This window comes from Drosophila takahashii, chromosome 2L, assembly GCF_030179915.1.
Source record: "Drosophila takahashii strain IR98-3 E-12201 chromosome 2L, DtakHiC1v2, whole genome shotgun sequence".
Classification (NCBI taxonomy): Eukaryota; Metazoa; Arthropoda; class Insecta; order Diptera; family Drosophilidae; genus Drosophila; species Drosophila takahashii.
Window position 1 is genome coordinate 5,739,489 of NC_091678.1, and position 111,705 is coordinate 5,851,193.

Sequence of the window (111,705 nt, forward strand, 5' to 3'; positions counted from 1 at the left end):
AGTTTTTCTAGATTCTTTTTAGCCATTTTGTGATTTTTAGCTGCACCTTCTTTGAAGGGTATAATAGGATAGATTGGTCAATTAAAATTTTTTTAAATTTATTGTACACAAGGATTATCATATCATAAAATATATTAAGTATAAAAATCATAATTTTACTAGTGAAATATTTTAAAAGTGAAGGCATTTATTTGTCATAGTCTAAAACAGATCCTTTTTTAACTCACGATTTAATAATTTAGTTTTCAAATAAATTAAATATGTATATCAAAGGGTAACAAACTAAGCATACACTTTTTTATCAAGGAAAGTGTATTTATCCATCTCCTTGCGAAAACTTCAAAGCTTTTTCCCCGCAATACAAAACATTTTCATTTTGTAGCCAAAGCGAATGAATCAAATCAAGCACATAATGGGGGTAAAAAGTCGGGTAAAAAAGGGAAAAATTAGAGAAATAAAAGCTGCAACCGACCGGTGGCGAACAATTGAAAATGTAGCCATTGAAGCTGCATTTTGGCGGTGCGAAAGGAAGAAGGGAAAAGCAGGATCATGACACGTGTGAAGGTAACGAAGAACCCGCGACCGCAGCCCAGTTTTTGGGCCCTAATCAACATCAATTGCCGTTTTGGCCTCGTCTGCGGCTGCTCCATGATATTTTGTAATTAGAGAAAAAACATTTTTCGAATTTGCAGCGCTGAAATTTGCAAGGCAATGAGGTAGTTGGCCCGGTCCGCAAAGCAAACAAAACGCGGATATGGTAAAACTCATTAGTGCCAGCGGCAGCTGCAATTCGAAAGAGACAGGCATTGTGTGGGTGTTCGATTAAAATTCACAAATTTCAGGATGCATCCATGCTACCAGTGTTACACAGGTACCATGCTAAAAACCAAACATATTATTGTTAATTAGTACCAGGGGATTAAAGTTTTGTGTCGATTGTTTTGGGCCAGTGCATAAAATTTGATCCGTCATGGCTAAAACGTACATAGTTTGTCTGTTGCGAATTTATTCCTAATTTACATGCAACATTGCGCTGAATGGAAAATGTGCAAATTTATCGATGGCATAAGTCATCATGGGGCCGAAATCCTGGCAACCAGCAAAGGAAAATCAGACAAAGAATTCAATTGAAATTGTGTCACTTCGATTTAGTGCACTAGAATGCACTAACTTATTGGGGATTTGGAGAGATGGTGAATGGAAATGTAGGATAAGCACTATAAATATTACAAACTGAAACGGAAATCATGGAAAATGTTTCCTATGAAGTGGAAATCTCCATTGAATATTTATTAGACCGAAAATCTAAGGTAGACTAAATTTCCTAAAATATATTTGCGTTTCTACCGTTTCATCTAATTACGAAAATAAAGACATTGCTAATTTGGGGTTCCATTTAAAGTTTTCAGCTTAAGTTTACCTTTCTTCACCTCCTGCAAATGGAAGACGATCCGTGACGAAAGAAAAACAAAAGCCGAGAAAGGGATACCGAATCTCATTTGCCCGCATCTGGCGAGCATTTGGCAAATAATGCCGTGAGTTTCACACATTTAATTAGTTTAATTAGTCGCCAGCACACACACACTGGCCACGCCCATCGAGCCGCCCTTAGCTCGCTTAATCATTAATCAGCCTTCATTTTCTTTGACTGCTACAAACATTCTTTTCGCCATCCCAAAAACGCCCCTCGAACGTCTTGCGTTGCTCGCTTAATTTTTAACTTTTAACACAGATGCCAGCTTGAATGGCACTTTGCCACGCCTTCGCCCTTTGGGAGCACCGCCCCTTTTTGGCTAATTTGCTTTGAGAGCAAAGTTGGAGGAAAACAGGCCACTGACGTCATTACCATCACGAGAGGGGCTAAATATAGAAGATGAAAACTGAAGGGAGGGAAAAACTTTTCCAAACTGTGTTGTGTGGCATTTTGTCACATCCAGACATAGAAAATTCGGATAATTGAATATTTTCCAGGGCGTCGGCAACAAAAACGATTTCGAAATTGGGTTAATTCTTAAATTTACCAGCGAGGAGAGGGGGCAGCAAATCCAATCCAATCCCGGCCACTTGGCCTCGCGGAAAAGCGGATGGAAGGCGAAATCATTAAAATTAGATTACAGAATCCTTCTCACATTTCCGCCGGAAATTGCACTTTGCGTGCGGCAAGGAGCAAGGAGCAAACAGAAAAAAAATAAGCGGAGCATCTAAAGCGGGAGTGCAAACCTGGTGACGTCAATCGCAATGGGAATGGAAGTGGAAATGTAAATGTAAATGGCAAGGCGAATCGTCCCTAGCAAATGACAGATTAGTTAATAAAATCTTTTTTCCGCCCGCAAATGACTTAGACAGGAAGTGGAAAGACGACGCTGGCGAATGCAAATGCAAATGCCAGCAAGAAGCCAAAGCCCGTCCAAATTTGTCATCCGTCATGCTAATAAAATATGCAAATTTCCTCTGACACTCCGGCAAGTGTTAGAGCAGCTTTTCTCGCTCCCCTGCTCGCTGCTTTGTTATTGTTTTGCTTTATGTTTTTATGCTGCATTTTTACTTCGGCTCAGTGACTTTTTCAACCTTTTCCGACATTTGCGGTTTCCTTCGCTGTATTTTATTGGTGACTATGTGGTTAGGGCTATAAATGTTAAGTATGAAAGCAAAATAAATTTAGAAAAAAAAAATTAATTTTTTTTTTGGTAATCAAGCTCCTAAATTGATGTGTTAGAAAATGGGAAAAACTTTCCATAATCCGTATAAATAAAATAATATATAAGTGTCTATAAGAATGTTAAAAAAATATGCGCCTAAAATGATTAAAGCCCATAATTTCCATTAATTATTAAATTCCAAAATTGATGTATTAGAAAATGGGAAAAACTTTACATTTATTCTTTTTTTTGTGAATAAACGAATAAACTATAAATAAAGGTTAATAACAAATTTGTTTCGAAAAAAAAATACAAAAAATATGTCTTCTAAGTTAAAAACTAATAATTACATTTAAAATGCAATTAAATTTGTTAATATATATTAAATTTGGTAATTGACTTAAGGCTAGCTAACCCCTTCATCGCATTTAAACTTTTAGTGCAAACCGAAATAACATTCACGACCTGACTTGTTGCATGCTTTTTGTGCAGTTTTCGTTGCTTCACACTTTTTCGTTTCTGTTGTTCTTGTTTGTGTGTTTTGGGGAAATACATAAACATGCTATAAAATATGCACATTATAAAATGCGAGTTGAGCTAGACAAAAGCCGAAAGGAATTTGCACACTCATGGCCATCGAAAAAAAAAGTAGGAAAAACGAAACGGAGACGATGAAAGGAAGGCAGTAGAGCTCACATTTTATAAAAGTTTTTGCTGCTGTCTGTGGGTTTTCTGTTTTTGTTGGTGTTTCGACTGGGTTTCATAATTTCCTTCCTGCTTAGGTTTTCTGCTGACAACTTGCTGCAAAATATATTTTGGCATTTATTTATTTGTGTCTTGCATTCTGACAGTTTTCTTTCTTGTACTTGCACATCTTCTCTCTTTCTTTCCTGTGCACTCGAATCGCATAAATATTCCAGAGCACGAAAAGCTAAGAAGTTTTCAAGTGCAGTCAACGCTGCGTATGCGTAATAAAAGCCAATTTCGTGGCACAAGAGAATAAGTTTCGGATGTGGGGTAAATGGAAAAAAACTATAGAAACGTGTTGACTTGCACACAGTATATTTATTGTATTGTACATTTTTATTGTATTGCTCAAATGCAATTTCAATGAAATCAAATTCGATGTGGAGCATCTTAATAATTTTATTGATATTTCTCTTCCCAATTTGTTGAAGATTTTCAACAAAATTAAAGCCAATTAAAAATCCCTTTCAAGAAAGGAGATGAGTAATCAGAAAATTAAATAACATTAAAGTAATACACTTTTAAATATTCTTCCTTTTTTGTGTTTGGATAAAAGAGGGAGGAAATCATTGACATCGTTAGATTACTGAAGCAGTTATGATTGAAATAAAACTATAAGAGAGGAAAGAAGGACAAAAGATTGCCCTCTTATTTGAAAAATATAAGAAAAATATTTCTCAAGTTAATTCGTTATTTATAGATAAGGTTTCTTTAAAAGTGTACGCCTTTTCCGTTATGTTTTGAAATGGAAGATCAGTGCATACACTGAATAAACTACTCCAAGCTGAACATTTAAATTCAAGTGGGTGAAATTGGTAACTTAGTGAAAATATGCCTTATCCACTTCCAATATGGACTCAGTTCAGCACTCATATAGGGTATTAATACAGCTGAACACAGCTGAAACACGAAGCCCGCGGCAATATGAAGTGCAGTGAACTGTGCACTCAACTTCCCTGACTCTCCCTCTATATCTATACCCCCTTCCTTCCCCTTTTCACCGTCTTAACCATACAGCCAAATGCAGTTGAAGGCATTGGCTGCTGATGAGATGAGCGCGAACTGCCAGCGATGCCAGCTGCGTACCACACGGCGTATGTGTAATGCCTCCTTCTGGATGCTCGCGTTTCAGTATGTGTATGTGTTGCACACAAAATGCATCCGGGTATCCGGAACTTGCACTGCTGCTTCCGAAACATTTAGCTCGGGCTGAAACTGAAGTCACAGCTGAAAATCACTGCAACTCACAACATTCGAGCACTGAATTCTACGACATTTTCATTCCCCCAGGGGATTTGCTTAGCTTTTTATTTTTCGTGTATTTGTGCCATTTTTATTGTTATTGTTAAAAGAGTCTGAAATTTGTCAGTTGCTTATATTTGTAGAGAAAATAGAAAAACGAGGGTGAGGAAATCGAATAGTCTTTAAGTTCAGAGAACAATAGCTCTTGGTTATTTTCTGGATTCCTTCGTTGATAATATAAAGTTAGGCGATGTGTTTGTAATATTTTCAATTTTATTTACATTTTAAACTGCATTTAGTTAGTATCAACAAAGCATTGCATCGATAAAAATAAATGTTTTACTATCTTTGCAGAATAATCTTTCAAACTCTTAGTTTCCATATTTATTTTTATTATCATGTTTCTGTTTTGTTGTGGCAAATCTAGGCAAAAACTTGTTTGACCATCATCTGACCAACATAACACATAACCATAGGCATATGCAAATAACAAGTTTTGCATCTGCCGCCAGTTTTCGAGTGGGTCAGCAATTTGACACATTGACTTTTAACATAGTTTTCACTTGTACAGTGTCAGGCATTTGGGTAAAAATTTACGGGAAAAATTTAAATATATAAAATTTAAGATTTTAAATTTATTTAATGGAATTATCCTTTTTATAACTCTGTTAAAAGTTGTACTATACTTTTTTCATGATTTTTGAAAGTAGTAAAATCACTGTGCCATCTTGATGTTGCCTAAGAAGTGGTTAGATAAAAAAAATAATGCGCCTGCAGATGCCGCCAAATTCCGCTAATCTACCTCAGCGGAAAAACAACTCGCAAGCATTACCATCACCATTATCATCAAGCCTCGGCAAATGTGAATATTCGGGTTGACTCTTCCGCTGATTGATTATTTATGGCCGCTTTGTTTTCTGTGTGTGGAAATGCGGAATCGGAATGCCTTAACCCATGTTCGCAACGGGCTTACAGAATCGAACAGGGTTTTTTGTCTGCCGCCATTCACGTAGCCACATAAAAAGGCAATTTCGTTGTGTTTTCCGACTGGGATCTCTGACAAATCGTGCCCCAATGCCCGGTGTCGTGATAAACGTCAGTCACTGTCTCTTGATGGTTTTTGCCCCTGATTTTTTTTCGGGACAACATTTATTTCAAATCAAAGCAATCACAGTGAAAAAATTTAATGGCCAACAAATCTGGGTATGCGATCTTTTTGTTTTTTGTGCTGATAGTTCTCTGCCTCAAATAATCTTTTTTTGTTTTACTACCATAGGCTTTTACCATGACCTTCCATTAACGCACTTGCAATTAACCTGGCTCCAGTTGGCTAATGACATTTTAAGCATTATAAATAAAATTTAATAAAAGTCAACTTTTGACTCGGCGTAATTATAATTTACTGCAATGGCACGCGCTGACTCCTGGCCCTCATTTCCTCCTCCGCCTCGAAAACTCTCCACTCCAGCCTCATCTTTTACGCCCTCTGTGGTGCAGGTGTAATTGTAATTACTCCACGCACCAACCGTCCAACCATCCGACCAACAACCAACAACCTACAAACAACAACCAACAGGCAGCGGCAAAGTGACTCGGACCTCGCTTTTCATTGCGAGAAATGTCCATTTAAATAGCTTGATTTATGCCAGCGTCGAGCTGCAAAACGGTAAAGCAACCACAGTATAGTGGATGAAATTGCGAAACTAGTGCATAAAATCTCAGGTGGGCTGCGATTTAAATTAAATAATACTTGGTTTGATCCTGTAAATATTTATAGCAGTTAAGGAAACTGTATTTGTCAAAGGCTTATATTGCTATACATATTTAAAATTAAATTAAAAGTATTTTTTCAACCTCCCTATTTTAAAATTGTTCAATATTTTTTCAAACTTTGTTTTGTAAGTGGATTCATATCGAATATTTTAAAAGTTAATTACAACTTTTATAATTATTTACACCTGCTTATAATACAAATTACTTAATATCTTTTATTAAATCGATAATTATTTTATTATTTAAATAAAACATAATAACATTTTTTAATTAATAGATTATAATTTTTCGAATCAGATCTGTAGCTATGACCCCATTCGTATCCCAGTTTTTACCACTGTTCTTTGTGTGCGTCCTGACCTAGTAGCAGTCCCTCATTTTCGGCTTTTGCCACCGAACTTTGTCCATTCCGTGGGCCGAAAAGGGGGCGTGGCGGATCGGGTCGGGTTGAGGCTTTCCTCTTGCTTTAAGTGTATTTATTTGCGCTTTATTTTTATGACTGGGCCCCGTGTAATTGGCGCTGTGAGCTCTCGCTCGCTCCGTGGCGCATTTTGATGGCCGTATACCCGTATACAAGTTGGGAGGACTGAGGACCAAGCACAGAGGACGAGGTCCTAGGGGGAGTCATAAAGTGCACGCTTCTTGTGTTTTATACGCTTTATTTAAATTCTCCAGTCGCTTTGGACCCACATCCACTACTTCGTTTCTGCCAGTTTGTTTGCCCCTACCACGCCCCCTTAACATTTATGCCAATGTTTGCCGGGCCATGTGTATGTTGTTTGGAGTCAGTTGAGAGTTTACTCAGTTTTGCACATTTAAATTTTTAATTAAATTTAAAAAGTCCAGTGTGTGCGGGGTAATTTGTTAAATATTTATGATTATTTGCCTAGCACTCTGAATGGCCACCGAATGGCATAACTCAAAGTGGTCGGCAACTAAATGCCATTCTTAATTACAAAAGCATTTAAATTGCATTTGCAAAAAGCCAAACTATATGCCACATAAAAGTTATTCGATTATGGCTGGAATGGCAAATGGATTGGGAAAATAAGAGAATGATTTGTAGGAGATAAGCTCAATTAACCTGGAATAAGATGATACTTTTTCGGAAAAAATTAAATATATTTTTTGACATCTTAACTAATATTATGTTTTTTACGGGAATTTTTTTCAATATTTTCGACTAATTGTAGGCATTATTCTGTGGGTTTATCTATTGTTGATATATTATAGCTATTAGTGAAACCCATAAATTCCTCACTTCCTAATTAGATTCTTACACTAATAATATCGACCATACTTGCTTTATTGTAATTTATGGATTCAGCATAAATATATTTTGAAAAAATGTCTTTTTTTTGTTGTTTTTAAATACATAAATGTCAAATTGTTGATACAATTTATTATATTTTTTGTTGCTATTAAATCAAGGAAATAAACTATTTAACTTGTGTAAACAGCAGTGACTTCCGATTGGGTTCCCTTGTGTTTGTTTACCATTAATATTTTATTTCATTAAAGCCCCTTTATGCAATTATTTTTTTACCCTTGCCGGAGTTTAATTGGTGCGTTGTTTACCAACATATTTCGGGTAAACAACATTTCAATCTCTGCCCGGAACGGGGTTCGATGCATAAAATTCGCTGAAATCATGCGTAACCAGAAGGCGGCGACAATCGCAACCGTCTGGCCACATAAATCACGGCCAAAAGCACTGAAAGAGACGGCAGCAGACAACAATGACAACCGCGGCCGAAGAAATTCATTTGCATTCAACACGTTGCCGTGTGTGCAAACAAGAGTGGATTGTGGATTGTGGGCGGTGGCAGTTTGGTATTTGGCGATGGGGGCGTATGAGCGACGTGTGTGCAACGCGGCGTATGTGTAACGCTGGCACAAGCGACAGATGCCCGGCAGATGCAGTTCTCCAAATGCGACAGTTGCCAGTCGGACTGGTCTAGAGCAAAAACAAAAACAAAAACAATACAACACCGTTGCAGTTAACTAAACAAGACCCGGTCAGCGGGCAAATGGTATTTGTGTGTTGGCCAAATTGGACAGGGCTGCAAAAGAAGCTACTGAAGTACGGATTTGCCCAAAAGTCATTAAATTAAAAAATCTAATATTTTTATTTTAGCTGTTAAAAAAAAGACTTCTTAAATAAAACTTGCATTCACAGGAAACAAAATTGCCTAGATATTTTTTAAGTAGGTAATAAAATAGAATAATAAATATGAAAAATTATGAAAATGCATGTTATATTTATAGAAAAATTTTTAAAACCTAAGATATGATCCTTTAACAGAACATGCAAAAATATTAAATAAACTGTATTTACATTTTTAAAAGATCGCATTCGATTTTACCAAGAAAAAAAATTAAAATATCTGAATTTAGTTATAATTGCTCTTAGTTTAAAATACAGAATTTACTGCAACTTCTTGCACTCCTAACCCACATTCCCTTGGCCAACCCTGGTCCTCACAAATCACGCACAATCGCACACCAGCACGCCCAGACAGTCGCAAACACACACGGTGTAATCTAATTGCTGACATGGCCAGACGACGACAGTGAATGGGCCAGACCAGAACAGAAGAGAACTGAACAGAAACCAGACCAGAATCGAGATGCCAGTACCCAGTTCGAAACGAAACGAAGCATCATCATTGCATTAAGAGCCGAGAATCGAGAATAGGAATCGAGGAACGAACGGGACCCAAAGCGATCAGAACCGGATGCTGGGTAGCTGGAATTATTGTCACCCGACCACATTGCAATCTATATGGAACGTGTTTCGAGCTGAGAGAGTTTGCTTTCGTCGCTCGAAAATGGGAACAACTTAATCCAAACAAGAACTGTGTCAATTCTCGTTGAAAAATAATTAAGTAGAATTTGATTTTAGCTGCAATTTTAATTTTAATGCGTGCAGAGGATGGAGAGTGAGTGCAGGGCAAAGTTGCTGAGAGGTTTTAGGAGGAGGAGGAGTACTTACCACTTGGCATTTACCACTTGGTAATTGCGAGTGGGTTGCGCTTTTACTGTATGTGGGCTGCAATTCATGAGCAGAATTTATTAGAACCTCTCGTTCTATTTGTGCAAGGCCCCCATAACCCCTACACCGCTTTGCTCTTCACCACTTTTAGTTAGTTAGTTAGTTAGCTACCGCAAACACACACACACACGCACTCAAAACGCTTAAATGCACTGCGACCTTGTTGACCTTGCCTCGTATGAGGTTGTATATATGCAGGTATACATAGTGGCCGGGTTAGCATCATCCGACCAACTCGATTCCATTTGCCATCGCCATCATCGCCTGGTTGAGAGGAGGGCAAAGTTAGTTACACTAACAGGTAATCATGTCACCACCCGAGGTGAGCTGCAAATGCCAAAAGGGAATTCAATAGCAAAGCCATTCCAGATCGCGCTATAATATGATAACTGAAAGCCAATTTCAGCTAAACATTCGACAAATTTATTTACAAACTAATCAACTTTATCGTTGGCAAAATAAAAGAGATAACGTGTATCGTTTAAACTAGATTTTATTACATGCTCCGGGGACCAACAATATCAAATTGATTGCGTTCTCAATTGAATTATTTAATAACGCTATACGATGACAAAATGTATTCAATAACGGATTTAGCAGGGCAAATAAAGGCTCATTGTGGAGATAAATAATGGGTTTCAACTATGAACCAAAAAATAAATAAAAGATTAATCGAGCTTTAAATTTTTTTAAATCATTTTAAATAACTGATATAATTCATTTATTTATTTCATAATCATTACCAAAGGAAATTGCTACATTAAATTTAATTTTCCAGGTGAAATCAATTTTATTCTCTTAAATTTCTCATTTTGCCACAAATGCTAAATGTTTCAGAAAGTTCCATAGATATTTGCTGCTGTGGAAAATTTACGCTTGGATTTTGACAGCAAATGAGAAAACTGAAAACACATATGAATCACACAGGTTATCTTACAGTGGTAAAAGCCAAGCAGAATTCCCTAAAAACTTTTTAGTCTGATTTCGAATTTTCATTTAAAATCTTCCCTTAGAATGACTAATTATTATGTTTTTTGTTGGACCATTGATTAGAGTACTGAATAGCCCTATCGTTATTTATTTTAAATCTTATCCTATTATTTTAATATATTTTCTTTAACGATTTAAAAAACAAAAATAAATATTTTAATATTGCAGAAAAGATTTAAATTTTTTAACTCTGTTAATAATTTTTTTTCCAGTTATATCCCACCTTTGCTCCTGCTTCACTGATCTGACAATCCACACACTTGTGTCTCCAGCTCTGCAGAATGTTTCTCCCACACTTGTTTTAATGGCAAATGGTTATTGCATTTATGCTTTACTTTTGCTTTCTCACTGAGGTAAGAGCAGGAGATACAGATACTAACTATACTTATATCCACGAAGCGAAAGAGCCAAGGCCCCGAGCTCATTACGGCAATGACAAATCAGTTTTCTTGTCAAACGCAACTATGATGTCAAGTGTGTCTGTGGGTTTTCCACTCTCTCTGTTTGTTTGTTTGTGTGTGGCTGGCGTTTTCCAATTTTCCGGGCAAAGTCGCTGGCCAGGAACTGAGGGCGGATTAGGATCGGGCTTAAGCCAGGGATGGGGATTCCAGGGATGAGGACGTGCCCCAGTTCATTTCGTTTGTCTGCCGACATTTATGACACGCTGCCGGCTGCAACTGAAGTTGCCAACAAATGCAATTTAAATTGAGGCATTACTCTGGTCAACACAATCATCTATCTGTGGGGGTTGAAAGGGCTTTCAGGATGCAGTCGAGAAAATGCCAAGACAATAACAGTTTTCAATGAAAATGTAGCTTGCTCTTTAATTTTAGCTATGAGATTCGCGTCTAGAATTTATTATTAATTTTTTGAGTACAAGGAACCAAATCAGCTAACCATAAATAAAATTAAAAACCAGAGGAAACAGAACAGGAACTTAACATAAAATATGTTCTTCAAGTGCCTAATGTAAATTTCACTTTCATGAGATATTTATGAACTGCTCATTATAATTATTAAATTCACTTGGCTCTGAAGCACAAGTCTAATTGCATGGCATGACTTTCCTCTGCTTTCCATTTCATTACAATTTCAATTTACTGGACAAAAGTCTCGGGCCCCCACTCCCTTTTAATTTTATTTCTCTGTGGTCGGGCCCAGAAATTTCCATTTGATTTTCCTTCTTATTTAGTTGGTTCCTCTTAGCGTCTGCTTCTCTTTTTTTTGCACAACTTTTATTCGCATTGAAATGATTTTAATGACAGCAATTTGTGTTTCGAAATCGCGCAACATTAGCTTTGGAACCCAGAAATATATGTATGTATAGCCCGAAGGGGGGGATGAACTCGGGGACTAGCGTTAAATGAACGTGTTTATAACGCTTAACTTTCAAATTAGGGACAGGCCGACATGAGGCGGAAGTTTCGATTTGTTGTCTGCGGCTAGCCGGAGGCCTCGGGAAATTGCGCGACGTCTTCGTCTTCGTCTGACAGAAGGATAAAGACCCCAAAAAGCCCCTCAACCGGGTCATTACGTCAGCAAAGACTTCCCCCACAACATCGTCAACGGAATCCCCATCTTCATCGTCATTATCCTCAACTGAATTGTGGGTTAGTGGAGCTCTGAGCTCTCTAGTTGAAAGAAATGCTTTGTGATTTCTCCCGCTCGTTATTATCGCACTAAGATTTTGATTGATGAGATTTCGCAAAACGCCTGTCAGCCGAAGCACGTGACCTGCCCCCAAAAAAAATTTTATGTGGGCCCTGATTTTGGCCAACTTAATGGGGGAGTTGCGGCCCAAAGCCGCGGGGCTTGATTAGTTTTTTCCTCGCTTCTCGGGCTAAGTTTTGTCTGACGGCATTTGGTGGCGTTTAAATGCTGAAAATGACGCAAACTTATGAGCAGGTCTTCTATTTTCCCCACTTTGTCTTATAAATTGTTTTTGGGTTTTTCACAAACATTTTCTCCGGATTTTGGTGGAATTACAAAGTGGTAAACATTTTATTTCTAAAAAATTCTAAGGGCAATTGTATAATAAACTGTAAATTATATTCATGATAATAACCAGCTAATTTTAAGTTAGTTATTCTATTTTTCGGCACCCAAAAACAGTTTTTACCTAGCCACTCCAAAAGTTTCCTGTTTTTGCCGGCCATCAGTAATGCTGTCTATTATGTCTGTTGGCCAACAAAAATAAAAACAATAAACAAATTGCTACAAAAGCAACACTTGTTGCCCCATCACCGATGGCACACACAAAACGAGAAAACAAAAAAAATACGAGGCTCGGGACACAGGTAAGTGGCAAAGTCAACACCGAAAAAAGAGAGGTGAAAAAACAATTTTGCGATTATATTGTTCACGTGTTGCCAAATGCCCCCTCTGCCGCCACCACAAAAATCCGCCCCCCATTTTGTGACTCTGCATCTGTTTTCATTTTGCCCACCTGCTTCGTTTTTTTTTGGTCATTTTACAAGCATTTTTCCCATATTAAATCATAAAAGTATAAAGGTGAGATGTACGAGCGGCGCGCGAGTGCTTGTAATTTATTTGTATGCCTTTTTTATTTACTTTTTACCTCTATTATTATTATTATTTGTGTGACTCGTGTCTGCAGAGTGCTGAAAATGGGAACGAATGTTTTAGTACCCTGTATAATTTTTTTGGAATTTTTTATTTGGATATTTGTAAATCTATATAAATAGTTATATAATAGTTAAAGATATAAAATAGTTAAATTTGTATTATTTTTTACTTTTAAAAATATATATTGTTGCCCAATTCCATTATTATATTTAATATATTTTATTTCTATTATTACCATGTCCATATCAAAAGTAATCTTGGCTAAAATTACTAAGCCTTTTGCGGTGTCCAATCTTCAGTTTATAGAGCCAAGTGTTTCTGCTGTTGCAAATTGCGACTTGTGTTGCAAGAAGCTGCGGCAAGCTGTGTGATAAGTTGTTATACCACCGGCAATAACAATCACACTAACATCTCTTTTACCCAGTTTTTACCTTTCGAGGGTGGTGTCTGCCAAAAAAATGAAGACAAACGAAAATATTACCATTTTTCATTGGTTTATGTTGCAATTTTCTGTTGAATGGCTGATTTTGCAATCAAGATGCGTGTGAGATAAATTATGCAGATGGAAACGGGAAAGAATCACCAGTATGATTAAAATATAATTGTTGTATGAATTTCTGATGATGGTTTATCTTTCAAAAAATTACAAAGGGATATATATTTCGTGAAGGAGTTGAAGAGCCATCTAAAATTGTAAAGAAAACAGATCATTTCTTAAAATGTAATCGAAATTAATTTGTGAAATTCCTGCTCCCCCGAGTTGACATATTATCCAGTGCGAGCTTAGCATTTCAAATAGATATCACTGAGGAAATATTTATTTATTTATTTATGTGCCGTCTTCTTAAAGTAGATGTCGACTTGAGGCAGCTGCCCAACCCATCGAAAGATTTATGCGGAGGAAAACAAAGAGTACCGAAAAAGGGAATTCAAGTGCCCACCCAGAGCAAACTCATCAATGAAATAATTCAGTGGGCTCTTCGTGGGAAGGGGAGGGGCGGGGGTTTGGTCAGCCACGCCCCTTTTGCCATGGCACACTTAAATTTATTGAGGCTGTGCGTGGAAAATATATATTGTGCTTTTGACGGTTTCTTTGCATTCATTTGTGTAATTGAACACCTTCGCGAACGGAGGAGTGTCCATGAAAGTGTGGGTTCCCGAGCGAGAAATAGATATATCCTATAGCCGGAGATGGCCAAACACTAATTATACAATTGCCACGCAGAAACGACGGCTGCTCCTCTTTTGGCGTGCGAATTAATTAAAGCTCCGACCTTGGAGAATTTTGCATACTAAAGAGCCTCGGCTCTCCTCTGGTTCAAGGTGTGTTCACCCATTGCCTTTGATACGATGAGTCTTACTAAGAAATTCATCCCGAGTTCTTTGGTAGGCCTGCTCTGCGATTTGTCAAAACTGAAGTCACCCCAGAGACCATTTCGAGTTTAATGACTTTGACAGCTAATAGCTCGCACTAATTGCTCTGATCTCTGGCACGAAATAAACTTTCAGTCGGGTTTTAGCTTTTGGCAATCCGGCCAAAAATTAAGTAATTTAAATTAAAACGCCTTTTTTCAGACTAAAAGTGAAAACATAAATGCACATAAAAAGTGTGTGCAATACTTAGTTAATTGCTAGTATTATATTGTGTTAAATATTTGTACAGATGTTTTTGGATAAAATGGTAAAAAAAAAAAGTTCAATGATATGTAATATTTAAAATAAAAATTTTTTTGATATTTTATCATACTATTGTCAATCAAGTTATGGAACTTAACAATTTAAGAATAATTTCTTATAACTCTTCTTCTATCAAATTTCCTTAAAATACCATGCATCATTTTATCCAGAAAACTCTCGCCCACTGTGCTGCAAAAAAAGAAAACCAGGCAACTTTTATTTTTGGTTCGTTTTTCCTCTTGTGGGCGACATTCCTTCTCTGGCTTAAACTGCCAGTTGTCAGTTGGCAGTTAGCAGGCAAATTGCGGTCTGGGCCAAGACGTTTGCTGGCTGACTCTTGACGGTAATGATGACGCCCGACTAAGAAAACAAAGAGCCAGACAAAGTAGTCGATGGTGATGTAGATCTACAGAGAGAAAAAATAACCTACGGGCTTTATTAAATTACTTTACTTAATTTACTAATATTAATATTTTAATTAATATTAATTAGGTTAATTATTAAATTCAATGAAAAAAGATAATTTTATAGCGCATTTTGATGACGATAAAAACCAATTTACATTTTAGATATTTTTTTTAAAACACTTAAATTCGAAAGTTCTTTATAATCTGTAAGTTAACATGAAATTATTACTTATAAACTTACAGAAACTTTTTTAATTTTTTACAGTGTAGTAGTTATGGTGCACACACCCGAAAATGGGCCCAAAAACGGCTGCTGCTGCTGCCCCCGAAAAGCGTCTTTGTTGACCTCTTTGAGGGGCGGGAGGAGCTCAGGGTGTGGCAATCGTGTACAGCGCGTGCTTAAGTAATGAGGGCCAAAAAAAGGGGAGAAGACCCCACCAAGAAAATGAAGAAGTCAGCGGCAATTAGAAGAGGAGGAAAACGAAACTGGCAACGAAAACGAAAACGATGACGAGGGCGACAGAAGACAGCAGAATGAAGACTGAAGACTGAAGATGACGGTGACGAAGTCTGAATGACTCGAATCATTTGCCGGTGGGCGTGGCGCTGATTGCGCTGACATGGGTATTACAAGGGGGCGTGGCATCCTGCCCTTTTTAACAGCAGTGTAAGTGCATGTAAAGGTTAAGCTTTCAATTAACTCGAGTGCAACTGGAGAAAAACGAAGGAAGCAGAAGAAGTCAGAAGATGCAGGCGATTCGAACTAAAAACTAACAAGAATAAAAATAAGGGGAAGATCCAAAACAAATAGAAGCAGAAGCGGGGGAAAAATCATCAAACTGACCAAAGTAATAAAACGAAATGAAATGAAACGGAAATGAAACTTAACGGCTTCCAAGTAAATACACAAACAACGGCCAAAGGAGAAACTTTTCACATACCGTTGCCATGCACCCGTTTCTCACTACCAATTTATAGAGCTGCCAAAGAATCGGAGGTCCTGCGAGTTCAAGCCTTTAAGAACTTAAAGTAGAGGAATAAAGTACAGGAAAAAGTATATTTCTTGAAAGGAATATGTATCTACATTTGAAAATATTTAAGAATAGAAAATAATAAAGTATTTTAAGTTCATGCTTGCCATTATCCATATTCCACTAATTTTAAAAAGTTGTTTAAATCTTAGATAAAAAATTCGTTTAAATTTTTAGAATCGATTCCTTTGTCCAGTTATAATCTGGATTGGTTAAGGGAGATGTTAGAGGAAGACAATGATTGACTTATTTTCCTACAGTGAGAAAAACGACCAAGCAAGAATTGATAATATATCCACTTTGTTCTGTCGAATTTCCAGAAATATATGGGATCATATATTTTATTTTTATTTTTATTGATCATATTTATATGAAATATCCACCCCTGGTTAAATTATATGCAAATCAATCTCGAAATTCAAAAAAGTATACCATTTTTGTATAAATATTACTTGGCCAGAAAGCCTCCAAATTGGCATCTCTGCTCTCGTGGCTTATTGCATTCCATCAGCTTCTTACCACTTTATGCGTGAGTGTGTATTGTATTTGTGTTTGGCGCTAGTTAAACTTTATCAAGGCGAAAGGAAAGGTGGTGGGGGGAAATTGGGGCAGCACAAGAAGATACAGCGCCAAAGTTTGCGCTCAAAACAAGCAAGGATTCCTCCTGCATTTCGCAGGACCTCTCTCCTCGCACTGCCTTCTCCATTTCGTATAAGTCCTCTTCGGGAGTTTTCGACTTCTCAAGTTCAGACTACTTTGCCCGTCTCGCTTGCGTTTAATGCCAAGTTTTATATTAGTAAGAAAAACAGAAGCATACATTGACTCGCTTTTTACTTTCAACTCCATTTTGCCATGTGTCCCCATTCCTCCCTTTCCCCCATCTCTCTCTAAAAGTCAAGTTAACTTTAGTTTATTTTATTCGATGCAACACATATTTTGCTTCCTTGTTTCCCTGTTTTTCTTGTCTCTAGTTTGGCAAGAGTGCGTAAATTTTGTTGGCCAGTCCAAGTTCTGCCATATAAAGTTGCTAATGAATTGAAAGGTGCCACAAACTCGGCTAGTACAACATATAGTAATCCTGGCACTGAGCATACATATTTTTCCCCTTCAGCCCGAGGATAAAACGGAACTGGTATTAAAAGTTCATAAACCAGTCAGCTCTCGGATGGGCTCACAAAGAACTTAATCGAATAACTCTGAACGCTTTTACAAAATATTTTAATATTAGAAATGGCAAATCTTGATAATTAAATAAAAATACGATTTAACTCTGCTAAATCCCTTAAATGATTTTAACCAGTTTTTGACGCCCAATCAAATAAATGCCCACTTATAGTCAACATTTCAATTTATTTTATTTTATTATCTCTCGCTACTAAAAATGGGTTTTATCAATTACAAAAAATTGGCTTGTGTGCGATATACAAAACCGACAAATAATTGCTTAATATGTGCTTCACACAACTAAAAATCAAATTAAATACATTATTAAATTCATTATTCAGTTTACCGAACAATGACAATGTCATTTATTATGCAAATCGAATTTGTTGTAGATTGTTAGACAATGAAACTTCAAAGTCAACAAACTGACAAATGAAATTGGCTTTTAGCTCGGTGCTTCCGGTTTTCCAATAAAAAGAAAAATACTGTGGAGAGGAAATGGATATCAGCTAAATTTGCATGTAAATATTGCAGGACTTTAAATTGTAATAACATTATTACATTTTATGGTTTTATGTAGCTCTGGCATTTTTAAACCAGCTTGTAATGCCAGCGGTTTCTTGAAAAATTGTGCTTATATTTTAGCATTAAGTGCCATGTGTGTCTGGCTAAAAATAAACTGGGACCAAGAGTCAGTTTATGGGGCTAAATCCACTTCACAATGCAACCCCAAAGTACTGGCCATTACTCCAGGACGAGAGGAGTGGGGATTTGGTCGGCTGCCTTGGTGGCCAAGATTATAGCACACTTTAAAGGGCCCGCAAGCTTATATTGCACTTAATAGCACATAAAACTAGAACGTGATAATGCAACGCACCATCCAAAAGTGGCCATAACGTGGACGAGACGAAAGCAAAAGCCGCACCAAAACCAAAACAAACACAAAATAGGTAAGCCAAGGAAGCTGGAGATAAAAATTCATGAGTTTCAGGAAGGAGGGAACTAAAATTGTATATTCCTGCGCATAATTGGGGTTATTAACATACAAGTTATGGCCTCCACCGCCAGCTGTTTAAAATAGATAAAAGGGAGCAAACACTGTTAGACAGGTTTTGTAAACAGGGACTTATTGAAAATATCAGAAGTGAGAATGATGGTAAATTAAAGGAAAAAAAAAAATACTTAAATCAATTTAAAGAAAAATTGAAAAAGTATTGAGTTTTTACTCAAAATTCATGAATGTATAATTTATTTGTAATTTAAAAAACTCTACAGTGTGTTTATAATTTTCTGGTAATTACACGAGTAGTAAAATACTTCTATTCTTTTTGCAGTGTTTAAATTAATTAAATATAAATATGTTGCAAATTGTTTTGCCACCTTTAAGTTCGCCAAATTCTCTCACTTGTGCAACTCGTCATTGCCACTCAATCTGTTAGCTTAAGAAAGTTACAGTTTGTAAGCTATCAATTATACCGTTTTCAAAATCTTTTAATTTACCCAAGTCAAATTGAAAAATCCAAATGTAATCCTAATCCTTAGCCAAGCTCCAGTTTGAAGCATCCACTCACTCTGATTAGTTTGCTCACAGTCCTTCGACGGTCGTCGGCCACAAACAACATTTCCGAGTCCTTCGGGGCAGGGGCAGCCATCCCGTGCTCCATCCTCAAATAAATATATGTATATCTCCCATCTATCATCGGTTGTAAGCCCTGAACTTTGGCCACAGCAACCACATCATTCATTATTCGGGCTGGCGATTTCGAGAGTGTCCTCTTTTTGCTTAATTGACAACTATTTCGTTTTTTGTGCTGCGCTGGTGCTTAAAACTTCCACTGTCGTGTCAAATGTCAAAGTGTCCTGCAAGGGGGATGTACGCAGCAACAAAAGCAAGAACAAGAGCTAGCAAAACAAATTGTCAGCCAAGAACAACCGCAAAGAGATCGATGTAAACAAAAGGACGGAAATCCAAGACGCATTGCACACATCAGCAGTTCAAACAGAGCTCAATTGAGCGTAAATTATCGGCTGAAATGGGCCCCTCCGGCCACGCCCCCCATCAATCACGCCCACACTTTGAGGGAGGAGAAGTAAGAGACTGGTAAATACACATACAAATTGGTCGTTTCGATTGAAATTTTTGCCACTTGCCGAAAGCAAAAGTTTTGCAAACAAACAAGTGTGCAGAAATGACCAAAATCAAATCAATTTACGACTTGAAATCTGGTAAACATTTCACTCCGACACAATAGCCTTGCACCTTCTCGTCCCCAAAAAATTTAAAGAGGTCTGATTGTCAGTTAGTCAGTCCAGTGCAGTCAGTCCTTCATTCACTCAGTCAGCCATTCAGTCACTTTCGTACGTTTTCTCTCCGAACCGCAGACACAAAAAATATTTTACTACCCATGTGAGCACTAGTGGCCATCCTGCATTTCCTTTTGTGAATGGATACTTCTTCATTTGTCTGCCTTAAATTTTCTAGTTTTGTTGTCCTTTTCGAGAGTCCATTGTGGAAGGGCTATATCTATTCTATATGGAGCTAAATTATAGAGATTTCGGTTTGAAGCAATCGAAGTTGCCACAGAAATCACTACGGTTTTAAAATCACTGCATAATTTTGTGATTTAAAAAAACCTTTTGATTTTCTTAAAGAAGAAATTATTAATTAAAAGTGATAATATCATTATGGATTTTTAAGCTTATAACCCATTTTCAGATTAACATTTTCATCATCAGATATTCTTTCTCAACTATCTTTTAATCTCCACCCAAAATCGAAATCGGATTTCAGAGACCCTCACAAAATTCATGGAATATAAAATGCCAACTTCTCGCAAAGTTCCTCTGGCACTTCCCCATCCCCATGAGGATTTTAATTTTTCAGGTTACAATACAGTTTTGTGGTCTAGCCCCTCCATTGTTTCACCCAATTGCTTTTGGGTGCTTTGGCGCAGACCCAATCGCTTCAGAGATATTTTCCAATGTGTGACAAAATAAAGTTTAGTGGAGTGAGGATTGGGGGATTGGCCGGGGAAGTGTGTTCGAAATCCTTTAATTGACTTTGGGGTTTTGTCCCCAGCATTTTGGAGAGGGAAGATGAGTGGCAACTCGATTTCTTTACCGAGTATCCATCGATGAGTCTCCATATTTTGCTGTTCAAACTTTGCCTTGATTTTTATTCTGTACTCATGCTTTCTGCCTTGGCAAGCATTTTATTCTATTCCATTTTATTTTTGCATAATCGATTAGCTGAGCGAAAAGCGGGACTAAGCCGAAGCTGTCAGCTTGCCATGACACATGGAAATCATCATCAGCGGAGCTCTGGCTCAGCATACACAGCAGCCATTCCACAATAATCATCATTCTGCTTCATACCATAATGACTGGTCTAAAAATCTATGCAAATTCCGGAATTGGGTAACATTCGTTGACAATTATAGATACTCACAGTGATGGGCTGCATTTCGGGGGCTATAAAGATAGAACGGAATGGAATCCAGCATGAATATGCCGAATTTTTATTGCAGGGGCGTCGGGTCGTAGAACAATGGCAGCCACAAAATGTTTTGAAAATCCTGTGTCTCATTGTTTACTGTGATGCCAAAGTGTTGGAAAATACAGCTCACATCAGTAGAATATATACTTTTCTAATTGAGAATTTAAAAAAAATAACAAATAATTAAAAAAGAGCAAAGAACCAGTTTTAAAGATTTATTTAAAAAACATTAAAATTTATATATTTATATTTTTACAATTCAAATGTTAGAATAACTTAGTTAAAGCGTATTATTTTCTTCTTGGATTAAATATACAATAAAAAATCCTCCCGTCAATACCAGCTATAGATTTATGATCTGCGCTGTTTCCAGGTTCACCCACATATGGCTACATTGATAAGGTTTTCCTTTTCATGCCTCTTGTTTGGGGCTCTCCTAACTTCGTTCAGGCTAGCTGCTATTTCTAGTTCAACCTTTTGTTGAAAAGATTTGCTAAAGGATTCGTAGCACTTGGCCCCTTAATTTATGGGGAACATCCTACACTTTTCATGACCCCAAAATTGAGAGCGTTTTTTGTTTGCCAAATGGAGTGCTCGTCATTAGCCAGTTTGAGTTATTGTGAGGTCGAAAGTCGGGTTTTCAGGTAGTTCATTTTTGTGTTGGAGCTAAAGAGTGAACTAAACCCTCAAATAAATTAGATTTAACTTAGAGGTCAGACTCTGTTTATTTCAATATTTACTTAGGCAAGTGTCTGCGTCAGTTATTTTTGCAATGGCTTAACTCAATTTACAGCTCTCTCCACTTTTCATTAATTGCAAAATATTACTTAATTAAATTACAATTTAGTTTGAAATTCAAATTGATTAGCACTCCACTTTGCTGGACAGTTGCTTTGCATAATTCATTTACATTGCATTGCAATTGCTCAATTATGTATACGCCATGTTGGTCTACAGATTATTCATAATTTCGCATTAAATGTGACGAGGAAAAACGCAAAACCAAAAGAAACGGAGCAATAATTTATGAACAAATAAAATACATTACCTGTGACAGGCATTTCACTTTCGTTTCAATTGACATCAGGCAAAACAAAGTCACTTAAATCGTGGGCCCAACATTTAAATCAATTATATTTTACATGAGGATTACAGTGCAAGTCGGAGCAGTAAGGCAGTCATTAAATAAGATTTAATAATTATTAAAAAGGTAATAATTAATAATTAAAGAATACTTAAAATTCAAGGACATTATATCTATACCAATTAATGATTTATGTAAGAACTTTAATATGAAACGCACTGTTTCGTGCAGATGACAGCCAGCAAATTGAAATCAAACACAAACATTCGTCCTGATTCGCTTGGAAAAATTAATAAATAAGTCACTTCAATTGGCCAAATAATTGATATATACACGCACACAAATATAAACACAAACGGGCACGTGTGCTCATACATTAAATAAATATACATTTAAATAAATAATTGGACAGGATTTGTTTTCATTTTTTTAAGCCATTTACCATCCGCTTTCTAAATATAATTGGCAAAATGTGTAATTTTAATGGCGCTACTGCTGTGTGAATATTTCTGCGGTTTGTTTAATTATATTTGCATTTCAGCGCGAAATTTCCGCGAATGTCAAACTGTTTTTTGTTTGGGCGTGGAAATTGCCGAACACAAAGTAAAACTGAATTGCTGCGGAAATAGTGCTAAAAAGTTCTCTGTTCAAATACTGTTTATGGGCTAACAAGTTTAATTTAACATTTTTGTGAATTCTTCTGTGGCAATGAAAACGCAAGGCGGAAGTTCATTTAATTAAGGCGATGAAATCAATTAGATTTAATTTTAAAAAGTGCAGTAATACTTTTTTAGATCTCCAACGAATTTCAAAGTTTCAGAAGTAATGTCAGAATCATCATGGCTCCCTTTTTTGGCCAAGTCACTTAATCGTTAGAATTCGGATGCGCTGGATCCTATTGACCAGCTTTTGACGGACTCCTGCTGCTTCCAACTGGCCTTCCTTTGAGTCCGTTGACAAATGATGCCTGTTAATGGAAGGGAGCTGCAACCCGGCAGCAGGATATTGATGCATGCCACTCAGCTCGTTGGTGGGGCGAGTGACATTGATATGCCTAATGAAGTGATGCATGCACGTCCTTACACGGCCATATAGGATTCTGCTGTTCTCGGTAATAATGCAGCAAGAGAGTCGCTAGAGCAGAACTCCAGCTAAGGCCGCGCGGATATTTGTCTGCGCTGCTTTGAAGCCCCGCAAAATCCTTGCGTAATTCCAATAATGCCAAAGCTCATCGAACAAACGTTACACTGGTCGAAAAACATTTGCATATAATTATGATAATTAGGCAGGTTTCAAATTCAATAATAACCTCTTTGGCTTGTCAAGGATCCTTTTGTAAAATGATATAATTAACTATTCAAGTCTAATCCAAGTAATACAAAATTAAATAAAATATTTGTAGTCTATATTTAGGAAAAAAATATTTATATTTTATTAAATTTTAGCTTTAATCGATTTACCAATATTTTTTTAAACTTATTTAAAGTCTATTAAATGAATATAACTTTTCAATTTAATCATTCATCCATTCTAATGGTAAGTATTATTTATCCATAATTGAATTGCAGTTAGCAGTTTTTCTTCTTGTTAGTAATATACTTAAGATGCATTTTTTTTTCCGGTGTGCCGTTGGACATGGGCAACGATAATGAAATTGACCACAACATTATTCGGCCGAGTGTGGCATGTGGCAGGGTTTGAAATCGTATGGGGGACTTCAGCAGGTGTAAGTGTAAGCTTATTGCGGGTTTGGCCCCGGTGAGAGTGTGTGGGAAGGGGGTGGTCGGGTGGAAATTCCAGTCATGTAATGCAGAATGGTTTTGGGTTTGGGTTTGGGACCTGTGCGTGCCGCTTGACAGAGTTAACATTTTAATTGTCATGAAATATTCAGTTTGCGGGAGTTGCGGCCGGTCTCCTAACATGGAAATAGTTTTTGCGAGATATGTCAACCTTTTCGAAAAAATAGGGTTGATTTCTTAGTATTTCTAAGTCCAAGATAATATTATATAAAGTTTTTACTTTGATTTTTTCTAGCAAAGCCTGTCTTGTAAATCTCCTTTAATATTTTATATTTTTTGTTCTGTGAATCCATTTAAAAATTCTTAAAGAAAATTCTATTAAATAAAAAGAAAACATGTTAACATGTGAACATTTAAGCTTAATATTAATGAACAAGCCAAAAGTGCTTGTAAAACAAAACTCGAAAAGGAAAGAATCCCAGAAACTTTTAAACCTCCCCTCTGGCTGCCATTACTCCCTATTAACTATTTAAGGCGTGACAATAAAGGGGAGTCGGCATGTCCAAAGCCGAATAGCCGAGGAGTCTTTAAAGTGACTTTGGGTCGCCATTTAAAACTTAGGACAGGCATTATCTTCCCCTCCCCCGACTTTCGTCCATTGTTGTTATTGCTGTTTATGTGGGGGCGTGGCGTCTGCTTTGTTTGTCAAGCGATTAAGTTGTAATTATGCGATGCTACGTGTCCAAAGGACTTGGAATGAGTTTTTGGTCTTTTGATTTTCTTTGCTCGGTCTTTTATTTGTTTTTCTGGGTTGTCCTTTCAGAAATGGCAGGATGGGATTACGGTTAGCGGTGCCTAATGACTAGACATTAATAGGTGCCGCATTCGAATTTATACCAGATGAGCAGGAAAATGTCAATTGCTATGGGTGAGAAGAATTTAAAGTTCCTAAAGAGCGGAAAAGTGTTGAAAGAGTTTACAGACAAAGGAAGGCTTGTTAAATGCCAATTAGAACTGATGAATGAAAGAGGGAAAAAAAGAAAATGCCACTGACATCAATAAGTCAAAAATGAAGAGAAGACCAAAAAACCAGAGAGCATAAAAACATGAAACTGAGCTAAAGTAGACAATGGAAAAATCTTGTAACAAAGAAGCGGAATAGAAAAAATACATGAAAACTTAGAAAAGAAGACGATGCTAAAGGGTTCTAAAGGAAGAACAAGGTGGTTAACTTAAAAAACGAAGAACTGCAATACGCAAATTTCTTATAAAACATTTCCCTAAAAACTGTAAAAGAAATAATAATAAAAATTTAAGAGAATTTACGATAGAACCACATATATTATCCTTGAATTTAAATCCCCAATTAAAAGTAAGAATCAGAAAAAACAGATGAGAAATCATTGAACCAAAGAGAAAATCTGAAACCAAAGTGTAAAGAGGGAGTAAAGAAAATTGTGAAAAAATCCATCATTAATTACAGCCAGTGAAAAAAAATTATAGCATACCTAATCGGTGTTTTGCACATTTGCAGGAAAATTTAGAAAAATATTGCACGAAAATAATAAAAACCACAACCTTGCAAACCTCTATTAGTCTGTAAATATTTAAAGCTAGAACCAACACGAAAATCCGATTATCAAATATACAAATTATTCACATTAAAACCGACAAAATGCCGACTAAATAAATACGAGTATTTGCGCTTAAATCAAATCAACCTGTCCCTTGTGTTTTAGATTAGATGGTAAATAAATAATCCACTGGCTAATTAACATATGGAAAATGTCCCTGATAATAGCAAGGTTGATGATTTTAATGCCGGAAAGGGAGCTTCATACCTGGCATTAAATTTTGAGTAAACAATTTGCGCAATTAAATATGAAATGAAAATATGAAATCAGCTTAATGTCGCCAGATTAGGGCAAATTATTTACATTTTTCAGGAGGCGCTTTGGAGGAGGGGGCGTGTCTGCGTCACGTTTGCCATATTAAGATATCGCCCCAGTCGCATACATATTTAATGCGCTAATTTTTCAGCCATAATTTCCCGCGTGCCGAAAGAGAGGGGGAGACTAGGAGGTAGTGGGATGGCAACACACGTGCTGCTGCTGCTGGCATTTTCCTGCTGGCGCTGCTCCTTCAGCCGGATATCCTTTTGTTGTCGAGCGTCTTCGACTTTTATCGCTGCTAATAGGCCACGTCACCTGCGAGCAAGCGGAAAGCAAAGATGAGGCCAAAAGCAAGAAAGGCCAAAGAGAAAAGACAATAAAAAACCAGGTGCAGCCTTGAGGCCTCAACTCAACAGCAGCCACAACTCACTCAGCCCAAAAGGAGATAACCGAACCAAAAAAGCAGACAAAAAATTCAGCAGACGAAAATAGGAACAGTAATTGCTTTAAGTAAGGTTTAGGTTTCATTTTAAAAATTAAATTTAACAAGTTTATAAATATTTTAAATAAAAATTGTAATACTTATTAGTCATTAAGTTAGTTAAAACTATATTTGATACCTACAACTATCAGCCAAATAAATAAGAAATATTTTAAAAAATGTATGAATCTAAACCAACATTTGTAAAGAAATATTATATTAAATCATATTAAAATAAAAAATTTATTTTTCAAATGTTAAAAATATAAAAAATACTCATTAAAAATTGTATTAAATAGATTATCATATATTTCAATAATCCCTGCAGCAAATTCCATGCATGCCAACTGCGAGTTATGATTGGCATATTTAAAAAGTTTTCAAGTATGAAAGTGTAAAAGGGGAAGTAAGGTGGTGGGTTCAAGTTTATGGAAAAACGCATTCGCATAACTTGTAAATTCTCCTGTAACTTGCTGAATCTTTGTAGCCCAACCCGAACGCAACTGGGAATGGGAAGTCGGGAGTATTTCAGGTATTTCAGGGACTTGTCTTAACACTCAACTATTTAAAGCTGCAAAAATGCCCGTATATTGCCCCCACATAATTAGTTGCGCTTAAAGTTTTGTGCGTCGCTCCTTGTTGTTTGTTGCGTTTTTAGTGGGTGCTCATTCCTCGAGAGGATGTTTGCCATGTAGGATGTAGGTCAGGGGGTAAGTTACGCTTGGGTTTTGTGTTTTCCTTTTTTTTGTACTTTGTTTCTGCGGTGCGTGGTCTCTGTTAGGTTTGGAGTTTGCCAGCTCTGTAAATGCATGCCGGTTATTTCAGGTGGCTGTTACTCTTACGATATTCGTTTGATGGTAGCTTCAAGAAGGTGGTTTCTGTTAGTCAACAGTTTGATGTTGTGGGGTATTCAGATTACTGTCTTACGATATTAGGAAGTCTACATTGCTTTGGCTAACATTATTGTTAGTGAAACATTGTACTTAAATTTTATCAAAGAGAAGAAGGGAATGCTACAGAGATATAATTTGTTTCCTATTAATTTTCATTAAATTTTCCGATGTTCCTCTGGCAGTTATATGATAAACTGGTCCGTTTTTTAAAAATTTCATTCAAAATTCAGAAATATTTAAAAAATAATATTCAGACGGATGGACGGACGTGCAGACGGATATGGCTAGATCGACTCGTCTAGTAATGCTGATCAAAAATGTATATATTTTATGGGGCGGTAAAGTCTCCTTCACTGCGTTGCAAACTTCTGACTGTTTGTATTTTTATGATTTATTAAAAAGTAGTAGTTTTTTGTCGTCGGTATTAATATTTAAATAAATAAATAATAATTTATGTATAATATTAATATTACTTACTTGGTTGTCTGCACATACATATATATTTTCCTTTTTTTAATTTTTCTATTTTGCAGCTTAAACGATTATTTTTCATTAGCTGCTTCCGAAACTATACAGCTGCTTTATTAACATACCATTTAATTGCAGATAACCATTTTTATATTAATTTTGCATAATTTCCAAATGACTAGCTTCCTCCAACCGAAATTATTACCAGCACTTGGCTAATTTTGTTAGCTAATTGAAAGCCAATAAATTGGCCTGCATGTCTGGCCACTGAAGCAAGACTTTTAGCGAGGGTTTAATGCACCCCCGAAAAAGCCGAAAAATATCGTATTAACTTGGCATGCAAGCAATGCCTGTTGGCCAACTTAGCAGAGGGTTAAAAGCCGGCTAACATGGCCAGAAACCCGAAGTTCCTCTGCTGCGTCGCTGCTCTCGCTTCGGGAAACGTCGCTGTTAAAAAATAACAGTGGTCAGAGCTCGATTTCAGAGCCACGATTCTCGGCTTTCAGTCACCTGTTAAGGCCCAAGCGCTACGAACGTCGACGGAGTTTTTCCGGAAAAACGCAAGAGGGAAAAATCACGAGAGTGCGTACGGTTGTGTGTGTGTGCATTCGTTTGTTTGTGTTAATTTCTGCATGCTTTTCCGCTTATCATTTGCACTTGCGAATATGCATTCTATGCTAACTACAAAAAAGAAAGAAAAAACCAATCCTGTTTGAAAACCTGTTTTGTATTATTTTGGCTTTGATTTGGCGGCGACGGCGGACAACGGTTTCCAGCTGGTCTGGTCCAGAATTCTTGAACGCGCGCCGTGACGTCGCCGAGTTGTATGGCGTGGATTTGGCCAAGAAGAGACTCTGGCCAAGAGGAGACTCTATCAATAGAAGCATTTCATTTGGTTTACCGTTAGGCGGCGGGTCTAGTTTGTTGTTGCTGCTCTCGAGTGGGCAGCGCCAGCAGAGCGTGCATCATCTGGGTTTAGAAAGCCAGAGAACCCATCGCATAGTACAAATACACGGCTAGTCTCTCCATCTTTGGCTCTTAAATAAATCAAGAAAAATCGGAGGGAGAGAAAAAAAAGAAACACTTAGAAACAAAAACCAGTAACTGCCGAAGAAGGCTTAATTAAATTTAAAGCACACACTTATGGCCAGACTTTACTGATTGACCGACTTCTTCTCGCAGCGAAACCCACTGAAATGTATCAAAACCGTTAATTGATTTGTTTATTTGTTGTTTAAATTGTTGCGGAAAATTGGATAAATACGTCAGTCGGAAATGTAAATAAAACGAAATAACTTTGGCGCTTGTTTGCATATAATTATGTGGCACAAAAGAATTGTATTTCTTCGCAATTTAATATCTATAAATTAAAATAATAATTTAAAATTCGAAAAATTAAAATCTTTGCTACTGATAATTGAAACTCATTTATTCTCTAAATTCCACAAAGTGGAGGCTTTTTTTTTTGGAAATATGATATCAATTAACGCTTCGTTTTCTCTTAATCCTTTATTTAAATTCAAGGAATAACAACCACTATCAGAGTTTTATTTTAATTTTGACATATAACTATAAAACATTAATTAAACATCAATATATAAATTAAATTCTTTCGCTAAACCCACTTTGCATTGATTTATTTAACTTTGAATAATTTTAAATTTGTATAGTATAAGTTTTCCCAGTTGCATTCATATTTCCCCAACATAATCACATTAAAAACAAAATCTGAAAGCCAGCTAAAAAAATTCCATTTGATAAATGCGCACCAAAAAACATTTGTTCATAAATGAAAGACCAAAAAACGTGAGCGGAAATTACTAAGATTTTCGAATGCAATCATAATTATTGCTCGTGGCATTCCAGCCGAGTTTTCATTCTTTGGGAAAACCACATGAAAACATTCCGGTGGCAAACAGGTTGCCATAAACCCGAGAGCAGCAGCAACGCCAAAAGGGAAAATCAAACACGTGCACAGAACGGAAAAGGTTAACAACACAACAAAAATAAAAACAGCAAACAGCAGCGGTAACAGCATTAAGTTTTTCCTTTTTTTTTCCATTTTGATCAAACACAGAGAAATAAACCAAATTTTAAAACCGCGCGCTAACTGAAAAAAAAACAAAATTCGAATATAAAACGGGGGAAAATAAAAAACGGATATAAAGGAATTTCAAGCGTTTGGCATTTTGTCAACCAGTAAAGGGCCAAGTGACGAACAAAAAAAACGAGGAAAAAACAGGGAGAGGCGCACAAGTGGCTGCAACAAAGGGGCTTCCGAACCACCGAACCCGCGACCTCTGACACCCCCCAAAAAAATAAAAGAAAATCTACCTTTTGGCCGGAAAACGCTTGTTTCAGCACGCGAACGAAAGAGACGGGACGACTGCGTGGGAGGGAGACAGGGACAAGAAACAGCAGCAACAGCAACAACAAAACAAACAGGTGAGAAGGAGACTTGCATGAATGAATGAATGAATGTTGGGGTGAGGGACTGAAGCATTGAGGGACGGCGAGTGTGTCGAAGTGAATGAATGGAAGCCGCAACTGAGAATCGAGGCCCGGTACAGTGATTCCTCGGAAATTTTTGTTCTAAAGAAATATGTGGCAAAAAACTTTAAATTTATAATATTCGTAGTGTGATATTTATAATATAGTTTTTTATTTTTTAAAAATAATTTATTTAAGTTGATAAAAACCTTTTAGTTTAATTTTACTCACATAAAAATAAATTTTTTGTCTTTAAATCGTTACAATTGATTACTTTAAATTGTATAATAGCGTAGTTATATTACTATATTAAATAGTTATTCATGATTATTTTGTGATTATTTCAAAACATGTCGAGAGTTCACCCACCATAAAAAACCAAAACAAAAGTGAGTTGACGAGGCCCTACTGTTCTTTTTTAGTGCAGGGTGCGATGGAGTGATTGAAACTGATAAAGAATAATAAAAAAAGGCTTTCCTCTTGCCCGAGGATTTTCCCAAACAATTCTTTCGCGCCGCGGTGGTTTTTTGTTCCATTTGACTTCCCCCTCGAAAGCAGGGAAGCCTGCTCAATAAGCAATTAATATGCACAAGTGTCTGCCCGACGAGCTACTGCCGAAATCTCCGAGTGGAAATGGGCGCGAGTTTCGTCTGTGTGAAAAATGGGAAAAGAAAGAAAAACAGAGCCCAGCGTGGCACATTGTTTCGGTTTTCCACGCTGTGTTAAGAGCTTAATTTAATTCCAAAAAGGCTTTTTCCACTTGATGAAAATTGAGTTTGGTATTGTCAAAAAGAAACAACTGAGCAAAAAACTCACTTCTGTTTTATGATTTAATAATAAAATACATTTATAAAATTGGTTATTAATTCGAAATTAAAGGTCCTTTTTCCACCAATTAAACGGAGAATGGTTTCCACGAATTGAAATAATCCATGTGCTGCATGGCCATTAATTTCAACTCAAATCAGGTTCTATTATCTCAATTGAAATTTTCCTTTGAGTAATTTGAGACCAAATTTGATTCTCTTCTCGCCGGTGACTTCCATTTTCCGCTGCTATTTCTCCATTTCTTAAGCTTCACCCCAGTCACGATTGCAACTTTAATCTGTGGCAATTTATATTTGCTTTTGTTGGTACTAAGCAAATTCACCCTGAAACACACACAAAACTACTATGGCCAGCAGGAGCGTAGAAGAAGGGTTTTCAAGGGGGATTGGAAAGTCATAAAAAACTATAAAAAAAAATCTGAGTATGCAGAGCAATATGTTATCATTCTTTAGTTGCTAAAAATAAAATATAACCCTTTCGATATCCCCCTTTTCCCCACGCCCCTTCCCTCGGCGGAAACTCTTCCTGAAGTAGCAAGTAAAGTTAACCAGGAAAAGTTGCAAAAAGCGTCAGAAGGAATGCTAAAAATACGCATGGCAAAAGAAAAACGAATTTCGAAAAAGAAAAACAATGGTAGAACCAAAATAATGCGCAACGTATTGTTGTAGCCAACTCGATTCCGGCGAGACTCTTGTGAAATATCGCACTTTGCTTATAGAAATGGTTATCTATGCTGCAAATAGAAATTCGGGAAAAGTCCGAATGAACAAAAACAAAAACACAAACAGTAACAAAACGTATGGCAAACAGAACGAGGAAAACCAACTCGCACAGACAAAAGTAATGTGAAACACAATAAAAGTGTCTAACTGTGTGAAGAAATGAAAGTCAAAATGCGTGTGTGTTTGTGAGTTGGTTTTCAGGGAAGGGGGGTTTAAATATATATATAAAAGAGGGTCCCGGGCCCCCCATTTCCGCCTTACTTCTCACAGCATCTTCGCCGGCTTCATTAGCGGCAATAGAGTTTGTATTCTCTTTCGTTGATCTTGATCGTGAACTCGAAAATATTTAGAAAATGTGTTAAAGCCGTGGCCAAGAATTCGAGAGAGACGAGTAAAAAGAGTGGGGGGTTTTTGGAGACTCGTGTCTGGGTTTTGAGAAGAAAGCGTGCAAATTATGGTTTCTAGGAAACTGGGTGCCTGACTGATGAAGACGGCCTACCATTCCACCACCTGTTCATCATCCATCGTTTTCCGCAGGTACAGTGGTTGATATAGCAATTAATGGTTGAATTAAATTTTGATTGCTAGGCAATTATTATATTTCTTCCCAAAGTCTACGCTTTAGATTACTTCTTTCTCTTTGGGTAGCAATTGAAGGGGAAAACCATTTATTTGCACACACTTAATTCTTCAACATGTATCTTAAACAGTTTTTTATGATATTATGCTGGTTTATGTTTTTAATAAAGCTAGGAGAATGGGATGTGAAAGGTATCCAAATTTTTTCCAGGGATAAAAAATTATTTCAAGATTCTAAAATTTTTATTTAATAAAATACATTTCATTAATTGCTTGAAAAGTTTTTCAAAACATTATTTAAACATGATTCCCTTTTACTTCAACATTAGTAATATTTTCCTAGACCCCACATCAGTTCCCAACAATCCATCATTTTGTTCAGCAGCATTCTGAGAATTTAACAACCAAGCTGTTTCCTCCAAAAGTCATAAACCATTTCCTTTGGCCAACTTAGTGATTTGGCCACCAAAGCCGCAACCACTTCCTCGGATTGTTCCCACTGTCGGAGGGGTTCCCTCGCAGATAATTGAATTATGATCGGGGAGTGTGTCAAGTGGGGAGAAGCGGGTCTTACGGAGCTAATGAACACAGACTGAAGGGTAGTCGAGTGAGCCAAGAAGACGGGGCCAACACCGAGGTGATAATGATTTCGTTGTTCATTATGATAATAATGATTATGCTGCCACTCAGAAGCGAATGGAAAATGTTTGAGAGAAAGAGGAGAAAAAACAGAGAAAAAGAATAAGTCGCGGCAATGAACTCGAAAGAAGAAATGCAGACAAACAAACAAAAAGAAGTGGTAGAAGAGGCCCGCATAACTAAGTAACTGCCACAAACAGTGGAAGAAAGAGATGGCGACAGGGAGGGCGAAAGAGACGGCAGGACACGCAGCATGCAGTTGCAGTTGTCAGTGCATCATTATACAGCTCAGATTTTTGTTGGCCTATTAGAAGGATGGCCAGTTGCAAAAAGTTTTCATCTCGGCAGCTGCAAAATAATCTGGAGTACACTAGGAAAAAGAAAGCTCTAAAATATTATTTATTAGCTTATAATAATTAGAAAGTTTGTAATAAAATGCCTAAGAAACTTCTTCAAAAAAAAGTTACTACCTATCAAAAGTTAATATTATTTAATCTCTAATCAAAGGTTAGAACTATACCTATTTTTATTTTTTCTCAAGTGCACCTTTAAGATCCATCTGCGTCATCTGTTTTTGACTAAAATGTAGTTGGTAGAAGAAAAAGAGAAGAGTAAAATATAAAAAGAGAGGTCATTCATCCAGCGTTTACCACGTTATGCTATGCCTAACCCCCACCCCCTCGACTTTATTAACATATTTTTCTTTCCCTTTCTAACTACCTTCTTTTTTTTTGTTACCAAGTGTGGCGGAGCTGTTGTTGATCTTTGTTTTTATTATCTTTATGCTGTCTAGAGACTTTGTTTTTTAGATTTTAGGCAATTATTTAAAGTACTTAGCTTAGTTAGGATAACAGAGATTTTAATGTTTACCTTAAGTGTCTTATAAAAACCATTAGCTTTATAATAACTACCTGGAATGTTACCTCTTGCTAACTTTTCCAACTATTTTTAGTTTCTTGGCCACTTTTGTAATGAGACTAAAGTTCTTGAGGGGTATTCCCTGGGCGATTCCCTTTGACTGCTCCTGTATTTTGCCCCCGCTATTTTGCGGTTTTTTCCTGTCCTCATTTCCTGAGCTGCGCCCACCATTCACAGTGGTTTTGGAAAATGGGAAAAGCGGCAGGAGCGGGGGAGGCTGTCGGGAAAAGAGCCCAACTTGGGTCCAGAATATCCCCTGACCAAACTTCTCACTGTCGTTCCACGCTTCTTTTACTGCTGCCGGTGACGCTTGCTTTTATGCATGCCTGTTTTTCCTGCCTTTTCTTTTCGTTTTTGCTCGTTTCGCTTTTTTTGGCCTACGGTTTTTGGCCAACAGGAAATAGCCGACATTAGACTGGGCTGGCACGTGTTTATGTTGCCTTGCTGTTATTTTATGCTCCACGCTGGGGCAGGAAATGCGACAGAAAAATGCATTTTCAGTTGCCATGGAATTTCCATCCTTTTATTCAGGAAAAACCGTTGGCAGTTTCGCATCTGCTTCCATTTCTCATTCTCTGGTTATTTTTTTATTTTATCCTCGGCACCCAGTGCCTTTTATTTAAGCGATCTATGTTTTGCTTGCTTTAGATTTTATTTTCATTTCGGCTTAATCCAGTGGAGAAATACATCTTTTATATGTGAACAGAGAACGAGAAAATTTCGTTTTTATGCTTCACCTATAAAGCCGAAATAAACGGACGATTTAACTTAATTTTTCTATTTTTCGAGCGAAATTGAAACTTTTATGGCAACTATAAGGCTAAACTAAACGCTATTTTCTCGTTCAATTTTTAATGCATGTGAATAGTCAACTTAAAATCGTTTAACTCGAATTAACAATGCATTTTTATAGGAACTTTAACAATATCATCCGCAATACTTGACGTTGCGTCGTCAGGAATCCATTTATAGCAGCTAAGAAAATTTAAATACTACGAATACATTAGATTCCTGAATTTACTACTTACACTCAAAATAAATTTAACCCTAAATTTTAGAAAATCGCCATTAAAATTTCTTTTTTCTAAATACAAGAAAGTTATTTCTAAATCTAAGGAAATTTTTCTTAAGTCAAGAAAGTTTTCCTTAAATCCAGGAAGTTTTTCTTAAATGTAGAAAATGGTTACCATGAACTAAAATCACCCTAAAATCTAGAAAAAATGCCCTTAAAATTAGAAATTATTTTCTGAAAAATAGAAAGGCAAACGAAAATAATAAAATATATTGGCAACACCTTTTCTAAAAATGAGTGTCCTAACCCTAAAATTAAGCTAACCCTAAATAATAGAAACATTTCCTAAAAAGTAGAAAGTTTTTTTAAAAAATAGAAATAGTTGTTTTCACATGCTCTGGCACACCAAAATGTTCAATGCCAGAACTTGTCAGCTGCCGGCCAGCTGTACTCGTGGCGCAGACCGTTAAAGCACTTGGTTAGCAATCGAATCGACGCGGGTTCGAGTCCCAGAGCAAAATTTTTTAACTTTTTTTTTTAATGTTATTTTATTTTTTTTAATTTATTTTATTTTATTTTTATTTATTTTTTTACTTTTTTTTATTCCTTTTTTTATTGATGGCAAGCAGTAAACTAAAAATAATTAGGTTTATATTCAGTTATTTACTATATACTACACATAATATAAATTGCGTTAGCATAAATATATACATATGTATATACGTATGTAAATAAGTAAAACGCGAATGGTCAAAATTATGCAATTAGTATTCAAATGTGTTGTCCGCTTCACCCTTTACATACATTGCTCGGTTTGCCACAGGAAGTTTAAGTGCTACAATGGCCCAGTATGTAGGCCATTCGCTCCTCGCGCGGGAGACCCGGGTTCGATTCTCACGACGGACAAGTAAAAAATTGTAAGTTTTTTTCATGAACATAAAATATTAACTAATCATAATTTCTACATTCCCAATCTTCCGCAGTCCCGTAGTCCACATTTACAACCACATTTGGCTTTGGTTAGATAAGAAATCCAAGCGCCGCAAATACATAATAATAAATACATAACCTTTAACATTCACAATATACAAGACACACAACGCCTGCATATGTATATAGGGAGGAGTACATAATATAAACGTATATACAAAAAAAAATCATGATTGAACATGTTTTTTTGTTTTGTTTTTAATTTCTATTTTTTAGGAAAATTTCCTACTTTTTAGAAATTTTTGCCCTTAAATTTAGTAAAATTACCCTAAAATTTAGAAATATGACGTCAAAAAAAATCAAAAATATAGAAAAATTTGACCCTAAAATTTAGGGCGAGCTTGTCTTGAAGACAAAAGTAGGGCGATTTCCTTGACTTTAGGGTTAATTTTATTTTGAGTGTATAAAATCTTTTGGAACTAAATCAACAATAATATTAATTACACATAAAACGCTAAACCGTTCAGAGAACGAATATAATTATTTTAGATATTTATTGCTGCCTACAATACAATGAGTTTTTGTTTCTCACCATTTCCCAATTTATTCCCAGCCCTCTGAACATATTTAAACCACTCCCCCCTCTCATTAAAAGAAAAGTCTATGGCCAGGGGCTATTTCAAAAGTCACTCTTGCCGAAAGAAGTGCAGCTGCATCATCCATTTATCCAACTATCCATCTAGAGTGTGCTGCAGGGCATTTCCCTTCATCGAGGTGAAGAAAACGAAAAATGGAAACAAGAAAAGCCAAATGAAAAACTTTGTTGCTTTGTTATCTGCTATCTCCCTTCTGGTTCTCTGCCACACAGTTTATATTGTGGCTCATTTGCATTCTTTTAATTCATTTCATTTCGGATAATCCCCAAAAGAAAACGGAGAAAATGTATAGGAGAACTTAAAATTGATGTTCTGTATCGATAAATCAGAATGAAAATGAAAACGCTGAAGTGAAAATGGTTACGGTTCTCGAGAAGCAACCGTTATGCTGACTGCATACACTTAATTAATTTCCAAATAAAATGGAAAAGAAAAAACCCACAAAATTGTAGTGGGCCCAGACTGCAATCCATATGGCAAAACTTCCCAACTTACAATTCAATTTATTTTTCAGCAGAAAAACGTGAAAAAAGACTGAAAGCAGAACAAGAAATAAAGAAAAGCAACAAAGGCGGCGATAGAGCAAAGGTAAAAAGACAAATTGCAACTTTTTGAGGCACAAAAATCACAGTTAGCAGATAGTTTTGCCCCCATGCTTACCCCCACCCACTTCCTCCAAGGACACGAAAGCATAGGAAGAAACTTTGTCCTGCCGCCAGGACACTTGAAACAAATTGCAATTTGTGCCTTTCCCTACGAGGCGGGGGTTAAATGGTTTCCCCTTTGGTTTTTCCGGGACGATGTTCCTTGGGCTCTCCAGCGTTGCCTATAAATTAAGTGCAGCAATTAATAATTAAAAAAGCGTGTTAATTAGAGAGTCACACACAGAGCCAAATACAAAAAAAGGATGCAGCTCAAAATGTTTCGGCTAATTGCGATTTCAATTAGCCGAATTACGAAAATCCCTTTAGTAAATTCTACACAATCTCAAACGAATTTTAATAGCATTTTAAATTTTGGAAATCAAGGTTCTTTAGTTTAAATAAAGTAGTACTTACTAAGTACCACTTAGTAAAATTATTTAAAAACCAGTAAAGTAAAGTTTTTATACCCTTGCAGAGGGTATTATGATTTCAGTCAGAAGTTTGCAACGCAGTGAAGGAGACGTTTCCGACCCCATAAAGTATATATATTCTTGATCAGCATCACAAGACGAGTCGATCTAGCCATGTCCGTCTGTCCGTCCGTCTGTCCGTCTGTCCGTCTGTCTGTTTCTACGCAAACTAGTCTCTCAGTTTTTGAGCTATCGGGACAAAACTTTCGCAAAAGTCTTCTTTCTATTGCAGGTAGTATATATGTCGGAGCCGACCGGATCGGACAACTATATCTTATAGCTCCCATAGGAACAATCGGAAAAAAAAACTTTAAAAAATTCTAGTGTCGGTGTTTTTTGAAATATTACCTTCTACTTTTGGGGATGTTATTTTTTAAATATTTCTGAATTTCGAATTAATTATTTAAAAAATCGGACTACTATATCATATAGCTGCCATAGGAACGATCGGAAAATTAATGGAAAAGTAATAGGAAATAAATTCTAGCTTCTTTGGTTTTTATTGTATTATCTTCTACTCTAGGATATGACTCTTTTTAAATATTTCCGAATTTCAATTTTAATTTAATCAAAATCGGACGACTATATCATATAGCTGCCATAGGAACGATCGGAAAATTAATGGAAAAGTAATAGGAAATAAATTCTAGCTTCTTTGGTTTTTATTGTATTATCTTCTACTCTAGGATATGACTCTTTTTAAATATTTCCGAATTTCAATTTTAATTTTATCAAAATCGGACGACTATATCATATAGCTACCATAGGAACGATCGGAAAATTAATGAGAAATATTAGAAAATTGAACATTTATGCGATTTGTTAATTAATAGGAATGATCTGCAAGGGTATATAAGCTTCGGCTGGCCGAAGCTAGCTTCCTTTCTTGTTTTTTTTTAAATAGTATCCTAATGTTATTTGTGAATAACTAAACTATTTTACAATAAAAAACTTAGTAGTTAGATTAAAGATAGTAATAAACAATATTAAATCCCTGTGAATGACAAGTCAACAGTCTTGGCATTAAATTCGTGCGAATAAATTGAGCTTGTCACATCAGCAAAACTAACTGCCTTTGTTATGCTCACTTATCCATGTTCATCGCTTTGTCCGCCCGCATACAGTCAGTCGATTAAGTTTATCTCCACTTGCACTGCTTTCCAGCATTTTGTTTCAAGGTGGCTGGTGGAACTTTTGGCCAACACTGTGCCCGGGTGTTTTATCATTAAGGTGGCCATTTCGGCTTCCTTCCGCCTTATTTCCCCCCCTTTGCGCGCCATTTCATCGCCAAAAACATTTTTCGCTGACAATTCGCTTGGCCAAGTTAACAGGGGGAATCCCCTTGCTCATATTTCATTTCATTGTGCCACATTTCTCCACCGCTGGATGGATGAAATGGATGCACCCAGACAGAAATGGCCGGCGACTGCTGACTGCTTAATATTTCACCAGACTTTGCCGGTTCTTTTATTACATAACTCGGATTAGATTTGGTTTGGTCAGACAAAGACGAAGAGGAAAAAGCTTTCCACCATATGTACATTAGGGTGGACTTATTTTGTATGAAATTTCTAAGGCCATGCTCTCACCCCTTCATATATAGCATTTTTGTATCCTTAATCCATTAAAGAAAGAAAAAGTAAAAAATAATTAGTTTTAGGCGGTGCGCAACGGCTTTAAAGTTTATTACGCATATTTCAGATTCATCTAGATGCCGTAGACTTAATTTTATACTTTGACAGTATTTTAAAAAGTATCTTAATCACTTTCCCGAGCTTTTTAACAAGGGATGAAGTCGTTGATAAAATTCGAGTCCCTGGGAGACAATTGCAACTTAAAAATAACAATAATAACGAATAATCAAGGACTTTTAGAGTAAAACTTATAAATATTACGGTCTCTGAAAAATAAGAGTCAATATCGTTGTATCCTAAATGCTGGCTTTTTTCTTTGACGAAAATTTTTATTGGCGAACGCAAAAGTGATAGTTAATCTTCAAAATTGTAAAATAGAATCTCTATTTTATTGTGAGTCGCAAAAAAAAAATGATGAGTCGGGGATCGAACTCGGTTTTTTTTGTTCGGAGACAGAAGCTCTACTGGCTAGGCTACGTCCAACTGTTAATATTCATGAAATAAATTTCTACTTGACTCTTTTATTCGAGCGAAACCAAAAAGTTGACATGTTAAAATCTAACAAGAAATGGAATGGTGTAAATTCCTAGTTTTACGCTTAATTTTCAGCGAAACTTTAGGGCCATTGCGCACCGCCTAAACGATGAAATAAAATTTTTCTGTTTTCGCATAAATTTATTGGACACAGAAACCTACCATTTAAGATGCTGAGCTCAGTTGACCTTAAAGAAGTCCACCCTAATGTACATACTCCCTGAAATCTGAAATCGGAAATCTGAAATCTGGAATGCCCCTCACGTCCGTGGGCTTTGCCTAATTTAGTTATGCATCCCGGCACTATTTGCCATATCGTCCCCCGATTCATAACCACCGACCCATTGATTATTCACAATCAATCAGCGTATTGAGTCGGTCCCATTCCCGTTACTATCCCATTTCCCGTTACGCCTCCGATTCCATTGCCATAACCATATATCAATCTAGCTATCCACTTGGAGGCCCCAATTAGCCGGCCACGATATTCTGTTCTTCGACTCGCCGAATTGCAATTGGATTTGACTGTGCCAATTAGTTAATTAACAGATAAGTGAAATAGGAGAGCCGAATGATGAGAATTGCCAAATAAATAGGGGATGTGGTCAATGGCTATGCTAATAAAAAACTAACCGAAAATAATATTCAATCTAGACATTGGAATTCGAGACATCTTTTTGGAAAGTATAGGAAAAAATAAAAAACAACCAACCAAAAAGAAATAACCAATAAGGATAATTTTGTAGGTAAATCAGGTTACAAATCAAAGAAATTCTTTATTGTATGGAAAATATAATATTACAAATGGTATATAAAATGTTAAAAAATTATAATAGTATTCTTAAATATACAATTTAATTAATAAAAAAATCGACTCAATCTCCTTAAAAAAGCTTGAAAGAAAACTAGTACGATTTTTTTGAAGTTTCCGAAAAATAAACGACAACGCGTGCTTTAACCACCCATCAAGTAGCGAACTAATCAGCTAAAACAAATAATTACTCGCAATTATTATGTGCAAATTGGCCAATGGCAATTTGCAGACTTGTTCGACAAGCATTTAATACCCAAAGACCAAAACACCGGCCCCTAACTGCATGCAGTATTCATAAATTGAACCGACGACATTTAATCGAAGTCCAGAACAAAGCGCAACAATGGCCAACGCAAATCGAACCAATCCAATACCAATACCAAATACCAACCAAATCGGCTAAAAGCGATTCCAATTCGCAGACCAACAAACAAAATATAACAAAGGCTAAGCGGCTTTGGCTGCTGAACCCCAACCTGAAGTGCATTGTGCAACGCTGCGTATGCGCAACAATTAAGTCAGCAATTCTCTGCGGCTTTTTCGTATTTAATTTATTTCCTGGCTCACCTTGCCACATACTAGAGTCGAGCAAAAAAAAAACAGACCCATTTTAATGAAGTACAAATACCAAAAAGTTAGCAAATAAAACAAACTGCCTGCCAAAGTCTTAGATTTAAACCAATTTAAATGAGTTGAGTTGGGTTAAAAAAACAAACTACCAGGAAAAATTATGCGAGTCCAAACTGACCCAAATGGAAATGAAAATCGCTGAAAACAGCAGCGGCGAAAAAACCACAAAACATAGTTTCTAATGAGGCAAATTAAGCAAACGTCAAACAATTAAAGCGAAGCCCACAAATGAGCGTGTAATTATTTTATAATTAAATTCCATTTAGCCAAGACTCAGGTCTGCGAGACCGCGACAGTTGGCCTAAGCTGGCCTGAAAATCTGTTTAAACTTTTGTGTGCATTTAGTGTTTGCAGCGCAGGTGCAACCGGTGTAAATTACGACAGCGGCAAAAAACAACTAACAAAAAAGGGTGACAGCCAGTAATCGCTGCAATCAACTCGAAAAACAACAGCGAAAACAAAAGCAACTCAAAATCCGTTTCCGCCACTGAAAATTAGTGAATTTTGTCAGTGGCAGTGGGTCAACAAATAGCCTTTTGCCAAACTCGTCAGACGAGGCTCAATACTCGGGAAAAAATAGCAATGGGTTAAAAAACAGAGACAGCTGAAAAGCAAAGTTATGAAATGCAATTAGTGAAAGGACAAAGGGGGAAAATCTTATAATAAGTTTAAATAATATGGAGCACCTTTATGCTCTTTCAAAGATTTTAGAGAAATATATAAATATATTTACAGATTAATTTAGGGTATAAACCCTATCAAGTCTGAAAATATTACCAATTTTCTAAATTTAAATTTAATAATAATCCGGTTTATCTTTTTTTTTAAATCTTTATGTTAAATGTCGTCACAGTTTACACTATTGATTTCTTCGTAAATTCAATCGTGCGAATACTTTTTCACGATACTTTCTTATAACAGAAAAAGTAAAGCAGAGATGACCGGACCACGTTTATAAGTCAGGGATCAAAGACGATCGTGATCACAAAAGCTGCCACGAGTCGATTGTGAGCTGAAAAGTAGAAAATGCGAAACACAGAAGAATCCCAACATTTACCTTTACTCTCACTCTTTTTCTATGGCAGACTTTTTATACCATAGTTTTTCTGAAAAATCAAACTACTCTCTCCAAATAGAGTAGCGCAATTAGGCAGCCCGCTGCACTTGTTATTTTTCCCTCTGTTTATTCTGAGTTTGCAAGACAAAGTTATAATTTGTAGTATTGTTATTTGCAGACTGGTTGGTAGTCTGTTTTTTTGCAATCGAAGCTTGCTAAAAATTGGTGAAAGTCAGTCGAGAGTAATTTAGTCTCTTCGCAGTCGTCGCTCGTATGCGTGCAGCGATTTTAGTTTTATTTTATTTCAGATATTTGCCGCTTGTTTTATTTCGCTTTAGTTTTTTCCCCATTTGGCTTGTGCCTTGTGGGAGGTGCTGGCACTCGATTGAGCCTTCTAGTGTGGAGTGAACTAGTTTCCATTTAATAGTTATAGCCCAAGAGGCACTGGCAAAGAGAGCATGAAATGTGCAACGAATTGTGGCAGCCGCACAAAAAGATTTATTGAAGCCGTTGCTGCTGGTGCAGCTATTAACAAAATTACTTAACAAGCGGCCAAAAAAAATGTGGAGAAAAAATACTACGTCCAGCAGCAGCAGCAGGAACTCCCTGAGTTATTGCCAGTCGGCTGAGTTTCGGTTTTGGCCTGGCTAAAATGCTGAAAGGCTAAAAGGGTGGGGATGCGGCAACCACAGGAACTGGGCGACAGGGAGCAGGCGACCTTGTGAGGCGGCGATATATTCTATTTAATTGCATTCGCGGTTCAGACCAAAGAAGACCAAAACCAGAGACTCTAAGCCGTTGTCAGTACTTTTGGGGCTGGAAACTCGGATTCACATTCGCATTCGGGTTCCGCCTTCACATGTGCAAAAGCAAAACTCTGAGAGAATGTTAAGCCCCGGATTACAACGGACATCAAAAGTGGGCGGCAACTGGGCGCTTTGATTTATGATTGCACAATAGGAAGATAGAGGAGCGTACTCCCATATACGAGTGCCCAAACCAAAGTGTGTTTAAGCTCTTTTTGTGGAGTGCAGGCCGGAGAGTTTCAAGTGAGGGGCTTACTGGAAGAGGCCCTAAAAGGTCCGATGAATTTAGATTACATCTTTGAAGGACTACATGAAAAATCACACTATTTTTAGTGCTAAGAAAAAAATAGAAGGCATAACAAAATTAATTAGATACCAAACTATACAAAATATTATTTTTTCAGAATATTTCAAAAATACTAGAAATATTTGTAACAATTTAAATTCAATTTTCCAAAAATTTAACTATTATTTGAATGCATATAAACCACTTTACATACATAAATAGCTCAAAAATACCTATTGGTAAAATATGGAAAAAATCTTTAATTAAATTTCGGTTACTTCTTCAGCCCAATTGCATGCCCTTACAAATCTGTAAGCCTAATCGAATCCCCGGCAGATGATCGGGCAAAGAACCCATTTCCTGCACCTCTCATTCGCCATTGATTGGACTTTCGCCGCCCATCGAAACCCTTTGCAGTCAGCCGCAGAAATGTTATCGCTGGCTTGCCTTTTCTATGTTATAAATTTTCGCTAACGACGCCCCTGGCACCAAGAGGAGTTGCTTTGTTTCGCTGGCTATTTTCTATTTGATTCCCACCCCCCTTCTTTTTGTATTTTTTGGGGGCAGAGCTACTATCGTCCAGTCACAGCTTTGGACAGCAGCAATGGCACGGCAGCAACATCGCAGCGACAGCAGCAATATCGCCGCTGCAGCAGCAACATTCAGCGGCAGCAGCAGCAGAACCAATTGCGGTTGCCGCCTGCCAATCGGCAAAAGTTGACGACCGCAGCGCAGCTATTGAAAGGCAATAAAAACAACAAAATCAAGTCGGAAATAAAGGAGAGGGGTTGTCGGTATTGAAGGACACTGGCAGGCGATGCAATTTGTTATTTTGAATTTTGCAATTTTCGACTCGGAACTATTTTTGTGCAGCAAAAGCAAAAGCAATCGGAAACACAGAGCACAAAGCGATGAATGCGCGCATCCAGATTTTTGTTCCTCTTCTCTGTCAGTTATTTAATTAAATGTTTCGCGAATTTTTGAGAACAGGAGAGTTGGCAACTCGTGATACCTCAAATTGAGGAATGGGCGTGGCCCAGCGGCTTTGGCAGCTCTATTATTAGCCACAGTCATCACGAGAATTGTTAATGATTATTGGTTCCATGGAATTGCAGAAATCATGCATTTTCTTCAGCTATTTTTAGTGACCATCTTCATATTTCCTCTGCTTCACCGCCCCATTGCCACTCACCTTTTTGAGTCTCTATTTTTTAGCTGGTAGTCCTTCTAGGACGAAAAAGCAGGAAAAAATTCGAAAAATTCCCAAGTCAAGGGCTAAATAAACTTTGTCGCCTGGGCAAAAGAGCAAAAGTGTTTGACAATCGGACACTCGAAGAAAAATAGAAAAAATAGAAAATAGAAAAATAGAAAAATAGTTGACCAAAAAAATATAGTTCACAGTGCGAACATTTTTTTGTTCAGTCAAACAGTATAATTTTATTTAATTTAAACAATATCATTTACCTGAAATATTTATAAAATTAATTAGCTAAAAATTATATTTTATTGAATAATTTAAAGCTGTCAGACATTATTATATATTTTTAGAACTATGTAAACAATACATTTATATTTTTATAACTTTATCTCGGAGTCGTAACTCACAATAGTTTTTCTTCAAACTTAAAGCGGACTGAAATTGGAATATTTCAATTTTTATAACCCAATCATCCTGACAATCAACTTCCGAAATGGATATTTTAAGTACCCAATTCCTGATTTTTATTCCCTGTGCAGAGCAGCTCAGCAAGTCGCTTTCCACTCGAAGCATCTATCGCCTTTCCTCGGTCGCTACATATAGATGTCTATCAGTTTGAGCTGCTATCCTTGTGCATATCCTTTAGCCATAGCTCACTGTCGGCAGCTTGTCTGCCTCCTTCAACGCCCCCTTCTGCTTTTTCCCTGGCTGCTCTCTCTGTGTAGGAAATTTATTGAATTTAATATGCATATTGCACGAAAAATTTATGCATTTTTTGTTTTTGTTTTTTTTTGCCATATGCCGGTAGCTTTCTTCTGACGGAGCAAACTCTTACCCTTTTGTCATTAAGTGTTATGCAACGTCAAATTGTTTTTTATTGTTGTTGTCATTTTCGAGCCCGAGATGGAAATTTCAATTTGGATTTTTGATGGAAGAAGAATTTTCAAGTGAAAAACGCTTGAAAGGCCGAAGCAATTTTTATGTAAATTTCGGGGCTATTTGAAAATGTATAGAACAATTGAAAATTTTCGTTGGCCTTGCTATTTGTTTACTTTTTTAGATTAAAGAAAAAGCTTATAAAATAACAATATTCAATATCCATAATAAAGATTTAGAAGATTTAATATTTACTATTTTAACTAAATTTGTTTTTCTTTTTCTCTTTTCAGGTAAATTTCTTTAACAAGCTAAAATACAAAACATAACAGGTAAACCCTCTAAATCCATTAAATTTGAACCAAAATTTAGACACAATCTCCACACTGACCCAAACTTTGACCCACTGCGATCCCAAAGAGATTTCAACTAATTACGAGTGTGTGTCACTTTTACGAACTTCTCTCGAATGACCCATTAAGCTGGGCCATTAATTTTTAGCCCAATGACCCCGCTAAGATGGCGAAAAAAACCAAGAGAGACCAGAGAGGGAAACCGAATTAAAATTAGAATCATTTGAGCCACACACAAGTGAAACACTAAAATGGGGCATAAAACAAAATAAATAACCAATTAAGGCGGCGACAATGATCGGGGTGTGGGGACAAGAGTCCTCCGGAAAATCCAGTGCGAAAATTCATTAATTAGCCATAATGGCTGGCGCCCAGCCGCAGGGGGTGTGGCCTTTCACAGGGGAAGGGGGGAATGAGGGGCCGGAAATGTCCATTGGCTATTGGCATATCAGAAACACATGTCGCTTGTCATGTGCGCCAAATGTGGCATGCAACATTTAACTGCAGAACAACAACAGAAGCTGCGTCAACGAGAACTGGCAAACTGGCAACAAAACAGAGCCATAAACGCGGCTAATTGCCAGAGGAATGCCGCCAGAAGGTCAGGTCATGTCACTGCGGAATGGCACTTGGGGGACTACGATACGAATACGGGCAGCTACATTACACTCGAAAAAGAGTCTGTTACATAATAAAATAAAATACCTATATATTTTTTTAACTATCCCTAAAAAGTGTGATTTTACAGAATACTATTAAATAGAACACTACAAATTGTCTAAGCAAATCGAGTTAACAGTTATTTTCGAAAAAAAACATTTCTTAAATCTTTATTTTATTTATTCAAACAAATGTTATATTTTGAAAACACAATAGAACAATTGTTTAAATTAATGTAGTATTTATTTTCCTGTAGTTCGTAGTTTACAGAATTTAAAAAAATAGTAGTTAGTTAAATATTTTGATTCTACAATTCACAATTCTACGATTCACTACAAATTATATTTTATTTTCTTAAGAAAATGTGTTCTATTATCGCTTACATTTTGATCAATCTTTATGGAACTGTACCATCTAGCCATTTTGGCACATTATCGTTTTTCCTTATAACCTGTATCGAAATTGCCACAAATATGATCGAACTCAACTAGCACAAATTGCTCTAAAAAATCCATTCGAAATGCTTTCGATTTTCCCCCAATTTTCGCCTCTTTCCTTTCCATTATTTTCCTTTTGTCGAGTGTAAAGAGGCACGCACATAAGTAATATAGTTTGGTATGTGACACGGATTGGCAGCTTCGACCGGCGTACGGCGTATGGCCCGTAAATTGGTGAAGAGCCCAGATTAACCGTTAATGGCCACGAGTGTTGGATGCCACCGATGTTTTTCTGCTGTTGCTGCCTGAAATTGCCACGCTTTTTGATTTTCGGTATTTTCGGGCATTTAGTTACGCTTCCCAGTAACGTTTTCAACTTGTTTGTTGGTCAGTTGCTCGAAGCCATAAAGAGCTATCCAAAGCCCCAACTCGATTGACTCGTTTTTTTTTTTCGTTTTTCGTTTTGGGTTTCGGGTTTTCTTCTCTTTGACTCGGCCAAGACATAATAATGATGTTTGATGATGCGGTAACTGAGATGAGGAGGATTCCGTGCCGCCGTTTACTCCATTGGCAATTTGCCGATGTTTATATGCCTATTTGAGACCGTTTTTCAACTTGGCTTCATTCTCCGATTCCAATTTCAATTGACTTGTACAGTTTGTACAGTCATTGGAAATGCAAGCCGAATATATAAACATAGTTGTCCGTTTGTTCGTCAGTCCGGGGAAGTTGGGGCATTGGGAACCTGCACTGCCAGCCGACTGCACTCATTTCTGTGTATTTGGGCCAACGGGGACCCCAGAGGCCAACATACTAAATTCCGGAACGAAATGAGATGGGGGAATGCAATTTATATGGCACTCATTAAGGAGCAATTGAAATGGACAGCAATGAAGAAATAAACAATGTTAGGAATTAGAGAAACGTGAGCTACATACAATTGTTTCAAGGCTTTGTTAATAAATAAAAGGAATTCAAACAAAGTTTGAGGATTAATATTATGAAGCATTTTATAATTAATAAATATTTCCATAAAAATTATCTTTTGGTTTAACATTATTTTATTAAATATTGTTTGAATCAGAATATGAATGACCTAGTAAAAATATCGATACTGCATTTTTTGTAAAATGTGTACCTTATAAAAAAACTCCATAACAGAGTTAAAAAAGAATTTAAATAAGCCATTTGTAAGCAAATGGATTTATATGAAATTTAAAAAAATTAATTTAATTATTTCTGATTTAAATATAACACTTGACCATCCAACCTCTTTTACATCATCCAAACAGCAAAGTTAAAAAAAGGGCTTTGAACACTTAATACAAACGCGACAGGAGTTACAACATACTCGTAAATAAATAACAAAGCCAAAGAAACGAAAATCCGAGCTGAAGTCATGCGTATTAAATACCGGGGAAAACGAAAAAAATAAACCAAAATCAAATGCAGGGGGAGCCAAAAAAAAACTAAAGACCGAAATCGACGAGCACGAACTAAATTGCAGGCAATCATTTGGAAATACAAAAGCAAGGCACTAAAAAATAGCGAAAAAAAGTAAAAATTCCCAAAACAAACCAGAGTGTGTGCAGTCACGATTAAAAGTTTATGTGTATGCACGGGGTATAACTAAGCGTAAACGGCTGCAGTTAGTGATTCATGTTACTAAATACAGCTATATTAGAGCCGACACATTTATCGCCATCGATATCTTTCACTCGCGAAATGGGGGAAAAAATTGTGCCACTTGTGTAATTATTCCATTTGACATGAGCCATTCGGACGGGGGACACTCTTTGATTTACGGCGATCGGCCAGCAAACGAAATCAGTGCAACTAACAGTGCAACCTGTTTGAGTCCGAGCCACGGAAAACGAGTCCCCAACTGCAGCAGCAGCCTGAAAATTGGCCTGCAAATAGCCACAGAATTCCCGCCACCCCGTTTCGTCCACTTCTCAAAATCTTTTTATTTCTTATGCAGATACACAGAGAAAAATAAAATTTACATTATAAATTTTTCAAGCTATAAAACATTGATAATTCGTTCAAGAATCAAAAAATCTAAACTTTTTGTTCAGTAAAGATTTTCAAAATTTCAAAATTCTTATTTTATGCGAATTCATTTCATAATTTTATAGTAATAATTATTTTGGAAGGAATAGTTTAATATGAACCCTAATCAAATTTTAGTAATAAAAGCCAAAGAAACTCAGTATTAGATTTTGTTTTAGCTTAATTTATTTACATTTTGTAATTGTATTTGCCTGCTTTATTTTAATAGCAGATAGAGTTTCTTCCTGTTTTCTCCATGTGTTTTCTTCCTGAACTTCCACAGCAGCCGACAGCGAACGGGACACTCAACGTTTTGGCCATTGACAACGATTAAAAACAAGTTTACCCCAACGGCCACGCCCTCCTGCGCCCGCCGCCGCCCCCTTTTCGGGACCATGGGCACTGGCACTTGTCCACCCGAGTTCCACTCACTTGTTTGCTTAACCGTTCTCGGCCACATTCGCTGCCTCAGCCTCCGTCGACGTCGACTGCATTGCTGACCCACATACAAAAGACATTCAATCGAACTGTTTTCTTTTTCTCCCCCTCTCTTTCTGGCACAGCCTCTCCCTTTCCCACTGCCACTCGGCCGTCTCTTTCGTTTGATGGCCTTGAGTGGCCGGAGTATTATGATTTTGATGGAGAGCCGGGCTCAAGTGGGTCCAAAGGAGCACTTTCGAGGGGCAGCTAAGGCACTAAAATGATAACTTTATCTGCTGGGAATTTTAAGTTTCTCGGCAAAATATGAGCATTTAACGGTATTTGTGTACTTAATTTTATGGCATTTTGTGAAATTTGAAAATGAAGAGGTAGAGGCTAGATGCCCATAAAATCCTTCTGATCACAAAACTCAACGTTTAAGAAAACTCTAATACAACTTTGGTCACACCAAATTGTTATAAAATGTAAAATCGCACCTAATTTGTAAACTTAAAGATTGTTTTCGAGACAACCTATGAACTTTTCAGATAAATATGGTTAAATGTATACAAATTATTTTATTAAATTTATCAGAATCATTTTATTAAAAATTCTGTAAAAATTACTAAAAGAGTATTCCTAATTCGTATGTCCCTATCTCAATCCTTTTCAATTTTCTTTTTATAAATAAACATTGAACTGTGCCGAAGAGCATGTAAAGGTGATGGGGATAGTCGTCGGTGGCGGCTGGCGAGTTTTGTCGTCATCAAACCGCGAGGTTTGCGTGTGTTTGTCAGTTGAGTGTGTATCTGTGTGTGTGTGTGTTTGAGAGTGTCTGCGATGATTTACCGTTGTGGCCTCCTCTATGCACATACCCATGGCCATTCTGCCGCTGAAATAGAGCCAAACTGCGAGGGGGTTTTGGCCAAAAGTGGGAGTCTGGTCTGACTATCCTCCTCATCCTCATCCTGATTCCGATTCTGCTGACATTGCTGTAGCTGCTGCCGTTGTTTTTGTTATTCTTGTTGTCTGTGTGTGCCCATTTGAACGTTAGCTACACATAGTTGGCTTGTTAGCCAGTTGCAGAGTGTACGGTACTCTGCTCTCGCTCAGGTGCAGAAAATAAGATTTCTGGCAAAAACAAAAAAAAAATTGTAGTTGCGAGAAAAACCCAACTCTCTGTAAAAACAAGTGGAGAAATGTTTCAATTTACAACCAGAATAAAGAGTTCATGGCGTAATGGCTTAACTAAGGGGAAGTGTTAACACGAATTTAAAATTTATTCATGAATGTTAGTTTCTAACGTTACTTAATAAAACATTACCCTTTGGTCACACTGCATATTTGAAGTTCTAGATTTTGGTCACACTCTTTTCATAATGTTATTTTAAAAACTTTTGTATACCTTCCCACTTAATTACTTCAGATTAATCAAGGGGTATCCTAGCTCCTTTCCAATTTCACACCCTGCTTCCATCTAGCCGCTGGTCACTCTAACTACTCCTTAATCTCACCTGAGACCCGCCTTTGGCCATTAACTCATGTAGAACATTTTCGTTGGCTCCCTCAAAATGACGGCGTTGGACCATTTGGAGGCTTCAAACGACCGCAAGGGGAGAAGGAGCATCCTCATCTCTCACAAAAGAGCAAGTTAGCGAAATGAATAAAATGGGAACACGCACAAACAAAACACACACACTTTAGCTGGGCCGTTGAATTCTCATGTGTTTGCCACGCCCACACAATACACCGGGGGGCGTAAACAATAGGTAACAGCCAAATGAAAAAAGTATGATGTGGATGAAGATGATGATGATGTGAAGCCCGCAAGTCATTGCAGGTGAGGGATTCATATATATATGTGTATGTTTGAAAAGGGGTCGTTGGAGGGGTCGGAGTAGCCCTAGTTGCAACATAAGTATTAGCTTCATTTTTGCAGCATTTAACTTGGCCCCACCGCCCCGCTCCCCCACTCGCTACCCTTTTGCCTTTGTAACTTTGTTTGCTGTTTTTTTCTTCTACTGCTGCTACTGCAATTTTTTTTTTGTGTGTGCAGCGCCTAGCCTCAAATGAATTGAATGTGAAAAATTTAAATGCAAACAGCCGCAGTCGACGCAGCAAAAAGAAGAAGCAGCCGAAACACTGCGAAAAATGGAGTCAATTAGTGAGTATGCAACAGGGATTTAAGAAAAATTTAAGCTGAATCAAATAAGTATGCTAACTGAATTAAACAGTTTTAGCTATACTCAAATGTGATTCTGGTCACACTTGCTATCCAAACCCTATTCTTAGCTTTTACCTCTGGTCACTCTAAATACTTAAAATAGATTTTTTAAATGGATATTAATCGTTATTAAAAATGATTAATTGCACAGATAATTTTTTTTTTGCAACAAATTAATTTTTTTCAGTGCAGCCTTGCCTCTACTCGCGCTTTTCGCCCCTTTATCCCCTTTTTGCCTCTGTGATGTTTCTGCTTGCCTTGCATTACACAAGTCGACAAGCCTTACCGCTCCTCCAACCAAAAAACCCCCACCAAATCTCCCACTCAGCTCAGTCTAGCAAAGTTCATTGTACCATCTCGCTTAGTTGAAGAGTCTATGAGTCCAAAACAAACGATGCTTTTGATTGCCAACGAGAGGGTGGACTCAAAAGGGGGCGGAGTTGTTTGTTAACGCCGCCAGAGATCGGGTCAAAGACTCGACTTTAGGCCTAAGCTGGGCCCTTTGGTTGGAGGGCCAACGCATTGCTCTGAATTTCATGTTCCCATATTTGTTATGACTTTTTTATCTACGAATTGTTCAGGTGGGAGAAAAGTTGGTGGAGATAAAAAGGTGTTATTTATTTTATACATATTCACGAGGCAGATAAAATGATAAAAAGAGTTTAACTCGTAGAATATTCAATGAAAATATTACTTCTTTCTCTTCATTTGCCACTCCCAACCTTTCCTAAACACTTTCCTTTAGCCAAGCCTTCATTTGCCAATCAAATTAGTGAAATCACTTTGAAGAAATGCTGTCTACCAGTTGACAACACAAGATCTTTTCAAAGATCTTTTACTGCGATGCTCATTAAGAAGACATTTTAGCACTGAATAGATTTCATTTCGTTTCACCTCGCCAATCTGCTGAGCAAACATTTCAAGGCGAAGCTTTAGCACCTTCACAACGGTTTGCTTTTGAGAGATTTTTGTGAAACTTTCTCAAAGAATTGTGAATGGCCACGGGAAATTAGCACTTGAAGATGTCGACAAAGTACAAAGAAGGTCTGCAAATTAAAAAGTCGCATTCCACCTACTCAGCGGCACAGTGCGTATCATAATTATACGTTTTATAAACCGCAAATGGGATTTTCCAAGGTTAAATGTTGGTGCGAGAATTACAGGGATTTTATTTTGCATTTAAGTTACCTTTGCACGAGAGTGCTCTCCTCTTCAGACTGACAACTGTTGGCAAATAATTTCCCTCTCCAGTTAACCCCTGACTTCCCCCTTAACCCACTTACCATATCCTCGAAACTCTATTCATTATTCTGAGCACGCATTCGCCATGAGTTTTGTGGCTGGGTTATCTGGGCGCCCGTGCTCTAGTCCTAGATAAGGACCCTCTCGCAGCCCCGTCCCTTTTGGCATATTTACTTTATTACAATGTGTGACCCCAGTGAGAACGCGACAGGATTCCTTTATGGGTCGCCAGTAGGCTATTCATAACTATTAAGGCAAGTGTTGGCCTCTAAAACTAAAAGATTTAGACAAATGCCCGAAACGTTGGCTAAACTTTGTGTTGAATGGACTTTTAATGAGGCAAAAACTAAAGATAAGTGATAATTATAGTTTTATTTAGAAAATATTGTATAAATTTACCCATTTTAAAAACAACCAAAATTTAAAAATCAACTAGAAACATTTAATTGTATTCAGATTTTTCCCATTTTTACTGCGTCACTACGCAATGTACTTGTTAGCTTGTGAAAGCCCTTGCATAACGCAATTTCCCTCTGCAGTTTTTCGTCCAGGACATAAATAACGTATACGCCGCATTGGACGGTAACCTCATCTTTCCCTCTCCTCTCTATTTTTTTACCCAGCACTATATCTATCTGCACCCTCGATGCCACCATTTCCCAGCATATTCCTTTGGTCATTTATCATTTTCCATGGCGTTGACACTTTCACTTGTTTCACACAATAAACTGAAACCACAACAAGAAAAACGAAACAGGGAAAATAAAAAACCAAAATGAACCATTGACAAGTCAATTTCTGTATGGGTCTCTCCGCCCAACTTGAAGCTCGTTATGGCCTGTCAAATTTATTAGTTTCAATATAATTTGACAACAAGAAAATGGTGCACATTTACCTATAGTTCGGGCCCCAAAGGCCTGGACATTTATCAACGTTTTTGACCTCTTCTTGACTCGCTTTTGTTTTCTGCTCTCTACTGTACTTTTTTCCATGTTTTTTAAATGTTGGCTCTTAGCAGAAATTTATGTTTATTACACGATGGCCTTGGCCAGAAATTATCATAAATTGCACTGTCATTACAGCAGCAGCAGAAAAAACGAAAAAAAAAGGTACCATAAATAAGAAAATACTGTTATTCAGCGTAATTGCGGCTTACTTTGGTTCATTCTCGGTTCACGGCAGTTCATCGCCGGATCGCCGCAGTTCATTTTCAGTTCACTCTAGTTCATTTCACTGACATCCAGTGAAATTTTGCTTTCATCTTCGAGCCGCGACGGTAAAAACAAAAGTAAAGCAAGTGAAAAACAAGAGCAAAAGTGAAGTGAAGTGCGAGTCTGTCTGTCCATCTGCTCCGCTTTGTATTTCTGCTATTTTCACTGCCTTCGCATCTTCTTTTTATTTCGCTGTTACATTTTTGTCATGCTTTTTGATGTCTTCATTGTGCGAGCTCACTCGCTTTTTTTATTGGGTTATTATTTTTACGTTGTTGATGAACTTAATTAACATTTGGCACGACTTTCAATGTCAATGGCAATGCCGCACAAAATGCCAGCAAATTAGTTAATTTCTTTGATCGCTAGATAAAAGAAATACTTTGCACTAATGATCCGACATAAGTGCGGCAAATGATGGGAGAGATTGCAGGTGAAGAAAGTGATTTGGGACATGCAGATACAAATGGCAGCAGTTTTTTATATAAATCTAAAGATTAGAGTTTTTAAATCAGTAAAACTTAGGTTAATATTAGAGATATTTCTTATAATACTCACCAATCCAATCATTAATTCAATTTCCTTGTCTTTACATTCGCTCAATTTGTTCCCTTGCTCACTTCGCTCAATTTGTGTGTCATCAATGACACTTACATCGATATACACTCTTACGCACTTCAGAAGCAATTTGGAAACTGCTAGACAGACCGAAACACAACGGCTCCCCCAACAAATGAACCCGAACGCATTCCCAACTCTAAAATTTCTACGTACATATATACTTTACATTTAACAAGCACTCAAGTCGAGCTGTAGCTTACGAGCCAATGCACTTAAGTTTATTTGCTTGGGGACAGGACGCTGCCCAAGAAGGAATGAAAAAAAAGAGTTGAGAGGATGGAAGTCTAGAACCCGATGGGGAACCCGAAAATAAACGGGTACTGGAACATAACCCATTGGGCAACATCAATCCAAGAATGCTACTTATCATAAGCGGCAAGGTATGCACATTTGTTTACAACTCACTTGGCTGGTCACACTTGACCCAGCATCCCATCTTTTTATCCAACCCCAAAAGCCCATTCCCATCCATATCTTCATCGTCTTGACATCGAGAGTCGCTTGAGTTTCTCTCTCAAGAGATTCCACTCCACAGGCAGCATAATTTATTTGCCGTTTTCGTTGATGCCTCTACAGTCTTATATTGATTAGTTGTCATTGATGCTTCATGCCTGACAAACTGACCTTGGCTTCGTCTGCTGAGCCAATCGATAAAAAATTTTAAAACTCACGTTTCCAAGCACTTCCTCGAACTATTTTCGGGTACAGTGAGTGCCATAAGTTTAGGAATAATATAAATAGTTATCACTATCATTGTATTTTAGCAGTAACGCTAAAACCAATATTTATCGATAAACCTGTACAAAAGGATCAATTTTTTCGATAACAGCAAAATTTTAACATATATTTATTTTAAACTTACCATTTGTTTAACCTTTGGAAAACTTTCAGATTTTTATTCCGTTTCGATTAATTTACATGTTAATATTTCTAACTATCTAATGAAATCTTTAAACCTATTCTGAATTTATTGTTATTTTTATATTTCGCCTTAAAAATCTGAAACTCACTGTACTTACCTATTTCCTAAGATCTACCCACATCATTTCGGTTCGTCATCGAAACTGACCAGCATCATAGCCATCCAAAGCCCCATCTTGTTTATAAGCATTAACATCACATACCGGAATGCTTGTCATATTTTAGCTGATGACCGTTTTTTTGGCTTTGGCATTTGGTCAACTTTTTAATCGGTTTTTGCGGCTTAATTAATGTTGTTTTTTTTCTCTCAATTTGGGATACAATTTACGCTTCATTGTAGATGTTTTTCCATTAGCATATTTTTTGTTTGTTTGCGACTTGCTCAACTCTTCGACATTAAAAGTTTCTGCGATTGCTTGGCAAGTTTTTCGCTCACTTTTATTTTATTAGAACTCTATGAGTTGCGATTGGGGAAAAAACTTTGTCGGTTGTGTTGCATAAACAGGAAATCGAATGCCGAAATGTCGATTCGATTGCTATTGCTGGTAAACATAACCGTCTGCTATGATTATTTATCATTGCCTGATTTGTTGGGCCAACATTTGTATTGTATTGTAATATTCTGCTGCGGGTTTTGGGGTCTGGCTGGTTAGATGTGCCCTGTTTATTTATAGACATATGATTATGATTGTATTATTATGCATAATTTGGCATGAAACTGGTTAACTGGCGGAAATCGGACATCAAACAGTGATTGGGCCTCGATGTCTAAGGCCATCAAAGTGTTTAAGATCGAATGGCAGGGGTCGAGATATGAAATTTGAACTTTACTTTCGGAGAACGTTAGTTCTTTATGGTTACTGCTGGTTGTTTTCTTTACTGTTATTTATTACAGGGGAAATTTCATCGTAACATTTTATTTGCATAAACTTTTACTTTTTCATGGACTAGATAAATTGGGTCAGCTTTTAATCGGTTCAAATCGTTTCAAACTTGTTCTGAATGGCAAAGTTTTTGGGGAGATTGGTTTCTTTGGCTGTTGTTGTTGTCAGAATTACTAAGACATCTGTTATTTTCTGTGATAATACTGTAAATGCGGACTTTACATGGTAATTCTCAGTAGAAAATTTACGCCACAATTTAATTTATCAGTGAATCTAATTTTGATTGTTTTAAATTGGTTTTTTGTATTTTCCGGAAGATGTGCACTTAGTTTCCATCGACTGGCTTTACATTCTCGCAACTCATGCATTTCAAATATTGTAAAATTTACAGATTTCCCACTCGTGATTCCCCAAGGGACCTAATTAGACCAGCACCCAACTGCAGCATTCGTATATTATTCATTTATTCTGTTTTGCACAAATAATACATCTTCTGTCACATGCTCTCTCTACATAAATATAAATCATCTTTGGCTGTCCATCGGCTGACAACAAATCTCTTAATGTATACAAATCATATTTTCCAATTCTAGCGCTTGTAACCTTCGACTCCAACCGAAACTAACCCATTTTCCCCAGATCCCAACGGCATCGCCCAATTCACGTAGCAAATCACTTTACAACTGTCAGACAAACAATGCCAAAAACTGATGGCCAAGAGAGGATTGAGCAGAAAGTGTGGCCAAAAAGGGGAGAGGGCGTGGCAGTTGAAAGATATCCTTCACCGGATCCTGTTCAGGCATTTGACTTTATCACGCAAATTGATTGCTTTGACCCGAAACGATTGACGAAAATTTGATTGATAACTTATTAAGTTGCCCCATTGTTTCTTCGTGTGTGTGCGTCTGTGTGAGATGTGGGCGTGGCCCGCCCCTATCTAATTTTTGCATGCTGGCAAAAGTTTTGTGGGTTTGTTCGTTCGTTGCTCGTTTTTTGAGTCACGCATGAGTGAATGGCTAATAAAGATAAATATACAAGATGCCAGCTGGAAGACTTCCCCCAATTTTGCCTCCCGTTTTATCTGCACTCGCCCAGCAGCAGGTTTTTGGCCTGAAAAGAAAACAAAATTTAAATCCACGAATATATCACTTTTGTGGTGGTATAGAAATATGACAAAAAAAAAGTTAGCTCGTTGAAATATTTTTTTAAAAAACCGCCCAAAGGCCAGACAAAACACCAGAGATGAGTAGCCCCAAGCGAAAGAAATTATTGGCCGGACCTGAACACCCCGACAAAAAAAATGGAAAAATAAACATCAGCATCAACAACAAAAATGCTAATTCAAAACAAGCAGATTTTGCGGTTTATGCAAATGGCTCTCAGACCAGAAAAACACCCAAACAAGTCATAACAGCCAGAGCAACAGCCACAAAGATGCCACTCGTTTGTATATCTTTGTGTTAAAAATATAGAAATAAATAAAGATTTAATGCTCCTTTCGAGTAGAAGTTACAAAGTTATAAAAAAATTTAAATTCTGGTTGCTCTCTAAAATTAAACCAATAAAATTTGTGAATGAAAAACAATCGTTTTTGGTTTACGCATTTAATTAAAGATTCTATCCACAAGCCAGTCATAAATCATATAACAATCGATTGTTTAGCTAAGAGTAGGTATAAAATAAAATATATTGGCAGGAAAACAAAACAAATTTTTGTAGAAAATACATGGAAACCTCAAGTAAAATATTACTCAGCTGCGTCAAACTGTGCAGTTCAAGGCTATTTCGTCTTTAGCCCCAAGTCATTTTACTTTGGGCCTGCAAAGGAAAAAGTTGAAAATAGCAGGCCAAGATAATGTTGAAAATGCCTTTCTTTTCAACTATACGACTTCTACGTCTGCTTTTTTGGTCCTCTTATGTTTATTTAACACACATACGCACGCACATAAAAGCCAAAATGAGTTTGGCCCAAGAGCAATAATTCATTTTGACTTCCATTCTCGGCTGACTCTGATGGAAAACCTTTCTCCTCGTTCTATTGCCTTCAAATTGAATTCCAACTTAAACATCATTTGGCTATTTTGAAATGGAAACGATTTCGCATATGGGAGAGTGTTTGTGTTTGCTTATGTAAGCTGCTGCCCCACTGAGCTGCGATATTGATTACATTTTTTACCAGCTTTGAATTTCTGTTCATTAGATTGGTTTGATTTATCTGTAGGTTTTTTCTATTTTTTCAATTTATTTATATTTATTGTTTTTCAACACATGATGTGTGAAATAATCTGAGATATAAGACTAACATTGAGCTGAAAATGTTTTTATTTCGTATTATTTATTTTTAGTTCATCTGTTTTTGCTGCCGACATTCAATGTTATATCAAAGAAATGCCTTAAATAGGTATTTTATTTACAGTTCTGTGACCGATTTATTGCAAACTTCTCCATTACAAATATTTGACATTTTTTCTTTGGCTAACCACAAACATTTTGCACAAATTATTTGTCTTTTATTTTTTTATTTGCTTATCACCATTTAGTTACAAAAGAACTTTTCTATCAAGCTTTTTGTACAAATGCCGGAATTTTGTCGCAAAACTTTTCCTGTTGCCGGCTTTTTTATTTGGTTTGCGGGGAGGGGGGGAAAACCGCAGAATGGAAATGCGGGCCAAATGTATCCCACTCTTCTGAGAGTTTTCCTACAGCTTTTCCCCACATGCAATAAATAATTTTCAAACGCTTTTTTGCCTCTTTGGCGAAGGCAAATCAAAAAGTTACCATTACCCACTGTTAATATTAATCACTAAAAATCACTTCTTTTCTCTTTTTAGGTAAGTCTGCAAAGTTTTAAGGCGGCAAGTTATTGGGTCTCCGGAAATCTCACAGAGATAACACAGAATGCCGCAATCGAAGTTGGTTATGGGGTAAGTGAGACGTGGAAATTGGCTCAACAATTTGGCTCAAGCTCAACACTTTCCTCGACCCGCGCGTCCCGATTTTCCGCCCACTCCAAAGGTGACCTTCAAAGAGCGACAACAATGGCGCATCTTCTGCTCTTCCCATGGTATTTTTTTTTCACCGGCGCAGTGTCTGGCTTTTTTTGGGTCATTTCCGTGATTCGGTTTTTGGCTTTTGCTTTCCACGATGTCGAGATCGAGAGACTTCCGTCTTAGCCTTGCACTCAGACCCCAATCTGAAGTGTTTACTGTTTACACTCATTTTCGTTTAAATTTGCATTTTAATTTATTTGTCCGATGTCTTTGTTTTCCTCTCTCTCTGTTTGCTTATTTTCCCTTTCTCGCCATCTGCGGTGTCCATTGCAAAATTCATGGAGTTGCAGTTGACGTTATTGCCGTTTTTTTTCTGAGTCGCCTGTCATCGGTGCACTCAAAATAAAATTAACCCTAAAGTCAAGGAAATCGCCCTACTTTTGTCTTCAAGACAAGCTAGCCCTAAATTTTAGGGTCACATTTTTCTATATTTTTGATTTTTTTTGACGTCATATTTCTAAATTTTAGGGTAATTTTACTAAATTTAAGGGCAAAAATTTCTAAAAAGTAGGAAATTTTCCTAAAAAATAGAAATTAAAAACAAAACAAAAAAACATGTTCAATCATGATTTTTTTTTGTATATACGTTTATATTATGTACTCCTCCCTATGTACATATGCAGGCGTTGTGTGTCTTGTATATTGTGAATGTTAAAGGTTATGTATTTATTATTATGTATTTGCACTTGGATTTCTTATGTAACCAAAGCCAAATGTGGTTGTAAATGTGGACTACGGGACTGCGGGGGAATGGGGGAATGTATAAATTATGGTTAGTTAATATTTTATCTTCATGAAAAAAACTTACAATTTTTACTTGTCCGTCGTGAGAATCGAACCCGGGTCTCCCGCGCGAGGAGCGAACGGCCTACATACTGGGCCATTGTAGCACATAAATTTGTTGTGGCAAACCGAGCATTGTATGTAAAGGGTGAAGCGGACAACACATTTGAATACTAATTGCATAATTTTGACCATTCGCGTTTTACTTATTTACATACGTATATACATATGTATATATTTATGCTAACGCAATTTATATTATGTGTAGTATATAGTAAATAGCTGAATATAAACCTAATTATTTTCAGTTTACCGCTTGCCATCAATAAAAAAAGGAATAAAAAAAAGTAAAAAAATAAATAAAAAGAAAAATAAAATAACATTAAAAAAAAAAATTAAAAAAAAAGGTAAAAAAAAATTGCTCTGGGACTCGAACCCGCGTCGATTCGATTGCTAACCAAGTGCTTTAACCGTCTGCGCCACGGGTACAGCCGGCCGACAGTTGACAAGTTCTGGCATTAAACATTTTGGTGTGCCAGAGCATGTGAAAACAAATATTTCTATTTTTTAGAAAAAATTTCTACTTTTTAGAAAATGTTTCTATTATTTAGGGTTGGTTTCATTTTAGGGTTAGGGCACTAATTTTTAGAAAAGGTGTTGCCAAAATATTTTATTATTTTCGTTTGCCTTTCTATTTTTCAGAAAATAATTTCTAAAGTTTAGGACATTTTTTCTAGATTTTAGGGTGATTTTAGTTCATGGTAACCATTTTCTACATTTAAGAAAAACTTCCTAGATTTGAGAAAAACTTTCTTGACTTAAGAAAAATTTCCTTAGATTTAGAAATAACTTTCTTGTATTTAGAAAAAAGAAATTTTTAGGGCGATTTTCTAAAATTTAGGGTTAAATTTATTTTGAGTGTGCACAAAAAAAATCTAAATCTAAATGACATTTTTATGTTGCTTAAAAGGGATAAAGTTGCTTTCAAAGCAGAATGTTCAGTGTGACCATGCATCATTTCCGTCACTACGCAAGGTCACTCTGCACTATTCAATTCAATTTAACTCTCTGCAACATTAATTTTTTCTCAGTGTAATGCTGCTATTCGCTGTTATTGCTACCATTTGCTAACTTAGTCCATTTCTGTTTACATTTCGCCTGTTTTTCGCTTTCCGGCTTCGCCCGTTTTACTTGCAATTTATGCACTGACCTGTTTCCATTAAAATTTCGTTGCTTTTGTGTCTCTTTAACATTCTGCTCACACTGCTGCCTCTAATTAATTTGAACGCTCACTTATGTGGCTCTAGTGCCGAGCACTTGTTTTTACCATTTAAGGGAACTAAAAACATCTAATGAAAGTTGTTTTCAGCAGTCAATTGGTTATATAAAAATGATTTTTAAAAGGTATGATTTTAAAAAGATTTTAAAGTGTTTACATATTTTTCATTTTCATTTTTTTGTTGCTTAAATCGGAGTAATGATTTTTAAACATTTCCAATTCAATTATTCATGTCCAGCATGTAAATGGCATCTGACTAATATGCTGAATAATTTAAAATTTATGCCGAAGGAAGTCCGCCCTTGTAGTTAACATTTGAATAAAGGATAAATGACAGTTTGCCATATTTGCGGCGTCCGTTTTTTACTTTTCCGCCGATAACCTTCGACCAAGCAGCACGGGAATTTATTTATATTTATTCCTGTCATGTTTTGTAACTGTTTGACTTGTTTCAATTTATGGCAAATTTATGCATTTAATCGTTAGCCCATTAAACGGAGCACTGACAACAGACCATTCGAGTCATTCATTTTTGGCCCAGAATCGGGAGCAGAATGAAACTCACACCCGAGACTCGGACAATAAAAAATGTTTATCAATCCCCGCCACAAGCACGCTTCGAATGCTGCAATGCAATGCGAAGCCAAATTTAAATGAGCCGCAAAGCGAAAATAAATGTTTTAAAATATATTGCTGTAGGTAACTGCGTCAATTAAAATCTCACAGTAAAAAGTGCAATCAATGATAATTCCAAAGTGTCGCACACAGCCATGGAAACTTGAAAATTAATGCTCTTGGCCAAAAAGTCCATTAACATAAATCGCTTACAGTCAACATATTTTATTTAATTCTCTTATGGAATTATACGGTGATGCAATGAATATTAAAGTGTAGTGTTCTTGTGTGTTCCGAGATTAAAATATGTGGCTATGGGATCTACAACCAGGGAATCTGTGCAAACAAATTATTTTTCAAGGGAAAGGCTTTGTCGTCAATATTGCAAAAATGAAAGAGTTGTGTTGTGTAAACTGCAATTGGCAGAAGCACTTGTAAATCATAAATAATGAATATTTATTATACAATAATAAATTTGTGAATATATTTAAACATTTTTAATAAGATTATTTTGAGGCTTTAAACTTTTTCCTCATCTCATTGCATTGAAATTAGAACAAACGGAAAATACACTTTGTTTGCCAACTACTAAAAATCTAATGAAAACTGATTGTCAATTCAATAGAAATTCAATCAGCGAAATCTAATAAATTAGATTTTAAATCCCATTTTCATAGAGGCTATTAATTAGTAGACAAATTAAGTATCATGTATAGAAATAGTTAGAATTTAAAATGCATTTCTATAGAATACCCATACAATATCTACAGTTGCTTACATTTCGAGCATATAAAATTGAGGTGCACGCATATCAAGTCAAAATCGATACGATATTTTTTTGTGTGCATTTTACTGATTTCAACACTGCAATCTCTTTAATTTTGTTTAGTTACCAAAACATAACGATCACATAATTATGGAGTTATAAGTTCCGATCCTATGTCCATCCAGTGTTCTTCTTTGAGAGCACCACCTTCTGCATGTGCTCGTCGGCGGTGTGGGTGGTGTGACTTCCACCAGCATGCCGCGGAGTGCACTTGACCATGGGCACACCGGAGGTTCCTTTGTTCCAGGCGCTGGTCGAGTGCGGGAACTCGTCCTTGCGATAGTAGCCCATGATGCCCGACTTGCGGATCTGGCCCAATTCGTAGGTGACAATGGGTCCCAGGCCGGTGGAACCCTTGGCATTCGGCAGCGAGGGAACCTTGGATCGCTCCACTGTTCGCATCACACAGGTGGTATCGCAGGCCAGGCAGGCCAGATCCTGCATGACCTTGACCCTTCCAGCGGCCGCGGCACAATCATCGTTGGTCATTTCCATGTACTTTTGTAGTGCCTCGGCTATCATCTGCACCCGCCTCTCGATCATCTCCCGGAAGTCCTTGAGGCTCAGCTCCAAGGCATCGATGCCCAGGGTCATGCGCAGATTGTCGATTATCTGCAGGACATTCTTCTCATTCAAACTCACAATATGCCGCACCTCGCAGAACATCTGCTCCAAGCGAGCCTTGTACTCCTCCAGTTGCTCCAGGGATACCTTAGTGGCCAGTTGCTGGAAGTCCACCTTCTCGGCCAGCAGCAGTTCCACCTCCGTCTTGTCAATCTTCACCTCATCCAAATGGGCAGCCGATTTCTTCAATATTTGTATCTGATTTACGCAATCATTCAGGCGAATCAACATTCCGCTGGTCGCCTCTTTATTGCTGGCCATATAGAGCTTGATATCCCTCACCGTTTCCGATAGATCCTTCATCATGTCCATGAGACGCTGGGAGTCCTGCTTCAGCAGAGCCGCCGCCAGTTCATTCACTTTATTGGTCAGCGCACAAAACTGCGACTTGAGATCGAGTAGCTCATTTAGCATTTTCTCTGGGGAATAGCAAAGGGGCTGCTCCAAGCCGAGTTCCTCCTCCTCCTCGGGTTTCTCCACCTCCGTCGGAGCACTGGACTCCTCCTGGACCTCCTCCTCCGAGAGGCACTCCTCCTCCTCGCCACCCACAATTTCACCAGAGGACCAACTAACCGAAACCTCATCGCCAGTCGTGCCCATCAAAACCCTCAGCTGCTTGGCTATGTGACGAAGGATCTTGATCCTGTGCGGATTCGGCTTGCGATCGATCAGCATGTGGGTCACATTGTTCACCTGCTCCATGGTGATCTTCAGTTGCCCAGTGAGATTGCTCACAAACTGGTGCATCTCCATGGAGGCCTGTTCCTTTTGCAGCTCGATCTTCGACAGGCGTCTCTCGATACGCGTTAGATTGTTGGTGAAAGAACCCTCGGTTCGGGACTTTTCGCGAGTCGAGGATCGCGAGGAGACCCTAGAGGCCAGCGGAGCCTCGGGTGAGTGCGCCATTTGGATCTTGGCTGACTCTGACTCGTGTTCCCGGGGTGGAGGTTCCTCGGCAGCCGGAGTTGGAGCCGGAGTGGGTTCGTGGGTGGAGGCAGCTGCTTCCGGCGTAGCTGCACCGGTTTCCGGAGGAGCGGCCTCAGGCGGTGCTGTTTCTGCTGGGGCAGACTCCTCGGGAGCTGCTTCCTCTGGGGCAGGAGTCGCTGGTGCAGCAGAAGCAGCTTCCTCGGCAGGCGGAGGTGGAGCTGCTTCCTCCTCAGCTGGAGCCTCAGCCGCCGGCTCAGCGGCTTCTCCTTCTTCGGCATCCGCGCCAGCAAAAAGACGGAACTTTGAGGTGTTATTCAATGTCACTAAGAAGAAAAAATTAGATATAAAAATCTTTCACATTTAGCTTTGGACCTGAGACTAAGACTAAGAAAGAAACATTTTAGATTTTAGATTTAAATTCCCTAGGCTTGATTGATGAATACAGTATTATATATTGTGTATATTATTTAGCAAATCGACTTTTCAGCTTTGAAAAATTATTAATTTAAAATTTAAGAAAGCAACAAGCATAAAAAAAAATTGTAAGATCTTGAGCAGTTTTAAAATTAGTTACGTAAATCTGTATATATTTCAACAAATGGCAAATTACTAAGAAAAGTGTTACCATCAAGGGTTTTATAATAATAGTATTCCCAAAAATCCTTTCCCTACTCACACAAACTGCTTTGCAATCGCACATTGGCCACCATATAGTCCTCCTGTTCGACGACCTCATCCAGGACCTCCAATCGCTGGGCGAAGCACGTGAGCAAAACATGCAGGGCGTAAAAGTTAACATGTCCCGATTCCGGGGAGCCAATGGCCACGTCTATAAGTTCCTTGTAGGTAAAAGTCATTTTGTGTGGAAATGCCCGAATTTAGTAGAAGTTCTTTCAAACGATTCGATGAATTTTTCGCCTCTTCAAACCGAAAAGATCCAAGTTAAGAAAATGTGAACTGAACAGAACAAGCTTGTTAGGTGAAATAAAAAATAATATAAAGAGTTGATGGAAAATTCAGAGCCTTGTGTTTTCGAAGTTGGTCTATGGAGTTTACTGGGCAATCTGAAACGACTACTTCAAAAAAAGATAACTGACACAAAAAGCCAAATCTCAAACTGAAATCTTTTTACGATTTTCTAGCCCATCCCGCCAAACATTAAACGAAATGTTATGGCCAACAAAATTACCTGAATATAAAGGTGAATAATGTTATTAATTATAGTCGCTTAAATTGGGTTACTCAATCTGCGTTAAACTCGGCAGAAGCGATTTAAATTATGCATTATTGGGTCGGTGTGGGTAAATACGAGATGCGTTTTACTCAAGCTCCGTTTTGTGGCTGCGCAAAAATGCTTCACAGCTATTAGGGCTTAATTAATTTTTACACCATTTTGTGTTTAATATTTGTTGCCCCGGCAGTTATTATGATTGCGTTCGTTTAATGAACATCGTCAGCACGGTTAAGTTAAATTTTATGAAGCTGCTTCTGTTGTTTTTATATTTTATTTTTTGTGCCAGCGGCAACAAAGATGCAAAATGATTGCGGTCGGTGTGTGTGAGTATGAAGATGATGCAATTAAGTCGAATGGGAAAGAGAAGTGGGAAGGCCTTGGGCGAGCAGCCAAGACAATGTCTTCCAAATTGTGATTGTTCTCAATCCGATTGAGACATTTGGGCAAAATTAATGTTTCAATTAGTAGTGGTAAGAAGGCCAAGAACAGCCGGATTTATACCACTGAAGTGGGAAAATGCTGCACATTCTGTTAGATAGTCAGGAGTCGAAATCCCATTTGTCATGCCTGCAAACGCAATCCATTTTCCCCAATCCCAAGGTACGGGGCCAATCGACAGCCCTCAAATTGGTTGGTAGTCAGTGTTTGTGGCCTCGTAAAATCTAATTTAAATGCAAACGCAAATGTCAAAAATTGTAGAATTAAAAATCACATTCGGTTTGATTCGGGCAAACAGACGGCTACACATTCCAGCGCATCCATTCCGTTCAACTATTGCTCATAGGAGTGTATGTAGTGGTAGACAGGGCGTATACGCAACATATTTTCAGCAAACTGTCACATCGCGTATACGCAATCAGTCGGCAGTCAGTCAACAGGATGCCACATATTGGTAAAAATTCACACGGATAGTAAGGTCTACAAAAAAGGGAGAAAAATCAAGGAGGGAAATCTGAAAGAGCTGGTTGAAAGAAATACCCTTTTATAAAGTTAAAATGATTATAAAATTAAATTAAAAGTATTTAATATTAATTATTTTGCTTTTCAATAAAAGATTTCATTTTCTCTAAAAAAAAAGTTTTTTTCGTGCACTTTATTTTGTTTTTAATCCAATTACATACACCCTTTGGCCAGCAGGGTATCATTGAAAATAACGAAAATCCCTGGTTATCTGCGAGATGCGTTTGAAAGGTTTTTACATCAAACGTCAACTATGTTGATTGAACTGCCTGAAAGCTGTACACCCCGCAGTCCTCATCTCCCTGACCATATTTACCCACTTGTGTGCGGCCATCAAAAATAACAAATTTTTTCACCAATGGCAAGCTAAATTTCATCAATATCAAATGCCGAATGACCAAAAAAGTCTCAGCCAAATATTGAAAAATATTAAAAAGTGTCAGGTTTTTGCTGTCATCAGATTATAAGCTTCATGATGTCGGACAACCGGTTTAAAGTTGAAGAGATATAAATAAATTTCTGAGCGAACTGTAAATATTTCATTACGAATTGAAATTCGTAAAGTTTCATTTATATGCCATGCGGTTATTCTGTTTAAAAAGGTACCTTTAATTTATGCGCAGATATCGAGCGACAGGAAGGCAGCCAAAATTGCAACTCAGGTCGAAAAAAAGACCAGACAGACTCACACACACACACACACGCTTTTATGCAGGAAACGGAAACGGAAATATGCGCAATTTCTCAACAAGACAATGTCTGTTGCTGAAACAAAAAGAGAGTCGGAGTGCCAGAACAGGAACTTCTCCTTGTCATTTTCATTTTCATTTCTTCAACTTGCCTGCTTGGAAACTGCTCAAGTTTTCCTCACTGTTTGAGTTTGCCTCAAATGTTTCTTTGTCTTGGCGAATTTTTAATATCAAACAGGATTTGCCGAATGGCAAGTAAGTCATAGAGAAACTTTATATAATTATGCAAGTGTCTGATAAAGCTGCTAGAAGAAGTGTGTGCCAACAATTTATGCATAATTAAAACTTGATTATGCGGTCTTCGAGCCTGGACGGCGCTTGAGTTTTCCTTAATACTTTTTTAAATAAGTTTTCCAAACTGTTTTCCGTTGACTCTGATTAAGATTTAAAATTTTCATTCTATTTTATTGCGAAAATAAATTCTGTTTAAACTTCATAAACAGTCTCAGTTGTTTGCCCTTCCACTCGAGCAATTTAATTTAATTTGTCAATGGTTTGTGATTTTATGCTTCTGTCAGCTAAGTAAATTTTTGACTTTCAAGCATTTGGGCAATAAATAAATTTAACTTCATATCTTGTCAATTATTGTGCAGCAATGAACAATTAGAGATGATTTGCTAGCATTTGCATTTGCTTTTGCCACTTGGGTCAAATGCACAATGAAGAAGTTAATTCCCCGATCTGGCTTTATGTTTTCACCAGCTTCTTCTTTCTTTCGTTACAATGGGTCGTAAAGTCAAGTCAAACGATGCCTTCAGCTTGACTTTCTGCCTCACAGCAAGTAGCCCAGTGGCAAAGCAAAAGCAAAGGCAACTTCAAGTTGGCTGGAAATCTCAGTTGGTGGCGAACAATGGCCGGCGATAAATGGCAAAGTCGCAATAACATTAACCGTTAGCCAGACCAGCCCACCCCCTTTTTCCCGCCCCCAAATCGGCTTCCTCTGCTTCTTCTTGTTCGGGCCAAAAATGCGCCAGTTGACCCAATTCGTAGTAAAGCGCGTTCCCAGCCAACTCAACAGCAACTCTTTCAAACGGATCGGATTCAATCGCCGCAGCAACAACAACGGCGATTCCATTTTGTCTCTGCTCCCATATTTGGAGCAAAAGCACACACAGCCATGCACAGAATGTTGGGGAGATAGTGCACTGAGAGAAAATGTCAAGTAAATCATTATTTTTTCATAAGTATATATTTAAAGCTTAGGGCAGTTATGGAACTGTTTAAACGATACTACATCTAATCGATTAATCTAATTAAATCTATTTTAGTTTGAGTTTTTTATGGAGGTTACTAAAAATGAAAAGGAAAACTGTATCAAATATTTCCGTTCGCAGGTTTATCATCTCATTTCAAAAATAATCTGAATTTACCTTCTAAAATTGTAAATCTATATCAAAAAGAAAAAACTGCTTTAAAAAATAGGGTGTTAAATAAATTAGTAAGATAAGAAATACGAAATTCCAAAATTATTATTATTCAAGATCGGAAGGTTTTCTCCATAAATACAATTTCGTACCTGCAAGTGGAATTTAATTCCGAAAAGTTATAATTTTAGGGTTAGTACTTTTTCTCTCTGTTCAGTTGTATGTTTTAAGCAGCCCATGCTGGCACTTATTCCCCATTGTCTGATGCCCCTCTTTTCCCTCGCTCACTGTTTGTGCGGCAAGCCGCTGACGTAATTTACTTGAACATCGCCAAATGCATTTCCTATTAGAGATGGCCAAGTGCCTTTGCTAAACTGGCAGCAGTAAGGTGCGTTCGGCGTTACGCAAAAATTTAAATGGCAAAAACTGAAAATGGGTCAGTGATGGAACGAGTTATGATGAGATGGTTTGGTGGAAGTGGGACAGCTTACTTTTATAGGCTTTGATTGATGGTTTTATTTGATTTTAATGTAGAAACTGCTGTTGTACTATTGTCTCTAAATTTTTCTTAAGATCTAAAAGTTTTAAACAAAATTCAAAAATTATTTTTTATCAATTTTTGAACAAAAAGATGTTGTATTTAACGTTGGTGATTTTAGATTTATTTGTTTGGCACGTTATTATAGGTAGATTAAATTCTTTTTAATTCTTTTTCCTAAACCCTTTTCTTTATAATAAACCCCCTCACGTTCTCATCGCTGTTTAAGAGCAACGTAACACAACTCAGCAGCCGAAAATCTGACCGCAGTTAACTTGGCGCAAATGTTTGCTGGGCCAAGTGTTTCCCCCAGCCCACAGTGCGTATGTGTGTGTTTCTGCCCAAGCACATATCTAACCGAGAGTCTTTATTTGTCTACTGCGGTTGTTGTTGTTGTACAGCCCTTCCAATTGGATTTCCCATTTCGTTTCATTTTCCATTCAATTCTCGACGAAAGAAATTTCAACTTTAACTTCTGCTTTCGACGTTGCCAATTTAATTAGCCATTAAAAATGGAGAAGCCGCGTTGAAGCGGCAGAAAAATCAACGGACACGCGCCGCATATTTTCCATAAATATTTTGTCTGTTCCTCTGGCCCGCATTTACAATATTTTTTATCATTAAAAAGGAGAGATGCCCGTCTTTGCGGGTAATTTATATTTATGCCACATCGGTCGGATGGTAGCGAAATTTACGCAGATTTCTTTGTGCCTCGGTGCTCGACACTTAAATTTATTTATGCTGATATGTGAGATTCGCTTCATCATCATTTCTCCCCCACGCTCCTCAGAATCTGCCACTTAACACCTTTCTGGCAGCATCTGCCGCCACACCCAAGCCATGTTAATAAATGTCTGCCCCTCAGCCTCCGGACTTTAGCCACCCGTCCTCATCCTCATAGCATTTTCATGGTTCATGGCAACCTCCTGACAGATGAGTTGATCTGCGTAGCCTTAACTTCGCCCTCATCTCGGCTGCTTCTGTTGCGTCTGTCTGACAAGAAGGAGGCGAGCTGGATGCGATATTACAAACTTTTTAAAGCTTTAAGCTGGGCGAACAATTCCCATCCGAATTGCAAATATTTGCTTCAGGCAGGAGGGGTGGGGGTAAAGAAAAAACAACACACCAAACAAACAAACAAACAAGCGAACAAGGTTTACAAGACTCATATCAATAATCCCATTTTGGCAGATTCTCTGGTTTTCACTTGAGCAACTGGAAAATCGGTTCAACATGAGAAAAGTAATATTTCCCCAGCAGTCAAACCAAATTAAATTTGTTTTGCTCTTGTGCTGGCGTGACAGAAAAATAATTGAGCGGAAAACTTAATGACACTTAAACTGGAGCTTGATATATGAAAAAGCTAATAGGTGCCAGTTTTACAACTAGCTGATGAAAAAACCAATATAAAGGAGTAAGTGGTGAAGATTAAAAATGAAGATCAGAAATATAAAAATAGAAAAAATACAAAAATATCAAGCATAAATATAACATATATTTTATCATAAATTTCCTTGATTTAAAAGAATTTAATTATTATAAAATTAAATATTTTAGACTAAAAGTAGTGACTTTAAATGAAAATTGTACAAAATATAAATATAAAAATCTTGAACAATAAACGATTAGTCCAATCCACAATTAGCAGATTAGCTAAGGTCACTTGCTCAAGCGGATGTTGCTTTAAAAATATTAGTAACCAATAAATATATTTTTTTAAATGGCCCAACCCTGTTTAACATATTGCCATATAAAGAGATGATTTCATCGGAGCAACAAAAAAATGTACCAAAACAAAAAACGACGAAGGCGTCCATCCGCAGCCCCCACAAAAATTCCCATTATTTAGCATCCATCATTATATGTAGATATATCCATCGAAGGGGGCTAATTGCTGGCAAACAATTGCCATCTTCAATTACAATTATTTACCATCACTTTGCAGAGCTCAAGTGCCAACAGAGTCTGGCAGGGAATGTGAAAATACGAGGGCAGGTGAAAACACTTGAATTTGCCTACGAGCATTCATAATTTAAACTCATCTCCTTACTTATGCATACAACAACTGAAAATTGGTATTAAGCCGCTTAAGACGCGTGCTCCCCAGATTGCAGTCACAAATATACGAATTTACATACTGTATGTGTGGGTATACTATATAGGCGAGACGGGGCTGCAGTTGACAGGAAAATATGAAAGAAGACATCGAGTAATCCCACCTGCCTTCACCTGAATTTGTCGCCACTCTGGTTGTTGTTATTGCTGATTTAAGCTTAATTTTCCATTTAATGGAAGATTTTCATGCATGTGCGGCTAAGGTTTTTAAGCTGAGATGCTCTGAATTGGGGAGAAAATAAATAAAATTTAAAGTATTAGCTTTTATAAAATTTGATAATTAAAATAAAGTATTTTAGTTAATATTATTTTTACTATATAATGTTTAAGATTATAATTTTCTTAAATAATTTAAATTCCCAAATATTATTTATATCTTTTTACAAATCAAAGAGTATCTCAATTTCCACCACTTGTTGACTTTTTTTTCTGTTTTTCAAAGCGATTTTCTTTTTATTACTTACTTTTAATTATTGAGTTGTGAAACTTATAATCTGCCGCAGTTCAGCTCGGTTTTTTTCAGTTCTTCAGTTCTCTTCTGCAATGAATATGCAAATTTGTGCAGCTTAGCGATGGCGATGGTGGATGGTAGATGGGTCTGGGCTTACTTTGCCGGCTTTTCCATGGATATCTCACTATGCCCTATTATTATTTAAGGTCTCTGGCACTTGGCGAGGCTTTTGCATATTTTATTGTGAATTTTAGAGAGGGAATTTCGAGCTAAATTATGGTCTGTGGGCGGGGCAGTGGAAGAGTGCTTATCATTGCAGTTTGTTGGCTGAATAATTCATGTCCGGAAGAGAAATGCAATCGCCTCCTTTGCTCGCAAAAAGGACTTGAAGAGCTCTACTTTTATGATTTTTTTTTATATAAATATAACTGATTTCTTTCATTTTATTCCGTTACCCAGTCGATTCAATGGAAAATTGAAAATCTCAACGGGGCGACTACTCAGACCGAGTATGTGTGTGTGTGCTTGCTATAATTCAATTTTCTCCACAAAATAAAAAAAAGGAAAAAGTTTCATTAAAATTCAACTGCATCAGCAAGATTGTAACATCCACACGAACACACACAGATAAACAGAGGTGTACCACAAAACCGCCAGCAAATCAATTGGAAGCGAACTTCACTTTTCACTCGAAACCCCCCTCCCCCTTTCGAATCAAACCATTTCATGCCAAATTGAATGCAAGAATTTAATTAAGCTTCTCTTTACCTTTTTTGCAATATTATTTTATTGAATATATACAAAATACATATCTGGCCGCCCGCCTCCTATATGAATATCATTTCAAATATGTTTGGCTTACTGCTGTATGCACAATTTATTCTTTGATTTATTGAATGGCCACTAGCTATGAATTCGCATAAAGCAGCCAACAATAAATTCATTGATTGTGGTCCTTTGGTGGATCGATTGATGGCGTCATAAAATCATTTGCAAGGTGTCACTGGTAGAGAAGAAAAATGCGACAAAGGAAGGTAGTAAAAATAAAAATATAATGCTTAATGGTAGTATCATTTCAGTTAGATCCTAGAAACCAGTTTATATCTTACTAATTTCTTTACAAATTATCCAAATTATTAAAACATATTAAAAGAAATATTTAAATTTAATGCATATTTAATTTCAAGTAAGCTATAAGTTTACACATTATTCAAAAAATATTCAACTTTAAACTATTTCCCATAAAACTATCATTTCATTTAAATCTTACTAATTTCTTTAAAAATTATTCAACTTATTATCAAAAGAAAAAAAAATAATAAAATATTTAGCTAATTTCAAGCAAGCTGTACATTTACATTTTTTTAAGATAGAAAAATACTTATATCAGCAATCTTTAATAGCTTTCAAAAAAAATAAAACTTCAAACTATTTCCCATAAAACTCACACGAAATTTAGTAAGCGATAAGTTGGCAAAGTTAATCTGCAACCTGCATCCTATTACCAACAAGTTTAAGCCTTTAAATGGATGCGACCGAGGAATGTGGAAGCCGGTTAGGTTGAGCACTACTAACATGCAGCAGATCCCCTGCATTTAAGCACCGGGGCAAGTGCCCCGAAAAGCCCAGGCACTCACATAATTTCTGCCCTCAAATGCAGTAAATACAAATTTATTTTACACTCTTACATTTTTGGTTAGCAAGGAGATGGCGAGAACGGAGCAGTTTTTGGCGGCCGGGATGGGATAGTAGTGCTCGGGTTGGTGCAACATTGTTGCAGGCTTTACGAGGCACACACAACAACCGACATGTACTACACAAAACAATTATTGCCCGTAGGTAATTTAGTGGAGAAAACATTACCAGCAAAACGACGAGGAGCAAACGACGAGAAATGTTTTATGTCTGGGTTTCTGGGGTCCCTCGATTCCACCCCTTTTTCTCTAGCCATTTCTTGGGCCGCCTCCTCCTTTTCCACTCGAAGTGTGCGCTTAAAATAATTCCAGTTAAACATGGCATTTTCCTCGCATTTCGGCAATTGCCTGGCCAAAGTTTGCTGGTTCAGGAAAAGTAGCAGCAGAGCTTTCCTCGCTTTCCTTGCCTGTCATTCAAGTCGAGTTTTCATGCGGATTTCTTTTGGCCTCGAGACTAGCGGCCGCAGAAGTGATTATGTGATTATATGTGGCCCAAGATCTCAGAGGGCGATTCCCCCGAAAATGAGGCGAAGCTGAAAGATTGTAAGGAAATGTTTCCCCAGAACATAGTTGATTATATATTATTTATATTTATTTTCTTTCTATAGCACCAATAACACCAATTTGAGTAAAGTAATAAATAATTGATTTTAAGATTATTTTTAAAAAATGTTTATATAGCTTTCTTTGCTGTGTGGAATTCCGAATAGCAAATGCATGTCTTTTCCAGCTAATTTTGTTTTTTTCAGACCTAGGCTCAATATTAAAATCTTCTATGAAGTTCTTATTTTGATTACAATTTATGTATGTCCTGCTTTGCTCTTCTAATTTAATTAGTTTTCTTATAGTTTACTAAATATTAAAAGTTTTATTTTTTAAACAAAAGCAGTACTTTCTGTAAAAGCTCCACAAAGTCTCAGTTTCTCGCCCGTGACAATGGCCCTCATGAACTGTGGACCCAAATACAATCCCTTCTCTGAGCTCTTTGTGTCCCCATCCAATCGTATGATATAATCCTTGCTGATCAGTCTATCAGTCATATCCTCCTCTAATTTAGGTATGAGGATGTCGTACAAAGTGCCATCCCCAGCTGCCGTCAGTCTTCGATTTACAATCGTACAACAGTTCTCGTTGCGCAGGATCTCCTGGAACTGAAGTTTCACCTGTTGCAGAGAGCTCCTTTTCGGATATCCCGATAGCCGTTCGAAGCACTTAAACTGGTAGAAGCGACGTTCCAACTCGGCGAGGTCATCTAAAAAGGGTTTTAACGGGGGAAGTTGATCCGAATGAGAGCGTGAGAGGCGGCAAAGATCGGTAAGAAGTTGCTCAATTTGAGGGCTAAATAAATCCTCCACTTTGGCATTGCATAGAATGTCCTAAAAAATAAGGAGTATAACATTTTATCATCAATAAATAAATGTGAGATTTTAATTGTACTTACTATTAGTTTTAGTATAGCCGAGTGCAGTAGAGGAACTATGGTCAGATGGTAAATCTCATGCATTTTTCGGGTCTCGAAATAGTGAAGAACCTTCAAAGCTTCGTTGGTGTCGTCAAAAAGTCTTTTTTGTCTGCTTATAGGAACCGCTTGAGCCTGTTCCCAGACTTTCTGCCAGGTATTGCCCTCAGTGGTCATCCGAATGCTCAACTGATGATTCACTTGACCGAGTTCTAAAAGAGAATGTAAGTTGAATGTGTGCGTTTCCTTATTAGACCTAAATCTCTTACCATCAGTGACCTCCTCCCAATCTTTGGGACTGTACCAGCGTATAAAGTCCTCCATGGCGCCCCTGGGATTGGCAGCCTTGAAGGCTTCCATATCTGAGAGCAGTGAAGTACACATCATTTGGGTGGTTAACCCCGAACCTGGTCCCAATTTCAGCATCACTTCGGCATCATCCTGCAGCTGATCCTCGGTTTTTGGGACAGGATCCTGGGTTTCGGGTATATAAAGATACTCCTCGGGTTCCTCCAGCAATCTCTCATCGTTCAAACGCCTCAATCGACCCTCGGGCTTCAAACTAAGTACCGCTTTTGTTGGGGAACCAGAACCGGCAGTCAGATCATCGCAGTCGAAGAACTCCCCCTCGTCATCGTCCTCCTCATCCTCTTCGTCTTCGTCTTCCTCGGAACTGGCTTTCCGCATCATCCCCTCGGATTTTCGTTTGCTATTCGCCTCCCGTTGCACGCGACGCTCCACGCAAACGTTGAGCATCTGCAGTTTCTGGTGGAGAAGACAGGTGCGCGTGTCGGGAAAGCCAGCGGAAATTCTGGGGGAAATTCAGAGGAATTGGAGGTGTTAGCATGTTGAGGTGTTGATACATTCACTTAATTAATTAGGCTTATGTTGTGGGCTATTTATATGCTTTATTTGATTTCAACATATTTTTTGGGTGTTCTTTAGGTCTTTAATTTTGGGAAAATAAACAAATCTTTGGGGTAGTATTTCCTTTTTAATTTAATTATTATATTTTTATTTAATAAGTTTTCTTTGTCTATTTTTTGGTTGGTATACCAGTATACATAAATAAAATAAATCTTGATAACATTTTTTCTGAGCAGCAGAGCTAACTTCTTCCTTGAATCAAAGTCTCCAGGTTTAAGATTTCATCTCCTATTTAATCTGTGATTTAGCTGACTGCCTTGACTGCCCCTCACCTAGTCAAAATCTTTGTTCCTCCGTCTTATGGGCATATCAGTCACATTCTTTGGGGCAATCTCGGTCGGTTTCTTGACAATAAACCCGACAAAGGCGGCCAAGCCGCCATGCATATATCAGGGCAAACTATGGGAGTGTATCCATAGCCATATCTATTCCCCCGTCGCCCTCCTGCTAAACCAATTGATATTCACGCTCATCATGGCTGTCAACGCGTGCGTGGCCCTCTGGTCTTGCATAGCCAATGAGCCCGAGAAGTGGAGGTAGGTGACTCAGCCCAAAGAGTTCGGTGAACTTTTAGAGTGTAGAGTGAGTAGATGGGTACATGTGCTGCATTAAGGGGGAAGTGAGTTATTTGGACCACGACAGCGGATGTTGGCCAAGCCAAAAATGGGGAAAAAGAAGAAGAGGGAGCCCTGGAGCTCCTGCACTTGGCATTTGCATAAAAGTTGCCTTATTAGTGGCTGCGTGGACAGCTGCAGGGAGGGAGCAGCTGCTTAAAAGGTTTTTAAAGTGGCTAAAATTGCACTCAACATGGCAGCGGGAGACCCAAAAGCTAGCTGACAAATGGCTCTTGGCTTTTATTGACCTAATGCTGCTGGCCACTTGATAATGCCTCCATTCTCTGAGCATTCGGCCATTTACTCGACACTTTCATTTTAGTTGCAGTAAAATAAAAACATCAAATGTGCCTCAAGTCATTAATTCTATGTCTATGTTTTCTGGGTTTTGGGGTGGGTCCCCCACCACCACCACCACCACCATCATCATCATCAAAATGAACCAATAAACTAGCCCGAGTTACGTTTATTTTTGTGTGGGCCACACAGAACCATTTTCTCGGCTGCAATGGCCAGAAGGATAAGCTGCGGTTAAATGGAAATTGTTTTTCTTTTTTTTTACTGGCCTAAGAACCAAAATGAGACGACAAAAGCTGGAATATTTAAAGGGGATTTAGTTGGGGATATTTATTTAAGCAACCAAGGATTTTCAAAGAATTTATTGGATAATTCAGGCGGTCAGAGATAAGGCAATTTAGATGTTTTGCCTGTGAACTCACAGCTTTTTCGGTTATTTATTTGTTTTTAATATTTAATGAGCCATAACAAATGATCCTTCAATTTTAATTATGTCTCATAATTTGCAAACACTTTAAATACACCTCTAAACAGCTATCTAACACCCCCCAAAGCCCAGGTAAAAGTTAATTCCCCCTTGGAAATTCAAATTAATATTACCCAAAAAAGGCTTCAAACTTCATCGGTCCAAGCTCAAACAGCAACCCAATTTCGTGCGGTGGTGTCAATTTAATTCCTGTGGCTAAGCTGACCCAAAAGATTATCAGCCTACGCACTCATACCAAAAAAAAATACCCAACCAGTTCTATATATAATCCCATCTATATATAAACTTTTCAATTGACAACTTTTCCCACAAGAGCAAATTCACTTTTTTCAACCTCAGAAATTCTAATCCACTTAAATGCTTAACAGCATTATGTGACCTTAAGCCCACAGCCGCCCCAAATCCACGCCCACAAGAAGTATGCCCGGCTTTTGTTAAATAAAACTTCAATTAAAACATTTTTGTGCCTAGAGGTGTGCGATGGGAGCAGAAGATTGCCCAACTTGGACCAAAAAAGGCAGGTGGATGGAAAAAATCTAGCAAAACAAAAACAGAAAGAAAAAAATTAACCGCTCGACCATTGTCTAAAAATGCAAATTTGCCAAGCCAACGACCACCAAAAAAGTAAAAAAAAAAAAAAAGAGTGAATAATTATGCGGCCACAACAAAAGAAACAACAACTAAGTGAGAGGGATAGAAAAATCATTTGCACCTTTCAAGTTTTTCGGGTGGGAAAACAAAAAGTTTAATTTTTTGTTAGTACCCTGGGGAAGAGTTTGAAAACGTTAGAACAAAATTTTGGGGGGATCAAAGACATCCTATATTTATATTGTATTATAAATTAGAAAATTACAAAAATATTTTAGTTTTTTATTAAGATGTTATATTTAAAATTTTATATAAAAAAGGCAAAAACCGTAAATAATCCAAATAAAATGTATTATTTAAATTGACATTTTTTCGTTTTCGGTTTCAAAATATTTTTTTAACATTTAATTTATAATTTTTTTAAAGGGTATTTAAATAAACGGTCCTATCAACAAAAATACCCTTTTTGCTGCACAACTGTACTCGATTCGCTTTTCATTTATTCACTCAGCCAGCGGTTGGGCTGCATTTCTTCCTTTGTTTTCCCGCTGCAATTTTCGCACTTTTCGCGCATTAAAAAATTTAGTGATGCAATTAATACGCAGAAGAAAAACAACAAAGGCGACTCGGCGCGAATAAAAGAAAGGGAATAAAATGGTGCAAGAATTTTTTAATTAAATTTGTGGCCAGACAGTTGAGTGAGAAATGAGAAATGAGGAACGAGAGCTGGAAAAGTGTGGAGTGCACAGTGGAGCTTGAAATATTTTTCAGCCTTCTTCTTCTGTTTTTCTCGTTTTTTCAATTTTTTTGGTTCGGATTTAGCCACGTAATGCAATTTATAAGTTGAATTAAGGAAGAGAGACAACCCAACAAAAAACCCAAAATGCCATGAAAAATGAAGTCAGGCGCATCGGACAATTGAAACATCAACCTCAGCAGCCTCCTCCCCCTTTTCCGCCCCCCTGGGGATATATCTTATGGATTCAGGGAGGCGTGACACAGCTGGCGAGATGAAGAAAAAACTATCAATCAAAAGACAAAATGTTGATTATTATTTGGGATGCAGCGGAGCGTGCAGTTTAATTATTATTCTGCGGTTTATCCGGGAGTTGCAGAGGAGGCTAAAAAGTGGTCGGGGAGAACTTTAATTTGCAATCGGCTAAAATCTCCATAATCTTTGGTTTGAATTCAAATTATACGGGAAATCTGTACAAGTACATTTCGTTATTTGATTGATTAGGACACGAAAATATTAATGAATGTGCAACAAATATTTTGAAAATGTTTTGAACAGACAATTAAATTGATTAATTAAAGATAATTTGATTTATGAAACGGCATCTACTTATTTAATTTGCTTATAAAAAAAGCACAGCCGAAAGTCCATTCACCTGTTCTTTTTCTACTTCAAATCACATAATATAACAATGACCGGCGAGAATAAAAAATTGTCTTGAACAATAAGAGCCAAAAAAGAGAAAAAGGAGGAAAAAACTGTGTGTCATCATAACTCATGATTATGCAAAAGGGTCAACAGCTTCTTTGCTGACCCTTAAGTCATCATCTATTGTTTGCATGGTCGCTAAAAGGGGGTAAAAGGGGTTAAAAGCGGGTGAAAAAGGGGACTGGTTAAGCAGTGAAAAGGGGGGAACATCACGTGCTTGGCTTTTTTATGAGACGGCCAAATTAAATTAAATGGCTAACAAAAAGCTGCGCCGCGTAACACTTTTTTATTTGGTGCGTTTGGCGGTTGGTCCTTTTTTTGCTTTTCTTTTTCGGAAAAAGAGTCCCCAAAGGGTATGCAAAGGATTTACTTTCGTTACGTCTTGCTTTGCTGGCCAGCATCCCTCTTTTTTTATGCCTATTTTATGGCCCGAAGGAGGAGCTGTGTCGGAAAAGTGACTGGGAACTGAAGCACCTCGTTTGACAGGCGCAGCCAGGCAGACGGGCAAATTAATCAAAACTAAACTGCCCCAAGGATCAGATCACGGCAATGGGAAATGGGGAATGGGATGGGGAGGCCTCTCCTTTCACGCACTGTTTGGTGTCTAACGAGCATGAAAATGAAATTGAAAGTAGCCTGCCAAAACTGATTGATAAAGCTTGCCCACTTGCACTTTGCAGGCAGAAAAAGAAAATATAATAAAATAAATAGTTAAGTTGCTAAAAAAGGTATGCTAAATACTCATTAAATTATACGAATATTTTATTAAGATTCTTTAATATTACGAAAATTAAAAATATTATAATACCAAATAGAAAAGTTTATGTTAAAGAACTTTAAATGCCCTTAAAATATTAATAGCTTTCACGGTGAATAAAAAACAAATTTTCTATTAATTCCCAATAAGCTTTCGAATTTTTCCCTGTGCACTTCCTGTCTTATACACTTTACCCACTACCCAACCATTGACCAACTGACCAGTAAAAGATGCTAGAAAACAGGGGAGGAGATTTGTCTGCCAGGCGACAGTATTAATTGGGTAATTTATGACCCAACTGGCCCCAGACAACCTTCACTTTTTCATTGAGCCCCCAGATTCACTCTCTCTCTAACTCGAACTGAAACTGAAATGCCGTCTTCTTCCATTTATTTGCAGCTCTATGCCGGCACCAAGATGAGACCAGGCCAAACGACAAAAGCTATACCAGCAGCGACCACGCCCCTGCTCCTGCTACTCCCACTAATCCTGGGAGGGGTCGACTTGGCCCATGCCCAGTGTCCTTGGCAGAGGGACGTGCCCGACCTGCAGACGAGCTGCATTTGCGCCTACAATCTGGGCAGGGAGCTATCCGTGCAATGTGATCAGGTGAGAGTTAATTCGATATTTGATATAAATATTTTATAGAATAGATAGATAGATCAACAAATATTAGAATAAAATATTTCTTATTCGAAAATTAAAATAAAATGAAATGAGACAAATTATTATTAAAAATAAATAAATTAATATTAGTGTTTTTACTAAAAAGTAGTATGTTTTTTTAAGTAATTATATTTATAGTAAAAAATACTTTAAAAAACTTGAAAATATTTCATATGAATTGTTTTAATCATTTACATTTATAAAAAAAAAAATCCTTTAAAAATGTATAAAAAGTTTCTATTGCGAGGACTTAAAGAATATAAAGATTACGTCCTAAAAATCCTACTAAATCAAAAACAATAAAAAAAACAGTCGATATAACAGGATTATTCGTAAACTATGCCATTTGAACTTTTTCTACTTAAGTGGTTTATCATGATAAACATTATCCCTTCTTTAGGTGGACTTTTCGCAACTGCTGGAGGCGATGAACAGTCATGCCCGCCTGAAGCCCGTGGATTTGCTGTACGTGAACAACTCGACGATTTCGGAGTTGCCCGAGGGCATTTTCAGCAATCTGAGCCTGCACAACGTGCAGCTCTCGAGCTGTGGCATCCAGAGGATAGCGACGGGTGCCTTTAAGGGCCAGGAATCGGTGCTGCGGAATCTGAATTTGCAGGATAATCTGCTGGCCGATGTGCCGGTGGAGGCGCTAAAGGTCCTGGGCAAGCTGAATCTGCTGGATTTGTCCAAAAATCAGCTCACCCACATTCCCGACGATGCCTTTGTGGGCCTGTCGAAGCTCTCCACCCTCAAGCTGAACGACAACAATGTTACCCTGGCCAGCAATGCTTTTCGGGGACTCGAACAGAGTCTCAAGAACCTGAATCTGAAGGGAACCAAACAGCGAAAGGTGCCGGAGAGTATTAGGGGCCTCAAAAGCCTGGCTTTTCTGGATCTCTCGCAGAATGGCATCAAAGAGCTGCCAGGTGCGGGTGGAATTCGAGTGTTCGACGGCCTGGACGCGTTGACTGCGTTGAATCTGGAGAGGAATCTCATTCAGAGCATTGGCGAAACGGCATTTGCGGGAGTGCGAAAGACCCTGAGTTCACTGAGTTTGCTCAACAACCTGCTGGCCGAATTTCCCATCGGTGCCGTGCACTCGCTGAAGGAGCTGCGCGTCCTGGACATAGGCTTCAATCTGCTGACCACCCTGCCGGAGGCCGCTTTCCGGGGAAATCCGGGCATTACGCTGCTGGCCCTGGACGGAAATCCACTGAGCAGCGTGCCCGAAGGCGCCTTCGCCCATCTGAATGCCACTCTGCGAGGCCTTTCCCTCGGAGGCAGATTCCTCCACTGCGACTGCAAGCTGCGATGGGTGGCCGAGTGGATCCGGAATGGTGACTTGCAGGTGAGTGGATGCGGGATGGAGTAATAAAATTTTGGAAATATCTGGAATTCCATAAAAAATGTTTTAAGGCCCAATTTCCAAGTTAAAAACTCTTTTAGGCTCCTCAAAAACATAAATATTGAAAAGGAAAGAGGGATAAAGAATTATATAATTTTTAAAAATCTCTAATATCAATTATATAATTTATAATCAGACAATGAAGACTATTAGAAGTTTGACATTTTGATAAATATTTATAATATGATTTTTATGCCAACATTTCCAACTTAAAAATTCAGAAAAGAATTTAAGTAAAATACCGAAAAACAAACTTTAAATAATTTTCACTGTTTAATAAATATAAATGGCAAATTCTATGTATGTATATAATTCTATCATGTATAATTCTATCATGTATTCAATGAAGTAAGGGGCACCCACAATTTTTTATGTGCCCCCGAAAGAACTTGTTGTCAAATGGCCCATTTCCGATTGGATCTTTTGCTTTGCCAACTTGCTAACGTTCGTTTCATTAACTCGGCAACTGTGTTTTGGTTTCCTTTCGCCCACCCCCAACCCTAAAACCAACCCCTAGGTTACATCACGCGAAAGGAATCCCCAGTTTTGCGGCACCCCACCACGTTTCCGGGACCGGGGCTTCTACTCGATTCAGCCGGAGGAGCTGAGTTGTCCGGACATTGCCGATGCAGCCCTCCGAGGACCCGTCGGCCTGGCCGATAACCTGAAGCCAACGCTCTCCTCGTCGCCCGATTCGGTGGAATATGAGACGGGCACGGGCACGGGAACGGGTACAGTGGGCACTGGCACGGCTGCCTCTGCTCCAGTGACCAGCAGTGTGAGCAGCTCCACCTCGACAACGACAACGGCCACAACAACCACAACGACAACCACACCGGAGCCAACAACCAAGCGCAGCACGGTGAGTAGTGGGTGTAGCAGGTGATAAAACCAAAAGGCATCGTTAACTTAACAATTGGGGGAAAAATAAAATAAAATAAAAAAATAAAGGGGAAAAGTATATCATGGTTGGGGTGTAAAATGTCTGTACATTGGCGGTTCCTCAGCGACACTTTGTCAAATAAATCAAGAAACATTGAACTCGATGTTAAGTTACTCATTTTTAAAGTCGTAAATTAAACGAATATGTTTTTTGTTCTTTTAAAATATTTGCAAAAATATTTCAAATAATAACTAATGATACTTTATAAAAAATAATAAAAGAGTTTATATTGCTTTTTTTACAGTCTAGATTTAATTATGGAAAATAAATTATTATATCCTTCCTAAAAGAAAAATACAAAACCATTGCTGTTTTTTCAGTCTAGATTTAATTATGGAAAATAAATAATTATATATTTACAAAAAGAAAAATGGAAAACCATTGTTCTTAAATTGAAAAAAAATTTCTTTTAAACCGTGTAAGCACAAATATTTTTATTTTTATATAAATGTTCTTAATATCAAAAGAAAATGGTGAGAAGAGAAGATAAAAGTTAAGTTAAGTTCTTTCAACAACTTTCTTATAAGTATAAGCATGTTTTCAAAGCTAATAAAAGTTTCTAAAGATATTTTGAAAATGCTACAACTTATCCGTTGTATTTTCTATATTTTGGAATCTCCTTTAATATATTAAAAATTCTACAACTTATCCCCTGTATTTTTTTTACTTCTCGAATCTGCTTTAACAGACTCGCCCTCCGACCAAGTCAACTACAACGATTTCAGCCACCACAGCTTCGCCGTCCACCTCCAATCTTTCTGTAAACGGAACGGGCACAGTTCAGGCCACCTCCATTACCACGAGCAGCAGTTCCTCCTCCTCCTCATCTACATCCACTGGCCATGGAAATGGCAAGCAGGCACCTGGATGGCGCCAAGGAGTGACCAATGGCAATGGCAATGGTGCGGGAGCAGGAGGCCTTCACAAGCCGCAGAGGCCACCACTTGTCCTGGGTTATCCACCGCAGAGGGGAACGCGTATCGACGATGCCAATGAGGTGCAGGTGAAGCATGCCTTCCGACAGGATAGTTCCGTGATCATCCAGTGGGATTCGGACACCGCGAATATCCTGGGATTCCGGGTGGTCTATCGCCTGTTCGGCGAGAAGGCCTTCAAGCAGGGACCACCGTTGGAGTCCAGCGAACGCGAGTTCAAGATCAAGAATGTCCCCGCCCAGGAGTGCATCATTGTGTGCGTCATCTCACTGGAGGAGCTCCATGTGACCCCCGAAACGGTGCCCTATCAACAGTGCCGCGAGGTGCGAACGGTGGCCTCGCAGGCCTCCAATATGGACAAGATAACGATTGCGGCCAGTGCGGCCATTTGTGGCACCATCATTGTGGCCGTGATTGTCTTCATCGCTGCCAGCAGGTGCGTCTCTTTATATATATATTCTAAGTTCCACCGATTTCCCTTTTCATCCTTCCTTTTCACCAAAGAGTTATTACCCAACAACTGAGCCACGGACAAAGCCAATTGCTGTGCAAAGTGGCTGGCTGATTTATCGCAGGTCCTTAAGTCGTTGCCACTTTTCTATACAGTCTATTTTTGCCCCATCGCACTGCGTAGAATTTGTTACGCTTTATGCTCTCCACAGTATCTAAACACTTTATCATCTTCAAGTGCAACCCCATTAAAGCCTTGTAAAGGGTATCGTAACTTGTATGGGTTGTTTACTATGCAACAAACAAAGTTCAGTTAAGATGGGTATTAATTTAGAATTTTTTTTCGGAATAAATAGTTTTTAGAAAAACGTAAAATTGGATAAAATGTGAGAATTTATATACATTTTTGTTCACCCATCATAATAATTACACTTTCAGTAAAATAAAAAATTAAATAAATTTTAAAGTAATATTTTTTTTCTTTAAAAATTCGACTGAATTCCAGATATCTTTTAATAAGGCCTCTACTTATAAACTTAATTTTATGATTAAAGTTAGAGTTTTAAAGTTTCAGTGCATATCAAATAAAGCTTCAAATTTAAACACATTAATATACATTTTTAGCTTGTTGATTTAATATTAAACAGATTTTGTTTAGTGGAGTATTAGAAAATGCCTTTCCTTTAATTGTTACAAGATAAATGATGCAATTACTTGTTTGGCAAGGGTATTTAGGTCCTTAATTTCGTTCTAGATCTCAACCCCCTTTCTTTATTTTTTTGCAGACGCTCCCGCAAACTGCAGAACAGCCAGCAGAAGAGTCCGCTGCCAATTGGAGGTCTGCCCGTTAATTGCTGCGGTCCGACCGGTTCACCGGGACCACTTGGCTCCATTGCAACGCTATCGGCATTTAACAATCACAAGGTGAGTAGTTCCCCCAGACACTCTACTCTACACCACTCTACTCTATTCCACTCCGCAACCCCTTGGCTTAACTTGTGGAGAAGCTTGCCAAGAAATTGTTGCCACTTCTGGCTCCCGGCTGGCTGGCTAACTATATAACTGGCTGTCCGGATTGTCAGATAGTTGGCAATCTCGGGGGAAAGGGGACTGCGGATGGCTTAGAACATGACTACGGGAAATTGGCAGCGATGCGATTTGATGACTGTTGATTGTATTTATGGGGGACAACAAATTAAATGGAGCGCGGCTCAGATAAATATGGCGAGTGCAAAAAGTGTTTTAGATTTGCCATCTTTAATTGTGAGTTTTTTTTTGGCAAGGTTTGTCAACCTAAATAATAAGTGGTTTAGGGAGGGGAAAAATGCTTAAATGAGTTTGGGACTAGAAACTTAAAAGAAAATTAAACTTGAAATTGCTATGAAAATGTTTTATGATAATTAAAACACAAGTAACAAATGGATGTTCATTAAAACAAATGTTAATACACTTTCACTTAAAGATTTTAGGAGATATTACAAGATTTATCTTATTCTTTTTATGTTCTCTCTTGCCTTTTTTCAGTAAATAACTGATGATCAGTGGTATAGGGTGGGAAAATCATAAATTCAGTTTAGGAATGGAAACTTAAGAGAAATTTAACTTTAAAGTGCTGTCAAAATGTTTTGTGTTAAATGATAGACAAGTTATTAATAGATCTTCAAAAAACAAAAGTTACTACACTTTCATTTACAGTTTTAAAAGATATTACAAGATTTTTTTAATATATTTCAATGATTTCTCTTTCTTTTTTCAGGAATGGGATCAAGTGTCAGCCTACAGTGGTCGCTCGATACCGCGGCCCCGTATTTATCCAGTGGAACAGCCAGACGATATGCGTAGCCACTTCTCCGGAATGCCCGGCAAAGTGGGCAAATCAAGGTGAGTCCGAGTTTTTAACCTTCAGCAAACATTTGCTTGCCCTGCATTCCGAGCTTTATATTTTCGTTATTATTTATTCCGTTCGTTTCGATTGTTTCATCGTTTTGATTATGCATTATGCATCATGCACGACACCAATCACACACCAACACCACACACCCACATAACTACAGTAGATCCCTGGCGGACGGACAGTCGCAGCATAGTTTCTCGAATAATTCGCATCGTGGCTATTTGGGCAGTGCCTTCCCCTCGAATCTGGTGAATTCGCGGCCGGAATTGCGACAATCCCGGCAATCCCTGGCAGCCGCCTCGGAGCGAATGTCCCGTGCCTCGTATGCGGGATCCATTCATGGGGGCGGAAACGGAGGAGGAGGAGGTGGAAATGGAGGGGGTGGCAACGGACTGCCCGTGAGCAGCCTGATGGCCATGAGCGGAATGGTGGGCGGCGGCGGACCGGCGAGTATCGCCTCCAGCGCCCGAAGATCGCGACCGCGATCCAGATCACGCGAACAGCTGAACGCCACCCACATACATAACCATCGACCGGGAAGTCGGTAAGTAGAACACATCTCATAAGAAAAAATAAAAAAAAAAACCTAAAAAACAAACAAACTAATTAAAAACGAATTCACACCCACTCTGTGATTTTCGTAAGCCGATTATCATGGATCACAAATCACACATCCCAAATTACACTTTCAATTCTTTCTTTTATGTTTCTCGTTTTCAACTTTTGCTTTGAAAGTTTTTTGCTTAATTCATTGGTTTACTGCTTTCGTTGGTCATTAATTTAATTAGCTTTTTTTAATGCTCTGGGTGGGTCTTTGATTTATTAGAGACCGTCTCAAAAAAATTCAATGTCAAATTTAAGCGCTAAAAAATAACTCTTTCGACGAAAAGTTCTCAGAAATCGTGGGAAAAATTGATAAATGGTTCTTTTGTTAATCAATATTTTGTGGTTCTACATTTATTCTTCACCTTGAACTTTGAAGCTATCAAGATGTGTTTGATAATAATGAAGAATGATTTATTATTCTTTTAAAAAATAAATATAAAATATTTAAAATCCCAGTAATCCCAGTACGATTGACCCCTGTAAAAGTAATTACAATTTCCACTTAATTTCCAGTTCGATGCAATAAATGAATAGATAAATAAATATTTTGTTGTTCTTTAATCCATACCTTTAAATTTGAAATTATTAAACTGTACGACTAGATGTCTACTTTTTAATATTAAATGCATTTTTATTCTTTTAAAAATGAAATATAAAATATTAAAAATCTCACAAATATTTTTTGTAAAATCAATTTGCGAATGACCCATTTAAAAGTAATTACAATTTCCACTTAATTTCCAATCCGAAGCAATAAATGACCCACTCATTCGCTAACTTTTCCGAACCCGAAACCCAAACCAAAACACTTTCGAACAACTTCCTCGCCGAGCTTTACATTCAGCCTTGATTGGCAACTATCCATCGCCGCAATCAAATCAAACTTTCATCCATGTACGAAAAAAATTCTGTAACTACATTGTGTACATGCATTCCTTTCACCACTAACCCAAAGACCCCCTCCTCTGCTGTATAAATTTTCCACTGATTCCATTAATTTTAATTGCGTTTCGCTTGGATTCGAGCATTTTTACGGCACAAAACGCATTGGGCAATGCGTTACTGTGTGTTGCACTAGTGAATCTCTGATATAATCGATACAAACAACTGGCTTGTTGGCCGTTTGTTATATTTTCAATTGCAGATACTCGCAGGCGGGATCGACGCACACGCTGAACAACTACTGCGATACATCGGACAATTGGACGGATCACGACATGGACATCTATATGGCCCGCAATCCGACGACGCGGAACGGTTTAGTGCCATTATGAGGGCGACTCACGTTGTCCTGATATTTCAATGTTGTATTAAACTGGGACGGCATCTTCTGACAATATCTGACGCCGGCCATTGAGGGGCAAGGGGGCACCAGGGGGCATGGTCGGCGTCAGCAGCAGCAGCAACATCAGCAACTGCAACATCAACATCAACAGTTGAGGAATGAGCGACATCAACAACGACAGAGAAACAATCAGCAATTGGAGCAGCCATATCAGCCAGCACAGCAGCAACATCAACGATTACACTACTATATGCCGCAGACAGAGCGTTGCACCTCGCCCCCCGATGTGGTGCCCCGAGCAGCCAATTTCCATAATAGCAATACCACCAGCAACACCACTGACAGCAGCAGCAGCAACATCGGCCACCAGCAACAATTGCCGCTGGCTTCGTTGACAGCAACGCTAGAAGATGCAACAGCAGCAGCAGCAACATCCAGCGAGGCAGCAGCAGCATCGAGTGGCATTGTTGTTGAGAACTATTTTAACGAATATGAACGTCAGGAAATCATTTATCATCATCCCACAAGTAGCAACAACAGTAGCAGCAACACGGCAGCAACACGCCAACTACCCCGCAGCAATGCCTTCCGTTTACAGTTACCCGCAATGGCAACGGCAACGACTAACAATATTTTATATAATATCAGTAATAATCATCATGATGCAACCGGCAACATTGGCAATTATAAGGCGCATACGTTTAGTGATAGCTGTAATTGTACATGTAATTGTAGTCTAAGCGAGGAGGAGGAGGAGATGGCCACGGTGACAACAGCAGCAGCAGGGGAAGCTCGAGAGGAATCCGGCTCATCCTTGGCCAGCACCTCGGTGTCGAGTATAGAACAAGTGCAGCAGCAGCAACATCAACCAGAGGAGGAGAAGAAGGAGGCGGAGCAGGAAGTGTCCTTGTCTCTGAACTTGACATTGGCTGACACTGAGACAGAAGGTGCAGCAGAATCAGCAGACACATCTGCAGACAGGGAAGGGCTTTGAGAGCAGCTCCTTGAAGTGGATGTTGCTGTTGCTGTTGTCACTGGGGCCTCTCGGAATCTGCATAATGCATAACAATTGCACGGGCAGGACGTTTAAGTGTAGCGTACAGAAAGATAGATATTTTTATATGCTGTTTAGAGTGCAATAAATACAACTTTCCCTAGTTCTTTTTGCAGTCTTAGTTGAACAGAGCAATCAAAGAACTACAACTTAAGTCAATATGGTACTAATTATACTTAATAGCTATTATATCGAATTAACTAATGATTAGCTTGTAAGGAGGCAAGGTTTTAATGCTGGGATAGACAGGCATAGTAGAAGTCGCTGCGAGAGCACAAGAAACAAGCAATATGTAAATAATTTAGAATGAGCAACAGAAAAATCAGTCCTATAAGATGTAATTTACCCAGGCGTAATTCAAGTTTAAAGAGTTTTACGATAGTAATAGGTCAAATGAATAACTCTTCTCACACACTTTCAAACATTCTCTAGTCCAGATCTTTTATCATTTCCCCCAGTTCATTTATATTTCACTCTATGTTTGTCTATCCCGGAATTAAGCTGATTACCCATTCCAGTAGTTTTTGAACCAACCAAACCATTTTACTGCCTAAACAGTTTTAATTTAACTTGTAATTCGACTTGTTTCACTTCGTTTTGTACAGAAGCTTCAATCGAAACAATTGCGTGCTAAGTTCTTTCTTACACTCATAGAAATTTTCCGGTAAAATCGCCCTAAAAACAAGGAAAATCGCCCTAAAACGGGGGTCAATGGCGACTAGGCAACAAAATTAGGGCAAATTGCCCTAAAAATACGGGTGAATTTGTCATACATTTAGGGCGATTTTTCGTAGATCTAGGGCGATTTTTCTATTTTCACAGGTAATTGCCATAAAAATAAGAAATGAGACCCTTAAACTAAAGGCAGTTTCCTTTAAATCCAGGGCGATTTTTCTGGACTTATAGGCGAATTGCCCTGGAAATCGGAAAAAATACCTTTAAACTAAAGGCAGTTTTTTATAAATCTAGGGTGCTTTTCTGGATTTTTGGGCGAATTGCCCTAGAAATAAGGAAAAATATCCTAAAACTAAAGGCAGATTTTCATAAATCTAGGGCGTTTTCTCTGGATTTATAGGCGAATTGCCCTAAAACATGCAAAATGCTCCCCAAAATTTCACGGCCATTTTTCATAAATAAAAATACGATTTCATTATATTTTTTTTGTTTTTTTTAATATTTTTTTTGTTGTTACTTACACAATTTCTAATTATATACATTTACATACTACTACTTATTCTACTTATTCTTATTGCTAAAAGAATTACATCGATCTTAAAAATAATGTTTTGGCTTAATGTATTTTTTGGTCTTTAGGTTTTTTTAAGGTTTATTACAATAAGTACTGATTATCAAATTTTACTTCTAATTGAATGCATAGAAATAATATTTTTTTTTGGAATGAACAGATTGTTTCTTTAAAATAGTTACAGTTTTAAGGTTTTATAATCCTTCAAGAGTTCGGATAAAGCTTTACCTTTCTTATCAGACTCCAAATGAATTTCATAAAACATTTTTTTAATAAATGTCGTGGTTTAAAACAGAAAATATTTTGAAGCACACATCAATACTTTTCAATAAGGTTCGCATTCTATAAAAAAACCTCTGATAGGTAAACTGGAAATTCACCAAGGTCAAAAAGGGCTTGTTCCCACGTTGCAGCTGAATGGTTGCAGTTTCGGCTTTCCGGATTAGCAATTTTCCGTCAATGCCTTTAGATGTGTTTGCAGTTCCCCAACAGTAGCCTTCCAAACCAAGAAACGGCTTCGCGGGTCCGCAATGGTGTTCTTCGCGTTCATGCTCCCGCCGTCCTTTTTTGTCATTGCTGTCGCACCAACATTGAATGTATCGCAAGCCAAATTAAAGTTGATTGTATCTCTATTAAATAAAAACAGTCTATTTATTGAATGAGAAAAGAAAAAGAGAAAAAGCACATACCTTCAGCGTGGCTTTCCAAAGATTTGAGCAGTTTTATTCCCTTACTTTCGCTTTTAAAAAGTGCGAAAAGTGGTTTGCGGAAGCTGGATCTCAAAGACGTTCTCAATCTAAAACAAGAAAAAAAATTGTTAGAAATTAATATAAAAATGCACTACTAACAGTCAGAATTTTCAGAATTTTAGCCTGCGATTGCGTTTGCTGCTACTTCTGGAAAAAAAGAAGCAACAAAAGCAAATTTCAGTTACTGACGAAATGACGCAATAGAAATTTGGGGTTATGTTGGCATATGCACTTGTGAATGCGGTTTGTCGGGTGCATAAATACAGATTTCTGGTAGATATATATATGTACACAAGTGTGTATTCTGTTGCATCATCTTTTTACCTCAAGCATTATTTACATATACACATACATATATGTATACTCTTATTAATGTTCTTACTTTGTTCTGCCACACTTCCAAAACTCTACATCTGGACCGCTGCTTCCAGTCAAATCTTTTTAATTTTCAGCTGCATTTTCCTCTGTTACAGATATGTAAATTCAATTAGTTGTTAATATCCAAATTGCACAATTATATATGTATGTACTCACCAGAAAACTGAGAAAGAATCGCCTCCCAAGTCCTTTAATAGCGTTTACATTTTTCACTTTTTCACAAACAAAAGGTTTCATACAAACACGTCTTTTACTGCCAAGCGCCCGAAAAATTATGACAAAGTCTAGACAACGCAACTCTTTCTACCCCCCTTGCCACTGCAACGGACGAAAAGTAGCGAAGAAGAAGAAAAAGGGTGGACTTTTCTAAAGTCAAATGCGCTCAGCATCAAAATTCATAGAAAAAGGTCCGCCCTAATATACACACACATTCACTTGTTTTGACCTGCCAACCACACACACATACACACATATTACATGTGTATCCATTAATTGCGTCTTAGAATTTCGTTTGACTCTTCCTTGTTTTTAGGGCAATTTCAGAACATATTTTTGGTTATTTTGTTCTGCGTTTTAGGGCGATTTTGCCCTAAAAAGAAGGAATTACTTTTGGAGTCGACTCATAAAAATTCGCCCTAAAAAACAGGGCAAATTTGGCGTTTTGGAAAAACTAACCCTAAAAAATATTTTCCATGGCGATTTTTCGTATATTTAGGGCTAGCCACCCGTATAATAAGAAAATTTTTCGTAGTTTTAGGGCGACCTTGGTTTTAGGGCGACTTTTCTAGTATTTAGGTAAAAATTTCTATGAGTGTATGTTTATGATTTCTAATTTTTAGTGAGATTTTAATAAAACAAAAGTATATATTTTAAATGTTTTCGCTTCGTTTTATTTATTTGTATATAGTTGTATATAGAAATTCGTAGGTTTAAGCGTTTGAAACGATTTCTTTTTTGGCATTATCATTATCATTATCGTTGGAGGGGCGAGTCGGGATAAACAATCCGGACGAGTCCGGGCGAAACACAGTTGACAGTTAACAATATTTAGTGCCCGTGGACCGGATCTCTTTGGAGATCCACAACACGTCCATGTCTGGCACTAGATACTTAGTGAAGTAAGCTAATATCTACTCTATATATTTACTCTAAACTATCTATCCTAAGTGAACCAGTTATAGGCAAGGCTTTGAGCATTAGAACAGTAAGCACAATTTAGGTGGAAAACGGGAGCAATTATTTAGAACAACAAATAGTAAACAAATATTCCAATAAATCGTAGGCAATAAATTCAAAGAAAAAGAAAAAATAACAAAATATTAATTATATATGTTTCCGTTAAATGTTTCACTTGTAAAGCAAGCAAAGGAAAAGTAGAGGAACAAATATCCGAAACTAGCAACTAAGAAACTTTAAATCAAATTTAGTGTTAAACAATTAAAACTTAATTAAACTGCCTTAGCACATTGAGAACGATGAAGAAACAAATCGAAAGCACGTGCTTTAATTTAGTTTAGCTGCACTTGAACGAAAAAAACAAGACACCAAACAAGAGATGAGTAATATTTTAAGATAATCGGTGACACAAAAAACTGCCAGCCAACAAAGGAGGATATATATCTATTAACTGGAGGAAGGAATAGAAAACATCACACTAAAAACGAAGACACCAACCGATTTTGAGGAAGATAACACCACCAACCCAACAAGTTAGACTTATAGTACACGATCCCATATTAAATGTGCGTTATATTGTTAAAAATAAATCCAATTCAAGTGTTAACTTTGCGGCTTCACAGATTAGCAAACTAAATTTACTAGAAAATTTACGAAATATTTCGTTTTTTTGGTTTTTAGTTTGTACGCATCAAGTTCCAAATAAAGCATATTTTTGTTACTATTCGTTTGTCGATATTGTGTTTTACTCACCCCGGAACGGTAAGGCAGTTATCCCACAGCAATCGCAGTTGACGGGTGAAAGCCGCCCACACTTGAGCCATGCCCTCTACGCTGCCCAAGTGGGCGTGGCAGGTGGCCAAAAGGCAGCTAAGGCGGCAGACCAACGAATCGGGAACAGCGCTCTTAATTCGCATGGGATCGAACTAAAAAAGTGGGAGAAAGGTAAGCAAAATGGGGGTTAATTTAAGATTTTATTAGAAAAAATAATAAAATAATAATATCACTGTGTTAGAAAATTATTGCCTCTATGGATGCTATATTTTTAAATTCGATACGAATTCCCAAATTAAACTGCGTTTACCAATAAGTTCCCCGACGCAAGAATTCTTAACACAAGGATCTTAAAGCTCGAAAAATGCTGAAATTGGCCAACTTTGCGGGGGTATAACAGACAAACGGATTCATGGTTTGTTTTACTGTTAACGTTTTTTAAAAGTGACACTCTTTATCTTTTGAACCCCATACTCAGAAAAATGTTAGGTTTTTTTTTAAGGTTTAAATAATTTAATTGCGACATAGCCATAAAAAAGGAATATTACTCCTTGAGGAATTTTACCACCTTGCCCAAAAGTATATAGCATACACCGAGGTAAATTTTTGATGAAACATAGTGTAATTAATCAATAATAAATTATCTAAATAATTTTACGATATAAAAAATTTATGAAATTGGCTTGGTATTTTTTTGAGGTTTGTGTAAGTTTTAATCCTCCCACTCACCTTCTCCTTAAAGCTCTTTTTGGAGTAGGGATACAGCGCCATTTCGGGATGCATATCAGGGAAAAGGTAGGCCAAAAGTTCACTCAATTCGCTTTCAGTCATGGGACCAGGCAAACGTTTTGTTAACCCCGCCTGCGAGGGCAGCTCGTAACTCCGTTCCCTGCGCTTGGTCAGTTTGTTTTCGGTGATGCGATCCAGGGGATTAGCACCTCCCTCTGCTCCGCTGCTTGTGCCTGAGAAGTTCCTGCCCACAAAGGACTCCAGGGAACGTGTAACTCCCGCAACAGACTGATAATCCCTCAGGCAGCAGGAGAGATAGGAGGAGGCCTCCACGGAGAGGTAAACCTTGCCCAGCGGAGCTTTGGAGGGCACAAAATCGCTCCTCTGTTCGCTGTCGAAGGCCACGTGCTCGGATAACTCTGGCCAGGTGTAAACTAAATAGATTTCCGTACACGACTCGGGTGTATAGCCATGTGGCAGAGCGTAGAACTGTTGAAGCTCCAGGTGCGCAACCTCTCCGTCGACTACAATATCCTCGGAACTGAGGCCATGGTCGAATGGCACATACATGGGCATGCGGATGCGCATGGTGTCCAGAGCATATGTGGTGCAAACGGAGATCATGGCAGCCTGGTTATAGGAGGTTGGAACCTTTTCCCTGAACAGGGTGAGCAGGCCCATCAGGAAACGGCACTCGGACGGGGCCTTCTCCAGTCCAATGAGCCGGAAATTGGTCCTCAGAGCTGGAGCTAAGGCCACGCCCGTGTAGTAGTTCCATTTGGGATCGTAGATCTGCACAAAGATGGGAACGACGCTCTGAACTTCGGCGGACACGACGGCGATGGCGCTGAGAAAGAAATTGAACTCCGAGGTGGACTTCATGTAGTTGAGACTGGGATTCACGGGATGCAGGACTATAAACCGTCGCAGACCGTAGATCCTGGCCAGAATGTGAAGATCCTGGGAGCTTCTTATCGGCGGACCAAAGCTATTTCCGCTGGCAATGAGGTCATGGTGGCAATTGGTGCGCTGCAGGCAGGTATTCTCTTTGATCTCCTCCCTGGCCACTTGCTCATCCTCCAGGATGGCCTGGTGGTGCTCCACTTCTATGCCATTCTTCAGCATATCCAGCGTTTGCCTCTCCACCTTCCATTTGCAGGTGTAGAGTTCCTCGGGTTTGAGAATCCTGCCCACGTCAGACTCCCCGGAGACGTCCCATTTTTGGAGGATCTCGCCCAGCTGGGCATTGAACACCTCCCAATCGGAGTCGGCACTGAAGTTCTCCCGGTAAAACTCATTGTCGTCGATTTCCTCGGCCATTTTAAAGGGATTTCGACGTTTTTAATGCGTATAAACAAAAGACAACAAATTAGAGGTGAGAAAACATCGATGTCACTTTCGATAGCATTGATGTTTTTATTAATTTTGGAAACATCGATGGTTTTTGTTTTAAAATTTGTTGTTGATTTGTTTAATATTATGTTAAAAATGTACTGTTTTGTTGTTCTTATTCTAAATAGTAAGCTCTTTTAACACAATCTACATTCCTTCCTTGCTTTTGTTATTCTTAAAAACATCGATGTCCACAAACATCGATGTTTCTCCACCCCTGAACAAAAGACAACAATGGGATGGCGTTGCCAGATCAATGGAATTGGCTGCCAGCTGATTGTGTTAAAAAATTTACAAACTCTATTCTTATTCAATTTAAAATGTTCTTATTTAAAGTATTATAAAAATATATTTACTTTTATAATTCTACTTCCATAAATAACGAATAAATGAAGACTATTCGAGAGAGATACAGAAATCTACTCGCCATAAATTAATTTAAAATTTCATAAGAATTCCAACCTATTTCCAACCAAATAAATTAAACATGAAAAAATTTTCGATTTACCCTTGTCCATCCCTGAAAATCAGTTTCCATTAGGTGGCAACGCCCCGCCGACGCAACAACAGTCGTTTGTTTACAAAAGTAAAAAATTATCAGCTGCCCTCTTGCCAAAGAAAAAAGAACTTGCCAAATGAATTTGCCCAGAGCTCGCGCTAAAAACTTCACCCACAGGGAGGAGAGGATTCTGGAGAAGCTAATCCATGCGCATCGCGATGTGATAGACAGCAAACAGAACGATGCGCACATGTGGAGCAAAAAAGCCGAAGCCTGGCAGAAAATTGCCACAGATTTTGAATTGCAATCGGGAATGCAGAGACCTTGGCAGGCACTGAGAGAAAAATATGCCAGTACCCTGCGATCAAGGCGCCAAAGGACCTTCAATAGAAACGGAGATGATGATGGTGCATTGGATAATGATAGCAAGGAATACGATCACAAGTTGTCCATTGCAGCAGTTTCGTCGCTTGTCGAGGAAGAAAGTAAGTTAGGAACCCTAGAAATATGAACAAAAGCCACAGAACTAGTACCCAATAGCTTATCTCTTATCTTTTACTCAAGATTATAAATAAAGAAAATCTTTTTACCAGGTAGCACCGACTTAGATCCGGAATACAATCCCAGTAACAACTTGGGAAGCAACTACAGCGAAATAGAAAACTTTCTTCATCCAGAGGTTAAATTAAAGGAAGAGCCTGCCGATGATCCAGAGGATGAGGACTCCGAGTCCATAAACGTGATGACCGATGAAAAGCTGGCCCTTCTTCAGCTGCAACAGGATTACTACCGGGGTGAAAACTCCAGGGCAGCCGAGAAGCACAAATTCGAGATGGAAAAGCACCAGTTTGAACTCGAGCAGCGGAAAATGGAGATTGAAAAGTATAAACTAGATTTGGAGAAGAACAGGGAGGAACTCAGGGGCATTCGAATGAAAAATGAACTGCTCGAAATGCAACTTCTGGAACGACGAGGAAAAATCAAAGATCAGCCTAACTAGTTACGCTTTTAGTTAATAATAAGACTGTTTAATCGTCAGCTACTCACTATATTCTTAGTAGTTGAAATATCCTAACTTCTGATAACAATTACAGAACTGACAATTCAAATACATTTCTTTAATATGTGATTTATGATTTATCCCTCCTCAATTCGAATGAATTCTTCGTTTATGCTCAGCCGTTTTGTTTGGTTGTTTTTATTAATTTACATCGATCCATTCACTATGTAGTTGGGGCTTAAACGATAACAGCGCTGCGGGTGTTGCTCCTCTAGCCGACAACCAGAAGGCCCTCGTTGGGGAACTCGTGGGTGGGCACCTCCAAGTTGAGTGGCGCCGGTCCCTTGCGAATTCTTCCAGAGGCGTCGTAGTGGGAGCCGTGGCAGGGGCAATAGTAGCCGCCCCAGTCACCGGCATTGGCGATGGGCACACAACCCAGATGCGTGCAGACTCCGATGACCACCAGCCATTCGGGCTTGATCACTCGTTGCTAAAAAGGGTAGTAAAAAAGTAATATTAGTAGATATTTCCATAGTTTATGGATTGATGATAGAGTGGGAAGATTTTTAGAGCTTGATTGGCATTTAAACCACTTCTATTCAACAAAATCTTGGTGTTTCGTTCAAGAATGATTAATTTACTACAGTTAAATCGTTTTTAACATCTTGATTGGCATTAAAACAACTTCTATCACTATGGACGGCAGTCCATGTAGTGACGAAGCGCACCAGGAGAGTGTGCGAAGGCGACTACTATATATACACGAAGAAATGAAAATCTACTGTGATGGTCCGATCATAATGAATGATACACCTATCGAAAGGTATTGCGAAAACTAACAGGATTGCATACCAAGACTTTAAGAAAATCAATTGGCTTGGGAGAGAGAGCGGTGAACGTAAAAAAGTGAAAATTTCGAAATTTGGAGCTGTTGGGGCCGGTGGGGATATATGCCCCCTCGCAATGTTTTAGTAGTTTTTCTATTGAAAATTCCCGTCGAATGAGGGGTCATATGATAAAATCCGATGCTCCGTTCAAAAGTTATAGCCAAAATAAGATTTTCTTCTTCTTCCCAAAATGAAGTAATTTGTCCCTTTGTTTGTGGGTATGCATCAAATCGTGGTTTTAGGATCCTGAACTAAATTTTACTGTGCTTAGCAGCAGGATATGAACAACGTTTGTTCTACAACTTTTGGAAAAACCCGCTAGTTTGGCGGGAAATCATTGAAAAAAGCTAGATTTTGACGGCTTATAGTTTCTAAACGACCAAAGCTACAGACTATACTATACCTTGTTAAAAAGGTAATTTAAAATGCTAATCGCGTTGCCTTGGGTAAAATTGGCTTAATGCAATAGTTTAAAATTTATGGCTAAAAGTTGTTTTTTTAAATCACTTTTTAGCTATTTTTTCAAAAACGGCTCTAACGATTTTCTTTACAACTTTAAACTGTATAGCCCTTGAGATTCCTTAAATTTTGGTATATAACACATTACTGTAAAAAGTCACGTTTAAAAGTTATTTTTATACGAAAATAGCCACTTTTGCCAGCTCGAACAACTAACGCTCCCTGAGTATTGAATTTTGTGTGAGGGTATACGAACTGTATTTTGGGGTCATGGAATCAGTAAATTTGCACTTAAGAGTTCCATATAGGAATCTTTTGTTCTACGACTTTTGGAAAAAGCCGCTACTTTAGCGGGAAAAAAGCTAAAAATAGCTAAATTTCGTTAGTTTTTAAGTTCTATACTACTAAAGGTACAGAAATGTGCTATACCTCGTTTTAAAGGTATTTTGAAATACTTAAACGCCTTTTTAACTTAATTTGTTTAAATACAATGGCTTACAAATTATGATTGACCAATTTAAATTTAAATGTATATACTAGCTCCCATGAGAGCAAATGTAAACAAACAAAAACTTCTGATATCAAATAAAAACACCTCTTAATGAGGTAAAAAACTAGTGACGATCGCACCTTCAACATACAAAAGTTCTGATATCAACATTTGTGACGAAAAATTATTACACTCGTCATTAAATAGACTTTCTAATATTTTCTCATTCGGCACGCTGCAATAGAAAATGCCTGTGAAGGGAAAAAGGCTGGAATAGTTTGCTAGGGCGGGCCGAATGAGAAAATATTAGAAAGTCTATTTAATGACGAGTGTAATAATTTTTCGTCACAAATGTTGATATCAGAACTTTTGTATGTTGAAGGTGCGATCGTCACTAGTTTTTTACCTCATTAAGAGGTGTTTTTATTTGATTCAACAAATTCTTAGTGATTCGTTTAAAAATGATTTAACGACAGAAGGATTTTACTACTTTTTTCTCTAATAATTACTAGTTATTTTACGTTTTTTTGCCATTAAAACTGTATTTAACAGCTTGATTGGCATGTAAACAAATTCTATTCAACAAAATCTTGGTGTTTCGTTCAAGAATGATTAAACACGAGAAGGATTTTACTACAATTTCTCCCATAGTTACTAGTTATTTTACGTTGTTTTGCCTTTAAAATCGTCCCCCTCTTTGCTACCTACATCATCAGCTTCCGGATCGCGCAGCGTGGATGTGGCCACTCCTCGCTCGGTCTCGATTTCCGCGGCGGTACGGTGGCGGATGAACAGTGGCTTTCCGCGCCACTTGAACGTCACCGACTTGCCCTCGGGGATGTCGGCCAGCTTGATCTCGATCTTGGCCATGGCCAAAACCTCGGCGGAGGCGCTCATGGATCCAATGAAGGTGTTGACCAGACCCTTGGCCGCATAGGCACCGCCCACGGCTCCGGCACCGACCATCAAATAAGAGAAGGCCTTGCGCTCCTCGGCGGTCTCGTTGCGACGACGACTGTCCTTCACGGAGTCCCGGCGATAGGGCGAGAAGTCGGGCACCTGCAGGTCGGTGTGTGCCTGGCGGTTAGCTGGAAAAAAGGAGGGTTTTATTATATATTTTTTAAGACAATGTAAGTAGTTTATGTAGAAGATAATATCCCATAAATTTCTGGGAATTTATTGTGTATGGATTCAAAAAATCCTTGGTCTGAATATGGTTCTTAAAATTGTTATTTCTACAAATGTCAAGGAAACTGTTTAATTATTTAAAAAAATACTGGCACTATGAACAGTCTTATTTGGTTTTTAAGGCAATTGTTGTTAAAATAAATTATGCACAATATTGTTTGTGTGTAGAAACCTAATTCTAGACATTTATCCTTTAGATGTCTCGTGATTCGACATTCCAAATGGGCATAACTTTGCTGTTTTCTAAGGTATTCGAACCAAACTTCACAGGGTATTATTATGAATCTATGAGATGCTGCATCCCAAGTTTCGTAAAATTTGGATGTCGCTATCCCATAGATGCGATGTTGAACTTGGGATGTGCTGGTGAGCCTTCCAATTGTTGTTATTGTGGGAGGTTATGTTGAAATTACGTAAGGAAATTTGCCAAATCCCCTTGGAGCTGACTGCAAATCGTGTCCTGGCTGCATTTCCCAGAATTAAGCAATGTTTTTTCCGCGTTTTTCCGCTCCGTTCATTATGTAATGGTTGTGTTTTTTTCGCTGGCACCTTGGAGAATCCACCTCGCAGAACCTTACCCATCGAGTTGACGGCCACGCCGCTCGCCTTCAATCCCGTGGAGAGGACCTGGGCTCCGCCTCTGACGTAAGCACGCGACACGGCGTTCATCATTTTGTATGTTTTCGTATAAATCTAAATTATCACGAAAATTTCAACAATTGTCGCTTTCGTCTCTGCCTGCTGAGAACAGGGTTGCCAGGTGGTCGCGATGTGATAAATATTTTTAAACTCCGATATATCGATATATTTTTAGAAAAATAAATATTTCTATCGAGATATTTTTTTGAACAAATATTGGAATTATATAATTTTTTTATAAAAAATTAATTTTATTAAATATAAAAAAACTTAATACGAAAAAAGATTGTACATTTTAGCGACAATCGTAAAATAACAGTACAATTGCTCACTGTCAAAAGCTGGCCACTATAAACAGCAAAAGAAGCTGCAGCCCTTTAGTAACGGCTTTTTAAAGCGTATAATAAGAAATTTTACAAATGAAAATTTAATAACTAAGAAAAAACACAAAAGATATTCTGACGGTAATCGTAGGGCTGTAAAATTAATATTTCTTCGAGAAATCTCTTCAGAACTTTTGAAAACTTAAAACTCGAGATCAGCAAAGGTCTATTATTTTTTAGTTGACAGATAATTACGCGAGTTATCATTATCAGCGTACTCATTTCTTTACTTTTACAATTGATAAGGCATGAGAGGATTTTATTGTAGCATTTTTTTTTATAATTAGTGCCCTGACCCTTCAAGACAATGGAGATAATGCCAAATAGCTATGACGCATTGTTATTGTTCTTATTGTGTGCTATTTTAATTGATAAGCTGATTTTGCGCGTGTAGTTTTTGACAATTTAAAACTGAATTATAGCTAAACGACTGATTAGTCATGATAGACCCCAGCTTAAGGTATAAAAAGGCGAGATTCACATGCGACTTAGTTAGTTACAAAAATTCAAGCTTCTGCGTAACACAATATATTTAGTGGGCTAAAGATGAAATGGATTATTTTCCTGTTCCTGGCACAAATTGCGGCGTCTTCTCCAATTTCTAAGGAGAACAGCGTCAACGAACGACTACTGGAGAACCTAATGGGCAATGTGAACCAGAACTCGAGTGCCTGTGATGATTTCTTTGAACATGCGTGCGGCAATTTCAAGCAACGTCATATCAACGACCACTTCTTTAGCACCGATCAAATGATGAAGGAAAAGTATGATAAGGACCTCCACAGAATGATAATAAGACTGTACAGACGTATACGATCGCCGGACTTCAAGCCGACTGTGGATGCCAAGGCTCTTCGCTACATTTTGAATTGCCACATGGCTGACTTATATACATTCAGGCTGGACCACTACCTGAAATTGTCTCCTCCTGCCGAAGGACTCTCCTGGCCCGTTTTCACACCACCCGAAACCGAATGGCCCGAGAAACCGTTCAAGTGGATGGAAACACTGGCGCTTTTGCACCGCTACGGCATTACCAATAGTTTAGTAAAGGTGGAGATCACTCAAAATTCAGAATTAAAGCTAAGTATGCCCAGTTTTGAGGAAGACTTATCAAATGTGAGGATCCATAACGCGAAGAGATCCATATTCTTATCAGAAATGAAACAATTTGAATCTGAAATGGAAGACCTCATAAAAGTTGAAAAAGGCAACGATGAAGAGAATTACTTGAGTGTTCAGGAAATTGAGTCGAAAACGGGTATCGAATGGCATCGATTCATCGAGTCCCTAGTTGGCCAGCCCATTTCACTTGAATACCGACTGTTTATCAAGAACTTGAACTACTTTACGGCCCTAAAGAGCCTGCTGGATTTCACCGATGACGATCTGTTGGCTAACTATTTAATGATCCGATTCGCTCACTATCTGAAGGATAACACTGAGCAGGGCGACGATCTCGATAAATGTATCCGGTCCCTAGGCCGCCAAATGCATCTGTACACGAACCTGCTCTACAAGGAGAACTTCCAGGATTCCGAAACGTTGCAGCAGAATATCCATGAAGTTTATCGTATCTTTGAGGAAATGCGTCAGCAGTTGGTCCTGCAAATCAATCAAAATCGCCTACAGCTGTCGGATTCACAAAAAGAGGTGGTCCTCGAGAAGGTACAAGCTATTAAACTCCATGTAGGCGCTGCACCGAGGGATCTCGACTATCGCAGATTCGTCACCGGGTACTATGAAGATCTACATTTTCCATCGGAAGATCTGGACTACGGAAAGATTCAACTTGATATCCTGGAGTCTCGCACACGAAAGGGCTTGGATCAAAAGCTAAATCCAGCTTCGGGCTACGATGTGTATACGGCTCATTCCAAACTGACCAATGCATACTACGTGCACGCCATGAACTTGATCGTAATTCCATACGTCTATCTGCAGGAACCCTTCTTCACCGCGGACAGCCACGATGTGTTCAAGTACAGCCAGTTGGGATTTACTCTTGGCCATGAGTTAATGCACGCCATTGGCACACTCGGTATTTACCGTGATCTCCATGGAGAATATCTGAAAGAAGGCCACGAAATATTGTCCTTGCCGCAATTTAAGGAGGGCCTAAGTTGCATAAACCGCGAAAGGACGGAGTTTCTCGAAGAGCGATTGGCGGATATCGAAGGAACTAAACTGGCCTACGCCACGTACTCCTCCAGAAATACCAAAAACGTTACAAACTTTACTGATCTTAACCCAGACAAGATATTCTTCCTCAACACGGCGCACTTCTTTTGCCAAAATGGCAAGTCGATATATAAAATAACTTCACATGGCGATCATCCGGACCGAGTAAACCAAATTGTGAAAAATTACGATCCATTTAATAGGGCCTTTGGATGCTCTCTGGCCGATCAGCAGGAAAAATGCCAACTGTGGTGACTGGCTTAAATGGCTTAAATATTTTGTTAACTAATCTTTTTGCCTTCAATTAGAATAATTTAAATATGTAAACAAACAAGTTTTTAAATAAAATAAATAAATGGATTGAAAATGAGAATCAATTAAGAATCTTTGAAATAGTTTTGTTGGGTACTTTTTTTTAATATTTATAATAGAACCCGCAATATATCAAAAAATTATCAAACATTGTATCTTTCTGTCAGAAATAATCATTATTTTAGTTTTTTTTTTCAATGATTAAATCATTAAAAGGAAATAATTAATAAATAAATATTCATGGGACATATTTATTAGTTTAAGGTTTTTTTAATCGGAAATAATCATTATTTTTGAATTTATTGAAGTTTAAGTTTTCAGTTATTCTGAACTAAGTTTTATCAAAGCCTTTTCAATTTTTGTAGAAAGTTCAGGGAATATCCCAGCTCTCCACTTTTTTTTTGGTTAAATGATAATGCCACAAGCCACTGTGACGCAATCGCAATTATTCTTTTCGATTTATATAGAAAGTCTGACGCATTTGGACAATTGACATTAATGAGTAATTTGGAAGAATGGATTCCCGGCTTACAGTATATAAAAGACGAGACTCCCTCGCAATATGGTCAGTTAAAGAAATCTTAGCTTTCGGTTACATTACTTAGCTTCAAAATGAAGTGGATCATTTTGCTGTTGTTTGCACAAATTGTGGCGCCTTCAACAGTTTTGAGGTATATGAGTTCCAACGATCGACTAGAGAGGTACATAAATTATAATGAGAACAAATCATCGAATCCCTGCGATGATTTTTTCATACATGCATGTGGCAATTACGCAAAACGCCATAAAAAGGACTCTAGTTCTACCATCAATGTAATGCTGATGCAAAGGTTCTATAAGGACCTCGGTCAAATAATGGAGGAACTGCAACTTAGGTCGAAAAATGCGGTCTTCAACGAGTCAAGTGTGGATGCAAAGGCTCTGAGGTACTATAATAGTTGCCTGAAGGCTCCCTCACAAACATGGAAAATGGAGCACCTACTAAAGTTAGCTCCTCCTGGCGAAGGACTCTCTTGGCCCAGTTTCACAATACCCGGAACCGAATGGCCAAAGGATCGCTTTAATTGGATGGACACACTGGCCATTTTGCACCGCTACGGCGTCACAGATTTTTTAATAAAACTGGAAGTCTCAACAAATACGATATTCGGTAGAGAGCCTCAATTGAAGCTAAGTATTCCCAGCTTGGAGGAAGACTTAGACTCCAAGTTTTACAAATCCATACCTTATACAAAGCTTCAATTACTGGAATCGCAAGTAAGAAACCTTATAAAATGGAAAGCTGACCCCATGGAACCCTACCGATATAAGAGTGCACTAAGTATTGAGTATATAACCGATCTCGACTGGCAGAAGTTCATCGAATCCATAGTTGGTCACCGCATTTCACCTGAATTCCCGCTGTTGGTCAACAACTTTATCTACTTTGCGGCTTTGAAAAGACTGATGGATTCCACAGACCCCGAACTATTGGCAAATTATTTTATGTTCCGATTTGTTAACCACTTGAAAAAAAACACTATAAGTGGCGGAACTCCCGGAGACTGCCTGTGGAAATTGAACCACCAAATGGAGATGGCCACGAATCTGCTCTACAAGGAGCACTTCCAGGATTCCGCGACGTTGCAGAAGAATATCCAGGAAGTTCATCGTATTTTTAACACAATGCGTCGGCAGTTAATTCTCCAAATAAATCGAAACCGAATGGGACTGTCCTCCGATCAAAAAGCAGCGGTAATCGAAAAGGTTCAAGGTCTGGTTCTCAATATTGGCAATATACCAAGGGATCTCGACCATCGAAGCTTCGTTAATGGATACTATGAGGATATAGAGATTTCATCGGAAGATTTGGACTACGGACGAGTTCAACTTGAACTCCTGTGGTTTCGCAATCGAAAGCTTTTTGATGAAGTGCTGGAACCATCAAACACGAATCTCAAAATAAATAGGCGTTTTCGAGGTCCGACTAGTGCATACTATATACATGCCAAGAACTTCATCGTAATACCATTTGCCCTCCTTCAGGAACCCTTCTTTAATGCGGAGAGCTACGATGTTTTCAAGTACAGTTTGATGGGATATGTTCTTGGCCATGAGTTAATGCACTCCATTGGCACACATGGTATCTACCGTGATATCCACGGAAAATATCTGAAAATAGGCGATGATATATTGTCTTTGCCGCAATTTAAGGAGGGCTTAAGTTGCATGAACCGCGATAAGACGGAATATCTTGAAGAGCGATTGGCGGATATCGAAGGAGCTAAACTGGCCTACGCGACTTACTCCTCTAGAAATACAAAAAACCTGGACAAATTATTTTTTCGTAACATGGCCCAATTCTTTTGCGAAGGTGGCCACTCCAAAAATCCTGCTATTTCACACGACGAACGTCCCGTCCGTTTACGGCACATTTTGAAGAATCTGGATGCATTTAGTAAGGCTTTTAAATGTCCTTCGCAGCACAAAAAATGTAATCTGTGGTGACTGGCTTAAAATCGATTTGTAAAGCTATTTGTAAGAATTATTTATTATATTTTATTGATTTGGTTATATCCTAAAGAAAATTTAAAGCTACAAGAAAATATTTAATTTTTAGTGCGTTAGTCACAATGTGACTGTCACATAGATCTCAAAATATCTCAATTACTAAATAAAAGTAGGAAATATTAATAACACTGTGCAGCATTTTTAGTGCTTTTTAAATTTACCTCGATGGATGCTATATTTTTGGATTCGTTACGAATTCCCAAGATAAACTGCGTTTTCAAAAAAGTTCCCCGACGCATGGATTCTTAGCAAAAGGACCTCAAAGTTCGAAAAATGCAGAAATTGGCCAACTTTCCGGAGCTCTCAGAGGCAAACGGATTCATGGTTTGATTCGATGCTAAAGTTTTTAAAAAGATACTTTCTTTATCTTTCAAACCCCATACTTAGAATAATTTTAGGATTTTTTTTAAGGCAGAAATCGATTCCAGAAAACATAGTAAAAAAACTTAAAAACAAACAGCTGCGGTCAAAATAGTAGTAGTGTTGCCGCCCTGTGTTTTTAAAAGTTTGTTGCTGTAATTCATCTTCTTCTGATGATATTGTATTGATTATAATTGTACAATTAGACTAATTGGATAAGAAAATTGACAACAAAAAACTTTTAAAAACACATGCTGGCAACACTACTACTATTTTGACCGCAGCTGTATACTTTTATGTTTTTTGACTATGTTTTCTAAAACTTGTTTCTCCCTTAATAAAAATCCTAAAATTATTCTAAGTATGGGGTTTGAAAGATAAAGAGTGTATCTTTTATAAAATTTTAGCATCTAACCAAACCATGAATCCGTTTGCCTCTGAGAGCTTTGGAAAGTTGGCCAATTTCGGAATTTTTCGAACTTTGAGGTCCTTTTGCTAAGAATCCTTGCGTCGGGGAACTTTTTGGAAAACGCAGTTTAACTTTGGAATTCGTAACAAATCCAAAAATATAGTATCCATCGAGGTAAATTTTTGATGCTGCATAGTGTAATTAGTAAAATATTGAAATAGTTGCTATTATTTTTTTAAAGTAATTGAAGGATTTTTATAAAAGTATTTTACCCCTTCCTCAGTAATTATATTATTTTACATTTTTCTATTCATTTCTTTTTGAAAAGAAAATCCCTTGTCGTATAGAATTGCATTTGTTTCACCTTGTTATCCAATCCTTTCAACCCCGCTTTCGTGTTTTCCCCGCTAAAGGTGATTTCCTCAGCTTCCACCCCTGTTTAAGTGGAAACTACTTTTTGAATTGGCAAATGCAACGGCTTGGATTTTCCCCGGATGAAAAGGGGTTTCCATGGCAAACCGGTTGGTCAACGCACCACCAACTTCGGGCCAAATGATAAAGGCCAACCACCGGACATTCACAACCCAGTTTTTCCACTGCATTTTTCCAGCAGCAGCATCATCATGATGTCATTGATTGGACTCCACGTTTGATGTTCCCACTTTCCCTTCAGGGTGGTTTTCGTTTAGCTTAATTAACAAGCAAACCTCTTGAATTATTGTTATTCCTGCTTAGCTTAGCTGATCTCATCCAACGCATAAAATGCCAATAAAAAATTGCATAAAAAATAGCTGAAGCACGGGAAACGAGTATGGGAATTTGTTATGCGCATAAAAGTTCGCAGGCCAAATTTGGCCAAACTTTAAAACCAAAAAAGCGGCCCGAAAATGGAGGCAGTAAAAAGCGTGGAGAACTCTCCCGCAGCCGGCTGAAATGTAATTCCTCTGGCGCCAGTCCTGTGATTATCGAAAGTAGTTCTTTTTGATGTCGAAAGTTTGCTGCCACCCTCGCCCGTTTTCACTTGGTAGGTGGCAAGTGAAAGTGAAGGCGAAAGTGTACACCCCACTCTTCCCTCTGAGGGGTTCATCTATTTTCCAGCCGTAGGAGAAAAATCTGCGCACATAACGGCGCCTCTATGTACTTGCTCCAAAACACGCACACATAAAACGGGGGGCCTCCACGGAGGGGCACTACGGAAAAGTGCCTGAATTTTTGCACAAAACAAAAACAAACTTCAAAATTTAGTTGGATTTTGAGACAGAGAAACACTCTACTTTTTTATAAAAATATGTACAACAATGTGATAATGAAAAAAAGTATAATCTATTAAGTTTTGCTTAAAATTGTAATTGTAAATAATTTAACTACAATTTTAAAAATAAAAGAAGCTATATTTTTGTAGCCAATAAGATTAGTTTTTAATTCTCCTTTTTTAAGCGGTTAAATATTTAAAATTATTCTATAATTTTTACTATCAAAACCAAAAAACAAAAACTACAATAAAATATTGTCTCGTTTTTTTAATTTTTTCTTTAACGGCCTTTCTATTTTTTTGCGAATAACTTTTTTAATTTAATTTTTTGTTCATCACCTTATCAACATTATATAAAAATCCAGATAACCTTCTTTTTTTACAGTGCGTAGGCCAGGAAAGTTGAAACTATGCCGCGTAGGCGACGTGGCAACGGCATCTGCCCTTTCCTTAAATTCTCCACCCACTCCCGAACTTCGCAGCCACCACAGCACCCCCCACTCTCCAACTCTCCGAAAACTCAACCGCATCCCCAGTCCAATTTAACTCTGTCAAGCTTCGACTGCGTTACACTTTTCAGCAACTTTTACATGGGAAACTGGCGCCAACTAAAACAGCAGCAGCAACAACAACGTTTCAACCCTGCCCCAGGGCAGCTCCTCCCACTCCTCTCGACCCACTGCTTTTACCACCCACCTTCTGCCCCACCCCCCATTTCACCCATTTCTATGTGGCGTGTGCAGCGTTGCGGCTGTGGCAGCAACAACAACAACAGAAGCAGTGGCAAGAAGCAAGATACACTCAGAAAAATACTTCAAAAATAATAATACATTAAAACTTTTTTCTAAACTTGTACCATTGCTTTTATAATTTAGAATATTTAAAATATTTTATTCACTCCTTCGTGAGTTTTTTGAAGTCAGTTTTAATGTATCTCATTTTAAGTAGTTTATTTTTAGTACAGTTTTTCTTATTATTTTAAAAGAAGAAACAAATGTTTCTTTTTTTATTGAGTTTGTAATCTATTGTTGCATTATTATTTTAAAATATTTTTATTTATTTTAGCTGTGTACCAGCGACAACATAGCCTGCTTATCGCAACATCAGCCAAGCATAAAGCTGAGCCCACCCGAAAGTCCCTCCACCTCGCCGAACAGCATCCCCTTGGAAAAGTTGAAAGTGGAAAATTGTGCGTGGCAGGCAAAAGTTTTCTGAGGCCCTCTGACTGACAGTCTTTCACAGATGCGAAGGCGATGCCACGCCTACTGCCATCCTACAGATATCTGTACCCCTTCTCATCGCTGACTTTAACCATTTACAAAAACGAAAATTAAATGAATCAGAATCATCTGTGCAGCATCAGCGCGGCAAAGGAAGCCGCAAGGAGAGGAGAAATCGGGAAAATTGGAGTGGAGTTGAGAAATGCGGAGCATGTGCAGCGGTGCTTGGATCCAAGAATTTGGCACAGCTGGCGGTCATTTATGAGTTCGTCCTGCCGACTTCTTTGTCTTCATCTCCGCCGGTTGGGTTTTGCATTTGAAATGATTATTTCCCAGCCTCCAGCTTCCGTTTTTTGTAGGGGTCCGAAAGAGGCTCAAGTCGGGCCATTTTTGGGCAGTCGGATTAGGTGACCATGACAATGGGCCTGGGTCCCTGTTTGTTTTCATATTTTATTATTGGTTGAAAGAGTGGAGAAGGGAGATCCGAGGGATGTGGCTTTAAGGCGTGTGAATAATGATCCTTCATCGGGTATTTCAGGCAGTCCGTCACATTTCTTGGTATTTCCCTCTGGTATTTAATGTCTTATTGATGATTGGGGCTTAGGAAATGAAAGTGGAAGGGGTTGTTACTCCTAAAAATAATTTTAAGATTCCCCTTCTGACATACTAATTTTGTTTAATACTTACTAAACTTTTAACTAAGATTTACAAATATCCCGTCATTTTAAAAAAACTATCTTTACTAAATTAAATGCTTGGTAAAATATCGATTTTAAGTCAAAATAAATAATCATAACTTAATAGAGGAAAACAGATCTCTAATTTGCTGTATGCATAATTATTAAAACAATCCTATATTTTTGTAAAATAATTGCACCTTTAATTTGTTGATTTCAATCGAATTTCCTGGCATTAACCAAACACTCAGCTGCCTATATCCATATCAACTTCCGATCCCTCTACCTATTCCTATTCCTATTCCTATTCCCATCCTCATATCCTTTTTTATCTTCTTCTCGGCTTGAAAGTTTGTCAACAACTCTCGCCTTGCCGATGGCTAAGTAAAAAGACCAAAGTTCCTGCGGCAGGATTCGTTTTTTTTTGGTTGGGTTTAAGCGCGAATGAAACCTGCCCTAAATTCGACCAAGCGGCTTAAATAAAAAGCAAGGAAAAGCGGGGAAAAAAACGATGGTAAGGCACGCGCAGCAGGAAAGCATCCTGGAGGAAAAGCAAGGGAAATATAAGGAAAGGAAACGACGACGTTGCGTTTTCCCCAAACCGAAGAGAAAATTCTTGTTTTGCGGAGGCGCAGCACGCATAAATCTACGGGCCCAAATTACATTATTTTGTCATTTTCCTTGGGCGGGCAGGCGCCTCCTCCCATGGCGGTTTTCCTTCGAACCGCTGCAGTGTCCTGTTTTTCGGTGTCCTGTTTGCTCCTGCCCGCCAGGCACATAAAACTCTGTCGAAAATAAACTTTCAAGAAGGCGCAAAACAACAGAAAAAAAATGCAAAAGCTCTGGGGCAAAAGTTTTTCTAAATTAAAAAATAAAAGGAAGAAAGCACAAAGTACATTATATGCAAGCAGTAAAGTAGGGGGTTTATAAATGGGTTTGGGGTCTCTTAACTTTTTTGCCTGGGGCTTCGAGTCGACAGTGAAAGTGAAAGTAAATGCACGACGTCGACTGCGCTGCTTTACCACCCCATTTCCCCCTGCAAGTAGCCAAGGACATTGCGGCCATTAAAAATGTAGCAGCGAAAGCTTCGGGTAACCAACTTTTCTTGAGACAACTGCAACTTTCTCTCTCTCTCTTTGGATTTTCTGCATTGTTTATAACTATTTGTGGGAAATGCGCCTGCGTTGGCTCTCTTTTGTCTCTCATTGGTCTCTCTGCCAACTTTCACTTTCCTCGGCTGCCTTGTCCTTTGCCTTCAACTTTCACTTTCACCCTGAAAGTTCGCCGACATCGCTACCAGCTCTCTCTTACTGCCCCTCTCTTTCTCTCTCAGTATACGCCGTCTCTTTCGCACTGTGGCAACTTCCTGTGTGGGCTTCCGGTTTTGTTTTTACAACTGATAAGGCCTCCTGCCGGCGCTTTTGGTCCTTCGAGCCCGCGCCTCCCCAAAAAGTATGCTATGCTTTTCTCTCTCGCCCTTTTCCAAGGCGACCAGCAGGCGCCACTCCGCTGCTGCTTCTTCTTCTTCTATTATGGCTGTGCGTTGCAAGGATCAAGGACGTTCAAGAAAATCCACGGCCAAGAACGAAAACAAAAAACAAAGCCAAAAAAAAGAGGAAA

At 37.9% G+C, this 111,705-nt stretch overlaps 7 protein-coding genes and 1 long non-coding RNA gene across 8 annotated transcripts; 4 read left to right on the forward strand and 4 right to left on the reverse strand.

Annotated features, from left to right (window-relative positions):
• Nucleotides 1-27,894: 27,894 nt before the first annotated feature.
• haf (leucine-rich repeat and fibronectin type-III domain-containing protein hattifattener) lies at nt 27,895-90,220 on the forward strand. The gene is given in 10 exon segments (XM_070212880.1): nt 27,895-27,946; nt 29,726-29,809; nt 80,294-80,503; nt 80,961-81,911; nt 82,486-82,830; nt 83,600-84,282; nt 85,082-85,220; nt 86,053-86,177; nt 86,354-86,734; nt 87,941-90,220. Coding segments are annotated over 8 exon segments (3,951 nt in total). The 5' UTR covers nt 27,895-27,946; nt 29,726-29,809; nt 80,294-80,311; the 3' UTR covers nt 89,076-90,220.
• On the reverse strand, nt 62,696-65,277 carry nis (no individualized sperm). The gene is made up of 2 exons (XM_017144691.3): nt 64,893-65,277; nt 62,696-64,539 (listed from the first exon to the last, which is right to left on the reverse strand). The coding sequence occupies exons 1-2, from the start codon at nt 65,071-65,073 to the stop codon at nt 62,777-62,779; spliced, it is 1,944 nt and encodes a 647-aa protein (XP_017000180.2). The 5' UTR covers nt 65,074-65,277; the 3' UTR covers nt 62,696-62,776.
• Rab3GAP1 (RAB3 GTPase activating protein subunit 1) lies at nt 74,088-95,568 on the reverse strand. The gene is made up of 5 exons (XM_017144679.3): nt 94,188-95,568; nt 93,438-93,610; nt 75,050-75,591; nt 74,763-74,992; nt 74,088-74,697 (listed from the first exon to the last, which is right to left on the reverse strand). The coding sequence occupies exons 1-5, from the start codon at nt 95,505-95,507 to the stop codon at nt 74,197-74,199; spliced, it is 2,766 nt and encodes a 921-aa protein (XP_017000168.2). The 5' UTR covers nt 95,508-95,568; the 3' UTR covers nt 74,088-74,196.
• LOC108065541 (uncharacterized) lies at nt 90,775-91,816 on the reverse strand. The gene is made up of 4 exons (XR_006412489.2): nt 91,665-91,816; nt 91,513-91,594; nt 91,071-91,177; nt 90,775-91,010 (listed from the first exon to the last, which is right to left on the reverse strand). It is a non-coding gene; the product is annotated as an uncharacterized lncRNA (long non-coding RNA).
• Nucleotides 95,569-96,102: 534 nt separating the features above from the next.
• Nucleotides 96,103-97,360, forward strand: LOC108059429 (myb/SANT-like DNA-binding domain-containing protein 4). The gene is made up of 2 exons (XM_017144707.3): nt 96,103-96,563; nt 96,672-97,360. Exons 1-2 carry the CDS (start codon nt 96,215-96,217, stop codon nt 97,076-97,078), a joined length of 756 nt encoding a protein of 251 aa, XP_017000196.2. The 5' UTR covers nt 96,103-96,214; the 3' UTR covers nt 97,079-97,360.
• On the reverse strand, nt 97,256-100,865 carry RFeSP (Rieske iron-sulfur protein). The gene is made up of 3 exons (XM_017144721.3): nt 100,681-100,865; nt 99,623-100,002; nt 97,256-97,568 (listed from the first exon to the last, which is right to left on the reverse strand). The coding sequence occupies exons 1-3, from the start codon at nt 100,772-100,774 to the stop codon at nt 97,350-97,352; spliced, it is 693 nt and encodes a 230-aa protein (XP_017000210.1). The 5' UTR covers nt 100,775-100,865; the 3' UTR covers nt 97,256-97,349.
• Nucleotides 100,866-101,670: 805 nt separating this feature from the next.
• On the forward strand, nt 101,671-103,560 carry LOC108059377 (neprilysin-4-like). The gene has a single exon (XM_017144611.2). The coding sequence runs from the start codon at nt 101,671-101,673 to the stop codon at nt 103,558-103,560; it is 1,890 nt and encodes a 629-aa protein (XP_017000100.2).
• An 873-nt stretch (nt 103,561-104,433) lies between these two features.
• LOC108059387 (neprilysin-11-like) lies at nt 104,434-106,104 on the forward strand. The gene has a single exon (XM_017144624.2). The coding sequence runs from the start codon at nt 104,434-104,436 to the stop codon at nt 106,102-106,104; it is 1,671 nt and encodes a 556-aa protein (XP_017000113.2).
• The last annotated feature ends 5,601 nt before the right edge of the window (nt 106,105-111,705 follow it).

Excerpts from the sequence above, each read along its gene's own strand:
- nis (XM_017144691.3), bottom strand. The coding sequence starts at position 65,073 with ATGACTTTTACCTACAAGGAACTTATAGACGTGGCCATTGGCTCCCCG. Across the intron at positions 64,540-64,892 it reads GCGATTGCAAAGCAGTTTGT|TGACATTGAATAACACCTCA; the intron begins GTGAGTAGGGAA and ends TTTTCTTCTTAG.
- Rab3GAP1 (XM_017144679.3), bottom strand. The coding sequence starts at position 95,507 with ATGGCCGAGGAAATCGACGACAATGAGTTTTACCGGGAGAACTTCAGT. Across the intron at positions 74,993-75,049 it reads TTGGGAGGAGGTCACTGATG|AACTCGGTCAAGTGAATCAT; the intron begins GTAAGAGATTTA and ends ATTCTCTTTTAG. Across the intron at positions 74,698-74,762 it reads CGGCTATACTAAAACTAATA|GACATTCTATGCAATGCCAA; the intron begins GTAAGTACAATT and ends CTTATTTTTTAG.
- LOC108059429 (XM_017144707.3), top strand. The coding sequence starts at position 96,215 with ATGAATTTGCCCAGAGCTCGCGCTAAAAACTTCACCCACAGGGAGGAG. Across the intron at positions 96,564-96,671 it reads GTCGCTTGTCGAGGAAGAAA|GTAGCACCGACTTAGATCCG; the intron begins GTAAGTTAGGAA and ends TCTTTTTACCAG.
- RFeSP (XM_017144721.3), bottom strand. The coding sequence starts at position 100,774 with ATGATGAACGCCGTGTCGCGTGCTTACGTCAGAGGCGGAGCCCAGGTC. Across the intron at positions 100,003-100,680 it reads CGTGGCCGTCAACTCGATGG|CTAACCGCCAGGCACACACC; the intron begins GTAAGGTTCTGC and ends CCTTTTTTCCAG. Across the intron at positions 97,569-99,622 it reads GCGATCCGGAAGCTGATGAT|CAACGAGTGATCAAGCCCGA; the intron begins GTAGGTAGCAAA and ends TACCCTTTTTAG.
- LOC108059377 (XM_017144611.2), top strand. The coding sequence starts at position 101,671 with ATGAAATGGATTATTTTCCTGTTCCTGGCACAAATTGCGGCGTCTTCT.
- LOC108059387 (XM_017144624.2), top strand. The coding sequence starts at position 104,434 with ATGCTGATGCAAAGGTTCTATAAGGACCTCGGTCAAATAATGGAGGAA.